Here is a 144,179-nt window from a genome sequence, read left to right on the forward strand (position 1 = left end):
AGAAAGCACCAGGAGAAACCCGAGGTCGACCCTTAGGTTTTTGGAGTCGAGGATACAAAGGATCTGAGGCCAACTATACTCCAACTGAAAAGGAGATACTAGCAGCATATGAAGGAGTTCGAGCTGCTTCAGAAGTGATGGGCACTGAAGCACAGCTCCTCCTGGCACCTCAACTGCCGGTGCTGAGCTGGATGTTCAAAGGGACGGTTTCCTCTCCACATCATGCAACCGAAGTTACATGGAGTAAATGGATTGCACTGATCACGCAACGAGCTCGAATTGGAAGTCCCAATCGCCCAGGGATCTTAGAAGTGATTACAGACTGACCAGAAAGCAAAGACTTTGGGATGTCTCCACATGAGAAGGTAGTAAAACGTGCTGAAGAAACACCACCGTATAATACTCTTTCAGGGACTGATAAGCAGTATGCACTGTTCACAGATGGATCCTGTCGTCTTGTAGGAAAACATCGAAGGTAGAAAACCGCTGTGTGGAGTCTCACACGACAAGTTACAGAAGCCACTGAAGGAGAAGGTGAATCTAGTCAATTTGCAGAAGTGAAAGCCATCCAGCTGGCTTTGGACATTGCCGAATGAGAGAAGTGGCCAATACTTTATACTGACTCATGGATGGTAGCAAATGCCTTGTGGGGGTGACTACAGCAATGGAAGAAAAGCAACTGGCAGTGCAGAGGTAAACCCATTTGGGCTGCCACACTGTGGCACGACACTGCTGCTCGGCTAGAGAGCCTGCCTGTGAAAGTTCGTCATGTAGATGCTCATGTACCTAAAAGTCGAGCCACCGAGGAACATCTAAAGAACCAACAAGCGGATCAAGCTGCTAAGATTTAAGTAGCTGAGGTGGACTTGGACTGGCAACATAAAGGTGAACTTTTCCTAGCTCGGTGGGCCCATGATGCTTCAGGGCATCAAGGTAGAGATGCAACATATAAATGGGCTCGCGATCGAGGGGTGGATTTAACTATGGACACTATTTCACAGGTTATTCATTAATGTGAAATTTGTGCCGAAATCAAACAAGCGAAACGATTAAAACCTGTATGGTATGGGGGGTGATGGTTAAAGTATAAGTATGGAGAAGCTTGGCAGATTGATTATATTACACTTCCACAAACACGTCACGGTAAGCGTTATGTACTTACAATGGTGGAAGCAACCACTGGATGGTTGGAAACATATGCCGTACCTCATGCTACAGCCCGAAATACTATCTTGGGCCTTGTAAAACAAGTCCTTTGGTGGCACGGTACGCCAGAAAGAATTGAATCAGACAATGGTACTCATTTCAAAAACAGTATTATAGACAATTGGGCCAAAGAACATGGTATTGAGTGGGTATATCATATTCCATATCATGCACCAGCCTCTGGGAAAATTGAAAAGTACAATGGTCTGTTAAAAACTACACTAAAGGCACTTGGTGGTGGAACCTTTAAAAACTGGGATTCACATTTAGCAAACGCCACTTGGTTGGTCAACACTAGGGGATCAACCAATCGAGCCGGGCCTGTCCAATCAGAAATTCTACGCAGTGCACAAGGAGATAAAGTCCCTGTAGCACACATGAAAAATATGTTAGGAAAGGCAGTCTGGGTTAGTCCTGCCTCAGGCAAAGGCAAACCCATTCGTGGGATTGTTTTTGCTCAGGGACCTGGCAGCACCTGGTGGGTGATGCTTAAGGATGGAGAAGTTCGGTGTGTACCTCAAGGGGATTTGATTTTAGGTGAAAATATGCAATGCTGAACTGCATGATGTGAATTGCCGCACTAACAGTGTTTAAGAAGTGTCTTTCAGATCAAGACAATGGTGATGAAACCAGAGCTAGCTTCTTTGAGTGGCGCCTGACAACTTATTTGAAGTTGATGTTTTTAACCCACAAACAGTGGTCATGAGATGCACTTGTACCATTTTTCCTGCCCTGGGAGACTGTCGTGACAAAATGAACTTAATTAACTTTTCAAAGGATGGTCCACTGGTTAAGATTAATTACTCCTGTGTATATATGTACATATGTGTATATATTTATATAGAGTAGTAGTGATTAATTAGATTGTATTGATAGATTGTATTGATAAGGTTTAAGTATTCAGTGAATGGCATATTATAAGGGGTGGAATGTCCTGGTTTTGTTAAAAAACAAGTTTCTCTTTTAGTGAATTTTGCCTGTCAGCTAAAGCCTTCATATTAGCTGCATTTTCCTGGAGAACCAGATACATGTTTTGGTAAATCCAGCAATGGAATGCAAACTTATTGATAAGCACGGATGGACATCTCGCGAGAGGGGCAACGAGAAACCGGTGACCAAGAGACTGACCAACTGTGTATAACATTTCCATTCACGTGAATAGTTCATATAAAAGTTGGAGATCACGAGGATCTCGTCCCTTTTCCTTTCCCTTTTTCCTCATGACTGACATTAGGAGAGGACTTTGCTGGTCGTCCCTGCGAACTGAGGCCTAGTGAGAGACTGAATCCAGCTCCGGTTGGCTACAGAGTCTAATCCAGGACTTTGGGTGCTGGCTCTGCAGTTGTTGAGACTTACAAGATTGGTTTTGTATATTTTGTATTATTTTCTCTATTCTTATTAGTAGCATTAGTAAAACATCTTTAATTTTTCCAACTCTCTTCTCTCTGTCCTTCTTTCCCTCCCGATCGCCTGTCCTGAGTGGGAAGCAGGGAGAGGGAGAGGCAAAAGGGGGAAGTGGGGGGGAGAGGAGGTTAACAATACATCTGCCAGGGTTTGATTGTCACCCCGCAATCTTAACCCTCGACATAGGTTTACAGATATGGTCTTGGCCCAAGAGGTTAGACAGGATGTTTTTTCTTAAAATGTTATCCCAAACACACCACACTCATGTAGTGACTGTTTTCAGTTACGTTCCCATGCATACCTTGTGGGTGGCGTTCTCATCCACTCATTCACATGTCCAGTTCTCAGTCTGTCAGTCCTGTCCCTCTCTGGGCTCGGTAAGGTTTCCCACATTTGGACAACACCCTCAGACATATGGTGTGAATTTTCGGGTTATCCTGTTCAAGGACAGGAGTTGGACTCTGATCCTTGTGGGTCCCTTCCAACTCATGACATTCTGTTATTCTAACCATTGTCCTTGTTGCCATTGGTATTGATCCCAGCAATCAGTGAGATGAGGAGGCCAAGGAGGATACATAGCAAGGTGAAGATACTGACATCAGAGATGACTGTCATTGCCACGTTGTTATTGGTAGGAATCTTCTCGATGGTATAGTTAGTGAAATTTGTAGTTCCTTTAAAAATAAAAGAGTCTCGGTGGGGAAGGCTGAATAGGTTACCCCTTTTTTGATGCAGGATAAATCCATTGTGCACTGATTCTGTGTTCTGCACCACTGTTATCATTAGCTTCCCAGGTAAGGAAGCCATGAGGTTTAGTCAGAGTCATAGGCATGGTTCCAATTTGTGGTAATTTAACCATAGCAGTTTGTTCTGGCTGTAATGTTGGATGTTTTATTTTCTTAGTAGGTGAAGTGCTAGGTTTATTTTCTGCTTGGCTTATAGGGTTGCCGGTAAGCCCATACCAACTATTCAGCTGGCAAAATATTTTGGACAGCCACTGCACCTGCATAATGGGAGTCGTTCTCCTCAACATGCCCTGTTTGCTCAGGTATCCAGGTGCTCAAGTGGCCCGGAGGGGATGTTGCTACCAGCACAGGATATTCACTAGTTGGCACAAACGCTTCCTGGATTTCTCACTAAGGAGAAACTTAATATTGCATGGGCAAAGCTGTTGCAGTCACTATTAGACACTTGAGCTTTTGGAAGTGCTTTGGTATTTGGATGTAATATTGAAGTATTTTATAATTTTAGCTAGGGGTAGTAAATGAGATTAGTAGGAATTTCTTTGCTACTCTTGCAAAGAATAACAACAGTAGCTCTTCTTCCAGAAGAGACTGTTTTCCTTTTCTCAGGATGCTAAAACATAGACATGCACTAGATCACTCCTATTGAGATTGAATTTGGACATAAAAATTGTATTTGTAAATCTTCAATCTTGTGCTCAAAATGGACAGATATGGTTGAAATGTTCAGAATGTGCAGCAGTTTATTGATGTCTTTTTGTCTGCATAAATTCAACCTTTCCACTGATTTTTTCCAGAGGTACAAATTCTATGGAATTGATAGTAGGTCAAGCCAAGTATCAGTTACGGTACGCTTGGTGGCACCTTTCTTTCCTATGCCTGTCCTGCTGTAGAAAAACATGACAGTGGACCATCAGTGTCAATCTTGGCTTTAAAACTCACCCAAGCCCTCTTTTTGAATTCAGATGTGCTTAGGTTACCAATTACAAAACTAATACCTCTTCTGAAAAGAGCTTAAAGGCAGCAAGAATCATAGAATGTCCTGAGTTGGAAGGGACCCAAAGGCATCACTGAATTAAACTCCTGTCCCTGCATATGACAACCCTACAGTTCACACCATGTGTCTGAGGGCATTGTCCAGTCTCTTCTTGAATACTGTCAGGCTTGGGACCGTGACTACCTCCCTGGGGAGCCTGTTCCAGTGTTCCCACTACCCTCTGGGTGAAAAACCTTTTCCTAACGTCCAAACTAAACCTCCCTTGGCACATCTTCCTGCCATTCCCTTGGGTTCTGTCATTGGTCACCAGAGAGAAGAGATCAGTGTCTGCCCCTCCTCCTCCCCTTGTGAGGAAGAAGCTGAAGACTGCAATAAGGTCTCCCCTCAGTCTCCTCTTCTCCAGGCTGGACAAACCAAGTGACTTTAGCTGCTCCTCTTACGGTTTCCCCTCCAAACCCTTCACCAGTTTCGTAGTCCTCTTCTGGACACTCTGCAGCAGCTTTATATCTTTTTTATCCTGTGGTGCCCAGAACTGCACACAGTGCTCCAGGTGAGGCTGCACCTGTGCAGAGTAGAGCAGGACAATCACCTCCCTCAAGTGGCTGTCAATGCTGTGCTTGATGCACCCCAGGACACGGTTGTCCCTCTTGGCTGCCAGGGCACACTGTTGGCTCATGTTCAACTTGTCGTCAACCAGAACCTCTGGATCCCTCTCTGCAGAGCTGCTTTCCAGCATCTCCTCCCCCAGACTGTATGTACAACCAGGGTTGCCATGTCCCAGGTGCAAAATCCGGCACTTGCCCTTGTTGAACTTCATGTGGTTGTTGATTTCCCAGTTCGCTAATTTGTCCAGATCCCTCTGCAGGGCCTCTCTGCCCTCGAGAGTGTCAACAGCTCTTCCCAATTTTGTGTCATTGGTGAACTTACTTTAGTATTCCCTCAAGTCCTGAGTCTAAGTCATTCATGAAGACATTGAAGAGTGTTTGGCCCTATGCTGCATCTCTGTGGAACCCCACTATTGACTGGTCGCCAGCTCGACATAACTCCATTTACTAGAACCCTTTGAGCCCGGCCCGTCAGCCAGTTGCTCACCCACTGTATTGTATGTTTATCCAGCTGTATGCTGGCCATCTTGTCCAGGAGGATACTGTGAGAGACAGTATTAAAGGCTTTACTGAAATCCAAAAAGATCACATCAACAGGTTTCCCTCAATCAAATAGGTGAGTAACCTTGTAGAATGAAATTTTGTTAAGCAAGACTTTCCCCTCATGAACCCATGCTGGTTAGGACCAACGACTGAGTTGTCATTCAGATATTTTTCAATAACTCCCGGAACAATCTTATCCATGATTTTACCAGGCACAGAAGTGAGGCTGGCAGGCCTGTAGTTGCCAGCATCATCCATGTTACCCTTCTTGTAGATTGGGACAACATTTGCCAACTTCCAGTCATCCGGGACCTCTCCAGATTCCCAGGACCGTTGAAAAATCAGGGAGAGAGGTCTCGCTATGACATCAGCCAGCTCTTTAAGCACCCTTGGATGAATCCCATCAGGCCCCATCGACTTGTAGGGATCTAGCTGGAGTAGCACATCCCATACATGTTCCGGATTGATTAGGAGTTTATTGTTCTCGCAACCGTGGTTTTCTAGCTCAGTGTTATGGAGGCCCCCAAGCCCATCTTCAGTGTTGAAGATCGAGGCAAAGAAAGCATTAAACATCTTGGCTTTGTCTATGTCCCTGTTTATAAGTTAACCATGCTCATCAAGTTATGGGCCAATGTTATTTCTAGTTTGCCTTTTGCCATTAATATATTTTTAAAAAGCCTTTTTTATTGTCCTTCACAGTAGTGGCCAGCTTCAATTCTATTTGAGTTTTGGCAGCGCAAATTTCCTCCCTGCAATGGTGAGCAGCATCTCTGTAGTCCTCACATGATGCCTGACCTTGCTTCCACTGATCACGTAATTTCTTTTTTCGCTGTATTTCAAGAAGATGATCCCTGCTTAACCAAGCTGGCTTTTTGCCTTGCCTGCTAGATTTTCAGCATTTTGGAATTGCCTGGTTCTGTGGTTTCGTAGGTGATACTTAAGAAATGACCTACACTGATGGACCCCAACACCTTGAAAAACTTCTTCCCAGGGAATCTTAGTAAGTAGTTTTCTGAGCAGCTTGAAGTCTGGTCTTCTCATAGCTAGTGTTAAGGTCTCGCTGGCAGTTTTCCTTCTGTTAGCAAAGATTTTGAACCTGACTGCTTCGTGGTCGCGGTGGCCAAGGGAATCACCAGTCACCACTTCTCCCACGAGACCCTCTCTGTTAGTGAGAAGTAAATCTAGGAAGGCTCCTTTCCTGGTCGGTTCCCTTAGTACCTGCACCAAGAAGTTATCATTCAGATGCTTTAGGAATCTTCTGGACCTGTTGGTGCCAACTGTGTGATATTCCCAGTTGACCTATGACAGGTATACGTCTCCCATAAGGACAAGGGCAGCTGACTCAAAGGCTTCACTTAGTTCTTTAAGGAATAACTTATCAGCATTGTCATCCTGGCAAGGTGGCCTGTAGTAGACACCCATGATGACTTTCACTTTATTTGCCTGACCTTTAATCTTAACTTTGCCATTGCCAACTTCCAGCTCCATGAGGAGCAATCTGGAATTGAATAATTGGCCAGTAGGCAGCTTACACAGTTGTGCAAGCTTTTCTCTACTGTGACAGTCCACAGGTTTGTGTTTCTGACGTATATAGGCATAGAATACTGACAGCAGAAATTATTAGGAAAGTCTGAAGTTGGTAAGTTTCTGCTTCCCATGAATGAAATTCCTCAGTTTTCTTTAAAAGTATTGACAGAAATCTTCATTTTTACATAGTAATTTTTAAAGACTTAAAAGTAACAGATGTTTTCTTTTATTTTCAGCTTCTTAATAATACTGGCCATGCTGAAGAAAAACTAGGTTTTACGTATGACAGCATCATAATATGGTAAGTAGTAAGAAGCACTAGAGCAATACTAGAGTACTTTAATCGTTCTAGGTGCAATTAATTTTATTTGTCCTTTTTAGATAGTATTCTGTAGTTCTGATGTGTTTGAAATTTCATAATGCAAATATGTGCACCTTACAGATATTTTAATGAGTAAAATCAAATACATTATATGTTTTCAGGCAAAGAGGGGAAAAACTCCTCCAAGTTCAAGTGTGGATTTCTTTATTATATTCCTCATAAATGTAAAAATACCTCTAAATATCTTAGTATTTGTAGAAAGCACTTCTGGTAAAAATGTACTCTTACAGAAATTAGAGCATACTCTTGATGTAGACCTAAGATTTCAAGTTAAACATTTTATGTTAGTTTGTTGTGAATATATGTCTTTGTAGCATCACTTTCTTTGCTACTAAAACACCCTGTTTAGGTACTTTCAAGGGTAATTTTTCTATTTTTTGTTGTCATTTTTGATACTCTTAATGTTATTACTCTCACAGATAAATCCTTGGTGTTTCTGCACAATGCATGCATTAATGTCAACAGTTTGTCATTTATTTTTGTTCTGTTGGGCCCATAGAATCATTTTGGATGGAAGAGACCCTCAGGATCATCGAGTCCAACCATAATCTAACCTAACTCTAGCACTAAACCATGTCCCTAAGAACCTTGTCTAAACGCCTTTTAAACATCTCCAGGGATGGTAACTCCACCACTTCCAATGCCTGACAACCCTTTCTGCAAAGAAATTTTTCCGAATATCTGATCTAAACCTCCCCTGGCACAACTTGAGCCCATTATTTCCTCTTGTCCTATCATTTTCTACTTGGGAGAAGAGACCAACAATCTCCATGCTGCGACTTCCTTTCAGTCAGTGGTAGACAGCAATAAGGTCTCCCCTCAGCCTCCTTTTCTCAAGGCTAAACAGCCTCAGTTCCCTCAGCTGCTCCTCATAAGACTTGTGCTCCAGGCCTCTCACCAGCTTCATTGCCCTCTGCACTCTCTCCAGTACTTCAATGTCCTTCTTATGATGAGGGGCCCAAATCTGAACACAGCATTCAAGGTGCGACCTCACCAATGCCGAGTACAGTGACACAATCACTTCCCTAGTCCTGCTAGTCACACTATTCCTGATACAAGCCAGGATGCTGTTGGCCTTTTTGGCCACCTGGGCACACTGCTGGCTCGTATTTGGATGGCTGTCAATCAATATGCCCAGATCCTTTTCTGCCAGGCAGCTTTCCAGCCACTCTTCCCTGAACCTGTAGCATTGCATGGGATTGTTGTGACCCAAGTGCAGGACCCAGCACCTGACCTTGTTGAACCTCATACAACTGACCTCAGCCCAACAATCCAGCTGGTCCAGATTCCTCTGTATGACCTTCCTACCCTCCAGCAGATCAACACTCCCACCCAACTTGGTGTCGTCTGCAAACTTACTGAGCGTACACTCAATCCCCTCATCCAGATCGTGGATTAAGATATTAAAGAGAACTGGCCCCAGTATTGATCCTTGGGGAACACCACTCGTGAATGGCCGCCAACTGGATTTGGCTCTCTTCACCACAGGTCTTTGGGCCTGGCCATCCAGCCAGTTCTTTATCCATTGCAGAGTAGACCCATCCAGGTCATGATCTGCAGCTTCTCCAGGAGAATGCTGTGGGATAGGGTGTCAAAGGCCTTACTGAAGTCTAAGTACACAACATCCACAGCCTTTCCCTCATCTACTAGGTGGATAACCTTGTCATAGAAGGAGATCAGGTTGGCCAAACAGGACCTGTCTTTCATAAACCCATGTTGACTGGGCCTAATCATATGGTTCTCTTGTATGTGCCACATGATGTTACTCAAGATCATCTGCTCCATGACCTTGCCCAGCACTGAGGTTAGACTGGCAGGTCTGTAGTTCCCCAGATTGTTCTTCTGGCCCTTCTTGTAGTTGGGCATCATGTTAGCCAACTTCCAGTCAACTGGGACCTCCCCATTTAGCCAAGATTGCTGGTAGATAATGGAAAGTGACTCAGTGATCAGCTCCGCCAGCTCCCTCAGCACCCTTGGGTGCATCTCATCTGACTCCATAGACTTTTGGGTGTCCAAGTGGCGTAGCAGGTCACTAACCATTTCCCTTGGGATTACTGGGGCTTCATACTGCTCCCTATCCTTGTCTTCTGGCTCAGGGAACTGGGTATCTGGAGCACAACTGTTCTGACTATTAAAGACTGAGGTGATTAAGGTATTTAGTACCTCAGCCTTTCCCTCATCCTCTGTCACTTTGTGTCCCTCTGCATCCATCAGGGGATAGAGATTTTCCTTAGCCCTCCTCTTCTTGATAATGTATTTATAGAAACACTTCTTCTTGTCTTTCACAGCGGTGGTCAGACTCAGCTCTAGTTGGGCTTTGACGCTTCTGATTTTCTCCCTGCATAACCTCACAGAATTCTTGTATTCCTCTTGAGTATCCTGCCCCTCCTTCCAAAGGTTATAAATTCTCTTTTTATTCCTAAGTTCCAGCCACAGCTCTCTATGCAGCCAGGCTGGCCTTCTTCCCCGCCAGCTCGCCTTCCAGCACACGGGGGCAGCCTGCTCCTGCACCTCTAAGATGACCTTCTTGAAGGGAGACCAGCCTTCCTGGACTCCTTTGCCCTTCAGGACTCTCTCCCTAGGGACTCTGCCAACCAGCCTTCTGAAGAGGTCATAGTCTGCCCTTCGCAAGTCCAAAGCGGCAGTTCTGCTGACCACCCTTCTAACTTCTTCAAGGATAGTAAACTCAGTTGTTGCGGTTGAGACGGACAAACGACATAGACCATGTTCTTCCAGGATGAAAGTAGTAGATGCCATACATTGCCACAAGTGCATTTTTATACAGTTTTACCAATTAATGTGTCTATTCACTATTGGTTACAAGTTACAGCAGTAACATCTCATTGGCTATTTTTGCTGTCGTCACTGTTACTCTTTTACTCCCTTCTCTCTCACGGGTACACCCTTAACATCTCTGGATACTCCTTTACTCCCATCTTTCTCACGGGTAGGCCTTAATATCTTCAAGGTTAATTTCTGTTCCCATGCCCTCCGTCGGGGAATCCACGGACCCACCGTAGTCCCCCACAATTCCCCCTTTTTGTTTTTGTGCTAAAAAAATTCCCTTCGTTGTCCGCTGCAGGGCCCCTTGCAGCAGAGAAATCATGCATAGCAACATTAGTAACACAATCACAGCAATCATCAAGACAACCACTCCCATTTTCACTGCTGATAACAACAACCCTGAAAGCCCCCAACCACTAAACAACTTATTTAATGAACCCCATCAAAATCTTCATAGCCATGTCCTTGAGCTAATAACAAAAAGTCTATTGTGGTTCTGTTCTGCAGTGTAGCATGTCTTACAGAATCTACATCTAACAAAAGTCCACTTAAAGCCTTAGAAGTTCTGTTAGTTTGCTTAGCTAGCCAGCATCCTAATTTTTCTAAAGTATTTAAAGTTTTAGCTGTGCCAACACCAGATACAAGAGATCCTAAAACCCTTAACTCTGGTGCCCAAAAATCTGCATTATCATCACATTTTGACTCATATACATGCAAAAAGTGTTTTTCCCTTCTTACTATTCTGTGATCTATTACCACAGATACATTTATTCCCCTCCACGCACTCCCCCCCAGCAATGTTACTGCTAGAGAACTGTAATACTGCATGAAGGAGGCTGAGGGTGAAATTTAAAGGCATTGCCAGTGGATCCATAGTTCTAATGAAGCTGGGAAATTAAACCAAAATTTTTCTTAATAGATTTATTCTGTGGTAACTAGCTGTAAGAGACTTCTTAGTAAATTCACCGTGCTAGTTTTTGAGGTCATGGGAATGAAAGAAATGTCATTTTTTGAGACTAATGGAATGCCAAATTTGGATCAAAGTTTTAACCGATGAATTCTTGTAGTTGTGAGAAAGCCCTATACCTCTCTTGGGTCAAGATTTGTTAAGTAAATTGTAAGCTCAAATAACATTTTCTGAGAATTCTGTTTAGTTGCATGTCCTACAAGAAACTGCTTGGATGGTGCAGATCTGCTTGCTGCAAGTGAGAAATCTCCAAGGAAATTTCAAATGCTGTATTTCCACTAGTATTAACACCCAATGTTTCGATAAAGCAAACGCTACACTGATAGAAATGAAACAGGACTTCGATCCGGTAAGGGAAAGCAATATCCAATAAATATGACAGCCAAAATGGAGTTGGAAACTTTGAGGAATAAATTTATGACAACCTTACAGGCTGACTGCATTCGATTGGACTTGCAGATTTGTCTATTTATAGCTACAACATAGAAACAACCTGTGGCTATTGTGGGACAGTATGATGAGATTGCTAACAGACTGATATACCAATTGTTACTCTGATCACGAAATGCAGGGAATTAATTTAAGTCTTAATAGGTCACGATCCTTTTGTCATATATGTACCATTTGTGAAATTTAATTCTGATTTTTTGTTTGCAATCTACATCTTTGTAAATTGCGCTAGCTGGTTTTCTTACCAGCACAGCTTTTGGTATGCCTAAACGTAAATTGCTGCAGAACCTGCAAGTCTTTAACATCAGGTCACAGACCATACTTGTAGTTGGTCTGATCCTACATACTTGCACAGTTTTTGTTGGTGGTTCAGGGAAGTCTCATAAAGCTGTAGTGGTCTGGCATGAAGATAACAACTGGCATTATTCTGTAAAAATTATTGAATGTTCAACCCAATTAGCAGAACTTGGCGCAGCTTTACATTGCTTAGAGCTTTTTAAGGAGGTACCTCTAAATTTGATTTGTGATTCTGAGTACGTAGTCAAGGTATCTGATTCTGAACTGGGTTTTTTTTGTTTTGTTTTTGTTTTTTTAAAAACAAAAAGGGGGAGAAGTAGGGAAAACACCACACAACCAATTGTCAAAAGCATTGTATGTGATGAATCACTTATATCTAAGTGGTGCAGCCTACATTTGCCCTGTGATGAAACACTTTGCAAGTATGACCCAAAACCATGCTAAATCAGAAAGAACCTACATTAGTTATGGTCAAATCACTAGTTAATGGTCAATGGAAAAAGCCACATCAGTTGATAACCTGGGGAAAAGGTTATGCTTGTGTCATTACAGGCTGAGGATTTAAGTGGCTTCAACAAAGATTCAATGGATGCAGACAGACAGGAGAGAGACAAGTTGTGAGGACTGTTTCAGATGTAAACCATGAATCCTAATTCAGTGTTATAGATGCTCACCGACCTGGTGGTCTAGAAGCCCATTAGCAAGCAGGTGATGTACCTTCTGTGGAGAATGGCAATGTGAGCAAACAGCAGGAGAGTCAGAAGGGTGATATTACACTTAGATAGTCAATGCAAAAATGAGGTAAAATTATGAGACATTCCTACCATAGTATCTCTAGTATCTAGTATTCTCCCTAGTCTAGCAGCTGGTAAAGCTTTAGGAGACATATCAAAGTTAAGTTATTGGTCTTTTAAACAGGCTAATCTGACTTCTGAGATACTAACTCAATTAATAGTAGATGTTGATGGTATTAGGCATGTTACACTTCAAAATGGTGTTGCTATAGATTTTTGTTGTTATCGTAAGGACATGGTTGTGATGAACTTAAGAGAAAGATGTTGTATTAACTTGTTTAATCATTCTGGATCTATTCATAGTACTTTAGACAAACTAACCCAGCACGTTAATAAGATTGTCATAGTAGAATTAGGGTTTGACAAATGGTGGGTAGTTGTTTGATCTTATTATGTTAGGCTTAGCTACGTTATATCTAACTGTAATCGTTGTTGTTAATCATATGTTGTATGCTGCAGTGTATTTCAAAGATGATTCCGCGTGTTGTAAACAAGACCTGGCTGGTTCAAAAACAAAAAGGGGGAATTGTGGGAGATTTGAGGGATTTTCTTGAGGCTGAGTTGTGGAGGGGTTGCTATTGGATAGAGATTTGTTACTGAACCAGCCAGGAGTTTCAAGGCTGGGAACAGGACCTGCCGTGGGAGAGAAGCAACTCCGAAATAACAAGGCCCCAACGTGGTGTAAATCAACAGACCTATTAGCAGTTAAACTCAGGGACGTGGACAGCCCGTGAATATGGACAATATCCAATCAGTTAATGCATGCTTGGAGCATGGACACATGATCAGGAAATAACTGCATATATAAGGAGGCTTGTCTCTGTAATAAATGACTTTGCTTGAATTCATATTGGATTGTGTGGAGTCCATGATTTTTTGCCCTCGCACCAGGTAATAATTTCCATAGTCTCTGCCTTGACCCCTCCCTGTTGCACCTGTGCAGTGCCATCTGGTGGTCTTGAGGAGGGGTTTTTGGGGGTCTTTGGATGAAGGCTCCTTCAGCTTCGTCACAGTGAACTTTTTACCTTTGGCTCATTATGTTGAATTGACTGGAACCCAAGCTGCCAAGTCGATTGAAACCAGACTGGCGCCCCCTTTTGCTGTTAATCTTCGTTATCTTGTCTCCTCAAGTTTACAGCTAGGTGCAGTAAAACTTCTTATCTTGGCTTTTGATGGGGTTCTGTTTTTCTTAACATAAGTTTACATAAAGCTCTAAACTAAGCACTTATTGTGTGGCTAAGCCTTAAAGTGTTAGTTCGTTAGTAGGCACCCATTATATGTTTAGTTAACCCTTAAAATGTTAGTTCCCTCTATTGGTGGTGGCCACTGTTCTGCTGGGCTTCTGTTTTTAGTTATAAATGGCCAATCTTCTTGACGTAAGGTCATTGTGCATTTGTTGACAAAGTCACTGTACCATACATTTTTTTACCAACTTTGTAATATCTCAGCTAAGGACCTCCCCTTCTCTATGCCGAGTATATTCCCCATTGCCTTTAACTACGTGCTATGTATGCTTTATGCCTTTAATTTGTGTGCTTTTCGCTGCCACGCACATGTGAACAAACTGCAGCAACACTTTTACTAAATCTGCTACGGGAATTTTAACACTCACCCTTCAGTGCCTCCCACTCCCCAAAAGTTCCAGGTGAACTCTCCCATTGCCGGTAGTTGGATGTTTGAAGACAAGAGGCTCTGAAGGTGGTGGCCTAGGGTCCCATCTGGGTTGCCAAACTGTTAAGAAAGTTTCTTTTCCCCAGGTTTCCCGTAGCAGAGACTCAGGCATGGATTCCAGAAATTCTTCTAAAATAAATAATTTATTTCAAAGGTACAGTGTAGAGCAGCTTGAGCTGGGTGCCTACTGAAGAGGGACCTGCAGCAAAAATAATCTTGGACAATTATACCCCTGCAATCCAAGTCCCCACCCGTCACTCCAGGCCAATTGTTAAATTAGAGTCTGAGGTCTCCCCATTCTTCATTGGATCTCTAGTACTTAACTGGATAACAGTCTTCCATTCACCTCTGCTCTTTGAATTTATCTTTTCAGATTTTGATTTGTGAAACTGCTTTTCATCACCCTGTAACCTCTTTATATCCCTTAATATAAACTTCATCAACACTTTATGCCTTTTTATACACTATTGTAATAACTCCTTTAACTCTTTCAAAAGATTAGCAGAATACAGTTTGTGTAAACTCTTCTGGGTGCTTCACATGTCTAACTTTTTGTATAGACCTGTTTATTGCCTTTTTTCCATCTTGGTCACTACCGTTTATAATATGGTGCTAGTAAATACATGCAGATCACTCATGTTAATGTTCTTTCCAAACACTTATATGTGAAGCTTGGTGGGCCAGTGACAATACTTACTGATGAATTTCCTTCAGTTCTTCCATCATTTGCACTTCTTAGTCTTAGTATAATAAAAAAGACTTTAAGATAGCAATCTTCATGCAGACCTCTAAAGCAATGAGTTAGTACGAAAAAGGTGCTTGTTTCTCTTATTTGCTTCATTCCTTCTCCCTTTCCTATTAGGTTATGCAGTAGGTCTGATTCATTTTTCAAGTTTTCTGCTTGTGATACAACTGATAAGTCAGAACATGCAGACATAGACACATGTGTGTAGTTTTCCTACATATTTTTTTTCTACCTGCTGTAGCATATCTTAATTGGCTTTATAAGGTCAGGTTTCTCTTTTTTGCTCGTGTTACACTCTCTCAGGTTTTTGTAGTTCATTCATTGACTGGTGGGTTTTTTTTGTTTAGGTTTTGTTTTTAACTGAGAGGTTTTTGTTCAGCCTTGTACAGTTTTATATGTTATTGCTTTCGTTTGACCTTTATGGATTTTTATGGCCTTTATTTTAGGGCTATTTCTTTCTGGCTAGCTACATATTTTCATTGCATTCTCACTATTTAAAGATAGTGACACATCCCTGTGTGAGCCAACACAGGCAGGTTGCAAGAAGAGCCAGAGGTCATGAATGCAATTGCAAAGAGCAAATTTATTTTAGTACCTCTCTACCAGGGGTTGTCTAAAACACCACCTAAGCTCCCGGGCAGAGGTAACACAAGCGGGGACGTAGGCACTGCAGAATTCAGCCCTGGTAGAAGATCACTGCGATGGCTGTGTTTGCCTGTATTTCAAGGCTTCAAGCAGGCACAGCCTTGCACTTTTTCTCACAAAGCAGGAATCTCAGGCATAATGATAAGGTGCCTTAGAGTTTCTCACAGGCCTGTGTTGTCTAACACAGAGGTTCTACTTGTCAAGCACACGAGGCCAGTAAAACAATTAGTGTGATGTATGTGCTTTTTCTACACCCCAGCTGCAGTCACTTGAGCATATTTACAATGATCCTCCTCACCATTCTTCTGCTATATTCCCATACAATCCCTTTTTTGATCCCTTCTGCTTTTGGATGTTGGATCTCATGATAATGTCCTTTGTTGTGTTTCACTGTTGCCAATTCTAAGTTAACTTCTGTCTGCAAATTAAGAATATCCTCCTCTTGTGAGTTGTAGAACAAGCTTTCAAAGCATTAATTGCTTTTAAGGAAACTATTTGTCTAAAGATTTCTTTGTTTTGCCATTCAAGAGATGTTTTCTTCTCAAATATAAAAGTAATATACTTGATGGGGGGGGGGGGGAAGGAATCCAGATTCAGTATTTGGCTGTCCTAATAAGAAATATCATGGATAGCAATGACACTGTTTTCATGAGTAATGGATAACTTCTGTCGTAAAAGGAAATTCCACTGAAGTGTCTTAAACTGGCATATCCAAACCAATTGCAAATTGTGAGGTAAAAGTCCAAATAGAAAAATATCACGAAGAACAATTGAGTCTCATGTGCTCATTACTCAGATTTCCATCTCTGCAAATCTGCAACACTAGAAACAAAGCATGATTCGTGATCTAAAGAATACCTATTATCTACTCAACACAGTTGAAAAATTACTTGTCTTTTCTTCTGTCTGCTTTTCTTGAATAACTTGAAAATAAACCTCTCCTAGTTCAGCTTTTTTAGAAGAGGATTTTTTCTTAATCTCACAATATTGAGAATCTGTTTCCTATTTGCTTCTAGCTCAGCTTAAAGTACATAGAGACAGACAATTAGTGGCACTCTTTTTATGTGAAAGTAATAATCAGATCATCTTTATTTGCATATAGTATTGCAGCCTTTTTACTTTGTCTAGACATTGCCTGGAAGTAGGTTCCTGTTATAGTGACTTTTACAAAGACTGGCTGGTCTGCAGAAAGATTGAGAAGATTTTGTCCTTGGTATAGCTGATTACCATGCATGACCATCCTAGAATAAGAAAAGGTTGAAATTCAGTCTCACTGGCTGAAATATTTACGTTCTTAGATGTCCACTAAAGTAATCCTACTAAAATATGTGACTGAGAGTTGGGGTTCTTTTGGGGTGGTATGTGTGGTGGGGGTTGTTGTTTTTTTTTTTTTTTTTCCTATTTAGTCAAGCAAAAGGGGCAAATCTTTTGAAGGCCTTCAAAAGGGCAATATGTCAAACTCCGTCTCTGGAGGTCTTAAAAATCTACTTTCTTTTTACCTAGCTAATAAATTTAGGAAAATACATTATTATGACATTTATGTTTAGGAAAGCTCTCCGTGGTGCAAGCAAAGTGTTTTCAAAATCTGTCTAAAGAGAAATATGTTTTGATTATATGTTGAAATTAAATCTGTAGAAATCTGTGCTGTATGGGGCTGCTTAAGTTATGACTCTCTCACATTTCACGTAAAAGTATTGGTGCTTTAACATCTTTAGTGAGTGGTGCATATAATTACTTAAGGTGCAAATTTATCTCTGTTGGGTGTCAAGAGAGTCAACATGGCTTCACCAAAGGGAAGTCGTGCTTGACCAACCTCATTGACTTTTAGGAGGACATAACAAGATGGATGGATGATGGCAGAGTAGTGGACGTGGTCTACCTTGACTTGAGTAAGGCATTTGACAGTCTCCCACAGCATCCTCACAGCTAAACTGAGGGAGTGCAGTCTGGATGACTGGGTAGTGAGGTGGACTGCGAACTGGCTGAAGGGAAGAAGCCAGAGAGTCGTGGTCAATGGGGCAGAGTCTAGTTGAAGGCGTATATCTAGTGGAGTGCCTCAAGGGTCAGTACTGGGACCTGTATTATTCGATATATTCATTAATGATCTGGATGAGGGAATAGAGTGTACTATCAGCAAGTTTGCTGATGACACCAAGCTGGGAGGAGTGGCTGATATGCCAGAAGGCTGTGCCGCCATCCAGCGAGACCTGGACAGGCTGGAGAACTGGGCAGGGAAAAATGTAATGAAATATAACAAGGGAAAGTGTAGAGTCTTACATCTGGGTAGGAAAAACCCCAGGTTCCAGTATAAGTTGGGGAATGACCTGGGGGTCCTGGTGGACAGCAGGATGACCATGAACCAGCACTGTGCCCTTGTGGCCAAGAAGGCCAATGGCATCCAGGGGTGTATTAGAAGGGGGGTGGTTAGTAGGTTGAGAGAGGTTCTCCTTCCCCTCTCCTCTGCCCTGGTGAGACCACATCTGGAATATTGTGTCCAGTTCTGGGCCCCTCAGTTCCAGAAGGACAGGGAACTGCTGGAGAGAGTCCAGTGCAGAGCCACAAAGATGATTAAGGGAGTGGAGCATCTCCTTTATGAGGAAAGGCTGAGGGAGCTGGGTCTCTTTAGCTTGGAGGAGACTGAGGGGTGACCTCATTAATATTTATCAATACCTAAAGGGTGAGTGTCACGAGGATGGAGCCAGGCTCTTCTCGGTGACAACCAATGATAGGACAAGGGGCAATGGGTACAAACTGGAACACAAGAGGTTCCACTTAAATTTGAGAAGACAATTCTTCTCAGTGAGGGTGACAGAACACTGGAACAGGCTGCCCAGGGGGGTTGTGGAGTCTCCTACTCTGGAGGCATTCAAGATCTGCCTGGACACCTTCCTGTGTAACCTCATCTAGGTGTTCCTGCTCCGGCGAGGGGATTGAACTAGATGATCTTTCGAGGTCCCTTCCAATCCCTAACATTCTGTGATTCTGTGATTCTGTGAAGACATTGTTTTGAGGACTCATACTTATGGACTGGTAGTCTAGCATAGGAGGAAATACTCTCCAACTGTGTATTTTCTTGAAAATTGCAACTAATCCAGAATATTTTTTCAGGACTAATAGTGTTCTCAGCTGTTTTGTCAAATAACAAGTCATATACAAGTCTTGGTCATATATAATTTCAGAGATGTACAAACCGTTCTTTAAAAATAAAAAATAAAAATTGGTTTGTGGCTTTTTCAGATTAATATATTGTCTACATCTGCTAACAGGATGAAGGTTTGCCTTCTAGGTTATATAGGTGAGTATCTCTTAGACAGAAAATTAATGAAGAATATTTCTCATTAAAAATCAACCCTTTTTTTTTAAATGAGTAGGTAGTGGCTGCATGTCAGATAGTAAAGTCTGCCTGTGGCTAAATAATTGTTTGTTCCCCTTGTTTTCTTCATTGTAGTCTGCGGTTAACTTTACTAAATTAAGCAAAAGAGGTGCGAGCAGCAGGACTGCGAGCCCTCCACTATCTCATTCGAGACTCGAGTAATCTCCAGAAGGTGCTAAAGTTGAAAGTGGATTACTTGATAGCCAGGTAATTTTCCCTTTCTTCCTTGTTGTAAAATGTGCAATTGTAAATCACTTGTTTTTTTCACGATTGAGATGGGTGTTTTCATATCCTCTTACGTTCTTGATATGTAGCTTTATAAAAGTAGTTTTTCTTCAATATGAATAATGTCTCTCTTTAAAAATAAATGGATAATACATCACACCAGCTAATACAGATAAAATGATGTTCTAATATGTGATATACTATGAGTAATTAAAAAATTAGATAAACTATAGATGTTTTTAAATCGCAAATGCCACTAATCAGAAATGAATCTGTGGTGTTATTAGAAGGTTGAAACCTCGGTAATTTTCATATCTTAAGTTTCTTTTATGGGAGTTGTTCTGACTCTTTGTATTATCAGAGTGCTTTGGAGCTGCTAGTAAAAAGACAGGGGAAAAAAGTAGTTCATGCCCAAGAACTTGTTACCTAAGTATAACCCATGGCACAACAGAAGACTACCAAAGGCAAACTAATAATGAAATAATAAGATCAGTAACATGAGTAGATCTAAATATTATAATTTCTAGTGCTTCCTTTGTTAAAATTTGTTGGATTTAATATACTGATATATATGTGTGTGTTTCTGTTTATAAATATACACAAGTAGTACATTTTAGTGTGCTGTTTAATTTTATTGGAGCAAAAGGACTTTTCTGATCTGAGAACATGCACAAAACTTGTTGATGTTCAACATTACAAATATTTTGTTTAGTTTCTTTTGAAATGACAAATGCAACTAGCTCAGAAAACATTTCTTGAAGCTGTTATGCCTTGTCACTGCATATTTGAAAACATTCTAATGATTTAATTATAATGAAGATAACTGGAAAAAAAATGAAGCTAATTGACCAATCATAATGAATATGCTTGCTGAAAGGCAGAATTTTCAACAATGTCATAATCTGTTTACTCAATTGCATAAATATTAATGTGAAATGTTAACAACACTAACTTTCACCTTAACTGTTATAAATGAAATGTGGTTTTTAACTTATTTTAGGTGTATTGACATACAGCAATGAAGTAGAAAGAACACAAGCACTTCGATTAGTCAGAAAGGTAAACTTTAACTATATATGGTCTTATCAGCTATGTCAGTCAGCTGTACTGACTCCATATTGTCTCCATCAGCAGGTTTTTTTTTTCCACACAGTCTCTAATACCTTTCTTTATCATGTGAGAAGAGATTATAGCTGATAACTCAAAAGAGAGAAGGAGGGGTAGTGCTGAGACTTGTTTTGATTTTAATCTCTTACCACTGAGAATCTTGAGTGGGCTAGAAAAATCCTGCTATTAGGTTGGTGCAAAAGTAATCACGGTTCTGGACCGTGAATTTTAAATCATTATAACTAGACTCAAACACATCTTTATTAATCAAAATAGGAACCATTACAATCAACACAGTTTTGCCAATGAGAAATAAGTTTGTTTCTTCCTGTAGCATAATAATCCATGCTTTGGGATTCAATGAACTCTTGGAAAGCATTTTTTGCATCCTGCTGGTTGTGGAAGTGTTTTCCCTGCAAAAAGTTGTCAAGATGCTTGAAGAAGTGATAGTCAGTTGGCAAGAGGTCAGGTGAATATGGTGGATGAGGCAAAACTCTGTAGCCCAATTTGTTCAACTTTGGAAGTGTTAGTTGTGTGATGTGGTCAGGCGTTGTCATGGAGAAGAATTGGACCCTTTCTGTTGACCAATGTCAACTGCAGGCATTGCAGTTTTCAGTGCATCTCATCGATTTGCTGAGCATCCTTCTCAGATGGAATGGTTTCTTTGGGATTCAGAAATCTGCAGAGCAGGGGTGTCCAACTCATTTTCACTGGGGGCTGTATAAGCCTCACGGTTGCCTTCAAAGGGCTGAATGTAATTTTAGGATTGTATGAATGTAACTACTCCTACATTTATACAGTCCTAAAATTAAATTCGACACTTTGAAGGCAACCGCGAGGTTCATGTGGCCCCTAGTGAAAATGAGTTGGACACCCCTGCTATAGTGGATCAGACTGGCAGCAGACTACCAGACAGTGACCATGACATTTTTGGGTGCAAGTTTGGCTTTGGGAAGTGCTTTGGAGGTTCATCTCAGTCCAGCCACTGAGCTGGTCATCACAGGTTGTCATATACAATCCACTTTTCATCACGTTACAATCCGCTCGAGAAATGGTTTGTTGTTTTTGTTGCGTAGAATAAGAGAAGACGACACTTCAAAATGACGATTTTTTTTTATTTTCAGTCAGCTCATGAGGCACACACTTATTGAGCTTTTTTACCTTTCCAATTTGCTTCAAATGCCAAATGACCGTAGAATGGTCGATGTTTTGTTTTTCAGCAACTTCTCTGTAACTGTAAGAGGATCAGTTTTGGTGATTGCTCTCAATTGGTCGTTGTCAGCTTGCAATGGCTGGCCACTATGCTCCTCATCTTCAAGGCTCTTGTCTCCTTTGCGAAACTTCTTTAACCACCACTGCACTGTATGTTCATTAGCAGTTCCTGGGCCAAATGCGTTGTTGATGTTGCGAGTTCTCTCCGCTGATTTACAACCTATTTTGTACTCGCATAATAAATTTGCTTGAATTTGCTTTTTGTCTAACATCATTTCCATAGTCTAAAATATACAATAAACAGTAAGTAAACAGGCTGCCCAGGGAGGTTGTGGAGTCTCCTTCTCTGGAGACATTCAAAACCCGCCTGGACACCTTCCTGTGTAGCCTCATCTGGGTGTTCCTGCTCGGGCGGGGGATTGGAGTGGATGATCTTTTGAGGTCCCTTCCAATCCCTGACATTCTGTGATTTTGTGATTCTGTAATAAGTCAGTAGCAAAAAAACATAAAGTGAGAAACGTGCATTAAAATTATTTGTAACAAATCCACATTTATTTAAGAATGTATTCCAATATCAAATTGCAAATTTCAACAGTGCAAAAAACTGCAGCTCTTTTTGCACCAACCTAATAATTTTCCTTTGATAGAGATCAAAGTGGGCAAGATTTGAGAAAAAAATTACCAACTGATTAATTTAAAGATATATGAACCATATTATTATGTTTCATCTGGTGATATAACTCTATTGTATAGTCTGTAAATCAAGGATGGGAGATTTTCTGCCGTTTGAGAAATGAGGCAAATGGCTATCACTGGAGTGATCAGTTGAAGGAATGCTTCTAGCTTTATTGCTTTATTCATAGAGGTTGATGCTGTCTGTAGTTCTTTTCTCAGATACTCAATAAGACATAGTTAGTTAGTGGTGGTTATTGTCCTGTGTACCCATGGATGTGAGATCTTTGAAGTTGTAGTTGCATTTTCAAGTTCATCATAGAGAAATTGGCATAAACAGTTACTAAAGCTATTTTTTTCAGGCAGTATAGTACTCTGCCTTTGTACTCAACTTCGCTATTCTTGCTTATATTCTTCTTCTGAGCAACTACCGAAGACTCAAGTAAGGTTTGAAGTTGTTGGAGGATTTGTTCCACAGGAACTGTATGTATTTAATCTGTTTTGTGTGTATAACCAATTATACATATATAGGTGGAAAATATGGAAGCTTGATGTGCAATTTCTTTTCTGAAAATGAGCTCACTTGGTTTCTTACAGAAGAGAGAATATGCTTGATTAACAATTATGCCAAAAAGAGTTTTAAAGCTTAAATACTCACAACAAATACAACCATAAAGGAATGGATCCTTGAGGAAGTCACAATTTATAAGATTTCTTTGCTAATCTAGTTTAGAAAAGAGCTTCAGTGTAGGGCCAGAATAACTTAAATGTGTTTCCATTCCATCTTCTAATTTATAATGAATTGATTTTATTTGGGTCAGAAATTTGTCCTCGTATTCCTGGGCTTTCTTGAGCATTTCCTAGTTGAGCAAAGACTTCTGTCTTGCTTGAAAGAAACAAGAGGAAGCAAGAGAAATTTATTAGTTTGACTTAAAAAATTATCCTGAAAGATAATTGTTTAAAAAATCATATGGCTGATCACAAGTGCTTTTTTTTTTTCTCCATCACTGTAAAAGGATGCTGTATGTGGGATGTACATGCTGTACAGGGATGCATTTCTTTCAGCTCATCTTTGATACCAAAAATGCCCATGTAAGAACAGCAGAGATATAAAACTTGAAAGAATTATCTCACTTTCTTCTCTTTGTTTTCACAGAGTAGAAGAAAATGTAAAATATTAATCCTGTTTTATGAATTGATAAGAGGTACTTAATGATAAAGTTGTTTAAAAAACAGTGCAGGTTAAAGTAGTGTAGAAAGACAAAAGAAAACCAAGTTTGAACTTTTTAAATTTGGTTTCCGAGTGCTCATACTGTCTTTTGACTGTAATCTGTTGGGCAGCATTTAGTACTATCACCTCTACTTTTCTTAGTAAGAGCTTGGTAATTTAGCATTGTTGTCTTTAGCACTGCTTCAGAAAGTATTTCTCCATCTAATATAATTAATTTTGCCGATTTTTCAGTAATTTAATAGGTAGAAAGTTTTATCTTCAAAGCAGAAGTCAGTAAGGTATAATATGAAACATCATTTTTCTTACCCCTTTTTTTTTTAAAGGAATATTTAAAGACAGAATCACAGAATGTTAGGGATTGGAAGGGACCTCAAAAGATCATCTAGACCAATCCCCTCGCCGGAGCAGGAACACCTACATGAGGTTACACAGGAATGTGTCCAGGCGGGTCTTGAACGTCTCCAGAGAAGGAGACTCCACAACCCCCCTGGGCAGCCTGTTCCAGTGCTCTGTTACCCTCACTGAGAAGAAGTTTCTTCTCAAGTTTAAGTGGAACCTCTTGTGTTCCAGTTTGAACCCACTGCCCCTTGTCCTATCATTGGTTGTCACTGAGAAGAGCCTGGCTCCATCCTTGTGACACTCACCCTTTAGGTATTGATAAATATTAATGAGGTCACCCCTCAGTCTCCTCCAGGCTAAAGAGACCCAGCTCCCTCAGCCTTTCCTCATAAAGGAGATGCTCCACTCCCTTAATCATCTTTGTGGCTCTGCGCTGGACTCTCTCCAGCAGTTCCCTGTCCTTCTGGAACTGAGGGGCCCAGAACTGGACACAATATTCCAGATGTGGTCTCACCAGGGCAGAGTAGAGAGGGAGGAGAACCTCTTTCAACCTACTAACCACCCCCCTTCTAATGCACCCCTGGATGCCATTGGCCTTCCTGGCCACAAGGGCACAGTGCTGGTTCATGGTCATCCTGCTGTCCACCAGGACGCCCAGGTCCCTTTCCCCTACACTACTGTCCAACAGGTCATTCCCCAACTTACACTAGAACCTGGGGTTGTTCTTGCCCAGATGCAAGACTCTACACTTGCTTTTGTTATAGTTCATTAAATTTCTTCCCGCCCAACTCTCCAGCCTGTCCAGATCTCGCTGGATGGTGGCACAGTCTTCTGGTGTGTCAGCCACTCCTCCCACTTGCTGATAGTACACTCTATTCCGTCATCCAAGTCATTGATTAGTACTGGTCCCAGTACTGACCCTTGAGGCCCTCCACTAGATAGAGGCCTCCAACTGGACTGCATCCCATTGACCACAACCCTCTGGCTTCTTTCCTTCAGCCAGTTCACAGTCCACCTCACTACCTGATCGTCCAGACCACACTTCCTCAGTTTAGCAGCACGGATGCTGTGGGACACTGTGTCAAATGCTTTACTGAAATCAAGGGAGACCACATCCACCATTCTGCCATCATCTATCCACCTGGTTATGTCCCCATAAAAGGCTATGAGGTTGATTAAGCATGGCTTCCCCTTGGTGAAGCCATGTTGACTGCCCCTAATGACCCTCTTATCCTTGATATGCCTTGAGATGGCACCAAGGATAAGTTGTTCCATCACCTTCCCAGGGATGGAGGTGAGGCTGACTGGTCTATAGTTACCCAGGTCCTTCTTCTTGCCCTTTTTTCAGACTAGAGTGAAATTTGCTTTCCTCCAGTCCTCAGACACCTCTCCCGTTCCTCACGACTTAGCAAAGATGATGGAGACTGGTCTAGCAATGATCTCAGCTAGCTCCCTCAGCAACCGCGGGTGCATCCCATCCGGACCCATGGATTTATGGATGTTCAGATTGCTTAATTGCTCCCTAACCCAGTCCTCATCAACTAAGGGAAACTCCTCCATTGTCCTGACTTCCTCTGGGGCCTCAGCAGTACAGGGCTCCTCAGGATAGCCTCTGGCAGTGTAGACAAAGAAGGCATTCAGTAACTCTGCCTTCTCTGTATCTTCTGTCACCTGGGCACCCACCTCATTCATCAGTGGGCCTACATTGCCTCTGGTGTTAGCTTTATCTGCCATGAATTTGAAGAAGCTCTTTCTGTTGTCCTTGACCCCTCTTGCCAGGTTTAATTCTAAGGAGGCCTTAGCTTTCCTAGTTGCCTCTCTACACCCTCTGACAGCAGCCTTATATTCTCCCCAAGTGGCCAGTCCCTCCTTCCATGATCTGTAGACTCTCCTCTTCCACTTGAGCTTGCCCAGCAGTTCCTTGTTTAACCACACAGGTCTTCTGGCTCCCTTCCTTGAATTCCTACGTGTTGGGATGCTCTGATCTTGAGCTTGGTAGAAGCAGTCCCTGAATGCTAATCAACTATCTTGGGCCCCTTTACCTTCAGGTACCCTGTCGCATGGGATTTCCCCTAGCAATTGCTTGAAAAGGCCAAAGTTTGCCCTGCTGAAGTCCAGGGTTGTGATTCTGCTTGCTATTCTGTTCCTGCCACACGAGATCCTGAACTCCACCATCTCATGGTTGCTGCAACCAAGGCAGCCCTCAACCTTTAGCGCTTAATCCAGACCCTCCTTGTTAGTGAGATCCAGCAGTGCACCTCTCCTAGTTGTCGCATCCACCATTTGCATGAGGAAGTTATCGTCAGTGCACTGGAGGAACATCCTGGACTGTGGTTGGCTGGCTGAGTAGTCCTTCCAGCGAATATCAGGGTAGGTAAAATGCCCCACAATAATCAGGACCTGTATTTGCAAGACTTCTCTCAGCTGTCTGTAGAAGGCCTCATCAACTTCCTCACCCTGATCTGGTGGCCTGTAATAGACACCCACAACAGTATCACCCCTGCCAACCTGCCTCTTAATTGTCACCCATAGACTCTCATCTCGCTCCTTATCCACCTCTGGATGGTATTCAATACATTGTAGTTGCTCTCTCACGTAAAGAGCAACTCCACCACCTCACCTGGCTGGCCTGTCTTTCCTGAGAAGGACATAGCCATCCATGACCACATTCCAGTCATGTGAGCTGTCCCACCATGTCTCTGTAATTGCCACCAGATCCTAATCTCCTGACTGAACACAGGTTTCTAACTCCTCCTGTTTATTCCCCATGCTGCGTGCATTGGTGTACAGGCATTTCAGGGAGCGAACTGATCTCATCAATTTCACTCAAGGAGGGTGGGAGGCCTCCCGGTCTTCATCATTTCTAGAGTGCTGCCCCACTGATGCAAGCCCAGCTACAACCCCATTCCCTCTTCGAATCTAGTTTAAAGCTCTCCAAATGAGCCCTGCTAATTCCTGTCCCAGTATCCTTTTGCCCCTGTGAGATAAACCTTTCCCATGTATTACTGTCCAGACTGGTGTCTTATAAAACCAGCCATTATCAAAGAACCCAAAGCCCTGCCTGTAGCACCAGTTTCATAGCCAAGCATTTATGGACTGGATCCTCCTCTTCTGTCCCATGTCATCACCCGAAAATGGAAGGAGGGAAGAGAAAATATCTTGCACCCCAGACTCTTTCACCAACCATCCCAAGGCCCTGAAGTCCTTCTTCATTCCCCTCAGACTACGGTATGCAGCTTCTTCCCCACCTGTCTTGAAGATCGGTAGTGGGTCTTTGTTACTTATTTCATCATAGCTGCTTGTAAGTAGCCTCGCATCACCCATCCTTGATCTTTAGAATTGCATTTCAACATGTAGAGCAGAATGCAAGCAAATGGATTGTATTTATTATTTGCATTTATTCTGCTAACATACTTGCAATTGTATATTAAAAGAAATTAATTCTTCCTTCTCGTGTCTTCAAACCAAAGAAAACATCAAAGCAAAAGAGCCTTAAGAGACTGCTTGTGTCCTCACACTTAAGTACATGTTGATGTCAGTAGAAAAAAAGTTTATAGTTTTGTAGAGTGGATTGGTACACCTTTTCTATTGCTAATTCTTGTTACTTCATGCCATTGTAAAAGTGAAAGACTGTGTGGGTGGGGAAGAGTTTGAGTTTTATTTAGAGTCTTATCTTAAAGCTTCCTGGTTTGTGGGTGATGTGTATGACAAAAAATTTCTCAAAAAGACATCTTAAAAATAAACTTGCTAAAGTGTTCAAATATATTTGTCATCTCATTTTAATACTCTCTGCAAAGAAGGAAGGAAAAAAAGTAATCCTCTTTGAATAAATATCTGTAAGACATCTAAAATGAATATAGGACAAAACAATTTTGGAAAAATAATGGAGATAAGCCTGCTTTTGTTGGAAACAAAAGGGATATTAAATTAAACCTTGGTTAGTTATTCTTCAATTAAAAAATAGAAACAATTTGCAATAAATTTAAGACAGAAAAGAAGAACCGATTTTAACAGCCAATGCTCCTTTACAGTACTGAAGAGTTCCTGTGCCATCAAAATCCTCAGCTGATAGTTTAGGACAAGCAGAACTTATACCAGATTAAGGAGCAAGACCCTGTGCACACACTAAAGGCAAAAAAAACCCTACTCCATCCTCCAAATGAAACTTTGACTACAAAGTCTGAGTAGCTCTCTATTCACATTTTTTCATAATTTACTAAAATTAAATATACATATCCTGTATACTATGGAACATGAACATCTCTAACGTTAAACAGATGTATTTCTAAGGGGAAACAGGTTTTTTGTCTGACTGCTTAAAAAGGGAAGAATGTGATTTGTTTTAGCTCATTCAATCATGTCTCATTTTTTCTACTAATAATGAAATTGGGATATTAAAAATGCTCAATATCCCCTAAACATCTAAAAACTTTTAAAGTTTAACATGTTTAAAGTGTGTGTGTCTTTTGTGACATATAGCTATATCACTTATGATGAAGTTGTATTACACTGTAGTTTTAGGAAGATCAGGTACTATACAAGAGGATACATGGGTGTTGCTTACAGTTACCTTCCGAATACTATAGCAGCTTCTTTTGTTGACTGTCCTTTTTCTAGTCTGCAGCAGCCTAAGGACCTCTCTACAAAACAAGAGAGTTTAGTCTTGGCTAATTAAAAAGTTGAATAGGTATTGAAGATAGATATCTGGTGCAGTATGAATTAATCTTCTAGAATAGTTTGCAATCTGTTCTGTGTTATTGGATTGTGTTCTCTGTCAGTAAAGAAATTATTGGAAAAAAATCTGAAGAAGGTAGCAGTAGTTCTTTCTGCAACAGTCAGTGGTTTTTTACTCTTTCTTATTATAATAAAATAATATAAAAATAGAGAACTGAAGCAGGAAGAGAATGGGAAATTGATGAATGAAGAATTTCAAGAACAAAAGGAAGTGTTTTGAGGATTTGCAGGATGCAACCAAATAATATATGGAGTGGTCTGGTAGTATCTAGGATACAAAGTACTAGTGAATCTGCGAGTATATTTAGAGAAATAGTATGAATAAACCAGGGGGCTTTTTCTTTCACTTCTGGCAGATGATCACTGTGAATGCTTCATTGTTCCCAAGTTCTATTACTAATTCTTTGATAGCAGTTGGAAATGATGGTCTTCAAGAAAGAGACAGAATGGTTCGTCCATGTATAGCCATTATCTGTGAACTAGGTAAGATAACAACTAAAATCTAATTAAGAAAAATTTTGATGTGGTTGTTATTAGTCTTCTAAGATATTCTCTTTTGTGGGTTCATACTAAATGCATTGTATTCAAATAATTAAGGGTATTTGTTTAATAACTAATGAATCAGATGTTAAATGTTCTTAATGTCCATTTAATTAGTCATTAGCTTGATAGAAAACAAAATCACTTTAACATAAACTCAATCTATTAAGTGAAGTTCAGGTACTATACTTTCCTTTAAGACTTGCCAATTTTTGCATTACCTTAAAAAACATCTCCCTGCTGCAGTTGATGTTTCTAACAGTAATGGATTGGAAGTAGGGAAAGTTCCATATATGAGGTGCTGACAAATGTACAAGTGTTCAGAGAACTACAAAACATTTTCCTTAAATTTTTTTGCAGTGAGTACTTAGGTTAACTGGCTTCTGGAAGTCAGTATTTGTGTCCATGTAAAAGCTATCTTGATAGTGATTTATACTAACTATGTACTTGTGTGGGGGTGCTGATTTTTAAAGTTTTTTTTTCAGTTTTGCATCAATGAGAAATAACTTCACCAATGTTTTCAAGATACAAACTTCTCTTTTAAAGAACTAAACAATCTATTACGCATTTATATTCTAGTATAAATATTTCATCCATGTCAGTCCAGTGAAGCACAAAACCTTTTCACAGGGAAATCCAGACACTATTGTATGGAAGCTTGGTTGGAAATAAGCTGGGCAATCGCTGCACAGTGGTGACTGACTGACTGACCAATATTTTTTTTGATGAAAATTGAATTTAAAAAATCTCAATTTATTGCTAATGTCAATCATAAAAAGCTTTATTGTGTGCCTCAGCAGTGTTCAGGAAGAAAAAGATATATCTACTAAGCAGATGACAAGTTTGTCATATTTAAAGTTGTTTTCTTTCCTATCACTGGCCAAAGTGACATGTTTTTCTTTATTTAGCACTTCAGAATCCGGAGGTGGTGGCTCTTCGGGGTGGTTTAAGTACCATCTTGAAAAATGTGATTGATTGTCAACTAAGCCGAATAAACGAGGCTTTGATAACTACAGTTTTGCACCTCATTAATCATCCAAAGACCCGACAGTATGTGCGAGCAGATGTATAGAGGTGGGTTCAGTTTTACTTGTTTAGTGACAGAAGTTAAACATTAGATTACTAATGAAAATGTTTAATTTTGACTCCAGATTTCACCCTCTGTGTTAGTGCAAAATGTTTAAATGCAATATTTTAGGCTAAGAGCTTAATGATTTATAAAGCAGGAATAACATGACAGATTGGAGTGGGACTGTTATGTTATATTGTTATATCACATGAAAGTAATGCATGTCTTTCTTTTGTTTAGCAAATTTTAGCTCCTTACACAGATTTTTACTACAGGCATAATCCAGACACAGCAGAAGGACAACTCAAGTAAGTGTTAGTGCTGCTACTTATGCTATCAGTTGTGTTCATGGTAATGGAATTAAACTATTTTTCTTTCCAAAGTGACAAAATAAAAACCATTAGCTAAAATTAAAAGACTTGAAATTGAATACGATAGCAGATTAGAATGCAACTTCCTAAAATATCATTAAGCATTTCAGATTTAAAAGGGAAAAATAGTTTTACCCTTCTTCCCTTACCTCCATTATATTTCTTTTACTTAAAAAATCTTCAATCATAATTTTTTTACTTCAGGTATGGGTTTCATTTTATCTACCTTTAAACATCCACAATGAGGAGTCTGCATTTGAGCTAGTTTTATGTTTGGTGGCTGTATGGTCAGTCACAGAAATGGAAACGAGAGGTTCCAACTTGATATCAGGTGAAAAAAAATTAAATTCTGTGAGGTCAGTCAAGTGTTGGAACAGACTGTCCAGAGAGGTCCTGCAACCTTCATCCTTTAGAGTTTCTAAGACCCAACTGGATAAAGCCATGCGTATAACCTGGTCTGGTCTCAGAGCTGACAACTTCTTTCTACAGGAGTTTGGACTAGAGATCTCCTGAGATGCTTCCAACTTGAATTATTCAGGTTGTTGTGTGTTTGGTTTTTGTTGTTGTTGTTGTTGTTATTATTATTATTATTATTATTATTATTATTATTATTATTAAATGGCAATAGACACTTAAGTCTGTGTAACTCAGTGAGTGTCCAAGTGACTCTTGCTGTAGTCTTACTGTTGGTGGAGACTTCAGAGTGAATCATCTGACCCATTATAGGAATTTACTTTTGATGTGATCCTCCTACTGTGGAACCTCCACTGAAAAAGGAAAAGTAACAATACTTAAAAAATTCTAATCTTTGTGTGTGTGTGCACATATACGCACATAGATATATCTATATAACAGATTTTTCTCACTCTGGATTTTGTCCTCCATCTAAAATTTCAGTTAACTACTTTTTACTTGATATGTTAGTAACACTGTGTGTTTCACAGTAATTAACTGTGTATTGTGACATTTGTTATTTTAATAACAGAGAGGACAGAGAAGCACGGTTCCTAGCTAGTAAAATGGGAATAGTGGCAGCATTTTGATCATGGGCAGGTAAGATTTTTCTATTTGTTTGAAGTTGGATGATTGAAAGGGGACTTTTACTTTGTAGTGTAAAAGAGTGGTTTATTTAAGCACATAATCTGTCTCTCTTGATTTGTCTAATTTCTATCAATACCTTCTGTCGTGGTTTAACCCCAGCTGGCAACCAAGTGCCATGCAGCTGATTGCTCACACCCCTTCCCCTGCCCTGGTGGGATGGGGAAGAGAAATGAAAAAAAAACTCATGGGTTGACATGAAGACAATTAATTTGGACAGTAAAGGAAAATAATAATAATGATGATAAAAGAATATATAAAATTAGTGATGCACAATGTAGTTGCTCACCACCCATGCCTGACATTCAGCTCATCCCTGAGTAGTGATTATCCCACCACCAACCAACTCCCCCAGTTTATATACTGAGCATGATGTTATATAGTGTAGAATATCCCTTTGGCCAGTTTGGGTCAGCTGTCCTGGCTATGCCTGCTCCTAGCTTCTTGTGCACCTCCTCATTAGCAGAGCATGGGAAGCTGAAAAGTCCTTGACTGCTTAGCAACAACTAAAACCATCAGTGTACTATCAACATTATTTGCATATCAAATGCAAAACACAGCACTGTACCAGCTACTAGGAAGAAAACCCCGTTCCAGCTGAAACCAGGACACCTTCCTACAATGTTACAAAGATATGTTTTGATATTCTTAACTTGGAGGACTCATGCGTAGTTTTGTTTGACTAACTCTACTGATAAGACACAGTTTTGGGGTGCTTTTTTAACTATAGAATGCCATATAAGTTGTACCTTCATGGTACTTCTTGACTTTTGATGGGAGAGAGAATGTTGAAAATAGCATCATATCATAAGAATTTCCCTTTAAGATTGTTTTTCCATTGTAAATAAGAAATCTATTTGTAAAGAGATATCAACAGAATAGTTTCATTAGCACTTGCTTTTACCAAGTGCTATAATTGAAGATAAATTACAGTATGGACATAGTTTGGGATTTTTCATGTAGAAGACATTTCTAAATTGAAAAAGTATGTTTTCACATTTTTCTGAATCCTTTCTCTGCAATATTACAATATATAAAATGAAAATATTGCCTCAGGGACTGCTTGTTCTTTTAGTCAAGACAATGTCTTGCAAATAAACTAGATCAGTTGATATGACCATTTACCAAAATTTTGATTAGGATTTTTACAGACTGCACTTAGGAAAGATTCAGACTGCATAGAAAGGCTTTTGCTTTGTAAGACTATTTGCTTTCTTTTTCAATGTTCTGAGAATTATCAGTAAGATTAATTTAACATCCAGGTATTCTTCAAAAGTTTCTCATATGTGATCTCACTTGTTTGGGGAGGTGTTGAGGAATGGCTTAAAAATAAGGGACATGGGTCTGCAGAGCAGTTGTACGAGCAGAGCCTGTTCTAGAAGACTTTAGCATAAGTAGTAAGGTTAGGCCATGGTGGGAACTGCTGACTTTCAGTAAAATCAGCAAGGTCACTGCGACCTTGGCAGAGTTTCACAAACAGCTTTCAACAACACAAGAATGTAGAATAAGCATAGCTAGCAGCTGCAAGTAGGAGGACCATGCAAATGTGACTATTAGAGCTTAAGCCAATTAGTAGGTGACAGGTATGCATAATTATCGTGAACTGTATAAGTATATGCTGTTCGGGCTAATAAATCGAACTATGCTTTATTGCTCATATTGAGTTGACCTGCATGTTCCTCCGCTGCTCAAAAGTGGTGCCCGAATGGGGAGCTGAAGTTTCCATTCGGAGCGGCGGATGCAGAAAAGCACCGGTTAGCAGCGAACTGGGGGGCAAAGATCGACTGAACGCTGTTTGACGCGGCGTGTCGTTCCGAAAGCCCGGACCGTCCGAGAGGGGTCTTCTGTCTGCAGGGGCTACTGGAAAGGCTGCCACAAGGTTAACGAGGATAATAAGGATAACAAGGATAACAAGGTTAACAAGGATAATAAGGATAACAAGGTTAACAAGGATAATAAGGATAACAAGGTTAACGAGGATAACGAGGATAACAAGGATAATAAGGACAATAAGGTCAATGAGGACAATAAGGATAATGAGGATAACGAGGATAACAAGGCTAACAAGGATAACAAGGGTAATAAGGAAAATGGGAAAGGTTGAAGCGCCAGCCAGCGACATGGATTTTGAGGTAGCCCTAAATTTATTACAGTGCTTTTTAGAAAAGCGGGGTGTAGATTGTATCAAACAATTAGCGGGGTTGGTTTTGTCAGGAAAAGTGAAAGGGTGTTTTGAAAATCCTGATTCCCTTTTTGAGGTCAGCGAGTGGCAAAAATTCGGTGATGTTTTATGGGATATGGTAACAGACGATGATAAAACCGTGAAAAAACTTATGAAACTGTGGCGCGAAGTAGTTAATACTATTAAAAGATATCGGTTAGAGAAGAATTTGGCAGCAGTAGCCACTGAACGCTTAGGGGTTGATGTGCCTGCTACTGGGTGTCCCATCCCAGTGAGTCATGGCCTAAAGGGGTCGAATACAGAACCTCCCCCATCAGTGCCCCTGCGATCTAGTGACTGCCCTGCAGAACCCTCTGCCCCCCATCTCCTGAAGCAGAGGAGGAGGGAATTGAGAGTTCCTCAAATAAAGTGAAAGAAAACATTAATAAAGATGTAGCTTCAGTTCACACGGGCCATCCTATAATGACTCCTGTGAATTGGAGAAATATTATGAGGCAAGCAGCGGAAGAAAGACAATTTGACGTTGCTAGCAGCGTTTCTGAAAGTCTTGCATTCCCGGTAAGGTATGAGGTAGGGAATGACAGAGAGATGTATGGCATGCATAACACATTAGACTAGAAGTTGTTATCACAATTAAGGAGTACTGTGAATGAGTCCGGATTACATGGTGAGCCTACAAAGCAATTGCTGAATTATATATGGGGAGGAACTCTTTTGTGTCAGGAAGATATTAAAGGCATTGTTAGAATGATTATGACTCAGTCGCAGTTTTTATTGTGGCAGGCAAGTTGGCAGCGCTATTGTGAAGTATCTTGTCAACAGCCTTGACAGTAAGGTGATCCCCTTTCGGGGGTTACAGTTGAGCAATTAATGGGGATGGGCAGATATGCTACCGTAGATGCACAAATTCATTTGGGACCAGATATTTGTTTGGAGGCAATGCGAACAGCATGACTAGCAATCGCAGCAGTCAAAACAAGCCCTCCCTCACCATCATATATGGCAATAAAGCAAGGTAGAGATGAGACCTTTGCGCAGTTCATAGACAGAGTAACTGCAGCCATAGATCAGTCTGATGTACAAGACTGGATGAAGCCAGCCTTGTTGAGGCAGTGTGTTTTAGAAAATACTAATCCTTCCACAAAATCCATTATATTAACGCTGCCAGGTGACGCTACCATAGAACAGCATGAGCAGAGTGCCAGTAGGACCGCAGGCTATGTTAGTAGAAGCAGTGCGAGAGTTAGGAAAAGATCTTATACGAGTACAACAGCAAGCCTTCGCAGCCTTGGCACCCTTGTGTCAGCCCAGTAGGCAGCCCCGACCCCCGATGCAGAGAGGAATTAGGTGCTACCGCTGCGGACACGAGGGACACTACAGAAGACACTGCCGCGCCCGAGTTTGGTGTGAAAATTGCAATGTGAGCAATCATAGTACTGCAGCCTACCAGCGAATGGGAAACGGATATCCGAGCGCGCAGGGTCGCCGTGCGACGACAACAGTTGTGGCTCCGGTTCAACTAAGTGGAATGCCAGCGCCAGCGCAACAACAGCACCATCTAGCGTCGAGCCCCAGCTCCAACCCGTTCCTGCCCACTCCTTGCATCCAGCCACAAGAGGGAGTCTCAGCCTCGACTTGGCAACAGCAGTAGACTGCCCATTGATAGATCAACGACCACAAAAAATCAACACGACCACGTTCGGACCTATAATGATCAATGGTAAACCGCAAGGTGCATTGCTACTTGGACGTTCGTCAAGTGGCAATTCGTCAAGTTCGTCAACTGTTTTGCCTGGAGTTATTGATGCGGACTTTAAAGGGACAATATCTATAGTAGTAAAGACATCGTTTCCCCCTATTCATATTCCATCCGGAAGCAAAATTGCACAGTTGGTCCTGATTCCATGACTGACAGAAAGCATGGAAGCGTTTTCTCCAAAGGAAAGGGGAACAGCTGGATTTGGATCAACAGGAGGCCTAGTCATGTTAACAATGACTATGAGTCGTCGACCAGTAACCTCGATTACACTGTGCAATGGAGGAGAGCAGATCATCTTGGAGGCACTCCTGGATACAGGAGCTGACCTTACCATCGTAGCAAAAGAACGATGGCCTCGTCATTGGCCATAGTCGCCCATGGCCAGAGGAGTAGAAGGAGTAGGAGGCTCCTCCTTCATTTTGCGCAGCAGGGATCGTATTTCTGTTGTCATAGACGGAAGGACAGTATCAACTCATATTACTGTTATGACCTTGCCTCATGGAGTTAATGGACTAATTGGTCGTGATGTCCTGGACCAATTAGGAGTTATTCTCACCACTAAAAGGCCTTTTTAGTAACGGTCACTGCAACATGGACTTTCCCGATCCCACTGCACTGGTTAGCTGATTCCCCGGTCTGGATTGAGTAGTGACCATTAAAAAAGGAAAGTCTTGAAGCAGCCCATCAACTAGTAGAAGAACAACTATTACAAGGCCATCTTAGGTTGTCTACAAGCCCATGGAATACTCCCATATTTGTAATTAAGAAGAAATCAGGAAAATCTCAACTTCTACATGATCTGCGAGCCGTGAATGCGCAGATGCAAGCAATGGAAGCTCTGCAACCAGGTTTGCCCAATCCTGCGATGATACCTGAACACTGGCACTTATTAATAGTGGATTTAAAGGACTGTTTCTTTACTATACGCCTACGTCCAGATGATACTCAGCAATTTGCATTCACTCTGCCGTCAATTAACAAGGAGTCACCTGCTCAACGATTTGAATGGACGGTGCTCCCACAAGGAATGAAAAATAGTCCTACGTTATGTCAACTTTTTGTACATAATGCATTGCGTCCAGTCCGGGCTGCATGGCCCAAAACAGTGATGTACCATTATATGGACGATATACTAGTAGCTCAAGAAGGCCCCTTTACTGAACATGAACGGTACTTTTTATCGCAGGCTTTAGAACAGGAGGGACTGGTAATTGCTCCGGAAAAGATTCAAACAACAGCCCCATGGAAGTATCTAGGCTGGCAAATATCAGAATCACAAATTCAGCCTCAGAAACTGGAAATAAAGACTGACATCCGTACGCTACATGATGCCCAAAAACTGATGGGCGACCTGCAATGGCTAAGGCCAGTAGTAGGAATTTCTACTGACGACCTTGATGTTTTACGACCTCTGTTGCAGGGGGTTGATCCAGCTAAACCTGTATATCTGTCCTCGCAACAAAGAGAGACCCTTCAGCGCATTACAGAACAAATCACTCAACGTTGGGTTAATCGACGCGACCCAGATATTCCTGTGGATCTGACCATTCTCAATGGGCCCTCTCAACTCATAGGTGCACTGACACAGTGCAAAAAGAAAAAGGGGGAAAAGGTTCGAGTTTTAGAATGGTTGTATACAAAGCTGCAACCACAGAAAATGCTACAACAAAAGATTGAAAATTTAGCTGAACTGGTCAGGAAAGGCAGAACACGCATTTTACAAATTACAGGATCTGAACCGGGAATTCTTAGGTTGCCCATAAAAAGAGAAATGTTAGAATGGTGTATTCGACAATCAGAGGAACTTCAGATCAGCTTGCTATCAACAGCAAATGACATTGTAGTAGATTCTGTTAAGTCATCAACACTTCAGTGGATTAGCCAAAATAGTTGGATCATACCATCCAAAAGAAGTGAAACGCCCCTACCTAATGCGATCACGGCATTCACGGATGCGGGAAGAAAGTCGCGATGTGCAGCTGTCACCTGGCTAAGCGGGGGGGTGTGGCACCACCACATCCTTTCAGCTGTGCCGGGAGACTGGTTGCAAATGTTGGAACTAGCTGCGGTGGTATGGGCTGTCCTTCGGTGGCATGATCAGGACCTCAACGTTGTAACTGATTCACTTTACGTCGCTGGAATTCTCCAAAGAATAGAAGATGCCAGACTCAAGGAAGTTAGGAATCCTCGCCTTTACGAACTCTTTCCTCAACTACAATCTGCACTCCGACAGAGACGGCATCTATATGCAGTCATCCACATAAGGAGCCATATGTGATCGGAGAGCTTAGGTGAAGGAAATCACAGAGGTGATCAACTAGTAGCGTTCACGGTGCCGCTAAATGACTTTGTTAAAGCGCGAGAAGCACATAGTATTTTTCATCAGAATGCTAAGGGACTAGGGAAGCAGTTCAATATTTCAACAGAAGAAGCCAGAGGAATAGTAAGAGCTTGTCCCGAGTGCAGTCATCATGGACCGGGCCTAGGCGTAGGAGTTAACCCCAGAGGTTTAGGTCCATGTGAAATCTGGTAAATGGACGTTACTCACGTACCAGAGTTTGGTAGACTTAAATATTTACATGTCACAGTAGATACATACAGTCATTTTGTATGGGTAACGCCCCAAGTAGGAAAGAAAGCTGGGCATGTGATCCGCCATTTAACAAATTGCTTTGCAGTAATGGGAGTCCCTCAAAAGCTAAAAACAGACAATGGGCCAGCTTATATTAGTGAAAAAATGAGAAAATTTTGCCAAATGTGGGGGGTCACACAGTCTCCAACAGGACAAGCTATTGTAGAAAGGACTAACCAAACTTTAAAAGGATACTTGAAAAAATTCCAAGATCTTAGAGATGTCCAAGAAAGAGTGTCAAAAACCTTATTTGTGATAAACTATCTGTGTATATTTGGAGAATCTGAGATACTGCCAGTGAAACGCCGTTCTGGAGTTCCTGATGTTGCGAAAAAACAGGTCATGAAAGTGTATTACGGAGACTTATCCACAGGAAAACGGGAAGGGCCTGTAGAAGTACAATTCATTGGTGCTGCTGCAGCTCGAGTCCATCAAAATCTAGAAACACTTTCTTGTTGGGATATAAAACAGACCAATCTCACCAGCAGGATGTTATCAGATTTAGCAGACAGCACGACCACAGTGCAGCATGCTGTGCTGCAAAATCGAATGGCCATTGATTTTTTGCTCTTAGTCCACGGGCATGGGTGTGAGGAGTTTGATGGTCTCTGTTGTATGGACCTAGAAGATAAATCGAAAGCTTTATCACTCACATTGAGTCGACCTGCGTGTTCCTCCGCTGCTCAAAGGGAGGAAGCTTGAAAACTCTGTGACAACTTTGAAACTTCTGAGAAGCAGTTTCTGATAGGCATGTTGCTACATCTTCCTTTACTCAGACACTTAGAACTAATATCATAAGCCTGAAAAGTTAAGTGACTGAAGAAACAATTCTCTTGAATATGTTACTTGCTGTGGTACTTTCACTGTTATATTAGGTTGGTACAAAAGGAATTGTGTTTTTTGCATTGTTAAATTTGCCTTTTGATATTGGAATGCATTCTCAAATAAATGTGGTTCTGTTATACATCATTTTAATGCACTTTTCTCACTTTATGTTTTCTGCTACTGACTTATTACTTGCTGTTTATTTTATATTTATTTTAGACTATGGAAATGATGTTAGGCAAAAAGCAAATTCAAGTGATTTTCTTATTCAAGTTCAAAATGGGTCATAAAGCAGTGGAGACAACTCGCAACATCAGCAACACATTTGGCCCAGGAACTGCTAACGAATGTACAGTTCAGTGGTGGTTCAAGAAGTTTCACAAAGGAGACAAGAGCCTTGAAGATGAGGAGCATAGGGGCCGGCCATCGCAAGTTGACAACGACCAATTGAGAGCAATCACCAAAGCTGATCCTCTTACAACTACAGGAGAAGTTGCTGAAAAACTCAGCATCGACCGTTCTATGGTCATTTGGCATTTGAAGCAAATTGGAAAAGTGAAAAAGCTCTATAAGTGTGTGCCTTATGAGCTGTCTGAAAATCAAAAAAATTGTCATTTTGAAGTGTCGTCTTCTCTTATTCTATGTAACAACAACCATTTCTCGATCGGATTGTGACACGCGATGAAAAGTAGATTGTATATGACAACCGGTGATGTCCAACTCAGTGGTTGGACTGAGATGAACCTCCAAAGCACTTCCCAAAGCCAAACTTGTACCCAAAAAAGGTCATGGTCCCTGTCTGGTGGTCTGCTGCTGGACTGATCCACTGCAGGTTTTGGAATCCCAGTGAAACCATTCCATGTGAGAAAGATGCTCAGCAAATCCGTAAGATGCACCGAAAACTGCAATGCCTACAGCTGACATTGGTCAGCAGAAAGGGCCCAATCCTTCTCCATGACAACACCCGACCACACATTGTTGGAGCGATAAAGGACTCAGCATTCCGATTCTTTTTCCTTTTTTTTTTCAATGCAAAGCAGAGTTTAACAATTTAAATTCTTTTCTGGTCTCAAAATTACTAGATAACAATATAAGCAATTACTCTAATGCGCAAGGATGCATCCTAAGGGGGAGCAAGGTGGAATTTTAGCAGTGAAATTTTAGTAGTGGAACCGGTTCCCATTTTGTAATTATCTCCCCCCAAAAAATTCTTGTGGTACCAAATATAAATATGCAAATTAAAATACTGAGCTCAGATATGAAAACCAAATACCAAGTTCAAATATGCAGATAGATCACAGTTACAGTAATTTAAGACAATCTCTCAATTTTTGCATTGGACCTTTGGGCCGCTTACTGCTCAGCCAGGCAGAGGTACCGCTGGATCTCCCTGACAAAACAGGTCAGTGCCCAATCGGCACCTGCCCCCCCGCCGCCGCAGCAAGGCTTTTATCAGTGTCTCATCTGGTGTGCTACAACTGTTATCCCAAAACCAGGATTCTTTGCTTGATGTGCATACAAAAGAGCCAAATCCAGCACATCCAGATGAGACAGCCTATCACAGAGTTGCACAAGTCTGGATACCAGAAAAAAGCTAGCGTGCTAGAAAGAAAAATAACAACTACTACACACAAAAATCTTATCATCACATTGACGCAGTAAAGAACTAAATTGCTCGTGATCTTCTGTATTATCACAAAATGCACATTTTGAGTCAACGGATTCTCATGATTTAACAGATTGTGAACTTATCGTACCATATAACAAACATTTACCAAAATTACTACATGCTTAAACAGATACCCACAAAGAAAACAGGTTAATAAGGAAAGTATCTTGCAGACTTTAGCAAGTTTTCTGACCTGTGTGTTATCAGTTAAGTCTCTCTCAGCTTGTTGAAATTCAAATTGCCCCGCCTATAAAACTGTCTGAAAAGATTTAATGATTTCTTGTCCGAGTGCTCTCCTATGTTTTAAAACACTTCCCAATGCCGATTTTTTAGGAACACAACTGAAAACAATCATTCCTGACCCCATCTTGCAAGTAAAAACTTTGAGAAGAGGGAGGGAGTGGGGGAAGCAGAGGGCTGCTGGCAGCGTGAGTGGGAAAAGCAGGCAGAAGGTTTTATGGCACACTTAAAAACAACTAGTAAAACAATTAACTCACATTCCTGACAAGCTACTTGATTTTCAGAGAGACAGTACACAGGAGCACATAATAGGTACTGGAAAAGTTGCAAATAACACGTTGATAGCAAACATTAGCATTCTCTACTGCTAATTTCAACACCAGTGCTTCCTTAACTTCTAAGTTTTCAACCTGCTTATTGATGGTCTCTTGAAGGTGGTCAATAAATTGCATGTAATTCTCATTGGGACCCTGATTAATAGTTGCAAATGGTTTGGCTGCTTTGTTGCTTTCAGGCACCTCTCTCATAGCTTGATATGACTGACTGTTGGATTCACTCGCTAGTAGCAGATCTGATCTTTCACACAGTTCTTTTGCCCAGTTCTTATCCGGTGACTCCTTCTGCTCTCTCATGGAAGTTGGAGGGTTAAAAGGCGGTAAAAGTAGATACAAAGTGGTAAAAGGACTTGTCTATGACTTTAGCTTTCTCAGCTTTCACAGGTTCTTTGGGCAAGTTGTCTGATTCCAATCCTTTGGACTTGGTGTTCTCATCAGGGTTGGGTAATAGTGTAGGAGGACACCCGCTCAGCATTTTTCCTCCCCCCGCCCCAGACTGCTGAGCTATCGGGGGTGCCGAAAGCACAGCAGGGGATGGAGTAGAGAAGGTATCAAAGACACGAACCGGATAAACTTCACAGCGACTTTCAGGATTCTTATCAGGCTGCAACGCTACAAAAATTCCGGTAACCGCAGCCCGTTCAGCCTTAAATTCTTTTAAGGTGGAAATTATAAGCTTCCATGTAGTTGCTAATGATTTAACTTCTTTATCTCCATTGCTAACCTTATCCCATAATTTCTGCCCTATATCGTCCCAAAGTTCAATTTTAAAAACTTTCTCAGCTTCTGTCAAGTAGCCGTTAGTTCTACACCAAACCAACAGTCTAGGTATGTTACTTTCTTCGCATTTAAGTCCTATCATAGAGAGAATATGCAGGAGGAGTTTAACTATGACTTCTTCCTCAGAGGATATATTTTGCCTCATAACTTCACTCTTCCCTCCTCCTGCTCCCAGCCGCTCACCTTTTCCAGGGACTTCTTCAACAAATTTATCTGCGGAACGTCCGTATGCCTCCGCCCGGTTCTCGGTCCAGCCGATCCACCTCCGACTGGGCCTCTCCAGGTTTTTCCCTGATTTTAGTGAGACACCGTTCGGAGTATCACGTCAGGGTCACCATTTGTTGGAGCGATAAAGGACTCAGCACTCCGATTCAATGTGAATCACGCAAAGCCATTTATTACAGAAACAAGCCTCCTTATATACGCAACTATTCTCTAATCATACGTCCACGCTCCAAGCATGGATTTGCTAAATGAGTATCACAGGCAGTCCACACGCTGGAGCCCCACCGATGATAGGTCCGACGACTCACGATATGCTGAGGCCCTGTTAATGAAGAAACGCCCCTCTTTCTCACAGCAGATTCTGTTCTCAGCTTCTCCAAGTGGCCTTGAGATTCCTTTGGGCCTGACTAATTCAACAACATATCTCCTTCTAACGAAACCCCTCCACAACACATCATACAACTAACGTTTTCAAACTTGAACAAATTGAGCTACAAAGTTTTGCTTCATCCGCCATATTCACCTGACCTCTCGCCAACTGACTATCACTTCTTCAAGCATTTCGACAACTTTTTGCAGGGCAAATGCTTCTACAACCAGCAGGATGCAGAAAATGCTTTCCAAGAGTTAGTCGAATCCCGAAGCACTGATTTTTATGCTACAGGAATAAACAAACTTATTTCTTTTTGGCAAAACTGTGTTGATTGTAATGGTTCATATTTTGAATAATAAAAAAGTGTTTAGTCCTAGTTATAATGATTTAAAATTCACAGCCCAAAACTGTAGTTACTTTTGCACCAACCTTATATGTTCTTCCTTTTTGTTTTTTATGTTACTTGTCATGTTGGAGACTAACATCTTAACAGTTTTTAGTACTTAAACTGTTAGTCTTCCCAAAGGACATGTAGCAAAAGCAGGCTTGATGGTGTTTATGCTTGTTTGTTTTTTATTTTTTCTTTTGTTTTTGTTTTGCTTTGTTTGTCTTGTGCCGTCTACTTTGTTTTACTGTTCCACTCTCCTTATTCTCCATACTCGGTTATTCTTTAGAGCTAATTACTATGTTCTTTACCCTCATGTGTGATCACGTCCTTGGAGTTGAAGTTGGGGCATGCAGCAATGACTGCATGCACCCAACTGTATTCCTGCATTGCAGTTGGGATGTCTCCATGTATTGGGTTTGCGTGGCAAGGGTTTGGTAGTGGGGGGGACTACAAGTGTGGCTTCTGTGAGAAGCTTCTAGAAGCTTTCCCTGTGTCTGGTAGAGCCAAGGCCAGCCAGCTCCAAGATGGATCTGCTGCTGACCAAAGCTGAGGCAATCTGCAATGGCGGTAGTGCCTCTGTGAAAACATATTAAGGAAAGGGGAAAAAAAAATCTGTGGCAAAAACAGCAGCCAGAAGAGAGGAGTGAGAATATGTGAGATAAACTACTCTGCAGGCACACAGGGCAGTGAAGAAGGAAGGAGGGGCAGGAAGTGCTCCAGGCACTGGAGCAGAGATTACCCTGCAGCCCGTGGTGCAGGCTGTCCACCTGCAGCCCATGTAGCTCCACAGTGGAGCAGATATCCACCTGCAGCTCATGGAGGACCACACACCAGAGCAGGTGGATGTGCCCGAAGGAGGCTGTGACTCCATTGGAAGCCTGCACTGGAGCAGGCTCTTGGCAGGACCTGTGGACTCATGGAGAGAGGACCCCACACTGGAGCAGGTTTGCTGGTAGCCCATGGCAAGGACTCACATTGGAGAAGTTTGTGGAGGACTGTCTCACATGGAAGGGACCCCATACTGGAGCAGGGGAAGAGCATGAGGAGTCCTCACCTGAGGAGGAAGGAGTGGCAGAGACAACATGTGATGAACTGACCACAGCCTCCATTCCCTGTTCACAGTATCACAGTATGTTTGGGATTGGAAGGGACCTCAGAAGATCATCTAGTCCAATCTGTACTGCACAGAGGGAGGAGGTAGAGAAAATCAGGAGTGAAGTTAAGCCCAGGAAGAAGGGAGGGATGGGGGGAAGGTGCTTTAAGATTTGGTTTTATTTCTTATTACTCTACTCTGATTTGATTTGTAATAAATTAATTTTCCTCAAGTCTGTTTTGCCTGTGTTGATAATTCAAGCCACAAACCTTTCATTATATTTTCTCTCCACCTGTCCAGCTCAGGAGGGGAGTGATAGAGCAGTTTGGTGGGTACCTGGTGTCCAGTCAGGTTCAACCCACCAGAGGCCATTGTATGCTCTTAGGGGAAAAACAAAACAAAACAACCCCAAACAACAAAAACAACAATAACAACAAAAAACAAACAAAAACCAAACCAAACAAAAAACATAACAAAACACAAAACGAAAAAAAGCATGGAAGTTTTGAACTTGAGAACTTTCTTCAAGTTCATATAACACACATCATTAAAGTTAAATTTGTATTAGTGAAAATAAATAGATGTGTAGGTTTCATCTTTTAGTAACTTTTAATGAATGAAGATTCGGGTTTATTTATAATATGTAAGACAAAAAGCTGTACAAACCTGGCTTTTTGTGTATTTAAAGTTGCATTTTGGAGAAACTTGTTTGTTTCCTGGATATTATGTTACTGAAAGTTTTAATTTATTCTGTGATGTATCAAGAGAAATGTTCAAGGAAACAAACAAGGTTTTTACAGACACCTTTTGCATAAAGAGACTATGTAATTTGAGGCTGAAAATCAGTGTAATCATTAGCTTCAGGAGGTATTCTGTAACATTTATAAACAATTTGAGGTTTTGCTCTATTAATATTGAAATATTAAACTAATTGAGTAAAAATATACTGTAAAAGGACCAAATTATAAGAGATTTTATGCAAGTAAAATCAACTGTGTTGAAAAGAAGGAAGAAATTTTTTACACTGAGGATGGTGAGAGCCTGGCCCAGGTTGGCCAGAGAGGTGGTGGATGCCCCATCCCTGGAGACATCCCAGGCCAGGCTGGATGGGGCTCTGAGCAACCTGAACTGGTGAAGATGTCCCTGCTCATGGCAGGGGTGGCACTGGGGGAGCTTTGAAGGTCCCTTCCAACCCAAACTATTCTATGATTCTGTGAAAATTCTAGAGATGAGCACTTGTCATTTAGAAAAAGATAATTAAATACGGCACATAAGAGAATGTTATTCCAAGTATATTTAAACTTTCTGTTTAGAATTCACCTAAGATTAAAGGTAACTAAATAATTTCTTTAAGATACAGCTTTTGATGGAGAAACTGCTCACATTTCTGTCAAGATGATGCAAATCTTTAGGTTTAAGATTTATTCTTTATTGACAATTTTGTCTTTTCTGCAATTTTTTTCCCATGTAAATGTTGGTTTTACAGATAATTTGAGAATACTGTTCACAGTAGAAAGGGTAAAAGCTATAGTTTTTCATGAAGAAACAAAGTTTTGTGATTAGAAAGCTTTGTTAAACTGATTAGAAAGGAGATGACGTTATAAAGGTGAAGAATGTTTATGATTAGTAATTTTTATCATCTGTGTACTCAAACTGGAAATCAAATTTACCAATGTGGTTAATGCTTTTTTTTGTTTGTTTGGTGATGGAATATTATGTATGTAATGTTTTCTAGGTATTATCAGTCTGTGCAAACCTGGAAATTCTGGAATTCAGTCTCTTATTGGGGTACTCTGTATACCAAATGTGGAAATACGGGTAGGTAGTAAATATTTAGTACTGATGTAGGAATAATATTGGATGTTTTAATTAACATTTAAAGTTTGAACAATTTTATCAGTTTGATAGTTTAAACACAGACTCCAGTTATGAGACCACTAGCCTCGATTTTATTTGACTCTCAAGTCTAAGTCTGTAATTCAAATATAAAATTCCTGTGTGATTTTAAGCAAGTTGCTTGCTTTTTCTGTCTTAGCTTCTTACACATAAAATAAGAATGGAATCATGCCCTGTATGTCTGAGAGGAGGGAATGGAGGAGAGAAAAGTGCATAAATTAATTTTTACTCTGGCCACAAGTCAAAGCAAATTCACAGTAGCTGCAGTTATGAATTTAAAGCACTTTATCTGAGATAAATAAACATGTTTATTCTCAATTACCTGTTAAATGAAGAAGTTGATGCTGACAGCACCAACTGTTCTAAAAAACTGTAATCCAAGTAGCCTGAGCTTCTATAGAATCTCCCCTCTCCCCTCTCAATTCATCCAGATTTTGAGAATAAGCATGTTATCCTTAAAGAAACCCTGAAACAAAGACACCAAATTTAGCACTCTCTAGAAATCTCAATTTCAATATTAATAGTGATCAAAAAGACCATTTTTGTAAATTTATAAAATTTCTGCCTTTTTTTTTTGGTAGCAAGGTCTGCTTGAGGTTCTTTATGATATATTTCACCTTCCTCTCCCTGTTGTTGCAGAAGAATTTATTGAGGCACTTCTCAGTGTAGGTAAGTATTTTAGTATTGGTTTACATAAAAATTCTTTCTGTTAAGTTCTTCTACAAATTTGAACCCTTTACTGTTTCCTCTGTATTGTAAATTATGTCAGTCCTAACTGTTTCATCACTTAATTCATTGAGTATTCTGGAGTCCTGTTTAAAACTCTATCAAATGTTCAGTGTTTGCGTGAGCCAACACAGGCAGGACGCAGGAACAACCACAAAACCATGGATGAAATGCAAAGAGTAAATTTATTTCTTTTACCTCACCAACTGGGAGATCCCTGAATCAGCATGTGGGCAGAGACACACAAGTGGGGACACAGACACCATGGAGCTCAGTCCTTGCTAGAGAGTTTTTTGAACCTGCTGGTTTTGCCTGTATTTCAAGGATTCATACAGGCGTAGTTTACCACTGTGCTTTGATCTTTCCCACAGCACAGTAGGAATCTCAAGAATGTTTGATATAGTGTCTCTGAGTCTATCACAGGCCTACGTTATCTAAACACAGAGATTCTACTTGTCAAGCACACAAGACTGAACGATTAGTATGATATATGTGATTTTCTACACCCCAGCTGCAAGTCATTGAGTGTGTTTGCAATCCTCCTCACCAATCTTGGTTTATATTCCCATGGTGTTAATCAGACTACTAGAAGTCTAACTTTCTTCTGACATCCTTACTATATACCATTTGTATGTTTCATACAAGAGCAGTAGTGGAGCATTTACACAAAAGACTGTGTAAATATGTTACTACAAATTAGACTTTTTTTAAGTGTTAGAAGCATTAGTAATGTAAAAATGTTGGTAAATGTTACAGACGTTATGAAAAAGGGTCTTTACTATATATTGTGTATCTGCTAGCTATCTCTGTTGCACTTCAGCAGACTTTTCCTAGGGCAAGTGTATGTGATTTCATGTCTATATATTTAGCAGAGTTAGTCTTTTATCTTTAGAATTCCTCCTTTGTAAACCTAGGAGTATCTTCTGCTTTGTCTCACAGTGTTAAGTCTCAGCCTTTAATATTCCAGCAATTCTCTTCAAAATCTGGTTATAAATTTCTTTATCATGCAGTTGTATAATCAAGCTTAATCTTTGTTCTGTGTTTATAAGTAAATAAATTATTCTTTTTTACAAGCTTACTACTTTGTGACATATGGATGTATGGTTTAAAATTTTAGGTGGTTGTGATATTTTCTGTTAAACAAGTTTAATGTACTAATGAATTGGAATTTTCATTATTTTGTTTGATACTTAAATGAGATCTTTATCCTAGCTTTGAAGCTAGCCTTGCTTTGTGCAGGAGTGTGGATTAGATGACTCGTTAGAGATCCCTTCTGACAAAATTTTCTATAATTGTAAACCTGAAAAAAACAGTAAGAACTATTATTTATGTACTGACAACTATTAAAATAACACTATGAAATCCAGTGCTATAATTATCATTGTCCATATTTTCTTGTTGTAGATCCAAGCAAATTTCAGGGCTGCTGGAGACTTTCTGATGGCTTTGTAGCTGCTGAAGCTAAAACTATACTGCCACATCGAGCCAGGTCAAGGTGAGCATTTCACAAACTCAGTTTAAACTCTTCTTTTAGTTTTCTGTTGCTTTTGACAAAAACATTTGTTGTTTTCTTGTAGACACAATAAGAAATGTACTTCCTAAACCATTTCCATACTTTTTTCTCCTTAGGCCTGATCTCATGGATAATTATTTGGCTTTAGTGCTTTCAGCTTTTATTACCAATGGACTTCTAGAGGTAACTAATGTCTTGAAGTTTAAATAGATGCTTGCTATTTTTTTTCTATAAACAATAAAGAAGATATTATATGTTAAATGCAATAATTTCTTAACTTTATTGAAGGGTCTGGTTGAAGTGATCACAAGTAGTGATGACCATGTATCTGTTAGAGCAACTATCCTTTTAGGAGAACTTTTGCACATGGTAAGTAAGACTTTTTGCTGAGAATAAATAGTATTAGTAGCTCATTGTAAATAGATATTTCCAATTATAGGTTTGAATTAATGTTAAAAATTTAGAACATTCACTTTTCATCAAAATAACGGGTTATTTTATAGCATATAGGACTTTTTAAATTTAAATTTTAAAATCTTAAATTTATTCATACAATTATAGAATATCACAAGTTGGAAGGGACCCATAAGGATCATCGAGTCCATCTCCCTGCTCCTTGCAGGACTGCCTAAAACTAAATCACATGACTAAGAGTGTCATCCAAATGTTCCTTGAACTCTGACAGGCTTGGTGCCATGACCACTTTCCCGGGGAGCCTGTTCCAGTGACTGACCACCCTCTCAGTGAAGAACCTTTTCCTGATGTTCAGTCTGAAATTCCCCTGATGCAGCTTCATTCCATTTCCTCGTGTCCTATCACTGGTCACCAGAGAGAAGATCAGCACCTCCCCCTCCACTGCCCCCCTTGAGGAAGCTATAGACTGACGAGGTCACCCCTCAGCCTTCTCCAAACTGAACAAACCAAATGACCTCAACCACTCCTTGTAAGTCCTGTCCTCAAGGCCTTTCACCATCTTGGTCACCCTCTTCTGGACATCCTCTAATAGTCCTTCTTAAATTGAGACACCCAAAGCTGCACACAGTAGCAGGTGGAGCTGCATCAGTGCATTGTAGAGTGGGACAATCACCTCCCTCAACCAGCTAGCTATGCTGTGCTTGATGCACCCCAGGACACGGTTGGCCCTTTTGGCTGCCAGGGCACACTGTTGAGTCATATTCAACTTGCCATCAGCCCAAACCCCCAGATCTCTTTCCGTGGGGCTGCTCTCCAGCCTTGCATTCCCCAGTTTGTATGTATAACCAGGTTTACCCCATCCCAGGTGGAGAATCTGGCACTTGCTCTTGTTAAATTTCATATGATTGGTGATTGCCCAGCTCTCTGGTCTATCCAGATCTCTCTGTAAGTTCTCTCTGCCCTCAAGGGAGTCCACAGCTCCTCCTAATTTAGTATCATTGGCAAAGTGACTTAATGTACATTCGACTCCTGCATCCAGATCATTTATAAATGCATTAAAGAGCACTGGCCCTAAAACTGAGCCCTGGGGAACCCCACTGGTGGCTGGCCACAAGAGTGATGTAACCCCATTTACTTGTAATTCTTTGAGCCTGACCTGTCAGCCTATTGCTCACCCAATGTATTACAGACTTGTCTAGTGGTGTGCAGAAGGATACTGTGAGAGGAAGTATCAAAAGCTTTGCTAAAATTCAGAAACCTCACATCTACTGGCTTCCCTTGGTCAACTAGATGGGTGACCTTGTCATAAAAGGAAATTTAGTTAAATATGAACCCGTGCTGGCTATGACCGCATTATCTCTCACGTGTTTTTCAATAACTGCCAAAATACCCTTCTCCATAATTTTACCAGGCACTGAAGTGAAACTGACAGGCCTGCAATTACTGGGGGCTTCCTTCTTACCCTTCTGGAAAATTGTGACAGCATTTGCCAGCTTCCAGTTGACTGGGACCTCTCCAGATTCTCAAGACCCTTGTAAAACAATGAAGAGAGGTCCAGCAATGACATCGGCCAGCTCTTTCAGTACCCAGAAATGAATCCCATCGGGTCCCATAGACTTATGTGCATCCAGATGGAGCAGCAAGTCTTGAACAAATTCAGGGTTGGCTGGGAATTTATCATCCCCCTAGTTGTGGTCTTCCAGCATGGGTCTCTGGGGTTCCCAGGGCCCATCATCAGTGTTAAAGACAGGGGCAAAGAAGGCAATAAATGTCTCTGCTTTGTCTACATCCCTATTTGTGAGGTGACTGACCTAATCAAGTAATGGACCAATGCTATCTCTGATACTCGTTTTGCTATTAACATATTTTAAAAAGACCTTTTTTTTGTCCTTCACAGCGCTGGCCAGCTTGAACTCTAATCGAACTTTGGCTGCACAAATTTTCTCCCTACAGTGATGAACAGCATCTCTGTAGTCTTCCTGTGTCACCTGTCCTTGCTTCCAGTGATCGTACACCTTCCTTTTCTTCCTGAGTTGTAGAAGAAGGTCCCAGCTCAGCCAACCTGTTCTTTCTTCCCAGCATTTATGGACATCAATACCTTCAACAGGAGATTCCCAGGGGACCTTACTAACTAGCTCCTTCAGCAGCCTGAAGTCTGCTTTCCCCATATCCAGGGTTGAAGTTTTGCTGGCAGTTTTTCTCCTATCGCCAACGATTTGAAACTTGACTACTGTGACCATGACAGTCACCAATCACCACTTTGCCCACAAGCCCCTCTTTGTTTGCAGAGAGTGACTAGCAGGGCACCTTTCCTATTCGCCTCCATTAGTACTTGCAACAAGAAGTTATCTTCAGTGTGCTTCAGGAGTTTCCTGGACCTGTTTGTGTCTGCTGTATGATATTCCCAGTTGACATCCGGGAAGTTAAGATCCATCCATAAGGACAAGGGCAGCAGATCTAGAGATATCCCTTAATTCCTCGTAGAATAATTCATCAGTGTCATTGTTCTGGCTGGGTGGTCAGTAGTAGACTCCCACGACAACATCTGTTTTATTTGCTTTCCCCTTCATCCTTACACAGAGGGTTTCAACTGTGTTGTCACCAACTGCAAGCACCATACAGTCCAACCCCTCCCTTATATACAGCACCACTCCCCCACCTTGTCTGCTCTGACAGTCCCTCCTGAAGAGCCTATAACCATCCATCACTACTGTATTTGTCCTGCTCAAGTTGCTTTAGCCTACTCCAGACCAAAACCAACCAATCAACCAAAAGAAACCTACTTAAAGAGCAGAACTTAACCTAAATTATTTTGGTATAGAGATGATATTGTTTTCATATACACTCCAGTGCTACCTTTCAGCCTGCTGAGAAACTGTTAGTCCTATGTGAAGTTATATGATTTACCGTTCTTGCAAAACAGTTCTTTCTTTTCATGGCCTTTCTTGATGGCAAGCAGCATATGCAGCAGAGCACTTTTTGATCAGTTTTCTTGTGGTTTGTTTTTTGTTGTTTTTTTTTTTTTTAATCTTTTTTTTTTTTCCAAATGAACTGCTTTATAAGAGACAGTAAGATTATGAAATACAACTTTATCTTACAAAAATTTGAATATGAGTTATCAGATATAGTCTGCATCTTAAGACTGTAGACTCATTTCAGTGGTGCGGGATTAGCTTGTCCTTAATGCTTAAAAAAACAAGACCACAGTCTTCAGGTATAGGATTGCTTATCACTACAGTGATTTACAACAGCTCAGCAGCATGGGTCACAACCACAACAAATCTTTTCTTTAGTTTCTTTGGTGATTTTTTTTTCTTTAAAAAATTGGTGTATTTTTTTTTAGTGTTCAGTCAGTCATGTAGTTTAAATCTGTGGATTTAAACTTAGAGGAATCTTAGAGGAATCTGTGTTAACGTATGCCATTTTTCATGATTTCTGGAATACTTTTGAATGGGAGTGATTAGATGCACTGATGTTTGAGTATGCTGCAAAGCACAGGTATTTTTTGGTTTTCTAGAAATGATTCCCTAGTCTGAGATGACTGTTTATTAAAATATTGAACAAATATTTGTACTCTTATTTTAAGACTTTGGAGGAATTTATTTATCTTCATTGTTCTTTATTTTTCAAAGGTATTTGCACAACTACCCAAATTGTTTTCCAAAATACAAATGTTTCCCAAAATAAAAGCCGTTAAATGTCCAGTAACTTATGAAGTTATGTTTTTTATAAGTTTTTTTTTTGTGTGTGTGTGTGCAGAATAATTGGTAGTCAAAAGTACTGAATGAACATTATTAGCTTAAATTGTGTTTCTGATTTTAGGGTTTTTAGTACTTTTATACAGATGACATAAGGACATCTGATGCTTTGCATGTTTTTACTTTTTACAACTTTAAAAACCACCAATGCAAAAAATACAAATGAGAAGACTCAGAGAGAAGGCTCTTAGTCCTAAAATTCTCTTGAGTTATTTTCAATTGTATTTCAGATTGATTAATTAGATCAAATATTCAAAATGGTATGTGTAATTATTGCTCTGACATTATGCAAAAAGTAGTTTTGTTATCATGCATTTGTTAAAGTCTTGTGAAAAGTGGTAGATTCTTCAAATGTTGATCCTAAAGAGATAGCTGAAAATGTTGTAATAAGTTATTCTAACCTAGTCTTTTGTTGTTGTTTAGGCAAACACAATCCTTCCTCATTCTCATCGCCATCACCTGCACTGTTTACCAACACTAATGAATATGGCAGCATCTTTTGACATGAAAGAGAAGAGACTGTAAGAACTCTAAGTTACACTTAAAAGCAAAAATATGTATATCTCCTTTTTCCTCTGCAGTTGAGTGAAAATCTATATTACGAGTTTTCTAATGACTGAAACCACTGCTGTCTTTCTTTGAAAGAAAAGTGGAATATAGAAATTCTCTCTGACACTTACTAGGGAAAAAGTTTTCAGTGCATGATTCCAAAAGTGTGATTTATTTACAGTAACAATTTAGAAATTTGGAAAGAAAGTTTTGATAGTAGATATCAGAACACTTCTGCATAGATTGTAAGATTTTTTTCACACAGAATTTTTCTTAACTGAACTCTAAGGCACTGTTTGACCAAGCACCATCTGAGACATATTCTGTGGTTTTGGCCTCTCCATTGTTTCACACTTCTTTTCTGGCATTTTGTACAGTTAAGCTTTCCAAACTAAAAGAAACCTGTATCATGTGTGGGGGGTTTTTGTTTCGTAGGGTTTTTTTTTTTTGTTTGATTGTGGTTTTTTGTTTTGTTTTTGTTTTATGGGGTTTGTTTTGTTTTGTTTTTTCCTTTTGCTGTTTATCTATAGCTAATTAAATAATAATGGACCAAATCAGTGAATCATTATTAGTGTGAACAAGAGCAAAAAGTGTAATATTGGCATGGCACTGAGTTTTTTTAACCTTTTTTTCTTCAGAAGAAAATGGTGACTGTAACAATTGTAATTATGTTAAAACTTTCTGGTGCATTTGTTTGAAGTTTGCACTGATAGTTTTTTTAGTTAATTTCATATCCATTTAAATATAAGAAATTTTAAAAATGTGCAGCATTCTGGTGTGGCATGTTAAGCAGCATAAGGAACTGTTTGGCACTCATGGTAATCAAATGAGGTATATTTAGGCATCTGACTTGAAACAAATTTTTATGGAAGCTTTATATTCCTCTTTGAATGAGAAATACACAAATTTTGAAATTTTAAAAATCTGTGCACTTTTAAATTCTGTTTTCCTTAATTTTTAGAATTTCTCTACTAATCTACTAATCTTGCAATTTAACTTCAGAAGTGCTCTGTTATAAAATACTGTCTCTTGGGTACTTCACACAATTTAAACCTCTTACGGAAATAAGTCAAATAGTTTGATAGATTCCAGTGTCTTTAAAATATGTTTCTGTAACTCAGTGATCTTACTTGCATATCATTGTAGAAGACCATTTAAACTGAGCGTGTTGGGGTTTTTTTCTGGTAGTAATTTATAAGAAATGTTTTTGTTCATTACTCTTGCCATTCCTGATCTGTTTTTTTCAGGTGAGTATTCTGATAAATGTATAACTTTGCATTTTGTCTTTCGTTGTGTTGTCAGGGATAAATTAGAGAATCTTTTCAAACTGCTACTGTGAAATGATAAATGCTGCTTGTAGAGTGCTTCCTAGAAACTTAATGCTCTTCTGCTTTTTAGTTTTGAAGCTTTCTTATCTGTCACTAGAAGATATTGATATGTGAAAACACAGTTTTTTTTTTTAAAAGGCATATCTGAAACTCCTTTACCTTCACAGGGTATTCCACGTGGTCAAAGCTGTGGGAGGAGAGGAAGGATGAAGAAGGGATATGTTTGTGGTTTACTTGCATTTTTTTTTGCTTTTTGACATTTGTGGACATACCTGATAGAGTAGTAAGAAGTCCTGAATTTATTGGAAGAAACTGATTTTGTAGATGTAATATTTGTTATATTTGGGGATCTTGGTTTTGGTTGTTTCGTACTCTGAAAATACTCTGCATTGTTTCATACTGTGAAAAACTGTAAACCTTGTTACAGATTAAATTTATGTAATTTAGGCAGGCAACCAAATTCGCAGGTCTTTGTTTGAAGAGAATACAAAAAACCCACTCTCCTATGCTATGAGAGGTTTTGTGCATGGGGAAGAAAGGTAGACTTACTTCCTCATTTTTTTAGATTTCCTTATTTTATTTGCTCAGCAAATATTTTTTCTGCTACCATTATTTTGCAGTTAATTGTTTCTGCCCATGTCAAATATCATTTCTATTATTTCCTGTCTTGGAAAATTTCTTACCTACTGTTGCTGAGCTTTTTAGATATAAGGAGCAGGAAATATACTGATATTCCTCCCACACTCTGAGGATTGTAAGAGAATTTACAAGAAATACTTTGTTAGTCAAAGTTGAAGTTAGCCATCCCAATTTCGCTGTAAAACGCTGATCTACTGTGACATCTCGCAATACTTAATCAGCTTTAAAATTTGCAATATCTTTTGTGAACTCTAAAAGGTACCACTAATTGCAGAGTAGAAGAAAAGTTATCAGTAAGGCTCATTCTTCAGTACTAGAAATTCTGAAAGATAACTTTCTGCATAATTTCAGTACAAGACTGAGGGATATGGAAGAATGAATACATAAAAAGAAAATTATTTTCTTTTTATTAGCTTTGGAATTGTTGGTGAATTCTTTCTTGAACTTTATTTAACTCAAGATATAGCCGTGGTGTTCTTTAGTTAAATAACAATTGTCAAATACTGATTAAAGTGTTTTGTTTTGTTTTTTTTTCTACTAGATGAGCAAGTGCTGCACTCAACTGCTTAAAACGTTTTCGTGAGATGAAGAAAAGAGGACCTAAACCTTACAGCCTCCATTTAGATCATATTATTCAGAAAGCAATCTCAGCCCACCAAAAAAGGGATCAGTACCTGCAGAAAGACATCTTTATTTTAAAGTTATTACCATCATTGGTTTTTCAAAACTAAATTTGATTTTGTATTTTGGAGACTTAGATCCTACCCCCTAAGCTTCACTCTCTCATTTAATTCAGAGCCATTTATGTGATTTCTTTGTAGATTTTTTTTTCATTTAATTTGTCTTCTAACTACATGTGGATACTATATTTATAGAAATTGAGGAGTGAAATTCCAATAATTTGTAATGCTTTTTAGTCCCAATTATGATCTTTTACTAATAGATTTTTAATGCAGTACTATAACCATGCAATTTACTTGCAAATGCAAAATACTGTGGAGCATAGTCCTTTTAACAATTATTATATGAACAGTAAGTATATAATGTGACAAGATATGATGCAAGGAAGCTTACTGTAGTTTTTTATGTCTGTATTCCAGGATACAGAAGAAGCACTTGTAGTGAATCTTCGAGACAGCCAAGTTCTCAATCATAAAGAGAACCTTGAGTGGAACTGGAATCTGATAGGGACCATACTGAAGGTGAGCATACAAAGAGCGTGATAATATTTTTATGAAAATAATTTTTTTTTTTTAAAAAAAGTCTCCATTTCACATGTGAACTTTGGCTTTCTAATATCAATTCCATGCTATATATCCCATAATCTGTTTTATCTCAGAAAATTAGAATCTCATGGGTCTAATCAGTGCTGATATAGTCTCTTTGTATGCATCCCTTAAACTATATACAAAAATACACTACTGTTAAATTCACAAGTTTCTTAATAAGCATATATTGAATTTTATATAACTTTATTTGTATAGAAATAGACTTTACAGAATGAGATATAGTGACTTTAAAGTTGCTAATACTTTAGACTTCAGTCTGAACTACATAGGGATACTACCTTGTTCAGTTTCATAGCAGATTTTTTTGTCTGTTTAATATATAACGTGCTGAAGGTTAAGGCTGAAGGTGGATTATAGATCAAGTTTCAGGTGCTTAGACTGAGCCACATATGAAAACTTCAGTAGTATGCAGTCTTATTATATGTTTTGAACAAATACAAATAGTCCCATAGAATCAAGTTCATTACAAAATGAATTTGTTTTCACAAAATACAGGAAATATCTCTGACAGGGAGGGCATTGCCTTAAATATAATGTACAGTTTTTAAGGGACCACCTTTTTTTTAAGCAGAGGATTTACTTTCTTTGAGTAAGAAAACTTTCTGACTGAATACTTGATATAGTCTTAGAGCCAAAATAGCTCCTGTCATTCTGTGCATCAAAGCCATCCTTCCATTGTTACCCCCAAGTAACATTTTCTAATGTATTCTTACTGTCATCTTTACTATGTTGTTATAAAGATGGCAAAAGTACAAAACTGGATTAATAGTGACAGATGTAATCAAGATTATATTAAGAAAAATAACCCAACACCCTCACCACCCCCCGCCAAAAAAAAAAAAGTCCCCCTAAATATTTCTGTGCATTTTTTCAGGGACTGATAAACTTGAGAGAGTAATAATCTGTCTGGTATAAAGACCTGAATAGATGGATGACAGTAGCTTTGCTCCACCGAATTCCACTGTTTACAGACTTTTTATTCTAACACAACTAGACTACTAGATATATATGATTATTAATTATATAGATGTTTTTACCTTTGATTCAGTATTAAAGATATTATCAAGAAACCATTCTTTGGAATCTCACTTTTAAATTAGTCTGTGTAGTACTTTGACAATGGAAGTTTTATGTAGTTGACAGCTAAGTTTTTTGTGGGTTTTTCTTGTTGTTTTGTGGGTTGTTTGTTTTTGGGTTTTTTTGTTGCTGTTTGTTTGGAGTTTTGGGGGGGTTGTTGTTGTTGGTTTGTGTTTTGGGGGGAGGGGGGGAGGTGTTTTGGTTTTTCTCCCCTGAAATTTAGGTCAAGTTGTCACTTTACCTGCTATCTCAGACCTCCCCTGCAGTTTATTTTCTAGTGTCCTGTCGAACAGTTCTGAATGTCTCAAAATCAGAGATTTCTGTCTTTCAGAATGAAAAGTTACTGCATTTTCTGGATAAATTCTAACCACTTCCGTTCCTGTTAATGTTCTTTTACACTGATGTGCAGTTTATCAGAGTGGTCCATCTTTAGTCCCTGAATCATTATGATCCAGATTCCAGTGTTTGGACCTCACCATGTCATGTAGCTACTCACCTCTCTCCCATCTCAGTTGCAACCTCATGGCTGTGGAGCATCAACTTTCCTACCACCTCACTACTTGCATTTCATATGGTCCCTTACTGCCTTTTTTTACTTGCTCAGCTGCCCTTGTGGCCAGGAAGGCTAATGGCATCCTTGGGTGTATTACAAGGGGGTGGTCAGTAGATCGAGAGAGGTCCTCCTTCCCCTCTACTCCGCCCTGGTGAGACCCCATCTGGAATATTGTGTCCAGTTCTGGGCCCCTCAGTTCAAGAAGGACAGGGAACTGCTGGAGAGGGTCCAGCGTAGGGCAACAAAGATGATTAAGGGAGTGGAGCATCTCCCTTATGAAGAAAGGCTGAGGGAGCTGGGGCTCTTTAGTTTGGAGAAGAGGAGACTGAGGGGTGACCTTATTAATGTTTATAAATATATAAAGGGTGAGTGCCACGAGGACGGAGTCAGGCTCTTCTCAGTGGCAAACAATGATAGGACAAGGGGCAATGGGATCAAGCTGGAACACAAGAGGTTCCACTTAAATTTGAGAAAGAACTTCTTCTCAGTGAGGGTAACAGAGCACTGGAACAGGCTACCCAGGGAGGTTGTGGAGTCTCCTTCCCTGGAGACATTCAAAGCCCGCCTGGACACATTCCTGTGCGACCTCACCTAGGCGTTCCTGCTCCAGCAGGGGGATTGGACTAGATGATCTTTTGAGGTCCCTTCCAATCCCAAACATACTGTGATACTGTGATACTAAAAGAGCAGCAAAAGTGGCAGTGGTCAGAATGGAGAAAATGAGTCTGTGTTAACAGTAGAGCTTCATACTTAATCTGACATTGTGGGTTCAATGTTACTAGTGTAGTCAGTTTCACTAATTGTTAACTAGTACACTATATGTCTTAATACTAGTGTATACCAATTGGAAATGTAGAACTGTATCACTTAGGTAGGAAAGAAAAATGTTTGATGCACTTTTTTCCATCCTTTCCAAGAAGATACTAGTAGCAACAAAAATAAATCTAAAGCCATAGAGACAACAGATGGCTGTAAAAACAGAGGAAAATATAATATGAAGAAAGGATGAGTGCAGAAGAGAGTATTATGGCTTTGTGTGATCCTTTTTAAAACATCTTAAAAGTATCAATGGAGGAGTTTAAATACAATTTTAATAAGCAGTATTTAAGTGAGCTATAACAGAGTTGATACTGTAAATCAGCTAATTGAAGAAACTTCTAAAACCAAATTAATTTACAATTTTAGAAGCAAGCACCCTTAATTGACGCATCGGCTCCCACAGGAATTGTTTTGCTCCTAGTGGGGGCCCTGAACAATTCCCAGACACAGGTTATATCCACACAGATCATACATATTCATTACACTTCTTAGAAATTCTTTGCACATGCATTACATTTCTTGGAACTACTTAGCATATGTAAATGTCCCTTACACATGCGCAGTTCAATATGTCAGTGGTCTTTCGGGGGTCCTGGGATGAAGTAAGAAGTCTTTCTCAAACTGTCTGCTGCTTGACCCCAGGTTCTGGGCAGGCACAGTCCCTTTGTTATTCGTCTCGAAACCACAGAGGTAGTAACTGGTCTCAAGCTGGTCTCAAGCTGGTGTTGCCACCTTATCTTCTGAGAGCAAGGGCATTGCCTCCTATCCTTCTCCTGCTTATCTTAACAAATACCATTCTTGTGACTTAATGCCTAACAAGTGCCTAAAACCTAACATCTGTGAACCTTATTCTTATTAACTTATTTTATTACTAATTGCTGATTTTAGGTATCAGAGTAATAATTATTTTTAAAACAAATTGTATTCATAGTGAAAACGACGACAACAAACCCAATTTCCCTGTTATGTGCATCAAAATTTGTTTGCTATTTGCAGAGAAGGAACTGAGCAAAATTGTTTATTTTTCATTAGCATGTCATAGTTTGCTGTTTTCATTGGAATTATGGACTTGTACACATAGAATGCTTTCAATATTTCCTGTCCTTCTCTAGAAAATATAACAGTTCTTGGAGGAAGAATGTGGACTTCTCAATAAAAATAGGGGATTTTTTATAGGTGACATGCGAGGCAAGAAAGCTTACACTTCTAATTATTAGGTGAATAGAACTGTAACAGAAATGAGTAAATTTTAGTGACTAATCAAGGACTGATATACAAGTTTCATATAATGCTATATTTGCTTGTTTTTTTTCTAGTGGCCAAATGTAAATCTAAGGAACTATAAAGAAGAACAATTGCACAGGTATGTAAAAATACATAGACTTCATTTGAAGAAAGAAATTTTTTAAAAATGTGGTTTAATGTTGCAATAAACTATTCCTTGATGTGTCACATTTCTAAAACTTAATCTATAGATGAGCAGTAAAAATGAAAATTTAGATAATTAGTTTACAATATTTGCTTTGAATAAACAGATCCTTAAGCTTTAGTGGTTTCTTTTCTATGCACAGATACTTCATATGTTTACTCCCTAAACAAGAATCATATCAGCTTTACAAATGCCCTATTTCATTTTAAACTTTAAAGTACTACCTCTTTCATATTTCATACATTAGTGTTTGATGTCAGCAAAGGATTGAGTTACTGTAAAACTTGTACAGTTGGTTGATCCTTTCTAAAGAATTGTAGGTTAGATGTTTAATAGCTTTAAAATGCTGTTGTTCTTGTTTATAACTAATTACAGTATCACAGAATGTTAGGGATTGGAAGGGACCTCGAAAGATCATCTAGTCCAATCCCCCCACCGGAGCAGGAACACCTAGATGTAGTTACACAGGAAGGTGTCCAGGTGGGTTTTGAATGTCTCCAGAGAAGGAGACTCCACAACCCCCCTGGGTAGCCTGTTCCAGGCTCTGTCACCCTCACTGTGAAGAAGTTTCTTCTCATATTTAAGTGGAACCTCCTGTGTTCAGTTTGAACCCATTGCCCCTTGTCCTATCATTGATTGTCACTGAGAAGAGCCTGGCTCCATCCTCGTGACACTCACCCTTTAGGTATTGATAAATATTAATGAGGTCACCCCTCAGTCTCCTCCAGGCTAAAGAGACCCAGCTCCCTCAGCATTTCCTCATAAAGGAGATGCTCCACTCCCTTAAGCTCTGCGCTGGACTTTCTCCAGCAGTTCCTTGTCCTTCTGGAACTGAGGGGCCCAGAACTAGATACAATATTCCAGGTGTGGTCTCACCAGGGCAGAGTAGAGGGGGAGGAGAACCTCTCTTGACCTACTAACCACCCCCCTTCTAATACACCCCTTCTAATTAACCCCCAAATCTCTCTAATTTCTCTGTCGTTCCATAAGTTGATTTTGTTTTTCTTTTACCATTAGTGTTTTTGTGATGATCTTATGGCTGTTAGTGAAATTCAAGATATTTTTTATATAGATCCCTTCATTTCATAGAGATACAACTAAAGCAGTGTGTATATACACAGTATTAGGGAGTTCCTTTTCCCTAGGTTTCCCACAGCAGAGACTCAGGTGTGTCTATTCCCTAACAACAGGTATGTGTATATCCATACATATATACGCACTTAAATATACACCTATTTATATACATTCACATATAAATGTGTCTGCTAATATATATTATATATTTATTGCTAACAACCCAGAATAAAATACACTTCATTTGACAAAATTTAAAGAAGCCCTCAGATTTCCTTTATAATTGGTCCTGCGTTTGGAGCTGGGATAGCAGTTTACTCTCACTTCTTTAACTAAAGGCAGTGCCTTACTTATGCTTTCTTAATACTTGACATATCTACCTTCAGACAGAACTTTGTGTTCTTTTAAAACAGAAATGTGTTTATTTTTTTTACTAAGAATTGACAGGAGGAAGCTCTTTCCTGAATATTTATTCCTGCAGTGCAAAATTCAAGCTATACTGCTCACCATGGTTTCAGAAAGTTTGAGTGAGAGTCTGCATTTGCAATCACAGAATCATAGAATTGTTTTCATTGGAAAAGACCTTTAAGATCATTGAGTCCAACTGTTAACCTAGCACTGTCAAGTCCATCTCTAAACCATGTCCCTAAAAACCTTTTAAACACTTCCCGGGATGGTGACTTCCCTGGGCAGCCTGTTGCAATGCTTGACAACCCTTTCTGTGCAGAAGTTTTTCCTAATATCCAACTTGATACCGTTTCCTCTCGTCCTGTCGCTCGCTACTTGGCAAAAGAGATGGACACCCTCTATGCTACAACTTCCTTTCAGGTAGTTGTAGACAGCAATGAGGTCTCCCCTCAGCCTCCTTTTCTCAAGGCTAAACAACCCCAGATCCCTCAGCCACTCCTCATAAGACTTGTTCTCTAAAAGGGTTTTGTTGCCCTTCTTTGAACTTGTTCCAGCACCTCAATGTATTTCTTGTAGTGAGGGGCCCAAAACTGAACACAGTGTTAGAGTTGTGGCCTCACCAGTGCCAAGTACAGGAGGACAATCACTTCTCTAGTCCTGCTGGTCACACTAGTTTGGCCTTTTGGCCACCTGGGTACACTGCTAGCTCATATTCAGCCAGCTTTTGATCAACACGCTCAGGTCTTTTTCCACCAGGCAGCTTTCCAGCCACTCTTCCCCAAGCCTGTAGCATTGCACGGAATTGTTGCGATCCCAGTGCAGGACCTGGCACTTAGCCCTGTTGAACTTCATACAGTTGCCCTCAGCCCATTGATCCAGCCTGTCCAAATCCTTCTGTATGGCCTTCCTACCCTCAAGCAGATCAACACGCTCACCTAACTTTGTGTCACCTGTGCTCAATCCCCTCATCCAGATCATTTATAAATATATTAAAGAGAACTGGTCCCAATACTGAGCCCTGGGGAACACCACTCGTAACTGGCCACCAACTGGATTTAACTCCATTCACCACAACTCTTTGGACCTGATCATCCAGCCAGTCTTTTACCCAGCAAAGAGTACACTCATACGATCCATGAGCAGTCATTTTCTCCAGGAGAATGCTGTGGGAAACAGCGTCAAAGGCTTCACTAAATTCTAGGTACACAATATCTGCAGCCTTTCCCTCATCCATTAAGCGGGTCGCCTTGTCATAGGAGATCAGATTGGTCAAGCAGTGCTTGCCTTTCATAAACCCATGCTGACTGGGCCTGATCTCTTGGTTGTCCTGTATGTGCCACATGATGGCACTCAAGATAATGATCTCTATAATCTTTCCTGGCACTGAGGTCAGACTGACAGACCTGTAGTTCCCCAGATCCTCCTTCTGGATGTAGGGGGTCCCTGCTCATTGCAGGGGGGTTGGACTAGATGACCTTTTAAGGTCCCTTCCAACCCAAGCTGTTCTATGATTTGCTAACCTCCACTCAGCTGGAACCTCCTCAGTTAACCTAGACTGCTGATAAATATTTGAGAGTGGCTTGGTGAGCAGCTCAGCCAACTCCCTCAGAACCCTTGGGTGGATGCCATCTGGCCCCATAGACTTGTGGGTGTCCAAGTGGTCTAGGAAGTAAATAGGAACACAAGAACAATTAAGCAAAATGCGTCCTTGTTACTAGATTAAAACTCTTAATACCTTTTTTGTTTTTATAATTGATTATAAGTGCTTGGTCTAATTTCTCATGGCTTTCAGGCATTTTTTTTACTAATTTATAAGGTGTCCCCTCTAGGGATACTGAAATGTGTGGTGGTCTGTTGAGATTATTTGGGTTAGTCAGATGTGAAATATTTTTTTCCTTCCTTTTTTAACAAATTCATTGAAATAATTATGGAATCAATTGTTGACTCTGCAAACTCATTGTATGTATGAAGTGCAATAGTTTTGGTGAGTGTCACTTTCAAATCATAAAGAAATTCAGCCTTCCTTAAGGAGCACTTCAGTTGTTCCTTCATTATAAAGTATCATGCTATAAAAATATTAACCAACTAAGTGTATTTTGTCAACCTTTGTTGTCTTTTAGGAATATAACTTAAAATATGTTGAATTGATTGAAGAACAACTTAATGAAGCACTTACAACTTATCGCAAATCTGCTGATGGTGATAACTATGTTCATCGAAGCAACCAAAGGTAAACACTCCAAAAGAATCCTCTTTGAAAAAAACTCAAGAGTAACTCATTGCATTACACTGCGGTATCATTTATTTTTAAAGAAAATTTCAGAATTGCTGAGAAAACATATGATTTCTTTTTCTACCAGATTACAGCGACCACATGTCTACCTGCCAGTTCACCTTTATGGCCAACTGGTGCACCATAAAACAGGCTACCATTTATTGGAGTCTCAGGTGAGGATAATAACTATTTATAACTTGAAAGTTTTTTAAATAATATTGTAACCCTTTTCAAATATGTTTTAAAAGATATGGCATTTAAACAGTCATTGCAAAATAAGTAGATTATGAAAGTCTTAAGTTACATGGGGCAAAAAAGTTGTGAAGACAGTCTTTGCCATCTAGTCTCATGTAAAATTCCTTCCTGACAACTGAAATATCAGGGAAATACTTTGCAACATTTTTCTTAAAATGGCTAGCCAAAACTTAGAATGGAAAGCAACTCACCAATAGAAATAATTTTTTAGTCTGTGTGTGAGTGAATTATATATTGACAAGTAAAACTGTGCCTATCCTTTTATGCATACAAAAACATGGAGATGAGGGAATAAATTCTTTCTAATATCCTGAAGAGCTAAGAAAACAAACCCTATGCTAATTCATAGTTGCATAAATAAATCGACTTTTAACATGAGTTTGCAAGATGATATAATGAATTGTATATAATAATCAAAAAGTTCAAGAGAAAGCTTATATATTGTAGCATGTTCATCTGATGAATGTTATCTTAATAAAATCTGAATTGTCCCAATGGAGCCAGTGATAACGTTAAGTTTTCTACTTGCTTTACCATTGCTGTTAATTTATGGTTATTATTGATTATTATGATAAAACTACCACTATTTTATTTTGGGGTACGTACTTTAAATTAGCACTTTACCTTTATTAAAACTGCAAGATAAACTGTTTTACTGAGGTCTCCTCCTTTTCATTTTCAGCTGAGTATGTTTTTTCTTCTGTTTTTCTCCTCCAGAATATTGTTACAGATCTAAGTTACACTGTTCATTCCCCAATGCTGGATAAGTGGGAAGGAATTAAGCAGCTGAAAGCAGCCCTTTGGGCCTTGGTTAGTAATACATTTACAAACTTTTTGCAGCTGTTTGAGTTCTGTTATGACTCGATTCTGAAACAACTGAGCAAAATGGCTTAAAAATCATTATTTAGGGTTTTTGTCATAAAATGTGTGTGACTTTCCAAGTTAGGGGAAAGTACTGGACTTTCAGATGAAAATTGTTCACTGCACTTGTTTTTTTCTGAGTCTTAATAGTCACTTTGTCTGTCTTTGTTTGTTTGTTTGGTTTGGTTTTTGTTTGGTTGTTGTTTGTTGTGGGAGTTTTGTTGTTTGTTTGGGGTTTTTTGTTTGTTGTGGGGGTTTTGTTTGTTTGGTTTTAATTTGGTGGGGGTGTTGTTGTTTTTTTTTTAGTTTTTGTTTGTTTTTTTAAACCAAATAAAAAGAACAGATTGACACATGTAGCAACAGTATTACTATGGAACCAGTGGTTACCACTTGCTGTGGTCTATTTTTAATATATTTACTGTGGTGTTCCAAAATTCAGTTTTTCTGGAAGAAAGTTGGCTGCCACTGTGTGTGAATATATACGGTCATGACATTCCTGGTACTTGGGATAACATGGGGAAAACCTAGTGTTTATGCCTATCCAAGCTACACTTCTCAAGTTGCTTTGTCACCTCAACTGTTTGTCTGCCTCTTTCTTGTCTTCCCCAAAGTTTATTTTGGAACATTTGTCCAAGGTGACTCTTACTGGAAGATATTGTAGGTATGTAATAAAATGCCTGTTTAAGAAGAATGTAAAATGAGCAATTCAAAATCATACTGCTGGCTGTAGTAGAACTGGTAAAATGAGGAATATGTAGTAGTTAACTGTGACCAGTTTTAGGTATTATACGGACTGTCCTGAGTCCTTTTTTGGATTTGCATGACTAGGAAATGCCAAAAAGGGTACTCAAATCTCTCATTGCTTTGAGAAGATATGGCTCGAAACCATACCACCAACGAACAATAATGTAAAAAACTTTACACCGATAGTGTTATCGATCACATCAAAATCAAAACATTTGACAAACTGTTTTATTCTAGGGCAATATTGGATCATCAAATTGGGGTCTTAACTTGCTTCAAGAGGAGAATGTAATTCCCAACATAATGACTCTTGCACAACATTGTGAGGTTCTCTCCGTTAGAGGGTATGTGTATCTGATTTATACATAAAATTTACAGACGTTAGTTCCAGTAAGGTTTCAAATAGCATTATCTAATTTATGAGAATATAGTTTTAACACTTACTTGGAAATCAGTTATTAAAGAACATTGATCAATCTCAGTCCTATACAATCTCAGAATTGCATAGGAAGTCTAAAAGAACATGCAGTAAGCAAATGAAACCTATGAAACAAAGATACATACTACTTTTTCCTTTTTTAAAACACAGTTAAAATATTTGCTACTTATATTTCTGTTAGAATCAATTTATTATTCTATCATTTTTATTCAGTATCTTTTTTGAATATTTAAAAGAAAGCATAGTCTTTTGCCTAATACTGCTACTGCATTAATGTTTTAATAGTTTTCAGGTATTTTACTGCATTTCTTCAGCTTCCATTGATTTACAAATAAAAATGAGGAACAAAAAGCTATTTGGCTATTTTGTGAAGTTTCTGCTGAATTCTTTTTTGAAACTGTTTCCTTTCAAGAGAGAAAAAGGTTTTGTTAAATTAGATGCTTTTTTTCTATATATATATTAAATATAGAACCTGTGTCTACGCGCTTGGTCTAATAGCCAAAACTAAACAAGGATGTGACATTTTGAAGCACCATAACTGGGATGCAGTGAGACACAGTCGTAGACAGCCTTAGCTATTGGTCCCTGATGACATGGAGCAGCTCTGCAATGAACTTTCTTCTGTACCCAGTATTCTTAGCTTGAACTCTGAGTCTACCAGTTCTAGGCATAACAGTGAAAGTGAATCTACACCTTCAAGTAAGTAACAACAACAAAACCCAAACAAACAAACATAAAAAAACCCTCAAACAAGCAACAACAATATAAAAAATCCACCACAAAGCAGCATTTTGGTGTTCTTACTGACTTTTTGGCAGGATGAGTTTCAGGCAAATAGCTTACAGGTGCTATTGCAAGAAATAGTGCAAGCCAGGGGACAGTTATATGTATTCAGAGAGACATAATCAAGTGAGACAGAAGAGAACAGTGTCCTAAATTTATATTTGTTGTAGAAATAAGAAATTTTAACATTAGAGTAAGCTACTAGTTTTTTATGTCAAGTTATGGCAGATTGCTATAGCACCCTGCAGAAATCTCCATGCTTTAGTTATAAAGATACATGTATTTGTTTGTCCTCAAAGAAATAAGGGAATATTTCGAATATGTATTCTGTGTATACACAGACAAACATATATACGCTATTGCTGTATATTTTGTGTATCTAATACATTTTAATTTTACTATTGATATTTGGAATTTAAATCCAGAAATATACACTGAAATAAGATAGCGTGGCTTTTCTTTTGAAACAATGAGATCTTTAGCTCAGGTAGTCCTGAAGATACTTAATTTATAGTACTAAGTTCTGCAGAAAAAATGTTGAATTAAAATTGTGGTAAAACACAGTCTCCCAGTTTAGGTTTATAGAATTGCTTACTTTTTGCAACATAGTTTATAGACTTTGAAGAAACATCCATTTTCAGTGACAAAGTCTCATATAATTTCAGGTATGTTCATCATGGAGGATGACTGTTTTGGTAGTACATCCACTAGTACATTCTTCCTAGATATCACTGGAGATGCAGAACAAATATTTTATGATAGACCTGGACCTTCAAAAGATAAAGACCATAGTCCCTTTCCTTTCTTTTCTTCTAGCAGATTTGTGAAAAATCGCATTCTAAACTCTCTTACTCTAGCTAATAAAAAACATAGAAGTAGCAGTGATCCAAAAGGAGGAAAGCTGACATCTGACAGTAAATCAGGCCCGAGGCGAAATCATACTGTAACAGAACCTTTGAATAGCATAGATTTTCCTGTTGGGGAAGAATTCAACCCTGTTTTCAGAGTTCCTAAAATCCAGGCTTTACAATTAGAAACTTATTTTGTCAGAAGTAAGCACGTGGAAGATACTGATAGTACCCCAAGTATTGGAGAAAATGATCTGAAGCTGCCGAAAGGTCTTGGAAATGAAATTCACCATGAAAACACAAGCAGAGAGAGACTAATAGGAGATGGTACTACACAAACACATTTCAAGAGTCGTAGCTTAAGTTTTAATACAGATACCACAACAAGTGGCATAAGCTCAATGAGCTCTAGCCCTTCAAGGGAGACTGTAGGTATGGACACTACAAATGTAGATACTGACTGTGGAAGTTTGAGTACTGTGGTAAGCACAAAAACAGTCAAATCAAGTCACTGTTCAACACAACAGTCTAACTGCCTGCCTCTCTCAAAATCCAACTCTGTATCCCTAGTACTGCCAGGATCTTCTCATACACTTCCCCGAAGAGCCCAGTCTCTTAAGGCTCCTTTTCTTGCTACAATAAAAAGTCTTGCTGACTATAACTTTAGCTACACAAGTTCTCGAGATGCCTTTGGCTATGCTACACTAAAACGCTTACAACAGCAGAGAATGCATCCTTCACTGTCTCATTCAGAAGCCCTAGCATCTCCAGCAAAGGATGTGCTGTTTACTGACACTATTACCATGAAGTCTGGCAGCCTGGATTCTCGTCTGACCCCAAGCCAGTAAGAGATTTTTATATGCTTGTTTCTTACTTCAAAGCTGTAAGAGGAATTAAATAAGAAATGTATCTTTCTGTTGCATTAAGAGGGTTAATTTAGCAAAAGTTAAGCTCCCTTGCATTCCAGCTTGTCCTCAGTATTTTCTCTGGGGGCTGGGTGCGGCTGAGCTGAACTCCTGAGTGACGCCCAATTACATCAAATAACCTCAAGTTGGCACTATAAGTCTGATAGTGCTCAACAGCCGATCCAGTGTAATGTTGAATTCACACGATTTTGGATTCACTAATAGTGCAGGATCAGGTCGTGGCTTGCACAGATTCATGAATAGTATAATATGTAGTATAAGTCTGAACGCATACAATGAGAAATTCTCTTTTAGATACCATTGATAAAATACACCGTCTGCAAAAACACACTTTAGTTGCAAAAGTACGCTTTAGTTGCAAGAAATACATATTGGTACCAAATATATATAAATTCTAAAATTACTATATAGCACTATTAATGTGATTACAAATATAAGCTTGAAGTCTAAGTGTCCCAGAGAAATATTCGGTATAACTAAATGCGTAAATCTTACCCAAAAGCTCAGCCCATCAACTGGTCCCAGAAGTCTATTATGCTGTTCTCTTCTCAGTCAGTGATGGTGCCTTCCCTAACTTTCCTCTATTGTTAGGGTATTTTATACAATTTTGTACATTTAGGTGGAGCTTGAGTGACTCTAGTCATACATACCTTTGTCATTGATTGGTGTAAAAACTCTCAATTCGATTTTTAAGGTAAGAATTTCACAGCACTTGCTCAAGGAAGCAGAGGGGCATGATGGAGGCAAATTTCTTTTGAGGTGGAGGTGTGTTTTGGTATTATAATGAGATTATACTGAGCAAAGTTCATCCACAGGACAAATTTTGGCACATCTGCTGGTTCAGTAATTAGCATTTTGGATGGAATGGAGCATTTATCTTTTAAAATTGGCAGCAGCTATGCCATCTGGTTCCTGTACCTGCCTTATACACAGGGCCTCGCCACGGCATCTCCACACCACTTCACTCCCCCGTACTTCTTAGGGCCAGCACACTGAGCTTCCCTGTACATGACTATCCAAGAATGCAGGCCAGATGGAGGGAGGAACCATGCAGAGCAGATTTCTTCCCTGCTGCACAGCTGCCTTATATGCTGAAGACATGGATATAGCTTTATTCTCAATAAGTGTATCCTTGATAAGCAGTTTAAATAGTTTACCCCCTCAGTAATTATTCCACACTTTCTAATACTTTTTTTCCAACTTCATCTAAAAGTGACAGTTGTTGCAGGATGATTCTGTAACTTTGCTGAAAGCAATACCAATATTAGGATAATAAGCTATGAGAAGTCTGAACTTTGTAGGTGCTGTCAGAGAAACCCAGCTTTCATAGCTGTCCTCAGTCCCTTTAATGCTGTTAGAGACAAAGGAATATGTTTCCTTCTATCACATTTACTTCCTGTTATTTTTTATTAATATTTAAATGCAATTGGACTGCTAACATTACTAAAGTTACAGTCACACAGAATTGCTCGTGCAGTCAGAGCTGAATTTCAGAAGAGAATTTTCTCAATATCACTTGGTGAGGTTTTAGGACAGGGACTCCTGCCAATATGCTATACTACTGTTCACTGTGGCACTGAGGTCAATGGTGAGATACTGGTACCACTAATATGAATGTGAGTTTGACTTCTTAGCTACAACAGAGCAAAGATTTTACTCATAGGGTTTATTTTTAGATTGCAGTGTCACCTCTCTATTTTTGAGTCTTCTGAAGACTAATTGGATAGTTATATATCTAGCTCATGACACTGACACTGTTCCCGGCAGCTACAGTCAGTGCTTAACAACTTTGTCTCTCTCTTGGGAGAAGTTACCAGCACATTAGTCACTTCCTTACTGCACAGAAGAGCAAATGCCTAGTCCCTGAATTTCAATCCATATACCCAGTTGAGTGTCTATAGTGCCTGTTTATTACTACTAGTTTCCTTCCTGATTAAGAGCAACATTATTTTTTTTATATTTTTCACATGATTCTGGAAAGATGCCATAAAAGACAAATTTTGTTCCCTTTGTTCAGTTAAGTTAGAACTAGACTGAGTGTGCTGATTAAATTTAAAGATGATTCAGTAGTTAGGCTACACCATCCTGGAAATCAGAAGTGCTGTTCCTTGCTCTGTCACTGGCTACCTGTGGTAATGCAGGAACAAATCAGTGTCACTTCAGTGACAGTACAGATTCTGTTGTGGCTATAGTCATGCTGTACCATTTCTTGCAGTCATGCCCTTGATATACAAAGCAGTCTCTCTGCAGTGGACTTTCATCCTGAGACTCAGCATGCAGTGTAATACTAACAGTATTCCTGATGCTTAGCTGTTCATGATCTCTTGTATCAGTGGTTAGGGGCAAGGATTTGAGCTGACCTATTTAACATTGAACTGAAATTACTGGAGTGCTTGTATCTCTGTGAAGGTTAAAAAATTGCAGATGTTCATATTACAAAAGATTGGCAGATTGTCTTGGATGCTGATATAATTGATTGGAAAGGCTATGATTTAACTACTATATGTATTTTTCTTACTGGTTACAGATGAGTGTCTCCACTGAATAATTGTGATCCATTTAATTTCAGAGTATGCTACTACTTCCAGTTAAAAATTGTCTTTAACTGCAGTTTAAGTAATAAATTGGAAAGATATTCTGTCCATTTTTGTCTTCTAAGGCCATTCTTCTCTTAGTCTTCAGAAAATTTTCTTTGATTCATGCTTTATTCACAAATTCAGGTGTTCATAGCAAGTAGTGGCTATAAGTTGACTTCAGTGATGTTTCTAGTTGTTCCATTCATTCAAAAGGTTGAAAAGCTTATTTCTTTCCACAATTATTTTGTGAGGCTAAATTTTCCATCTCTGTCTTTAAAGATCAACCAAAAATGTTAAGATGCATGTCTCAAATCCTGATCGTGACTCTCGCTCCATCATCTGCAGACATGATTTCATGAAAACATATCATTAGTGGTGAAAAACACTGATAAATCTGTTAACTTTTCCAAGAGAAGCAGGAGCAAATGTTTAGGATTAATACTTATGTCTTTATATTGAGAGTAATTATAGAATTCTTTATTATGAAATAACTAATGCAATTGGTAACTCTGGGTTTTGAAGTATGGCTTGAGTTTTATTGTGAGTCCACTGCTACTATAATTAGCTTCGGTAGGAATTAGTAGCAAGGAAACTGTCAATGTCCCATAATCCATGTTCTGCACCTTCCCATTGCATAATAATGTCTTGAACGACACATAGTCAAACCATAATAATTTATTTTTCTTTCCGTATACATCTATTAAGCTTTTATGGATGAGAAGACATTTTAATTGCCCATCTAAAAAAAATGATAGAAAATTATTTCTAAGGCAGAGAAAGTCCAATGTATAATAACTTGCAGTAATACAATAAAAATTTACTGTTCCTAAGGAGTGTCCACTGCATAGACCATCTACTTAGGTTGATGAGCAGAAATGATTCATAGGTTTTTATCTTCAAAGAGAAGTAAAATCAGAGATTGCCAAATGAGAGATTTCCATCATTAGGACTCTGATCAGCACTGAGGACTTGTTCTCCAGCCTTCTCTTTCCTGTCTCCTTTCCCAACCTATTTCTTTCTTTGTTCCTCAGGCTGCTTGTCACAGTCGGCTATGTTCGCTGTGCAGGTTCAAGTTTGTTGTTTGTCTGTTCATGTTGAGCAAATTCTTCTTCTGTGCTTTGGTGACCTAGTGGGTGGTTCCTTTAGAAAACAGGAAAAAAAAAGTTCCTTGCTCACATTTGTGGTACCTAGCAGGCTCAAGCTCTGTGTTAGCAGTTTAAAAGCCTAAAATCTTTACTGACTGTCTGGGCTATAAATCTTTGAAGCCTGGTAAGTTGGAGAAAATTTGTGTTTTTACAGGGTTGACAACCCCTTAACCAGAAGTTCCATCCTGCTATCTTTCAAGTCCCTGTCCCGGGACTTTCAAAAAAAAAAAAAAAAAAATCACACATTTTTACCCAAGGAACTGCAAAACCATGCAATACAACATGAGGCAGAACAAAAGCAGTGACCCTATAGTTGTAATTTGACAGAGTAACAAGCTCTGGGTTCTACTATAGGAAGATGAGGATAATCTTTGTGTCAGCAGTCCTTCTTACTTGTAATCTGCCAGAATGAGAGATTTGCCCAGATTATGATTTATTATTCCAATGTTACAGGTTCATGAAAGCTTTAAGTTATGCTTCATTAGATAAAGAAGATTTATTAAGTCCTGTTAACCAAAACACACTTCAGCATTCCTCCTCTGTTCGCTCCATGGTTTCTAATGCTACGTATGGTAGCTCTGATGATTACATTGGCCTTGCTCTCCCAGTGGATATCAATGAAATATTTCAGGTATGTATATGAAAACTTAATGGATTCATTTGCATTTTCATACTGGAAGGTAGTTAACTGTTGCATTATCATCAGAATAGATTAGATCTACAGAAATTAGGAAAACAGATGTGGTACTTTTAAGGAATGCATTTTGGAGAAAAAGAGTTACTTTTCTAACCCTGTTTACAGAAAAGTGCTAGTCTGTTTTGTATTATTAGGCAAACAATGACACAAACTAGGTTAGCAGTGTGTTAAATAGTGGTAGCATAAATGCATTGTCATATGATTTTTAGTGAACAGCTAGCTTTTATACTAAAATTAGCATAGTCTGTGGACATTTGTTACTATCTCTTAAGCCAACTAATTGATATGTTCATTGGTCAAACATAAATTATGGGCATAATCCCATAGTAACCTCACTGCTACCACGATTTCTGCTACTGTGATCTCGATTTGATATTACTTTATTTGTATATCTATTATCATAGCATTAAATTATATTGTCTTAACCTCACAGATATATTTAAATTAAAACGGGTATCTTAAGTATCTTATCGATTACCTTCCTCTCTCTATTTAGTTAAAACACATTCTCATCTAGCAAATTGATGCATCACAATGTTTAATATTCTGTTACCTAATTATCAAAAATAGGACATGATCTATGTGAAAGGTAAATCACTGGTTTCCTTATCTTTAGTTCACTTAGTCTTTGCTTTTCAAACCTAAATTCCTTGCTTACTAATCTCAAAAAATTACTAAAGCTAGAGCAAAGGCAAAATTTTCCATCATACCTGCTCCTATTTCCCCTTTATGAAATGACTATTTTATTTATCCTCCACAGTCTTTATGGCATGCTTATGTTGCCTCACTTTTCTCTCAACTCTACAAAGAGAGTTGAGACATGTCTCAATTCTGCAACATCTTACAGGCAACATTTTAGATGTCCTGGGTGGTTTTGTTCTACTTTCCCAAGGTCTCAAGTGACATAGAGTGATCATGGACAGATCATTGATAGCCATTTCTGGGTCACTGGTTTCCTTACAGCCTGTCAGCACTATGTTTTACCATTTACTGACTGTTCATAAGTTTACTTAATAAATGTTCATTCACAAAAGTATGTTTTTCTCATTGGCTTTTTTTTACTACTCAGGAGCCCATTCTTAATTTCTTCCTCCAATTAGATCTTTTTCCTGAAGGAAAAAATTGACAACACTTTATTCCCAAAAAAAAAAAAAATCTATTTTTCCTTTGTATATAATTATCACCTGTGCTAATTTTAGGTTTCACTTGAATATTCCAGGTAAAGGAAACTCCATATTTCCAGAAGCAAACCACACTTCCATTTGATGACCGTGGAGCTAGGGTCTTTGTACCTGATGCAGAAGGTATTGGTTTTGTTCCTCTTTTGTACCTTCCCATTGTTTGTACATTGGGTGGGGTGCTGAGTTTTATTTGATGATTTTTTTCTTTATAGAAAATGTTATTTTTAGCTGTTAATTTCTGAGATCTGTGTTCTGGATCACAGAATCACAGAATTGGCTAGGTTGGAAAAGACCTCAGAGATCATCAAGTCCAACCCTTGGTCCAACTTCAGCCCATTTACTAGATCATGGCACTAAGAGCCATGTCCAATCTCAGTTTAAAAACCTCCAGGGACGGTGAGTCCACCACCTCCCTGGGCAGGCCATTCCAATGCCTGATCACTCTCTCCGTAAAGAACTTCTTCCTAATATCCAGCCTAAACTTCCCCTGGCAGAGTTTAAGCCCATGCCCCCTTGTCCTATTGCTGACTGCCTGGGAGAAGAGACCAATCCCCACCTGGCTATAACTTCCCTTCAGGTAGTTATAGAGAGCGATGAGGTCACCTCTAAGCCTCCTCTTCTCCAGACTAAACAACCCCAGCTCCCTCAGCCTCTCCCCATAGGTCTTGTGCTCAAGTCCCTTCACCAGTCTTGTTGCTCTTCTCTGGACCCGCTCCAGCACCTCAATATCTTTCCTGGACTGAGGGGCCCAGAACTGAACACAATACTCCAGGTGTGGCCTCACCAATGCAGAGTACAGGGGAAGGATCACTTCCCTTGTCCTGCTGACCACACTATTTTTGATACAGGCCAGGACACCATTGGCCTTCTTGGCCACCTGGGCACACTGTTGGCTCATGTTGAGCTTCCTGTCAATCAGTACCCCCAGGTCCCTTTCTGCCTGGCTGCTCTCCAGCCACTCTGTGCCCAGCCTGTAGCGCTGCAGGGGGTTGTTGTGGCCAAAGTGCAGGACCCGGAACTTGGCCTTGTTGAACTTCATCCCATTGGAATCAGTCCATTTTTCCAGTCTATCCAGATCTCTTTGCAGAGCCCTCCTGCCTTCCAGCAGGTCGACGCTGCCCCCCAACTTGGCGTCATCAGCAAATTTGCTGGTGATGGTCTCAATCCCCTCATCTAAATCATCAATAAAGATGTTAAACAGGACTGGACCCAACACTGACCCCTGGGGGACACCACTAGTGACTGGCCGCCAGCTAGATGCAGCCCCATTCACCAGTACTCTCTGGGCCCAGCCCTCCAGCCAGTTCTTAACCCAGCAGAGAGTGCACTTGTCCAAGCCACGGGCTATCAGCTTTTGAAGGAGTATATTATGGGAGACAATGTCAAAGGCTTTGCTGAAGTCTAGATAGACCACGTCTACAGCTTTCCCCTCATCCACTAGCTGGGTCACCTGATCATAAAAGGAGATCAGGTTGGTCAGACAGGACCTGCCCCTCCTAAACCCATGCTGGCTGGGTCTGATCCCTGGTCCATCCTGGAGGTGCTGTGTGATTGCATTCAGCATGATCTGCTCCATCACCCTGCCAAGCACCGAGGTCAGGCTGACAGGCCTGTAAGTTGGCAGGGTCAGCTTTGCAGCCCTTTTTGTGGATTGGGGTAACATTTGCCAGTTTCCAATCATTTGGGACCTCCCCAGTGAGCCAAGACTGTTGGAAGATGATGGAGAGCGGCTTGGCGAGCTCTTTTGCTAGCTCCCTCATCACCCTAGGATGGATCCCGTCTGGTCCCATAGACTTATGAGGATCCAGATGGCTCAGTAAGCCACCAACTATTTCCTCTTGGAATACAAGGGGACTATTTGGCTTCCTATCCCTGTCAACCATCTCCAGAGGCCAGTTATCCTGAGGGCCATCTGTTTGACTGGTAAATACTGAGGCAAAGTAGGTATTAAGTACCTCAGCTTTCTCCTCATCTTTGTTAACTATATTTCCCTCAAAGTCCAGTAGAGAATGGAGGTTTTCCTTGCCCCTCCTTTTGTTATTAACATATTTAAAGAAGGACTTTTTATTATCCCTAACAGAATTGGCCAAATTAACTTCAAACTGCACTTTTGTTTCCCTGATTTTTTTCCTGCACGATCTAGCTATTTTCCTAAATTCTTCAGATGTAGCCAGCCCTTTTTTCTACAGTCTGTAAACTCTTTTTATTTCTGATTTCCTTCAAGATCTCCCTGTTTAGCCAAGCCGGTTGTCTTCCCTGCCGGCTAGCCTTTCGGCACACTGGTATAGCCTGATCCTGTGCCCTCAAAACCTCCCGCTTGAAGTATGTCCAACCCTCCTGGGCCCCCTTGTTTTTAAGCATTGTTTCCCAGGGTATGCTCTGAACTAGACTTCTGAATAGGCAAAAATCTGCCCTCCAGAAGTCCAGTGTAGAGGTTTTATTGATGGCTCTCCTTGCATCTCTAACTATTGAAAATTCTATTATTTCGTGGTCGCTATGCCCCAGGCGGTCTCCAACCACTACATCTCCCACCAGCCCTTCTTTGTTTGTAAACAGTAGGTCTAGCAAGGCCTTACCCCGGGTAGGCTCATTTACCAGCTGATGAAGGAAATTGTCCTCTATACACTCTAGGAAATTCCTAGACTGCCTCTTCTGTGCAGTATTGAGCTCCCAGCAGATATCTGGCAGGTTAAAGTCACCCACAAGAACAAGGGCTGTCGATTTTGAGACATCTGCCAGCTGCTTGTAGAATAATTCATCTCCTTCATCATCCTGGTCGGGTGGTCTATAACAGACACCCACGAGGACATCAGCCTTGTCGGACTTCCCCCTGATTCTGGTCCACAGGCACTCAACCTTGTCACTACTGACCTCAAGTTTAACAGAGTCAAGAGACTCTCTAACATATAAAGCCACCCCTCCACCTCTCCTGCCCTGCCTGTCTTTTCTGAAGAGCTTGTAGCTACCCATAGCAGCACTCCAGTCATACGAGTCATCCCACCACATTTCTGTGATGGCAACTATGTCATAGCTTTCCTGCTGCACGATGGCTTCCAGCTCCTCTTGTTTGTTGCCCATACTGCGTGCATTAGTGTACATGCACTTCAAGTGGGCTGCTGATTTCACTCTTAATTCAGGCTTTTTGTCCTTAGGCTGATCTTTGGAGAGCCCAGTTTCAATCCCTTCACCCTTCAAACCTAGTTTAAAGCCCTCTAGATCAGTGCTGCCAACTTATGGGCTATAGTCCTCTTGCTCTTCCCAGAGGGATGAAGCCCATCTGATTTCATGAGACTAGGTACCATGGAGTTTGCCCCATGGTCAAAAAACCCAAAATTTTTATGGTGGCACCAATCCTTTAGCCATCTGTTAATGAGATGGGCTTTTCTATTTCTCTCTTTATTTGCCTCTTCATCCATTCCAGATAGCACAGGAACTGAGGCAAATATCACCTGTGCTCCTGTCCCATGAACTGACTGACCCAGTGCTTTAAAGTCTTTTTTAATTGTCTTGGTACTTCTTCTGTTAATGTCCTCACTGCCAGCTTGGACTACTAACAGGGGATAATAATCTGTGGGCTGAATTAGCTCCAGCAGTCTTCTATTAATGTCCCTCACCCTGGCCCCAGGAAGGCAGCAGACCTCCCTGTGGGATGGGTCTGGGCGACATATAGGGCCCTCTGTTCCCCTCAGAAGGGAGTCGCCGACTACAACCACCGTTCTTTGTTTTTTCCTTATAGCTGCAGTCGTAATTCTTTTTGTAGATGAGGTCTGTCCAGGAGGCTCTCCAGGCAGATCTTCTTGGCTGTTCTCTGATGGACTTTCTGGGTCCAGGGCCTCATATCTATTTGTTAAGGGCACCAAGGGTGGTGATGGTGTTCGAGAGAGGGCTCTTTTGCCTCTCTGATCAGGGACCTGTTTCCATTCCCCCTCATCAACTAGTTCTGCTCCATCCGCCTTATGGCAGGAAGGATGGGGCTTCACCATCTCCGGTTGCACACCCTTAGGAGCCAAGAGGGTTTGACTCCACCAGTCAGTTTCCGCTTCACTTTCCCTAATGCTCCTTAGTCTCTCCACCTCTTCCTTGAGCTCTGCCACTAGGCACAATAAGTCATTGACCTGGTCACATCATACACAGGTGCCTCCCACACCATCCTCTGGTATCAATGCCAGGCACAGACACTCTGCACAGCCAGAAACCTGGGTGGCTGCATCCTTCTCGGAGGGTAGTGTCTGTGCAGACACCTCCTGTGTAGACACACTCTTTGTATTAGCAACAGCTTTCCTTTTTCTAGAAACCATTACTGCCTTTAGTTAAAAAAAAAAAAAGACCACCCAAACGAAACGAAACCCCCAACAAACTCACCTAAAAGAGCTGGTTGTGTCCAGCCTACCTGCACTGCCACACCCCAGTCTGTGTCACGAGCAACAGGTGAGAGGTCTAACAGCAAGGAGGAACAGAACCTCTGCACCCCACTGCACGAGCTACCACCGTCGTTGCTGCGGCAGAGCGTGGGTAGTACTCTCCTGCCTCACAGGCTGGCTCACCTCCCAGTACCTGGTCCCACAGGCTTTTTCAAGGCAAAGCAGAGGGGGCGTAACCACCGTCACCATGGTAACACCCACGCCATGTCAGCCGCCTCCGCAAGGGCTGCCGGGGACTTCCGGGTAACAAAATTGAAAACGCGACCTGAAACCCCTTTCTTTACCCTCACTCACCTCTGTAGCGTCGAGATTTTGCTCGCGCTCCCGTCGAGCTGGCTTCAGTCAGCTGATCCCAGGAACTGAGTGCTCGTCTCGAGTTACAGCCGCTTTTAAATCTCCCGCGTCACCGAGGTAACGCCCACGCCACGTCAGTCGCCTCCGCAAGGGCTGCCGGGGACTTCCGGGTAGCGAAATCGAAAACGCGACCTGAAACCCCTTTCTTTACCCTCACTCACCTCTGTAGCGTCGAGATTTTGCTCGCGCTCCCGTCGAGCTGGCTTCAGTCAGCTGATCCCAGGAACTGAGTGCTCGTCTCGAGTTACAGCCGCTTTTAAATCTCCCGCGTCACCGTGGTAACGCCCACGCCACGTCAGTCGCCTCCGCAAGGGCTGCCGAGGACTTCCGGGTAGCGAAATCAAAAACGCGACCTGAAACCCCTTTCTTTACCCTCACTCACCTCTGTAGCGTCGAGATTTTGCTCGCGCTCCCGTCGAGCTGGCTTCAGTCAGCTGATCCCAGGAACTGAGTGCTCGTCTGGAGTTACAGCCGCTTTTAAATCTCCCGTGTCACCGAGGTAACGCCCACGCCACGTCAGCCGCCTCCGCAAGGGCTGCCGGGGACTTCCGGGTAGCGAAATCGAAAACGCGACCTGAAACCCCTTTCTTTACCCTCACCCACCTCTGTAGCATCGAGATTTGGGATTCTGGGCTATTAATTCCCTGTTTTATGAAGTTCAAGATAATGCAGTGTTGCTTCAAAGCTTGATCCAGCTCTAATAAACTAAGAAAGTAAGTCTAGGTATTTTTGATGTTTCTGTGACAGTTGATCAGCGGAGGTGATAGAACATGGTACAAGAAAATTGCAAGTGCTCTGTAATGCCAGGCTTGTTCTGGAATGCACCTTCTTTTTACTCTAGAGGAGTTAGAAATCTGTAGGGCATCAATTTTTATCTTTTCAGTAGAACAATTGAAAAAGAAACATTGATACTGGCCCTAAAGTAGTATAGGATAAATGTTGCCTTTTTTCTTAGTTAACTGGAACTTAATTTAACTTTTACTTAAACGTCCAAATAGACACATCTTACTGATTTTTTTTTCTTTTGTGTTGTTAATGCAATATATAAAGATGACTTTCTTGAAGTGTGTTTCTGTAGTTTACTAAGTTTCAGTGTAAAGTAATGGCTGTTCAAAATTGTATTTGTTGGTATTTTCCACCCAGGGAAAAGCATGCCACTAAAGTGTCTTCGGCTTGTTTCTGCATTGTTGAGTCTAGTTCCATCCTATTACAGGTACTAAGTCACAGTTTTTTAAATTGTGTTTGTTTTCATTGGTGCATATGCCATTTATACATGTGGTATATTGTTGTACTAATCTTGTTTGATACTATGAAAATTCGTAACATATTAATGTTACATGGGTATAACCATTACTAATCTTGATAGAATGTCAGGATTTACCACATATCTTCTTACAGTATGTGTGTTCAGAGGTTGAGTTGTGTCCTTTGCAATGTTCTTGTTATATTTGATAAGCCAGGAATAAAATGTAATGTTTATTTCCCAAATGCTAACAAATCTTGGGAGATTAACCATTCAGAAAAGTTTCTAGATATTCACAAACAGACACCAGCCTTAAAAGGGGTAATTTAATTGAAATAATCACAGTATCACAGTATGTTTGGGATTGGAAGGGACCTCAAAAGATCATCTAGTCCAATCCCCCTGCTGGAGCAGGAACGCCTAGGTGAGGTCACACAGGAACATATCCAGGCAGGTTTTGAATGTCTCCAGGGAAGGAGACTCCACAACCTCCCTGGGCGGCCTGCTCCAGTGCTCTGTCACCCTCACTGAGAAGAAGTTCTTTCTCAAATTTAAGTGGAACCTCTTGTGTTCCAGCTTGATCCCCTTACCCCTTGTCCTATCATTGTTTGCCACCGAGAAGAGCCTGGCTCCATCCTCATGGCACTCACCCTTTATATATTTGTAAACATTAATAAGGTCACCCCTCAGTCTCCTCTTCTCCAAGCTAAAGAGACCCAGCTCCCTCAGCCTTTCTTCATAAGGGAGGTGCTCCACTCCCTTAATCATCTTTGTTGCCCTGTGTTGGACTCTCTCCAGCAGTTCCCTGTCCTTCTTGAACTGAGGGGCCCAGAACTGGACACAGTATTCTAGATGGGGTCTCACCAGGGCAGAGGAGAGGGGAAGGAGGACCTCTCGAACTACTAACCACCCCCCTTGTAATACACCCCAGGATGCCATTGGCCTTCCTGGCCACAAGGGCACAGTGCTGGCTCATGGTCATCCTGTTGTCCACCAGGACCCCCAGGTCCCTTTCCCCTACACTGCTCTCTAATATGTAATTTCCCAACCTACACTGGAACCTGGGGTTGTTCCTGCCCAGATGCAGGACTCTACACTTTCCCTTGTTAAATTTCATCAGGTTATTCCCCACCCAACTCTCCAGCCTGTCCAGGTCCCTCAACTTAGCTGTGAGGATGCTGTGGGAGACTGTGTCAAAGGCTTTAGTGAAGTCAAGGTAGACCACATCCACCGCTCTGCCATCGTCCATCCACCTTGTTACATTCTCATAAAAGGCTATGAGGTTGGTCAAGCATGACTTACCCTTGGTAAAGCCATGCTGACTGCCCCTAATAACCCTCTTATCCCTGATATGCCTTGAGATGGTACCAAGGACAAGCTGTTCCATTACTTTCCCAGGGACGGAGGTGAGGCTGACCAGTCTATAATTACCCCGGTCCTCCTTCTTGCCCTTTTTGAAGACTGGAGTGACCTTTGCTTTCCTCCAATCCTCGGGCACCTCTCCCGTTTCCCAAGACTTGGCAAAGATGATGGAGAGTGGTCTAGCAATGACTTCAGCCAGCTTCCTCAGCACCCGTGGATGCATCCCATCTGGGCCCATGGATTTATGGATGTCCAGACTATTTAATTGCTCCCTAACCCAGTCCTCATCGACTAAAGCAAACTCCTCCACTGACCTGGCTTCATCTGGGGTCTCAGGGGTACAGGGTTCCCCAGGACAGCCTCCAGCGGAGTAGACAAAGAAGGCATTCAGCAATTCTGCCTTCTCTGTGTCTTCTGCCACCAGGGCACCCACCGCATTTATCAGTGGGCCTACATTGCCCCTGGTATTATTTTTATCTGCTATGTATTTGAAAAAGTTCTTTTTGCTGTCCTTGACCCCTCTCGCCCGCTGTAAGTCTAAGGAGGCCTTGGCTATCCTTGCTGCCTTCCTACATCCTCTAACAGCAGCCTTATATTCCTCCCAAGTGGCCAGCCCCTGCTTCCATGACCTGTAAACTCTCCTCTTCTGCTTGAGCATACCCAACAGATCCCTATTCAACCACACAGGCCTCCTGGCTCCCTTCCTCGACTTCCTATGTGTGGGGATGCTCTGATCCTGAGCATGGAAGAAGCGATCTCTGAATGCAATCCAGCTCTCTGGGGCCCCTTTTCCTTCAAGCAGTCTTGCCCTTGGGATTTCCCCTAGCAATTTCTTGAAAAGGCCGAAGTTAGCCTTGCTGAAGTCCAGGGTTGTAATTCTACTTGCTATTCTGTTCCTGCCACACAAGATGCTGAACTCCACCATCTCATGGTCACTGAAACCCAGGCAGCCCTCAACCTTTACTGCTTTCGACCAGACCCTCCTTGTTAGTGAGGATGAGATCCAGCAGTGCATCTCTCCTAGTCAGCTCCTCCGCCATCTGCATGAGGAAGTTATCACCAATGCACTGGAGGAACCTCCTGGACTGTGGCTTGTTGGAACGATAAAGGACTCAGCACTCCGATTCAATGTGAATCACGCAAAGCCATTTATTACAGAAGCATGTCTCCTTACATACGCAACTATTCTCTAATCACGAATCCACGCTCCAAGCATGGATTTGCTAAATGAATATCATGGGCAGTCCACACGCTGGAGCCCCACCGATGATAGGTCTGAGGACTCACGCCATGCTGAGGCCCTGTTAATGAAGAAACGCCCCTTTTACTCACAGCAGATTCTGTTCTCAGTTTCTCGAATTGGCCTTGAGATTCCTTTGGGCCTGACTAATTCAACAACATATCTCCATCTAAAAATCCCCTCCACAATTCCCCCTTTTTGTTCTTGAATTAGTCAGGCCCCTTAAACAGCATACTGAATCGTCTTTGAAATACACTGCAAATGCAGAAGCCATAAGACCAAATTTCTCTTTGTCTGAGCCCACCCTGGCAGAAGCATCCATCATCTCAGCTAATGAGCTATGCTTTGGTAAAGCAAGCAAAATTTTCTTACAAACCGGGTTAGCATTCTCAACTGCGAGTGTCATAAACACAGGTTCTTTCACATTAGTATCAATCAGTGCCCTGTCCAAGGCTTCCTTTAGGCGGTCAAGAAAAGCCATATACGATTCATTGTCCTTTTGCTTTACCTGAGTGTATGGAGGGACTGCTTTACCTTCTTCCGGTAGAGTTCGGAAAATATCTCTTGCAAGAGAGGAACTCTGCCGCAAGATGGCAGTATTTAACCGTGCCTGCGCTTGAGGGTTAGCAAATTCCCCTGACCCTATCAGCTTATCTTTCGAAGCAAGGCGTAACGGGTCTCCCTCATCACGGTCTAAATTAAGAATAGATGCTTCCTCACAAGCATCAATCCATCTGCTTCTCCAGAGAACTTCTTGCATTGGTGTTAGTAGCAACATAGCTAGCTGACGACAATCGTAAGGAGTTAATATTTGCCCATCAAAGAGAGTATTAATAAAGCCTTGCGTATATTTTCCATGTAAGCCATACTGCTGCACCGCTTTTCTAGCCTCTTTTATCTTCTCCCAACGCAACCCAGCCCACCCAGGACTCTGATTACCCTGTTCGTCTCGCTGGTAAATGACTTGGTATGCACTTGTTATTTCACCTTCTATCATTGCATTTCTGATAATTCCTCGTCAATGTTTTTTAAGGTCATAATTATCCGTAGAACCAGAGCCCCCCACCGCACCCCCCTTCTTGTCACCATCAAAACAATTACCTTTCTGAGTGCTGGATTCTTTCACTAATAGCTGACCTATTTTTTCACACAGTTCTTTTGTCCAGTGACTCCTTCTGTTCTGTTGTAGGAGTTAGAGGGGTAGAAGGCAGTGAAGACGGACACGGATCAGTAAAAGAATTGATATTACACTTATTTACGACTTAAGCGTTCTCAGCTTTCACCAGTACTTTTGACAAATTATCTGACTCCAGTTCTTTGGACTTCTTGGTCTCTCTAGGGTCGTGTGATGGTACAGGAGCTCTCTAGTGATATCCTTGATCCGGGCTCCAGGTAGACTACAAACTTCCCTAAGATGAGGGTCAACTCTGCATATTGGGCCCTCTGCTCCTTTCAGAAGGGAATTTCCTATTACAATCACCCTTCTTTCTTTCTTATCAGAGGCAGTCTTAAGTTGTGAAGTCAACCGCCTCTTCCTATGTGATCTTGTAGGCAGGTTTGGCACCACCTCCCCACCTACCTCTTCTTCAAGATCCAGGGCCTCAAACCTATTACAGAGGGGCACCTGGGGAGGCAACGCAGGCAGGGAGGGGGGGCTGCCCGTGATGCCGAACTGGAATACGCTTCCAACCCTTGTCGTCTTTTAGGTCCCTTACCTCTGCCCGACAGCGACAAGGGTGGGGCTGTCTCAGGACTTCTGCCTCTGTCCGAGAGCGCAGGAGGTCCATCTCCTTTTCGGGGGTTCCTCCCTGGGGCCTTTCCGACTGGCATGTCAGGATGTTACTCCACCAGTCGATCTCCCTTTCGCACTCCCTGATAGACCTCAGCATCTCAACCTCCTCCTTAAGTTTCACAAATATGTCGAGCAGATCTTGCACCTGCTCACACCTCACACAAGTGGAGTGCTGGTCTCCCTCCTCCAGCACCAGCAGGCTCTGGCACTCCCTGCAGCCGGAAACCTGAAAAGCCACCGTTCTGTACAGAAACTCAGTCTGTGTTGCCACGGGATTTTTGAAAAAAGCTCTCCTTCTGAAGGCGATGATGGTCATCAGCAGTCTGATACGCTAGCAATAAGTTAGAGGTGCTGACAAGCAACAAGTGCTCTCTGCACCCTGCTGCACAAGCTACCACTCCCGCTGCTGCAGCACAGTGTGGGTGGAACTCACTCCCTACACAAGCTGGTTGCTCATCTCTGCACCTGGTGGGCAGAGACTAGTCCCTGCCCTCCAAATGGCTTTTTCAAGGCAAGGGGAGGGGGTGCGGTCGCCGTCACCGTGGGAACGCCCCCAGCCACATCAGCCACTCTCTCGCAAAGGCTGCTGGGGCTTCAGGGATCGGAACATGCCGGGAATCACGCTGACCCTGTATGTTTCCCTCTGAGCTTCCTAATCTCGGCTGCACTGCGTGGTCGGCTGAACCTCACAGGTTCTGGCTCTCGCTGGGTTGGCTCCGATCAGCTGAGTGAACGCTAGTATCGAGATTCAGAGCTTTTAAACCTCCCGCTGTCACCGTGGGAATGCCCACCGCCATGTCAGCCGCTCTCTCACAATGGCTGCTGGGAATTCAGGGATCGGTAATGAAGGGAATCACGTTTTCCTGCACGTTTCCCTCTGAGCTTCCTAATCTCGGCTGCACCTCGTGGTCGGCTGAAACTCGCCGGCTCTGGCTCTCGCTGGGCTGGCTCCGGTGATCTGATGGAATGCAAGTATCGAGTTTCAGCCGCTTTTAAACCTCCCGCCGTCACCGTGGGAATGCCCACCGCCACGTTAGCCGCTCATTTGCAATGGCTGTCGGGGCTTCAGGAATCAGGAGACGCCGTGAACCACGCTGTCCCTGTACGTTTCCCTCTGAGATTCCTAATCTCGGCTGCACCTTGTGGTAGGATGAACCTTGCAGGCTCTGGCTCTCGCTGGGTTGGCTCTGATCAGCTGACTGAACGCAAGTATCAAGTTTCAGCCGCTTTTAAACCTCCCGCCGTCACCGTGGGAATGCCCACCGCCACGTCAACAACTCTCTCGCAATGGCTGCTGGTGCTTCAGGGATCGGGACACGCTGGGAATCACGCTGTTCCTGTACGTTTCCCTATGAGCTTCCTAATCTCGGCTGAACCTCGTGGTCAGCTGAACCTCGACGGCTCTGGCTCTTGTTGGGCTGGCTCCCATCAGCTGACTGAACACTAGTATCGAGTTTCAGCCGCTGTTAAACCTCCCGCCGTCACTGTGGGAACGCCCCTCGCCACGTAAGCCGCTCTCTCGCAATGGCTGTCAGGCCTTCAGGGATCGGGAGACGCCGGGAATCACGCTGTCCATGTACGTTTCCCTCTGAGCTTCCTAATCTCGGCTGAACCTCGTGGTCGGCTGAACCTCGGTGGCTCTGGCTCTCGCTGAGCTGGCTCCAATGAACTGATGAAATGCTAGTATCGAGTTTCAGTCACTTTTAAACCTCCCGCCATCACCGTGGGAACGCCCACCGCCACGTCAACCGCTCTCTCGCAATGGCTGCTAGGGCTTCAGCGATCGGGAGACGCTGGGAATCACGCTGTTCCTGTATGTTTCCCTCTGAGCTTCCTAATCTCGGCTGAACCTCGTGGTCGGCTGAACCTTGCAGGGTCTGGCTCTTGCTGTGCTGGTTCCATCAGCTGACTGAACTCTAGTATCGAGTTTCAGCCGCTTTTAAACCTCCCGCTGTCACCATGGGAATGCCCACAGCCACGTTAGCAGCTCATTCGCAATGGCTGCTGGTGCTTCAGGGATTGGGACACGCCGGGAATCACGCTGTTCCTGTACGTTTCCCTCTGAGCTTCCTAATCTCAGCTGCACCGCGTGGTCGGCTGAACCTCGCCGGCTCTGGCTCTCGCTGTGCTGGCTCCCATCAGCTGACTGAACTCTAGTATCGAGTTTCAGCCGCTTTTAAACATCCCGCCATCACCATGAAAACTCCCCTTGCCACATCAGCCGTTCTCTCACAATGGCTGTTGGGGCTTCAGGGATCGGGACACGTCGGGAATCACGCTGTCCCTGTACATTTCCATCTGAGCTTCCTAACCTCGGCTGAACCTCGTGGTCGGCTGAACCTTGCAGGCTCTGGCTCTCGCTGGCTTGGCTCTGATCAGCTGACTGAACGCAAGTATCAAGTTTCAGCCGCTTTTAAACCTCCCGCCGTCACCGTGGGAATGCCCACCGCCACGTCAACAACTCTCTCGCAATGGCTGCTGGTGCTTCAGGGATCGGGACACGCTGGGAATCACGCTGTTCCTGTATGTTTCCCTATGAGCTTCCTAATCTCGGCTGAACCTCGTGGTCAGCTGAACCTCGACGGCTCTGGCTCTTGCTGGGCTGACTCCCATCAGCTGACTGAACGCTAGTATCGAGTTTCAGCCGCTTTTAAACATCCCGCTGTCACCCTGGGAACGTTCACTGTCACGTTAGCCGTTCTCTTGCAATGGCTACCGGGGCTTCAGGGATCGGGACACGCCAGGAATTACGCTGGCCCTGTACATTTACCTCTGAGCTTCCTAATATTGGCTGAACCTCACCAACTCTGGCTCTCGCTGGGCTGGCTCCCATCTGCTGACTGAACGCTAGTATCAAGTTTCAGCCGCTTTTAAACCTACCGCCATCACCGTGGGAACGCCCCCGGCCACATCAGCCGCTCTCTCGCAATTGCTGCCTACGCTTCAGGGATCGTTACATGCCGGGAATCACGGTGTGCCTGTATGTTTTCCTCTGAGATTCCTAATCTCGGCTGAACCTCGTGAACGGCTGAACCTCGCCGGCTCAGACTCTCACTGGGCTGGTTCCCATCAGCTGCCTGAATGCTAGTATCGGGTTTTAGCCACTTTTAAACCTCCTGCCATCACCGTGGGAACGCCCCACGCCACGTCAGCAGCTCTCTCGCAATGGCTGTCGAGGGTTCAGGGATCAGGACACGCTGGGAATCACGCTGTCCCTGTACGTTTCCCTCTGAGCTTCCTAATCTCGGCTGAAACTCATCGGCTCTGGCTCTCGCTGGACTGGCTCCCATCAGCTGACTGAACACTGGTAACAAGTTTCAACCGCTTTTAAACCTAGCACCGTCACCGTGGAAACGCCCCCCGCCATGTCAGCCGCTCTCTCACAATGGCTGCTGGGAATTCAGGGATCGGTACACGAAGGGAATCACGCTGTCCCTGTACGTTTCCCTCTGAGCTTCCTAATCTCAGCTGCACCTCGTGGTCGGCTGAAACTCGCCGGCTCTGGCTCTCGCTGGCTTGGCTCTGATCAGCTGACTGAATGCAAGTATCGAGTTTCAGTCACTTTTAAACCTCCCGCCATCACCGTGGGAACGCCCACCACCACGTCAACCGCTCTCTCGCAATGGCTGCTAGGGCTTCAGCAATCGGGAGACGCTGGGAATCACGCTGTTCCTGTATGTTTCCCTCTGAGCTTCCTAATCTCGGCTGAACCTCGTGGTCGGATGAACCTTGTCAGCTCTGGCTCTCGCTGGGCTGGCTCCGATGATCTGATGGAATGCTAGTATCGAGTTTCAGCCGCTTTTAAACCTCCCGCCTTCACCATGGGAATGCCCACAGCCACGTTAGCAGCTCATTTGCAATGGCTGCTGGTGCTTCAGGGATCGGGACACGCTGGGAATCACACTGTTCCTGTATGTTTCTCTCTGAGCTTCCTAATCTCGGCTGAACCTCGTGGTCGGCTGAACCTCGTCGGCTCTGGCTCTTGCTGGGCTGGCTCCGATCAGATGACTGAACGCAAGTATCAAGTTTCAACAGCTGTTAAACCACACGCCATCACTATGAAAACGCCCCTCGCCACGTCAGCCGCTCTCTCGCAATGGCTGTCGGGGCTTCAGGGACTGGGACATGCCGGGAATCACGCTGTCCCTGTATGTTTCCCTCTGAGCTTCCTAATCTCGGCTGAACTTCGTGGTCAGCTGAACCTCGTCGGCTCTGGCTCTTGCTGGGCTGGCTCCCATCAGCTGACTGGACTCTAGTATCGAGTTTCAACTGCTTTTAAACCTCCCGCCGTAACCATGGGAATGCCCACCGCCACGTCAGCCGCTCTCTCGCAATGGCTGTCAGGGCTTCACGGATCAGGACACGCCATGAACCACGCTGTCCCTGTACGTTTCCCTATGAGCTTCCGAATCTCGGCTGAACCTCGTGGTCAGCTGAACCTCGCCGGCTCTGGCTCTTGCTGTGCTGGTTCCATCAGCTGACTGAACTCTAGTATCGAGTTTCAACCGCTTTTAAACATCCTGCCGTCACCATGAAAACTCCCCTTGCCACATCAGCCGCTCTCTCACAATGGCTGTCAGGGCTTCAGGGAAAGGGACACGTCGGGAATCACGCTGTCCCTGTACGTTTCCCTCTGAGCTTCCTAATCTCGGCTGAACCTTGTGGTCGGCTGAATCTCGCCGGTTCTTGCTCTCGCTGGGCTGGCTCCAATGAGCTGATGGAACGTGAGTATCAAGTTTCAGCAGCTGCTAAACCTCCCACTGTCACCATGAAAACTCCCCTCGCCACATCATCTTCTCTCTCGCAATGGCTGTCCGGGCTTCAGGGATCAGGACATGCTGGGAAGCACGCTGTCCCTGTACGTTTCCCTCTGAGCTTCCTAATCTCGGCTGAACCTCGTGGTCGGCTGAACCTCACAGGCTCTGGCTCTCGCTGGGTTGGCTCCGATCAGCTGACTGAACTCTAGTATCGAGATTCAGCTGCTTTTAAACCTCCCGCCATCACCGTGGGAACGCCCACCGCCACGTCATCTGTTGTAGTAATAAATTCGACGAATCCAGACGCCGGCATAAGCTCTTTGATCGAACGGGCGGGCCGGGCGAGAGTAAGGAGTCTAATTCAATGTGAATTTACCATCCGTACTCTTTAATGAACTCTTAACAACACTGAATATCAATGTCCCCGAGACCACGTTTTTCCAAGCCTTATATACTCTATACCAAAAGGCCATGCGGCAAGCGCAGGTTACAATTGGTTACACTTACAGTCACTCATCCCCCCCCACTATGGTGATTAGCTGCAGGGCACTGTTCACAGATTGTTCATGTGCAGCGGCAATGCCCCTCCTGCAGCCTGGGTCGAGGGCAGAGCAGCTTCTGTTTACTTTCCTTTTGTCTCTGGTGTCTCAGGGAAATCCTTCAGTGTAGCACAGCCGCATCAAGCCCTGGCTTGTTCACAGCACACAGCCAGAGACTCTCCACAATTCCTCCTTTTTTTTTTCTTTTTGGACAAGCCAGGATTGATTAGCTGTGTGTTCTAATCCTTCTTTGATATGTGAGAAAAAAACAACTTATACATAACATATAAATAACAACAACAATCAACATAAACAGTGCACTTTGCAATAAACCTGAGGTATTCCATTGCCGTTTAAATATCGCAATGGATTAATTAAATAAATTCCAAGAACTTTGGTTTAAAGGTACTCAACTTATAACAAACGATGTGCTGGGTGCTGATAAACTTACTCAAGAGGTAGTGGTGTTTAAAGATCTACTTATATAACTATAGTACACATACATGTCACAGCTAAATCAATGCAAAGGTTACACCTCACTCTGTGACCTCCGAAGGTTCTGCTGCAGGGAGTTGATTTGGTTGAGTTTGTCTCAACTCCGGCTTTACTGCTCGGCTTGGAACCCATAATGGACCTTGATCTGTGGAGAGACACATATACCCTCTACCATTAAAAATAACAGGTACTGCTCCCTTCCATAATCCAGTGGTGGGATCACGATATCTCACCATGAATTCCGGTAAAGTGTTTTTCCTTCCTAGTCTGATCTGATAATGATGAACGATCACAGGAGGCATGTGCTGTACAGAACTTACTAAACTATCTGCAATTTGATTTCCTTCACCTAGACCAAGATTCCATTGATGACTGCGGATGTGAATCACACAGCAGAGTTCTTTTCTTTGATTTAAAATAGCTCTCAATTGTACAAACAATTTTCCTAATCGAGGATTATTCAATTGTCTTAACAGAGCATTTTCCATTCTGGGTATTACACCTGCTACATACAAAGAATCTGTGACAACATTTAAAGAAGATTTCAGCCAATTATTTAAGGCCCATATTACTGCCGTGAGCTCTAAAGTCTGCAATGAATCCTCTTTTGAACCTTCAATTAAATGCTGTTTCCGTTGACTATTCTCTTGCCAGACACATGCTGCCTGGTGTCTTCGTTTTCCTGCATCTGTATATACTGTAAGGCCTTCAACAGGTTTTGCTTTTACTTTGCTTCTCTCTAACCACTGATTTGTTCTAAGGAATTACCATAGTTTACCTTTTGGTTGTCGTGAATGTACCTTGCCTATAAATCCTAATAATGCATTCTGTATAGGCATCGAATGTCTCAGCCACCATTCTAAATCGGCTCCATTTATCGGAATACTGATGTCATCTGGTTCCTGACCGCTAATTTCTAATATTCGAGATCTTCCTTTTCGAATCAATTCTCCAATTGCTTCTGGTCTTGTTTGAATACTGAATTTTGGTTGGACACTAAGAAAAATCCACTCTAATAATCGTAAATCATTTTCTGTTTTCAATCTGACAGTGGCACAAAAGGAAGAATCTGTAGCAACATCTATGGAGAATTCCCCGTTTTTGTTTTGCCACTGGCAGATGATTGCACACGGATGTTCTAGATTGCTAATAAGGAGGGAAATTGGTCGATCAGAAAGTCTTCGGCTAGACCAATTTGTCTGTACTTTTTGTATAATATCAGAAAGACATTTGAGATGCACGGACTCTAAGCTTATTTTCTTAGCTGGATCACCTCCTTTTAGAAGTGAAGTAAGAGGTGCTATATCATTGTTAGTAATGCCTACGCAATTTCTAATCCATTGTATGTCCCCTAACAATTTTTGGACATCATTTAATGTCTGTAAATCAGTATGTAATTCAATTTTTTGTGGACGAATCTGTGCATCACAAATGGACCAACCAAGGTATTTCCAAGGTGCAGACTTTTGAACTTTCTCTGGAGCTATGACCAACCCCTTTTCTTTGAGTTTGATCGTAATTTGGACTATGGAACTTTCTGTGAACTCAGCTTGTTGACAGAACAGAATATCATCCATATAATGATAAATAATTGTTTGTTTCCATGATGCACGAATAGGTTGAAGTGCCCATGCAACATACATTTGGCACAGTGTAGGAGAATTTTTCATACCTTGCGGTAGCACTACCCACTCATACCTTTTAGCTGGTTCCGCTTTGTTTACTGAAGGCAGTGTAAATGCAAAACGCTGTGTATCTTGCTCATTTAAAGGAATGGTAAAGAAACAATCCTTTAAATCTATAATTAGAATATGCCAATTTTCTGGTAACATTACAGGTGATGGTAATCCAGGCTGTAAAGCACCCATGGCTTGCATTTGATCATTTACCTTTCGCAAGTCATGTAATAATCGCCACTTTCCACTCTTTTTTGGTATTACAAAAATTGGGGTATTCCATGGACTAGTAGAAGGCTTGATATGGCCTGCAACTAATTGCTCTTCTACTAATTCACGTGCCTTTTGCAGTCGCTCTTCTGTTAGTGGCCACTGGTCAACCCAAACTGGGCTATCTGTTAACCAGGTCAATGGAGGGTTGGGCAACTACTTTCCAGTGACCACTAAGGAAAAGGTGAGGTAGTTAAAACGGCACCAAGTTGCCCCAAGACGTCACGGCCAATAAGCGCCTCAAGGCTGCTTGGCAATTCCATTACATACACCCTAAGGGTAACACATTGACCTTCAGGGAAACTAATGGAAATGGGATCAACACTTATATTTGGAGTAGTTTGACCCCCTACTCCAGCTACAGTGGAAGAGATTGATTTTTGAAGTTTCCAATTTCGTGGCCATTTGAATTGACTAATGATGGAGACATCTGCTCCAGTATCAAGCATTGCATTTACCTCTACAACAACAGTAGAATCAGACTGAAATAGTTGCACACGTAACATGGGACGCTGAGTCATTGATGAGGTGAAGCAAACTGCAGGACCTGTCGATCCAAATCCTTTATCACGCCTTTCTGTTGAGGATGCTGGAGGGACTCCTGGAAGCATTGGTAGGCAATTTTCCAATGCTACTACCTGAGCTATTCTACTCCCAGAAGGAATAAAAATTGGCGGATGCAGAGTGTAGGCCAGAATTTGAACAGTTCCTGTGAAATCTGCATCAATTATACCTGGTATTACTATAAGACCTTTAATACTAGCAGAAGAACGGCCAACCAATAGGCCTCCAATGAGACTATCTTGTCTAAATAAAGGTCCTTTAGCATTAGTTGGTATTCTATGAATTGCAGTATTGATCAATGTAATATCTACTGCTGTCTCCACATCAACTCCGAGGCTTCCTGCGGTGCTTGGCTTGTTGAGGTGAAAGAAGCCTGGTTCACGGTTGGTCGCTGATTGTGATACAGGTTCGGAGATGTTCTTTGTGTCCTCGCGCGCACTCCGTTCGTGCTCACTTGACCGTTTCCCGATCTCCGGCAAATTTTTGTAGCATGAGTGTTAGACTGGCATCTGTCACACCAAACTGCTGCAGTACAGTTCGTTCGGACATGTTCTTTACTTCCACAGCGATGACAGGAATTGTATGATGATTTACAGAATTTATTTGTTGATCGCTGAACTGCTGCTACAACTGGTTGCATTGTAGATGAGACTTGCTGGCTAACTTGTCGGAAAGATCTCTGCATGACCCCTTCGAAAGCGGCAGCCATCACCTCTGCACTTCGGTGTTCTTCTGATCTGGCTACTCGTGTCAGCATTTGTTCTACTGATGATCCTGGTGGCAGAGTTGCTAATATTTGCTTAGTCTTTGAATTTGCATTATCAAAAGCTAACAGCCGAAACATTTGATTTTTCATTTCTCCTGATAAGTCCGGATTTTGCATTACTCCTTCATGTAGCCGGTCAATAAAATGTGAGAAATCTTCTGTGGTGCCTTGGCGTATTCCGCTGAATGAGGGAGCTAATGGTCCTGGTAAGGTTAAGAAGGCATCTAGGGCAAGTTGTGCAGATTTCTGGTGAATTTCAGCTGTAAATCGCAGTTGAACTTCTATGGTAGCATACTGTCCACGACCTGTATAGACATCAGGTACCACATTGGTTAATGGGTCATTTGGACTGGTGTGTTTTGCTGTTTCTTGCTGCGCTCATTGATACCAGGTTGATTCCCACAGAAGGAATTGCGCTGGAGTTAATAATAGGCGCATTAAATTTTGACAGTCCATGGGACACAATAAGTCAGCAGTAAAAATCCAATGCAGTATTTGTCTGGTCGCTTCTGAACGTATACCATAGTTGGTGATTGTTTGTTTTGCTTGCTGCAAAATTTTCCAATCGTGTGGTTCCCATACCACTGTCTGAGTGTTCATATTTTGAATTACCGGTAGGGCTAATTTTGCTGGAGACCAATCACCTTCTAGAATGGCATCTTTGATGACCCCTGACCATCTGCCACGTCGGGGCTGTGGCTGGTCAGTAGAATCTATAGGTACTTTTGATGGCATTGTTTGTGAAGGGCAAGCTGGTTTTTGAAACTCAATTTGTTCCTTATTTTTCTCTACATTTGACACTCTTAAGTTGTTCAAGCTTGTTGGTAATAACTTGCAGTAACTGCTCTACTGCTTGAGGTGAGCCCAATGATGTAGGAGGAGGCTCACAAAAAACTTCCGCGGGTGCTTGCGGAGGCAAAGTTTGAGGCGGCCCCGGCCCTGGCGGCGGCGGCGGCAGCCCAGCCTGTCCGGGCCCGGCCCCCACGCTTTTCTCGGAGGGAGGGGGGGCGTCCGGCTCGGGGCAGGGCAGAGGCGGAGCGGTAGGAGGAGGGCGGCACTCAGGGCCTCCCACATCCGGACAATCGACTAGTTGCACTTCCGCTTTCTTGGCACATTGCCCCAGAGACTCGGAGGGGGAAACTTCCGGTCCTTTGTTTATGAGCCGCGAAGTTTCTAATTCGCGTTGCAGATCGGATTGTGAAAGTATTGGCTGAGCCGGGACCCCGCGACCACCCCGAACGGCAGGCAGACCCCACAGAGTAGCCCACAGGCCCCTCTTTTCTTTTGGACAAGTTTTATCAGTCCAGGTTTGTTCTGGGACAAGCGCCTCCGCGGCTGTTAGGGCGGCACGTTGTTCCGATTTCATAACTTCTAATGATTCTAATACGATTTTCCACAATTCTCTCACAGCTTTAATTTCTTTCTCTTCTTCCCCTCTGATAGTTTTGTCCCACATAGTGTCCCCCACTGATCTCCATTCCGTTGGGGAAAACAAAAGTGGAACTTCTCCAAAGTGTCCCCACTTCTGAGCTAAAAAAATCAATGTGATTAGCTTTTCCTGTGACGATTCAATACCTCTCTTAGAGAGAATAGCCGTCAGCAGTGCCCCGGCTGTTTCAATATCCATTATCTTATCAGCGCGGTCTTAACGTAGGATGCGAGTGGCCAGCTCGACGATGCCCGTCTTTTGATATCGGACTAGGCACACAATCGCACACCCCGGCTTGGCTCCGTTATTATGAACGCTGCTTACCGCAGTAATGTCGATCAGGAGCGTTATGCTTTGCTAACGATCCATCCTTCTGCTACCATTTGTTGTAGTAATAAATTCGACGAATCCAGATGCTGGCATAAGCTCTTTGATCGAACGGGCGGGCCGGGCGAGAGTAAGGAGTCTAATTCAATGTGAATTTACCATCCGTACTCTTTAATGAACTCTTAACAACACTGAATATCAATGTCCCCGAGACCACGTTTTTCCAAGCCTTATATACTCTATACCAAAAGGCCATGCAGCAAGCGCAGGCTACAATTGGTTACACTTACAGTCACTCATCCCCCCCCCACTATGGTGATTAGCTGCAGGGCACTGTTCACAGACTGTTCATGTGCAGCGGCAACGCCCCTCCTGCAGCCTGGGTCGAGGGCAGAGCAGCTTCTGTTTACTTTCCTTTTGTCTCTGGTGTCTCAGGGAAATCCTTCTGTGTAGCACAGCCACATCAAGCCCTGGCTTGTTCACAGCACACAGCCAGAGACTCTCCACAGTCAGCCACTCTCTCGCAATGGCTGCTGATGCTTCAGGGATCGGGAGACGCCGGGAATCACGCTCTTCCTGTACGTTTCCCTCTGAGTTTCCTAATCTCAGCTGCACCGCGTGGTCGGCTGAACCTCGCCGGCTCTGGCTCTCGCTGTGCTGGCTCCCATCAGCTGACTGAACTCTAGTATCGAGTTTCAGCCGCTTTTAAACATCCCGCCGTCACCATGAAAACTCCCCTTGCCACATCAGCCGTTCTCTCGCAATGGCTGTTGGGGCTTCAGGGATCGGGACACATCAGGAATCACGCTGTCCCTGTACATTTCCATCTGAGCTTCCTAATCTCAGCTGAACCTCGTGGTCGGCTGAACCTTGCAGGGTCTGGCTCTCGCTGGGTAGGCTCTGATCAGCTGACTGAATGCAAGTATCGAGTTTCAGCAGCTGTTAAACCACACGCCATCACCGTAGGAACGCCCACCAGCCAAGTCAGCCACTCTCTCACAATGGCTGCTGGTGCTTCAGGGATTGGGACACGCCGGGAATCACGCTGTTCCTGTACGTTTCCCTCTGAGCTTCCTAATCTCAGCTGCACCGCGTGGTCGGCTGAACCTCGCCGGCTCTGGCTCTCGCTGTGCTGGCTCCCATCAGCTGACTGAACTCTAGTATCGAGTTTCAGCCGCTTTTAAACATCCCGCCATCACCATGAAAACTCCCCTTGCCACATCAGCCGTTCTCTCACAATGGCTGTTGGGGCTTCAGGGATCGGGACACGTCGGGAATCACGCTGTCCCTGTACATTTACCTCTGAGCTTCCTAATCTTGGCTGAACCTCACCAATTCTGGCTCTCGCTGGGCTGGCTCCCATCCGCTGACTGAACGCTAGTATCAAGTTTCAGCCGCTTTTAAACCTACCGCCATCACCGTGGGAACGCCCCCGGCCACATCAGCCACTCTCTCGCAATTGCTGCCTACGCTTCAGGGATCATTACATGCCGGGAATCACGGTGTGCCTGTATGTTTTCCTCTGAGTTTCCTAATCTCGGCTGAACCTCGTGATCGACTGAACCTCGCCAGCTCAGACTCTCACTGGGCTGGCTCCCATCAGCTGCCTGAATGCTAGTATCGGGTTTTAGCCACTTTTAAACCTCCTGCCATCACCGTGGGAACGCCCCACGCCACGTCAGCAGCTCTCTCGCAATGGCTGTCGAGGGTTCAGGGATCAGGACACGCTGGGAATCACGCTGTCCCTGTACGTTTCCTTCTGAGCTTCCTAATCTCGGCTGAAACTCATCGGCTCTGGCTCTCACTGGGCTGGCTCCCATCAGCTGACTGAACACTGGTAACAAGTTTCAACCGCTTTTAAACCTACCACCGTCACCGTGGGAACGCCCCCCGCCACGTCAGCCGCTCTCTCGCAATGGCTGCCGGGGCTTCAGGGGTCAGGACACGCCAGGATTTGTGCTGTTTCTGTATGTTTCTCTCTGAGCTTCCTCATCTCGACTGAACCCTGTGGTCTACTGAACCTCGCCTTCTCTGACTCTCGCTGGGCTGGCTTTGATCAGCTGACTGAACGCTAGTATCGAGTTTCAACCGCTTTTAAACCTCCCACCGTCACCGTGGGAACGTCCACTGCCACGTCTGCCGCTCTCTCGCAATGGCTGCCAGGACTTCAGGGATCGGGACATGCCGACCATCACGCTGTTCCTGTACGTTTCCTTCTGAGCTTCCTAATCTCGGCTGAACCTCGTGGTCGGCTGAACATCGCCGGCTCTCGCTCTCCCTTGGTTGGCTCCGATCAGCTGATGGAACGCTTGATTTGAGTTTCAGTCGCTTTTAAACCTCCCGCCGTCACTGTAGGAACACCCTCTGTCACATCAGCCGTTCTCTCGCAATGGCTTTTGGGGCTTCAGGGATCGGGACATGCTGGGAACCACGCTGTTCCTGTGCGTTTTCCTGTGCGCTTCCTAATCTCGGCTGAACCTCGTGGTCGGCTGAACCTCGCTGGCTCTGGCTCTCGCTGGGCTGGCTCCGATCAGCTGACTGTATTGAGTTTCAGCCACTTGTTGTATGGTTGTATGCTTTGTTTTTTTTGATGTCTGCTTATCTACAGGTCTTCCATTAGGTAGAAGTGATGTTGTCAAAATTCATTTTCAGATGCTTCGACAGCAGATCAGTCTAACAGAAATAATGAATACCAGCCGTTCAGATGTTTCTCAGTTTTTCGAAAATACAGAGGATACAGGGCTACAGGAGCATACAGATGAGAACTGCCTTTACTGTGTCTGCATACAAATACCGGATTATCAGCCTAACAACCAAGTCAATTCTTTGTATAGTCATACAGGTTACTGTTCCTTATGGGAAAGTATGATAAAACTGAATTAAAATATTTAATTTTGTTAATCTTTAAAATTGATGAAACTCTGAGGGGGTTTTTTTGTTTGTTTCTTTGGTCTGGGTTTTTTTGCGTGGTGGTGTTTTGGTTTGGTTTGGTTTGGTTTCCCCTCTTTACTGACTATTGACCTTGAAATTAGTTTTCCTTAATAAGCTCACTATGGAACCAATGGTATTTCTATGGTCATTTTCATCTTTTCTGTTTCTAGTGATATTAAATATTTCTAAAAACTTATTAAAATATAACATTCAAAACCTTATTTAGTACTTATAAATCAGTGTCCTGAAAACTGAGGTTTGTGATTGAACTAATGAAAAGTCTGTACCATAAAACAAAACTAAGGAAATCTGATTGCGGAGTCTGAAGTTGAGGTATAACTTCTGGGATTTAGTCATCTTTCTTCATATTTTGAGATTCAGATCAGATTCAGAATTATTTTCTTCCTAACCTCCTCTGCAGAGTTTGCAGTTATATTGTCTTTTTACACTGTCTGTAATAAAAAGATAATCCCGTAATGGAAATTCCAATTTCTGCTTAGTAGGAATCCTTACTATTGTACAACAGTGCTATGTATTCAGGTAGCAACACTGTTGGCAAGGGGGCTGATGCACAAAATGTGAGAAATGGCCAAGAAAGCTGAGTTTGAACTCAAGTTCAGTATCAAGAAGAGATGGCAAACAAAATCTCAGTTGTACTCTTCAATTAGCATGAGGGGATTACAGGCGAGGCAGAACCAGGCTCTTCCAGAAGTACAAAGCCTAAGGACAGGAGACCACGGACATGTGCTGTAGGAATGGAAATTCCAGTTAAACATAAATCTTTGCAGTGTAAATTGATCTCATTTTTAAGTGAGCCCTTCTTTGAGCAAGGGGTTGAATTAGGTGATCTCCCTAAGTCCCTTCAGACCTGTGTTTTTCTGTGGTTCTGTTAACTGCACAACAATTAAAAGCTTGGATTTTACACTGATCTCTTTACACCCAAAATGCCAAAGACTGTGGATAGTGAAACCTCACAGAAGAATCTTGCTTGTCATATCTTTCTGTTGATGAAGTCAGAGCTCTTTCTGCAAGACCTGTGGTAATCATATGAACACAAAGCTTGTGCATATGCAAGAGCATCTTAATTATGTTATTGATATATCCATGTTCTGTTTTACATAAGAACTCTACATGTGATTAGAGTTTTTTAGGCTTCTGTCAGTGCTTGAGTTGATTATTTTCACTTAAGTATTATAAGACTCAAAAAAGTTATTTTTAAACATTTTGAGTATGATTTGTCCAAAATCAAACATCTAGTTTACAGCTGCTTTATATACTCCTAGTTACCGTACATTGTGCATCAGTGTCTTGCATACTTAACATTGTTAAAAAATAAGAAAAACATTTGAAGTGAGGAAAAGTGTGAATAACAAAGATGAAACATCATGTTTCTCTCAGCTTTTTCAGACGTTCCATATACTGACTGGTGTCGCCAGACCATACACAATCACTTAGATGTGCATTCCTCCAAATTTTCTGGAATTTCAAGCTGTAGCGATGCAGTATCCCATGGTTCAGCTAGCAGCACCAAGAGTACAGACCTTGTACTAGGTAAGTTTGAAAGCCTTATGATTACTAGAGACTATAACTCTTAAAGTTTTTTTTAGGTATTGTGGAAAAATATTTTATTTATACTGCAACAAATAATGTTCTTTATTTAAAAAGAAGCAAGCAGACAACAGAAACAATGACACACAAACCCTCATTATCCAGGAAGGTAGTTGCATTATCAATGACTGTGGCAGATAGCATACTTTCAAACTGTTCTGCTTTATCTTTGTGGTATTTTTGTAGGTAATGTAAATGCAGCATTACAATAAAATTGGTTGCCTTTTTTTTCCAACACATTTTTGTTAGTTAAAAAAAAATACTGAATTTCTCTAAAGAGAAAGACATTTATTTTTTAGGCTTCTGTTTTGCATTTTGAATTATCATCATTTCTTATAAAGTAGCTGGTTGCTAACTTCACCAGTATCTGGTACAAACAGAGCAGGTAATCACCCCACTCAGTTTGCAACATAATTTAGTGATAGAGACAGCACTGTAACTGAATCTCAGAGATTTTTCTAAATGTCACACAGCATTTATGAAATGCTAGTCTACCTTTTTTAAATATTTCCATGTTAAAATTAATGAAAATAATATGATTGTTTTAATTTTAATGGGAATATTTCTATACATACATAAATATGTACCCGTGTGTGTATATAATGCTAAAACAGACTTACATGACATAGGATAGGCACAATCAAAGACTATTCTGCTTAAACTCCATACCATTTAATTTGTTTTTCTAGGAGTAAAATCAATCCCAGATGATACACCAGTGTGCAGAATACTTCTGCGGAAAGAAGTCTTACGTTTAGTAATCAATTTGAGTAGTTCAGTAGGAACTAAGGGCCATGAAACTGGACTCCTGATGTAAGTTAAATACATTTTAGGTGGTTTAGCAACACTTAGTTGCATGTATTTTCTAAGATCTCCGAGATCGTGTTTCACCTTTTTTCTGACTTCTCAAAAAATTGGCAAGCAGGTATTCTTGTGGGTTACTGGGGATGATTGAACATAATGTAAAAGCTTTTAAAATGTTTGTTCTGTCTTTAATTGTCTCTTCCCCATTGTTTTTAAAATCGGTAATTCAACTGCAGTGATGTTTCATTATATACCCAGTATGTCATGCATCTTTAAAAAAAGAAATGGTAAATTTTTTTTGTGCCAAATAATATGTATCAAATAACCAGAATAACAATCTGAAAACAACTTCTTAAGAAACATGAATCTGCTTTTGGCAAGAGTACAACTACTGGAATTGATTTATAGAAAAGCTCATGTTAAAATATAGGAATATAAATCCAGGGACCACACGTTATAATAAAAAAATGTAGGTTTCTGGGCTAGTGATGTTGGAAACTGACATATGACTGCTAAAAGAAAATGCAGAAACATTCATTTTAGTTTTAAATATGCTTACAGATAATTAAGTTAGCGTTTTGTATTTTTTATTACTGCTGTACATGTGGATGCCTATTCTTAGATGTACTGTTCTCTTTCTACATCTACAGGGTGTTTCAAAAAGATGGACTAAATTTTACAGCATTCTTGCAAATGACTGTGTGCTGGGAGAGGCATCTAGCAGTAATCATTTGAAACTCTATGCATCGCCCTTTCAAGTGGTAAGAGTTTCATTCATGGGAGGTTGGTGGTTGCAGAGATATAGTGATTTCAAATTGGGTCCATCTTTTTGAAACACCCTGTATTATTTTAAGACTAAGTGATCTCAGAGATTTTGTACAACTTTCAAATTATATATTCTATTTCATCTCCTTAATATGGATTTATTCCAGTTTGGTACAAAATAATGCTATCTGTTCTGATTTTCTTGCTTCATCAGATCCAGAATGTTTAATGCCTATTACTGAAGAGTTCTACTTTGTTGATTATGACAGTCAAAATTTAATTGAACAATTTTTAAAAATATGATGGAAATCTGTTCAAGACTTTTAAATTTTTGGTTTTCCTGTTGATCAGAATTAAGGAGAAATATCCCCAAGCATTTGATGACATATGCCTTTACTCTGAGATGTCCTACTTGTTAGCACATTGTACATTTCGACTTCCATCTCGAAGGTTCATTCAGGAGCTATTTCAAGATGTACAGTTCTTAAAAGTAAGTGGAGAGTTCAGATGAATTGAATGCACCAAAATGTGCCAGCTGGGGGTGGGTTTCATATTCTGAATGCTTTCAGATATGTCTTAAAGGAAATTATTTTATTATGTCTTTCTAGTAAAATCTCTAACTACATTAATATTTCATCTTTTTCTTTTAGATGCATGAAGAAGCTGAGGCTATTTTAGCAACACCAACAAAACAGCCAGTAATTGATACATCAGCTGAATTCTGACCTCTGTCTCGTGCAGTGCATTGCATATAGACTTTCTGAAATCCTCAGACAACCTCTGATTGACTGGATAAAATCTTTGGAGCATCATTTTCTAGACTGTTACAGAAGCTACTGGTACCTGAAGACTAAACTGAAAACTTTTTCTTCCTTAACCAATTACTGCCACAGTCTTTTGAGCCCTTTGGGGAGTTATTAAACGTTAACATAGTTTTAATAATAGTAATTACCAGTATATGCAAGAGCTGAGCACTAAACACCTCCACAAGTTTTCATTTCATTTTTTACCATAAATTTAAGAAAAAAAATGGGACAACACACAGAGGCATCTTTTATGATTGAATTCTGATTCTGTTCCAGAGAAACAGAATGATGCCTTGCTTTTTAGCCCCTGGATACCAGGAATCATAGAGGTGAGGGTGCATTCCATTGCTAGCAATAGGGAGCCATGATGTGATCATGGACACCAGGGGATTAATGTTAGCCCTTCTCTGTTGTCTTTTGTACTGTTTATAACACTACTTGGCACTTTGTAACTTCAAACAGAAAGAAATGCCTCTGTGAATCTGAGGTTTCCTTGAAGTTATTTTACTATTACTACAGTTGTAAGTATTTTCATTAGCAGTCTCTAATTTCATTGCACTTATGTACATGTATCTTATCCGAACCAGTTAAGGATTTTCACTACAGTTGGATTTAAAAATAACAAGCTGAAATAAATTCTTTTCCCTGAGTGATATGCATGTGTTTGCAGTTTCTATACTCATGCCCATATAGTATGAATGTTGGTCTACTCTTAACTAAAAACCTTTAAAAAGCATGATTTGTATCAGATAAAATAACATTTAAGTAAACTTGAAGACATTTAATTGTTGCTGCTTTTGTGAGAAGACATAAAATGAGCATTTTCCAAGTTCCATGGAAACAGTCTTTTATAAAAACAAAGGTTTGATTTGAATTTTCAATGGATTAGTGATCAAGCATCAGATAGTACTAATAATTGTAGTGAAAAGCCTTAAGTAGCAAATTTTGAAGCAACAGTAATTATAATTTTATATTGGTATTTGAGACTTGTTGCAAAATTTACATGATACAGTGACTGTTAATGACTAAAATAGTAATGTCTATCATGTTACTAGGGAGGTTTCTAAATTAATGAGTGCAAGCTTAAAAAAAAAAGGTAATAATCCCCGTCACTTTTATAATGGATCTAAAGATTCAGAAGCCTTTATATTAAAGTAATATATGCAAAAATATATATATACAGTAGCATGACCACCTTTGTTAGAATGCCTGTAATAGAAAGGATTACTGTTTGATTTTGATATACGTGAATAATTCAGCTGAACTGTACTGAGGTAGAATGTATTTTTATCCATTCACTTCTACAATTTTTTATAATTGTCTGATTAATACTTAAGATAAGTGAAATTTGTCCTGATGCTTATAACGCTGTTCTTATTAGTTATACTACTGGAGATTTCAATAAGTATTAGGTTGGTGCAAAAGGAATTGTGGTTTTTGCATTGCTGAAATTTGCCATTTGATATTGAAATAAATTCTTAAATAAATGTGGTTATGTTATACATCATTTTAATGTGCTTTTCTCACTTTATGTTTTCCTGCTACTGACTTATTACTTGCTGTTTATTTTACATTTATTTTAGACTATGGAAATGATGTTAGGCAAAAAGCAAATCCAAGTGATTTTCTTATTCAAGTTCAAAATGGGTCATAAAGCAGTGGAGGCAACTTGCAACATCAGCAACACATTTGGCTCAGGAACTGCTAACGAACTTACAGTGCAGTGGTGGTTAAAGAAGTTTCACAAAGGAGACAAGAGCCTTGAAGATGAGGAGCATAGGGGCCGGCCATCGCAAGTTGACAACAACCAATTGAGAGCAATCACCAAAGCCGATCCTCTTACAACTACAGGAGAAGTTGCTGAAAAACTCAACATCGACCATTCTATGGTCATTTGGCATTTGAAGCAAATTGGAAAGGTGAAAAAGCTCATGAGCTGACTGAAAATCAAAAAAATTGTCGTTTTGAAGTGTTGTCTTCTCTTATTCTACACAACAACAATGAACCATTTCTCAGTCAGATTGTGACATGGGACAAAAAGTGGATTTTATACAACTGGTGACAACCTCCAAAGCACTTCCCAAAGCCAAACTTGTACCCAAAAAAGGTCATGGTCGCTGTCTGGTGGTCTGCTGTCAGTCTGATCCACTACAGGTTTTGGAATCCCAGTGAAACCATTCCATCTGAGAAGGATGCTCAGCAACTCGATGGGATGCACTGAAAACTGCAATGCCTGCAGCTGGCATTGGTCAACAGAAAGGGTCCAATTCTTCTCCATGACAATGCCCGACCACACATTGTACAATCAACGCTTTCAAAGTTGAACAAATTGGGCTACAAAGTTTTGCCTCATCCACCATATTCACCTGATCTCTTGCCAACTTCTTCAAGCATCTTGACAACTTTTTGCAGGGAAAATGCTTCCCAACCAGCAGGATGCAGAAAATGCTTTCCAAGAGTTAGTCGAATCCTGAAACACAGATTTTTATGCTACAGGAATGAACAAACTTATTTCTCATTGGCAAAACTGTGTTGATTGTAATGGTTCCTATTTTGATTAATAAAGATGTGTTTGAGCCTAATTATAATGATTTAAAATTCACAGTCCAAAACCACAATTACTTTTGCACCAACCTAATAGTCCTGTGAACAGTATAACATGGTTCTTAGTCAAATGTAGAATTTATTTCCTCTTATTGGAAATTTCATCTTGCCACATAAGCACTGTTTTGCAGCTATCACTTCACTGAGTTCTTATGTGCACTGCATACCATCCAGTTCTGTTAAAGCTGATCTCTAAGTTGCTGCTCATAGTCAAATTTAGTTCCTGAGAAACTGATTCAACTCTTTAATGGTCAGTGACACAAATAATATATCTATGTGTCAAGGCATATTTGAAATGTTCTGGAAACATACTGCACCAGTAACTATTGGACTTCTCTTTTCATAAGAAATAGAAGCTTCCGTAAAACCAAAATGTCAATCACAATAGACCAAACAGTGGTATAAACTCCAAAGGAAATAATGTAGTTTCCCCAAAAATGGGGCCTCAAACACTACCTCAGGCTAGCGTATAAGAGATTTGTTTTAATAACTAGATGGGATTACATCAAACAACTCCATGTTATTTTTCTGCAGTTAAAGCAAAATAAACAAATTTTATCACCAGTATTTAAAACAGAAACACCTTTGTTCATATAAATTATTGCTGCAAATTCAGTTATAAAACAATTTTTTTCCTGAAAGTGTATGTCAGTTGATTTCAACAAGTGTGCATCAAGTATGTAAAGTATGTACTGTACATGACATAACATTTCTAGAATTAATTTACATATTTCCACATTAAACTCACATGACTTTCATTTTAATTGACCAATGAAGGGATTCTGTTGTTGAAGGAATTTGATATTGGCTTAGTTATAAACTGTGAATTTCTAATTCTATCAATCTCTTTTTTAAAATATCCCTTTCAAAAGTTTTTATTTTGGGGTTTTATCTGCTTCATGATAATCCATCAAAAGAAAACAGTAGTAAATAAAAATTGTGTTTATATTAATCCTAACAAAGAATCCTTCCATTTCCCCTAGAATGGGTAGCAAGGGAAACTGACAGACCACTCACTTTGTATTTTTTGCAGTTGTAACTATTTGTGATACTGTCAAACAAATGATAAAGCATATAGCTTTTATTTACACTATATACAAATACAATTTGGTTGCTGTGGCAAAGAAAACTCCTGAATGATTAAACATGATAACACAAAATACTCAGACTGCTCTGAGGTGAAAGCCTTTGTGGGAAGGAGAGGCTGGCTGTGAAACCAATTGCATTTAGTCAACTAAATTAGCTGGCTAATTTTTGTAGTCTGCTTTTACAGTCAGTGTAAAGGGATAAACCCTTTCTGAAGGGCAGAGAGCTAACTAAAGGGCTCCCAGTTACTTCCCCGAGGGGCTGTTTCTCTCCACTGAGTGGGGAGGAGGACAAAGCTGTGTGCTGCAAGTGTCCCTTTGAAGAGAGACACTTTTTCAGCTCTCTGAAATTCAAAGATACTGAATGCTTACAGCTGTCATGGACATTACTTGGGGCTGGAGATGGTCAGGCTTTGAGGTGCCTAGCACAGCTTACCTCAGTGTGCCAAGCCACTGTGCCTGATGGTGGTGTTTTTTCTGAAGACACAATGAAGTGCTCAAGTATTGGGTAGTTTCAGGCACAGTGGCTTAGCACACTGAGGTAAGCTGCCCTTATAAACATTTAAAAAGGTGGCAGTGAGAATACTGCTTGTCACTTTATCATTTTATTTCAAAACATATCTTGTGGTCTTGGACAAGAGAGTTGTAATTTGCAGTGAAAAGCTAAAAAAAACCCTATAGCACCTTTACTAGGTGCCTGAAGACAAATATAGCTATTTGAGAAACAGGTAATAATCAAAGCCTAGTGAAAGAGTTGTTGCTGCTTCTTAGTCTGTGTCCTGGTCTAGGTATTTGGATTTTTGGACTTCAGGAAGCTAGTGTTGCCTTGTGTGAGCTCAAGCTGATCAATCACAGTGGAAGAATTCTTGCCAGGCTTTGGAATATCTCTGAGGTTTCTGCTTACCTCCTAGCAGGGCTGCATGGAAGTCCTATTTTTCAGGGTTTTTCTGTCGAGCCAGTTGAAAGCAAGTCACATAATTTTTTTCATTTATACTTCTATTATCATGTGTTTATTAAAGGCATACTAGGTGAGAGTGAAATCTGAGAACTGTAAATGACCTTTGGGATGTGCTAGAAACCATGTTTGTATTTTGCTAGAAGCCCCCCATCTCCTTGTTTTTTGTTTAACTCCTGATTCTGGTTCTCTGGATAGTTTCATTTTCAACAGATTTGTATGTTCAGTACACTATGTGGATTTTCTTCGGATTGTGTAGCATAGATGAATAGCAATGCCACAGCATGCAGAAATTGCACATTTTGCTTGAATTGCTTTGTAAAATACACTATTTTATTGGAGAAATGTAATTTATGCCAAAAAACATAACATGCCATTTTGCCACTGAATAGGGTGTTTTAGCACAAGATGCAATGTCTTGGCGGGGGGGAAGACAGGTGTCTCATAGATTTAATTGAAAAATTGTTTCAATACTAGGCTGTCAGCATCCCTAAAACTGTATTACAAGAGATGATGTAAATTAATCATTCTGAGGAGGGAAGGGATCAAAGAGAATCTCAAGACTTCTTCTCCCTGTCCCGTGTGGTCTTTTTTGTTTTTTTTTTAAATTTAGTGACATGTTGCTACATATTTGAAGGTTCTAGTGGTTGTAGGTCACTGAATAGACATGGAAATCTGATTTCTATTGTATACCTGTAACATAGAAAGAAAAAGTATTTATATATTTCCATAAGAATATTGCATTGAACTGTGTTTAATTTAAACAGAGGCTTATGGTATTGCCTGCTTTGATTTTGTTGTTGTTGTTGTATTTGTGGGGGTTTTTTTGGTTTGGTTTGGTTTTGGTTTTTGGTGGTTTTTTTGTGCTTTTTTTGTTTGTTTTTTTGTTTTGTTTTTTTGTGGTTTTGTGGGTTTTTTGGTTTTTTTTTTCCTTTTTTTTTTTTTTCCTGTAGTGTGTACAGTTCATCTCTATGGGCATTAAAAGCCTCCTGAAGCATAATCCTATCAAAGGGGATGAATTGTTAAAATGTACTTAAACTTCTTAAAGTTATTCTGCTGTTGTATTTATATTTGTAAGTTACTAATTAACTAGAACAACCTGAAGGTTTCCAAATAAACTTTTTTTTTGGTCAAAAATATATTTTACATTAATGCTTTCTAAGATATGAAAATAGTTCCATAGTTTGTACACTATTTTTATTTTAAAATTTTAAAAATTTAGAGTACTGATACTGAGAATTAATAATTTTCTATGATGTGATGTTTGCACATTAAGTGTTAGCATTTTGACAACAGATGTGAAAGTTGAATTATAAACAAACAATGAGATAAATAGTTTTCGGATTTCTGTTTCCTTACTTCAAGATCATAAAATTTCATCAGTGCAAAATCTCCCCAGAAAAAGACCAAGGGAGCTGCCTCTGCCAGAGCTGAGGTGGGAACTCCCAGCAGGCCAAAATGCTAAAGTACTGCAACCAAGCCCCAGTAACAGCAGCTCAGATGTAGGAAACTCTGCCTTGTTACAGATGTCCTCTGACATGAGGTACTGCAGTATGTTGAAATTTAAAATGTTTCATAGGATAGTCTGACTTTTTTTGTCTGACTTCTGTATTGGAGTTCATTAGACATATAACTCTTGATTTAGGATACCTTTCAAACCTTTTTAAATAAACAAGCCTGTTTTGAAATTCTCAGCTAGGAAGTTTTATTTTGGTAGTGGCAAAAGACCTCACTTGGAATTTTCTCCAGCAGTAAAGCTTTAAAATATACAAATATGTATGATGTGATTGATTAAACACTGTGGAGAAGAAAATGTTTTTCTTACTTGTAAAGATAGTACGGTGTTCAGAACTCATAAAGAAAACTTTAAAATTCACTATAACTCAAAGGAGAATAACATAAAAAGGGGGGAAAAGTTTCTCTGGGATGTCTCCATCAAATAGCATGAGCCTGTTCTCTTACTTATTGTCTGTCAAACTGCACTTCAGCTAAATGTGACCATGTTTCCTTACTCCATTGTCTGAAGGCTGAAAGAGAAGATCATACCGCATTGTATTTTTTTTTTTTTACTTTTCAAGTAAATCTGTGTGGACACACTTGGGCACAGCATAATGTGCGTTGACTGGATACCTCTAACCACAATTAGCCATTTGTGTGTTTGTGTGTTCGTTTGTACCTCACCTTTGTCTGCCTGAAGACTTCTCCCTCTGCTAGCAGTCAATGCTTGTCTGAGGCAAAGTCTATGTAAAATTGTGTTGTGTTTGTTTTGTTGGGTTTTGTTTTTTTTTTTTTTTCCTGTGACAGCACAGCTCATCAACACTTCAGATTAGATATAAGGAAGAAATTCTTCACTATGAGGGTAGTGAGGCACTGGAACAGGTTGCCCAAGACAAGTTGTAGATGCCACATCCCTGGAAGATTTCAAGGCCAGGTTGAATGGGACTTTGAGCAACCCAGTCTAGTGGAAGATGTCCCTGCCCATTTTATGATTCTATGATTACAATAATATCTATAAGCAACAGTATAAAACCTAGATGTGGTTCAATATCAAAACTCGTTTGTCTGCAGCTGCTTGGTTTATAGGAAGTGTGTTAGCTAGTTAAACATAGGGAAGAAGAGTAACTACATTTTAAAAAATTAGCTGAAGATCAAATTGTAAAAAACACTTAATTTTTTTCCTTTTGAAAACTGATTATTCTGTGCTCTAAGTTGAAGTCTTATATTTGTGAAATGTTCCAGACTCAGTTATTTCATGTATAATTCTTCATCTTGTAGTGAACAGCATCATAATTAGACAAAAACAAAGGGTTCTTTGCACATATGGACATGAATCTGATGAGACTTTCAGATACAATTCCAACTGTTCTGTTTCATTACAAATATACAGTTTTTAATAATCAAAATGGAAGACCAAATTCACTGCTGCCTACTGTGTTTCTGCAAATAGTGCAAGACAAAAAGTATGGTATTGTCCTGGTTTTGTTAAAAAACAAGTTTCTCTTTTAGTGAATTTTTGCCTGTCAGCTAAAGCCTTCATATTAGCTGCATTTTCCTGGAGAACCCGACACATGTTTTGGTTAAACCTAGCAATGGAATGCAAACTTATTGATAAGCACGGATGGACATCTCGCGAGAGGGGCAACGAGAAACTGGTGATCGAGAGACTGACCAACGGTGTATAACATTCCATTCACATGAATACTTCATATAAAAGTGGGAGATCACGAGGATCTCGTCCCTTTTCCCTTTTCCCTTTTTTCCTCATGGCTGACATTAGGAGAGGACCTTGCTGGTCGTCCCTGTGAACTGAGGCCTAGCGACAGACTGAATCCAGCTCCGGTTGGCTACAGAGTCTAATCCAGGACTTTGGGTGCTGGCTCTGCAGTTGCTGAGACTTACAAGATTGGTTTTGTATATTTTGTATTATTTTCTCTATTCTTATTAGTAGCATTAGTAAAACATCTTTAACTTTTCCAGCTCTCTTCTCTCTGTCCTTCTTTCCCTCCTGATCGCCTGTCCTGAGTGGGAAGGGGGGAGAGGGAGGGGCAAAAGGGGGAAGTGGCGGGGAGAGGAGGTTAACAATACATCTGCCAGGGTTTGATTGTCACCCCGCTATCCTAACCCACGACAGGTATCAACAAGAATGTCTTTGCTGAGTTTTGAAATCACAGTTAACAATGCCTTTTATCACTAGCTGAAGGCAGTTTGTTTCGTTGTTCTATTTTTTTAATACATGCAAATGTAGTGTTGGAAGATCTAGCTGATATGCAACCTGAATATGATATTCTTCAAAAATGGGATTCATACACCTATGCATCTGACTACCATGTCTGCTTGCCTGGTTGATTTGGGCTTCCTACATAAAGAAGTTAATGTGGACAAGAGGGGAGACAGTGCCATGATAACATCTCCACAGACAGCTGTCCTGCTGGAAAAACAAGTGGAAAGGGATCATAGAATCATTTTGGTTGGAAAAGACCTTTAATTTCATCGAGTCCAACTGTTAACCTAACACTGTTAAGTCCACCTCTAAACCATGTCCCTAAGCAGCATGTCTACACGTTTTTTTAAATACATCCAAGGATGGTGACTCCACCACTTCCCTGGGAAGCCTGTTCCAATGCCTGACAACCCTTTTGTGAATATTTTTTTCCTAATATCCAATCTAAACCTCCCCTGGTACAACTTGAGGCTATTTCCTCTTGTCCTACCACTTGCTACTTGGGAGAAGAGACCAACACCCTCCATGCTACAACCTCCTTTCAGGTACTTGTAGAGAGCGATAAGGTCTCCCCTCAGTCTCCTTTATTCCAGGCTAAATGACCCCAGTTCCCTCAGCTGTTCCTCACAGGACTTGTGCTCCAGACCCTTCACCAGCTTTGTTGCTCTCCTCTGAAGTCGCTCCAGCGCCTCAGTGTCTTCCTTGTAGCAAGAGGCCCAAAACTGAGCACAGGATTCGAGGTGGAGCCTCACTAGTGTTGAGTACAGGGGGACGATCACTTCCCTAGTCCTGCTGGCCACACTATTTCTGATATCAGCTCCTCACATTTCTTTGTTAAGAGGATTTTGTCTAGGATTTTAAAGGGTCATTCTTCCAGGCAGGGAAGGCAGAAGTGTAAGGAGCTGCAGTTACCAAAAAATGGGAGTGGCAGCCTATTAACAGGGGCCTGCACTATAAAACATCTGTTTTCTGTGCTCTTTTACCCACCAAGTGTAGTTACATGACAGGTGAAGTAAAAGCAAGAAGATCATAGGATTTTGGTGCAAAAGGTAGCACTCATAGAGGAGGCAATGTTCCTTCTAATCATTCAGTAATGTGCCACATTGAATACAGGTGACTCTTCCATGTTGGTTCCTTACATCATTTGAAAGAGAGAGAGAAAATACAACCCAACCACCACCACTACCTCCTACGTATGATCCATACACTGTATAATACACACTGCTAGGGATGGTCAGAGCACTTAGTAAGCTCACACAGAATACTGCAAGTAAAATACACTACCTGCTTGTTTAACTTGCTCTTCTGCTTTCTGAATAAATGTTTAACCTCTGCAAAATATAGTAGTTCTTAGCATCAGGTTATGAGGAACTACTGTGATCTAACCCTCTACATAACAGAGGCCACAAAACATTGGCCTGTAAATCTTACATAATGCCCATAACTTGTGATGAAACCATAGCACACATCATTCCAGTGCACAAGTCAGTATTTTTAAACTAGTCCCGGAGCAACAACATTGCAGCATTAAAAGAAGTAGGGCAGTTGGGTTTGTGAAAGTGTTCATCAAAAAGAATTGTTGTAGTTTCAGAAATTCTTATTTATATTGTAAAACCCAAACACTGGATGGACTCAATGGAAGAGAGTACAGCAAAGCCTCCTCCCTAGGCAGTGCACAGCTGTTTGTGAAATATATCTATCATCTCAGACTTGCCTTTCTGCCAGCTGTTTCTCTGGGTGATGTGGCAGCATCTTCATTAAAAATATTGAAGTAGTAGTGTGACTGGTACAGCACTACTGACAGTTCTGGCATGCTTGTTTTTAGTGTCTCTGTTATTTTATAAGGGTCAGATTCAGCTGCAAGATGAGAAGAATAAGCAAAATTTTCAAACCAAATATGAGTCTGAGGTGTAGATGTGGGTGTAAAGTCTTTCTTTTCAATTTAATTAGGCTAAATAAAGAAATAGTTGTGACCATCAATCTGCTGTTGTCATTGAAAACAACTGGTTCCATAGGGCTTCAGCCTTATTGTCCACTCCTAACATGTCAGGAATGCAGTCACTTGTTTTCAGTACTTTCTCAAAACTGATATACAACCATAAAACAAACAAAAAAATATTAAATTAAAGAAGCCAAGAGTAAAGGAAAGGGAGCGATTACTTCAAGTACTTCTAAAATTGTCTTATAATTTGTTTTAGTTTGGATTTTTCATATAAATGAGCAAAATCTGAAGAACAAGATATGTACAGAATGATCAACGGAAGTTGTATTTTATGTGGAATTTATCAAAGTACTTGAAGATTTCTTTTTTAAGTAAGTTCAGTATGACATTTGAAGGAAGAACCATGTCCCTCTATTTTAAAGACTTCTTGCAAGGATTTTGATCTGTGCAATTTTTAGTCTCCACACTAGCAACTGGAAGGCAGTAGCATGGGCTGTTGGGTTGTACAGACTCTTCCCTCTGGTGCCTGGAGTTCAGTGAACACCAGCAGCAAAAATGGCAGCAGTCCCATGTGTGCCAGGGTGAAGACATGCTACTACTTTTGCAGCCCCCTTGCACACATCATAGAAACAGCAGCTGTAGGCCCTCTGAACCAGGAGAAGAAGCTGAAGGCCTTTTGCCAATCCTTTCCTCCCAGACAGACCTTGCAGTGCTTTTTCCAGTTTCCTAAAGTTCTAACTCTTTCTTAGCTTGGGACATCTGTGATTTCTTTATCTTACTTAAGGTATCCAGTGAAATTGCTGCACTACGTTCAATCCACCAAGTACCTAAAAATTTCACTTCTCTACTTGGTCCTTGACATTTTCCAGATGGAATCTCAAGATTTGCTTTGTGTAGAGCTTGCCAAACTGATGCTGCTGCTTCCCTCACCTTTTCATTGGTGCATTTTTATATCTTGAGGGAGTGGGATTCTCTGTAAGACTTCAGCAAGTGCGGCATGAGCAATTGTGGGTGAGTGTTTATATCCCTGTGGGAGTCTGTTAAAGGTACACTGTATACCTTCCCAAGTAAAAGATATCCTCTTCCTGCAAGGGAACCATGAAGAACATATCTTTTACATCAAGTGCTGCCATTCATGGGTGTGCAGCTACTTGCAAAGTAGCTGTTAAGTTTGCAATGTTTGGTACAGCAGCTGTTAGCGGGGCTGTATTAGCATTCACACACCGATTATCAATTGTTAGGCACCACCTCCTGTCTGGTTTCCGAATGCCACCGTTTACTGCATGGTGACAATAAACCGTGGCAGATGCTCTCTGTTAAGCCCCCACCCTCCCCACTAAGGAAAGGTAATAGGAGGAAAAGGGAAAGAGACTTGCAAGTTGGAAAGTTAAAAATGCTTTACTAATCCTACTAATAAATAGAGAAAATAATACAAAATATACAAAACCAATCTTGAATTTCCCAGGGTAGCGCAGCATTGCCTGTGGCAGAGCTGGCTCTGCTCCAGCGGCTGCAGGGCAGGCACCTGGAAGTCCTGGGCTGGACTCTGAAGTAAACCGGAACTGGATTCAGGGATGCAGGGTCTGGAACTAGGCCTCAGATCACAGGCATGACAGCCAGGGTCCTCTTCAGATGCTGGCCATGGTCAAAGAGAGCAAAACCCTCATGATCTCTCATTTTATAGGGTGTATGATGTGTACGAGATGGAATACTTAGTTGGTCAATTTTAGTCACCTGTTCTGTCTGCCCCTCCTTGAAAATATGCCCCTCTCACTTATGGGATGTGCAAAATTTATCAGTAACCTTGGCTACCATAGCAATAAGTCTAAACCTGGGGTTCTTCTGCATACCATTGCTACCATTATCAGCTCCAAAGCAAACAGTGTCTGAAAAAACATGCAGCCAAATTCAGAAAAGTACAGTTACTTAGAAGAACTTAGCTGAAAGAAAAATTCACTAAAAGAGAACTGGTCTTGTTTTAAACAAAACCAGGATATTCCACCCTTTATTCCACACCATTTACGTCACTCCCAAATCACTACTGCTTTCTGCCTGTCTTCAAATGTATATACACACACATATCACTAGTTCATGATTCATCTTTCTACACAAGACGTTTATTAAGTTCATGTAGTTCATGACTGCAGGTCTCTGTCTGTCACAGCAGTCTCTCTAGGCAGGAGAGGTAGTGTGTAATCTGGTGAAGTTCGTGCCCACAAATTGCAGGTCAGAGATGTCAGTCTTGGGGAAGTTACTGGATGCCACTCGATGAAGCTAGCTCAGGGTTCATCACCACCACTGCATCAACCTGAAAAACACTTATGCAACACTGTTAGTATCACACAGCAATTAACATGACACAGTTTGAAAATGAGTATTCTCACCCAGAATCAAATCTCCTTGAGGTATACATTAGACTTCACCATCCTTCAGCATCACCCACCAAGTACATCCAGGCCCTTGAGCAAAAACAATTCCATGAAAGGGTTTGCCTTTGCCCAAAGCAGGAATAACCCAGACAGCTTTTCCTAACATATTCCTTCCACGCACCACAGAGACTTTATCCCCTTCTGCTGTATGTAAAAGGTCTGACAGCAGGGCCAACTCAATTGATTGATACCCTGGTGTTAACTAATCAGGTGCCTTGTGCCAGATGTTTGTCCCAGTTTTTTAATGGTTCCACCTCCCATTGCCTTCAGGGTAGTTTTTAACAAACTGTTGTATCGTTCAGTCTTCCCAGAGGCTGGTACATGATCGGGGATATGATATATCCATTCAGTGCCATGTTCTTTGACCCAGTTGTTTATGAGCCTATTTTTAAAATGAGTCCTACTGTCTGACTCTATTCTTTCTAGAGTGCTGTGTGTCCCGTCCCAACAGATGGGATGAGGGATGAGTTAACTCTGAACACGACACGCACCCCGACTCAACAGATGAGACCAGGTGTGAGTTAACTCTGGGTTAATTCTGCGCAGTTATACAAAGTGAATGACAGACAATCACTCCAGGGGTCCAATTCAATTATGAGTTTACTAAAAGCATGTTTTGGAATACTAATTACAGCAAACAGTGGCTTGGCAAAAGTATAACAGCAGAAGTCCTTCTACAAGCGATGTATTGGCAACCATTAGTAACTATAATACAAAATTTAACAAGAATCCAACAACAGAGCTTAAGATGATGTTATTCTTATATGTTCAAAAGGAGAGAGAGTGGTAGAGAAGGAAGGAAAACTAAGGTATAAGAGAGAGGGAGTAAGATATCATCACTCACAGAAGGAGAGACAAAGAAATAGGGATATAGAAGAAAAAAGAGAGAAGGAAAGAGCAGAGAGAAAGGAAGAAAGAAAAGGGTGAGGGATCCAGTCCCTCTTACAGCTCCATAGCGAGGATGACAAGATTTGTATGATGATGTATGACCTCCAGTGTCCTGCGGCAAGGATGCTGGGGTTTGTAGTTCAGGAGTGCAGCGTCCTCCGGTGTCCGGTCCAGTTCCTGCGGCAAGGCTGACGGGTGAAGGGTCCTCAGGGTGGTGGGTTCCCTGCCTGTGCTATTTTAGGTGAGCTTTTTTATAGCCCTCCGAGTAGAGGAAAGTCTGGGGGGGAGGGGTGATTGCGAAAGATTGACAAGTCTCGACAAGTCCCAGACCATGTTGAAGGGTCTCAGATTTTTCCCTTGTGTGAAATGCTGGACATATCAGAAGGTGGAACTATGTGCCCTCCGGCACTTCCCCCATGGTATCGGCCAACCAGCCTGGTCTGTGGCTTGTTGATATGTAAATCGTAGTTCACCCTATACTGGATGTATCATCTCCTGCGGCTGGATGAACTGCTTTTGCCACAATGTTTCGGCCATTATCCTTACCAGTACACCACACTGTATCACCACAGGACTTGCTTTTCAAGGCCTAGAATAGTGTTCTAGGCAGTGGCATGAGGAACAATATATGTTTCCAGCCATGCAGTGGTTGCTTCCACCACTGTAACTGCACAGCGCTTGCCTTGGTGGGTTCAAGGGAATATAATACAATCAATCTGCCAGACCTCCCCATATTTATATTTCAACCACCGCTCCCCATACCACACAGGCTTTAACCTTTTGGCCTGCTTGATTGCACCACATGTTTCACATTCACGGATAACCTGTGCAGTCATGTCCATTATTAAGTCCACCCCTCAGTCATGAGCACATCTACATGTTGCATCCCTTCCTTGATGGCCTGAAGCATCATGGGCCCACCGAAATAGAAAAATTTCACCTTTATGTTGCCAGTCAATGGCAAATAGTAGGGCTATGCTTCCACCCCTGTGGTAGTCGATTCCAGGTGTACTGGATATCCCACCAGGTAAATGCAAACCATAATCTGCATTCTGCTGTCAAAGGAATAGAGAAAAATGCATTAGCAATATCAGTTGTGGCATACCACTTGGCTACCTTTGACTCCAGTTCATATTGCAGTTCTAATATGTCCAGCATGGCAGCACTTAATGGTGGCATAACTTCATTTAGGCCACGATAGTCTACAGTTAGTTTCCATTCTCCATTAGACTTTGGCACTGGCCATATAAGACAGTTGAAAGGTGAGCGAGTCTTACTGATCACTTCTTGATTCTCTACTTGTCGAATCAGTTTATGAGTGGTGTGGCAGATGCACATCCCTCCCCCCCCTTTTTCTTCAATGTGGAAGGTGCATGCACATCCCCCTCTTCCCCAACACATCCCCTCTCTGCTTCAGTAAGGCAGGTAACAGCTCCTTTTGTTTGCCATTAGCCAGGAGAGGGCAGAGGTGCTGAGAAGTCATGAAGTTTTGGGTCACCCATAGCCCGAGTAGGGGGGTGCAGAGAAACCAAGAAGCTTCTGGAATGCCCATAGTCAGATCCGACAAGACTATAAAAATGGGGTTCCCGCCGAGGATCCCTTTTGTGTGGTCCTCTCGGAGCCACGGGTCTGCTGCCATCGAGAGCCCTCCCCTTAGATGGGACGCCGTCTAAGGTAACCTCCTGGGACTGGGACTGCCTCACCTCCGCGTGTGGGTGAGTGATAACTTAATAGATATTTTCCTTGCTGCATAAGCGAGTGTATTTTCCTTGCTGGAATAAGCAAGTGATTTCCTCGCTAGATAAGCAAGTGTATTAAATAATTCCTCACCAGATATGCGAGTGTATTTTCCTCGAGTCAGGGACGTCTCTGGCGTTGTTTTTTGTGAGTATGCATGCTGTGGATCTTCATTATTCTTATTTGCTGTACCCCAATAATTTCCTCAACCGATATCCGAACCTGTATTTTATATTACTGGAGTGCTAACTAATTGTATAAACCCTGTTTCTAATTGGTTATTTTGCCGGATCTTTTCAGCTAGAATTAAAGCCTGTTTTGGACTTGGTTGTCCACCTAAAACTAATTTCGGGGTCCCTCCATGACAAATGGAGATCAGGGAATCTTGGTTGGTGCGATATTGTCATCTGTGCACCATCGTGATAGCAATTGGCACCTGTTGCTCTTTGACCTTAAGCAGTCCTACAACAGAAGGGTCATCTGAGAAACCAGGTAAGGTAGACAGCTGTTTAACGTCCTCAGTCTCTACAGCTGTTATGCCAAAGGCCCACTGATAGCCTTTTGGGTCCTTAAAATACCCTCTCCTTAGGAAATCTATACCAAGGATGTACAGAGCATCTGGACCATTCAAAATAGGCTGCCTTTCCTACTCATTTCCAGTTAGGCTCACTTCAGCCTCTAATACAGTCAGTTCCTTGGATCCCCCAGTCACTCCTTCAATAGTGACGGATTCTGACCCTTTATGATTCGACGGCATCATTATACACTGTGCACCAGTGTCTACCAGGGCTTTATACTCATGTGGTTCTGACGTACCAGGTCACCAAATCCACACAGTCCCATAAACATGGTTGTCATCCCTCTTCTCCACCTGGCTGGAGGCAGGGCCCCCCTAATTGTCTTTACTTGACTCTGGTAGGGAGACACAAGAATCCCAACTATCCTGGCTGGAAAGCCTCCCACTGGAAACTGGAGCAGCTTTTCTCTTGGGAGCTTTCTTTTTCAGCTCATGTACTCATTCCTGTAGGTCAGCAATAGGTTTTCCATGCCAATTACTCATATCTTCCCCCTGGTCACGCAGGAAAAAACATAATTAATCACATGATGTGTTCCATTTCTCTTGAGACGGTCCTACAGAAGGGTGTCTTCTCCTAATAGTTGTGACTCAGGCCCGTGCAGATGATGAGTAGTATCTATCCTTCCTCTTGGACAGTTTGTTGCACGGTTTCTCCACAGCCAAGACACAGGCTTGCAGGGAAGAAGAGAGAGTGTCTTTATACTGCCACAACATGTTCACTACTTCGCCCACAGTTGCTGGTTGGTCTCCCACTGAAATGACAAGTAATCCCAAAGTGTGGGTATAAGTCATAAAAACATGACAAATAAAGATTATCAATAGCTAACAGCAATTAGAAGGCCCATAAGTATTTTCACATAGTTCAACAAATCTCGGAACTCATCCAGCAAAGGACAGAACTACATATGCAGACGGGTCACGCCATTTACTTTAGCTAGCACTATAACTTGTGTTGGGAATATGAATTAGTGCCAGCAATGGCTGCCAATGTGGGCTACATGATCACTGTAGAGCTTGGGTGCAAACAAATTCAGAAAACAGACATTTCAACATGCTCACAAGATTTAGAATGTAATCATATTACTGGGGAAATATTTTTTAATCTCAAGTCAAAAAGATATTTACTATGCTGTATTAAATTCAGGTTTCATACCAGTTCTACTTTCCCATTGGGTTGGAACACTTCAATCTGACAAAAGAGTTCAATTCCTTTGTTTCGATGTTTCCAATATAATGTGATTTCTGTATCTGTGCATTCTTCCCATAGCTGGAAAGGTGCAGTGGGATAAATTGCTAAGGGAAAATCTGAGTTAGCTCTTGTAAAACATAAAATATATGCAAAAGTATTTTAGCTTAATAAATGTAAATCAGAAATACAGTCTAAGATTTTTCTTCCAGTCTAAGAGAAGCAGATATAAATTAGTGTTGTCCCAAAACCAGGGTTCTTTACCCAGTGTGCATACAAATGAGCCAAATTTAGCACACAGAGACAAGATATTGTTTATTACAGAGTTGCGCAAGTCTGGATGCTGGAATAAAGCCAGTGTACCAGAAAGAAAATTAACAGGCATTATATACAAAACCTTATCAGTACATTTACACCCTCAGGGCAATTCCTAAGAGTCAATTGGTTACACATTTGCATATTTCATTACATAATCCTTTTAGCGGATAGTAAGCAAAATTCAGCTAAAGCACACTTTATCAAACAGTCTCGAGATATTTGTTAAAGCAAGACTCAACTAATTGTGCAGGCTTCAAAACATCTAAAACTTCAAGGTCAGTAGTCTCTGTAGTTTCTGATTAGGTGTTTTCCAATTCACTCTTTGTTATATGAACAGACTGACCTAAAACTGAAAGGATTTACATATCTTCAGGTTAGCAATTGCAGACAGAATTCATTCTTTTAAGTGATGACAATGCTAGTAAAAAATAATTTCAGAATGTAAATGTAAGTAAATATACAAGACTAAAAAGACCCTTGTGCTGACTTGGAACTATTTTAGAACTTATAGAACATGAACAAAAGAAAGAGTCAGAGACATTGCAAATGCAGTAAAATTCTCTAATCCAGGGCCTGGCAGAGACTCTTGATGTAGCATAATGAGTAATGTTTGTCACATTTCTACACCTCAGAATCCAGCCTTTTCACCAAAAATTTTATTCAGAAGTCTTACATTGACTCCTACCAGTAGTTACCCTCTGGTAAACAGTGCCAATGCTATTTCTTGCAAAAGACTTCTGAGATCCTTTACTACTAATCAGAAGTATTCAGCAGCAGATCTCAAAATCTCCCATATTATCAGCTCAAGTGTAGGGAATAAGACATGTCAATGCAAGTGAGTGGTATGTTTACAGCTTTGGCCATTATCCTAGATCTTCATGGACCATGAATTGCATCCTGAGTACTTTCAGAGTCAAAGGAACTTGTATTTGATACAGAATGCACCAGCTACCGCATGCAGAACTGAAAATGATAGACTTCAGTTTTCCTTTATTTGCTGACATCCTTTAAGTAAAGAAAATTCTGCTGTAAATATTTCCAGGATAAGAGAAAACATAAAGGACTTCATCACAGTCACTACTTAAAAGGTTAACTAATCCTAAATATGATAATAAAAATTATTATTTCTGTAACTTGTAACCATCACTAGAACTGGAAAAAGAAAATGGTAATGAAACTTTAATGTACTTATGTTGCAGAATGGATTTTAACAATGTTTTGGTTTAAGAGCAATTTGAGATTTATTAAGGTAGATCAGAAGTTTAATATATGATTTTTAGTAACAATCAACAGGTGATTAATAAAGTGATTTAAAACAATTCATTGAAATTTGTTACAAACAAAACAGCAGCTTGATTACAGATTCAAGAATGACAAGGGTCACACTATACTTACAAAAAGATAAATCAGATTATATACACATAGACACACACAGAGATGTATGGGTAAAAACCACATATATACAGATATATAAAACACACACATACACTTGCATGCATTAATCCACATATAATTATTGATTATATAATTATATAATCAATATATGGGTGGAGGTATACCCATGGCCAAAATTTCCCTGAGTTAAGCAAATTACTCACTTTAATGCACTGACATTTCTCAATGGGTGATTCATTGAGCTTTGAGAAATCTATTTTCGTCCATGGCTTCACAGCACCAGTTTGTCATGAGGTGACTCTGGGGGCTTCCCACACAGCGGAAGATGTGAAGTGGTAGCCTGCTGCAACCCCAGAGAGCTCAACAGGTCTCACTTTAGGATCTCTATTTATAGGGTTATGAGATCATTGACTTTAGTCAGTACACTAATTTTCACTGTGACCATACTTAGGATAAGTTAATATTCTGGCAACATCCAGAAATCTCCAGATTGTATAGTTCTGGTATTGTTTCACTTGGGCTAAGTCCCAGATAGCAGGTCTACCAAACTGTCAAAAGTGACTGATGGTTCCTACCTTTCCCAGGCAGTAAGGGGGCTTTTACCATACAGCAAGAGCTCTAAGCGCATGGAGGGCATGCCTTTATGCCTTGACTCACCAGACTTCTGCCTCAGTTTCCCAACATCACTGGACTTGCATAATGGGAATTGTTCTCCCCAAATAATGCCTGACTTGCCCCGATATCTAGATGGTCTGAGGGGGGAGGGGGGAGATGCAACCACTACAATCGACCCCATAGAAACATATAATAGTTTGGGTTAAAAGGGACCTTCCAAGGTCATCTAGTCCAACCCCTCTGCAATGAACAGGGGGACATCTTCAATCAGATCAGGTTGCTTAGAGCCCCATCCAATCTGGCCTTGAATGTCTCCAGGGATGGGGCATCTACCACCTCTCTGGGAAACCTGTTCTAGTGTTTTACCACACTCACTGTAAAATTTTTTTCCTCATGTCTATCCTGAATCTCCCCTCTTTTAATTTAAAACCATTACCCATAGCCCTTCTAAAAAGTCTGTCCCCATCTTTCTTATAGACCTCTTTTAAGTATCAAAAGGCCACAATAAGGTCTCCACAGAGCCTTCTCTTCTCCAGGCTGAACAACCCCAACTCTCTCAGCCTGTCCTCATAAGAGAGGTGTTCCATCCCTCTGATCATCTTGGTGGCCCTCCTCTGGTCCTCCAACAGGTTCATATCTTTCCTATTCTGAGGGCTCCAGAGCTGTACACAGTACTCCAGGTGGGGTCTCAACAGAGCAGAGGGGTAGAAGCACCTCTCTTGACCTGCTGTCCATGCTCCTTTTGATGCAACTCCATGACTAAAGTCAATTGATCGTTCCACAGTGGTGGTGTGGTTGCCCCTTGCCTCTGTGCCTATAAATAGATAATGCTACATTCCAAGTTGTTATGATATGATGGAAATTTTATTTTAGGTTCACCTTTAGATTACTAAATTTTCATCAAATAGGTCATGTTGTATATGCGAGGAGGTTGTTCCAACAGGGTAATTTCTCTGGATATCCTCCAAACTCTAACATACAAAATAATAGTTAACAACAGACATAATATGATAGAAATTAACAAAATCATGATAGGATGTAGCATCAGGTTCAGAATTCCAGTTGCTGTTGGAGACAGGACTTCCCACCATCAATGTCTTTTGCCTTTCTTGACTCTTTCTTTCACACCATGTATTTCTTTGGCATTGTAATAGACTGTGATAAGAGTATTTTTGTCCTGTGCTTGTTGCAGGCGATTTATCAGATCAGGATGGTGGAGGAGTCGCTCGACTGTAGTCAGATGCAGTCCAGTGGGTGTTGGTTGCAGCTCACGATACAACGTAGTTAAAAGGAAAATCGTTGTGAGTGGTTATCAGTACAGAAAAGTTAAAATCACAACCAATAATAATAGAAAATTTACACACACATAAATTAAACTTGTCAAAAATGTAATTATGATTCGTGCTAAAAGAGCACAGCTATTCTACTCGCATGGAAAGTTACAAAAAAGACATTACGAAAGTTAAAAAAGACATTGCGATTGCTAAGAAGACCCCCTCTTAACCAAATAAGGCATGGAACTAAGACAAAGGAAATAACGGCTAAGCTTTGAGCAAACTGTGTGGCTAATTGTAAACCTGGCTTGCTTTAAACCAACTGTAAGACTACCTTGTGAAACTAGAAGGTAACAAGGTAAGAAGAAGACACGGAGGAAAAAAGAGGAACTTCCTCCAGAATGACCAACCGCAAGAAGACCTCCTGAAGACCGCAAAGGAAAGAATAAGTAATACCGAAGAAACGAAAATAGGCTGAAACTAACCGAAAACCGGAACTCAAGGACAATAAAAAAGGCCAGTTTGGAGATCTTAGTGTGCGTGTTGATGGAGCGCAGACTCCCCGCACACCCAGCGCTGTTTTGCTTATGCTTTATCGAACACATTATAGTAAATTGCATTAAGTGCTGCTATCCATGATTGATGTAGCTTGAGTTGTTTATTTCAGTTGGTGACCCTGACGTGATAACCTTGGATATCTCTGTGGCACTCTGAGCTCAAGGAGGTGCCCCACTCTAACCAGTGACCCTAGTGCTCGGAGTGTCTGGAGATCCAACGTTATTACATGATAAAGCATAAGCAAAAGAACTGAGCTCCTCCCCATACTGCAGTTCACCCTTAATCCAGAGTGTATGAAGGTCCCGACAGGAAAAGTGGACTGTAAGTACCTCCGGGTCAGGTGGTGTGTGTGACTGATGTTGGCTGAGATGCAACCTGGTTGCAAAGTGAGTGCGGAGTCCTTCTAAGTGCGGTTCCAACATCCCGTGAGGGGCTTGGCCACTGAAGGGATGAAGCAAGTGAACGATTTCTTTTGGTCGTGGATTCAAGTCACATGTTGTGAACCAGTCAGGATAGGCCAGGGAACAAGTAAGTCCTTAGGTCTAGCGGGACCCACGGAAGGGGCCCAAGAGGTCGAAGGGGTGTGACCTGCCGGAGATACCCCCTTGACAGTCCCTGGGGGGGGGTCATGTCAGAATTTTGGAATGAGGAATTTACCCAGGGAAAGGGTAAAGAGAAAATAGTCTATTACTGTATGTAAATGGTAAAGAACCTTTTGGTCAAGAAGAAAGTGATTATGTTTCATGCTGGAAAGGAAGTTTGAGAACTGTAGAAATATATGTATTTGAGAAAAAGGATAAATATACTCAGGAGTGGACCCCCAGTTTGTAGCAAAATCCTGGGGAGATATAAGAAAGAAATTAGAAAAACTTGAAGAGATGGGGGGAAACAAAGAGCAAAGGAAAAAATTCTTAGTAGCCGCAGTAAGGGAGAGGCAAAAGAAAGAGAAAATAACACTGGTTAGAGAAGAACAAAGCGAGCAAAGGGGGAGATCGGTCCCAGTAAACAGACCTCCCATGAATCGAACCCAGAGAGAGAATGTCCCTATTTGTTATTATTGTGGGAAAAAAGGACATATGCAGCGAAGTTGTAGAAATAGAGAGCAAGATGAGAAGATGTTTAGAGGAGCAGGGGCTCTATATATATTAGGGGCAAAGACAACAACAGAGCCCTTAATAAAACTCAAGATAGGCCCCCATAAAGAAGAAGTGATCTTTTTAGTGGATACGAGGGTAGGAAGGTCTACCATACAACGCCTTCCCAGAGGATGCATTTTAAAGAAGACTTCCCTCGTAGTGGAAGCAAAGGGAGAACCCTTCAAAGTTCTCATAATGGATAATGTGGAAATTGAATCTAAATAAGAATTTGCCTAAATGACTTATTATTAGTCTCAGAGGCTGAAAATAATCTATTGGGGAGAGATTTAATTGTGGCATTAGGCATAACTATAGAAATTGAACAGGGAATATTAAAAGTAAAACTATATGTGTTAACATTGCAGGACAAAGTTAAAAGTAACCATATCCCAATTTCCTGTGGTAGCAAATCTATATACATTGCTAAACCAGATGTCCCCAGAAAACATTTAGTATAGCGTAGTAAATCTAAAAGATGTATTTTGGGCCTGCCCCTTAGACGAGGGTAGCAGGAATTCTTTTGTTTTTGAATGGGATGAAAACAACCAGTAAGAGACAGACAGAAAACATAGAAAAGAGGTTTACTACAAAAGAAAAGGAAAGTTAGAGAAGATGGGTGCAGAATTCAAGAATGGGGGATAGTTTTTTTTACTGGATAGTAGAGAGAGAGTCCCCAAAAATTAGGTTAAGGGAATTCTAAATTTACTCATTGGGGAACCAGAGCTCTCCGTGATCAGTTTTTAAAGTGTTTTGGATGTTTTGGGATATTCGAAACAGCTAAACAAATTATGTATGGGTGCTTGACTTGTTAAAAAGTAAATAAAGGAAGTACGAGAAAATCACCCACAGGGGGAAGAAAAACAGAATAGATCTTTTGAAAGGATTCAAGTGGATTATACTGAACTGCCCAAAGTGGGAAGATATAAATACTTATTGGTTATAATAGACTAACTAACGCACTGGGTGGAAGCCTTTCCTGCCACGAGAGCAACTGCCTAATTTGTAGTTAAAAGGTTATTGGAACAGGTTATTCCAAGATTTGGGATGATTTTAGTTATTGACTCAGACCAAGGTACTCACTTCATTTCTAAAGTTTTAAAAATCCATAGTGTCTGCCTTAAGTATAATATGAGAATACCATACCTCATGCACCCTTAAAGTTTTAGAAGGGTTGAAAGAATGAAGCAAACTTTAAAACATCAGTTGTCTAAACTGAAACAAGAAGCAAGATTAGCTTTCCAGCATTATATCACCACTCTGAGTAACCCCACGATGGGAAGGACCTTTTCTTGTTTTGTAGACTACAGAAACAGTCGTCCGCACCTGTCTTGGTTTTGTTAAAAAACAAGTTTCTCTTTTAGTGAATTTCTGCCTGTCAGCTAAAGCCTTCATATTAGCTGCATTTTCCTGGAGAACCCAACACATGTTTTGGTTAAACCTAGCAATGGAATGCAAACTTATTGATAAGCACGGATGGACATCTCGCGAGAGGGGCAACGAGAAAACTGATGTCCGAGAGACTGACCAACAGTGTATAACATTCCATTCACGTGAATACTTCATATAAAAGTGGGAGATCACGAGGATCTCGCCCTTTGCCTTTTCCCTTTTTCCTCATGGCTGACATTAGGAGAGGACCTTGCTGGTCGTCCCTGCGAACTGAGGCCTAGTGAGAGACTGAATCCAGCTCCGGTTGGCTACAGAGTCTAATCCAGGACTTTGGGTGCTGGCTCTGCAGTTGCTGAGACTTACAAGATTGGTTTTGTATATTTTGTATTATTTTCTCTATTCTTATTAGTAGCATTAGTAAAACATCTTTAACTTTTCCAACTCTCTTCTCTCTGTCCTTCTTTCCCTCCCGATCGCCTGTCCTGAGTGGGAAGGGGGGAGAGGGAGGGGCAAAAGGGGGAAGTGGGGGGGAGAGGAGGTTAACAATACATCTGCCAGGGTTTGATTGTCACCCCGCAATCCTAACCCTCGACAGATAATTGGCGCCCAACGTGGGGCGAGAGAAAGGGGTAAATTTGGAGATTTTTGGCTTTTCTACTGCTCTGACGTACCTTTCAATTTTCTTGGCACGGTGCCAGCTCATAGAGTTGTGATACTCGCGTGTCTGTTTGCTTCGGATATTATTTAGTGGTATTAAGGCAAAGTGAATTACATTGATTTAAAGATGTTATGGCAAAAGTTGTATCAGTTATTTTCTACATTGTGCTCGCTGATCCCATATCTGTGTTGGTGTTTCTTTCTGAATCGAAGTATTCACTATATAACAACAAGAAACTGGACAGCGGTCATGATGATTCTGTGTGGTATGGCACTGGTTTATTTCATTATACTGCAGCCGCTAATGAATTTCTACTCGCTTCTGCTTTACCTTGAAAAACCTCCAGGAGAGATTAAAGAGCAGAATGGCTCTATATTTGCTAATTGGTCAAGCGAATCTTTAGAAAGGCTGACTAACAATACTTTTGTGATTTCGCTGGGACAGTTTGCAAATGTGTTAGAGAACTTTGAATACCCTTGGAGCTTTGATAGAACTGTGATGGTGTTATCTGGTTTGCTGAATGTGTGTCAGTTTGTGTTACTGTTAAGAGAAATGAGGTTCAATAGGAGGTTTGCGTCTCTTCTTAGTCCTGAGATTTGCGGTGCGCCTTCGGAAGCTTTAGCAAAAAGCACTCCTAGCCGCTCGAGAAAAGGCAAAACAGCCAAAGCTGCTGCTGCAGCCACTGCCCCCCCAACCGCGGCTTCACAGGCTGAAGCTACAGCTCCTCCGCAGAGCTCCTCTGCCAAGGTCGCTGCAGATAACGTTACTTCTCCAGCCTCAAAGGCTAACAAGGCAGCCCCCCCGTCTTCACACACTGGGCACTGTTGCTGCTGTAACCACAGCAATCACTGTGACAGTCATTCAGACTCTGAAAATGAATCAAATGATGGTGAACCCATATCAGCATCAGTTGCTGGTTGTAAGAAAGTCACTAGAAAGACTACCCGTGCAGCAGGTGATGGCACAGGGCCAACATCAACCCAAGAGGCATCATCATCAGGACAGGGTGGAGATGAAGTGACCACCACTCGGTCCTTTTCTCCAGGTGAGCTGAGAGATCTGCGAAAAGACTTTAGTCGTCGTGAAGGCGAGAATATTTTAACCTGGCTGCTGCGATGCTGGGACAATGGGGCAGAAACAATTGAATTAGAAGGTGGTGAAGCCAGGCAGCTGGGATCTCTGTCAAAAGATTCCACCATTGATAGGGCAATTTCAAGAGAGTCTAATGCCGCTACTCTCTGGACCCGACTCCTGGCAGCTATGAAAGTCAGATTTCCCTACAAGGAAGATTGTATATCCAAGTTAGGGAAATGGAATACTATGGAGAGAGGTATCCAGTTCCTGAGAGAATTAGCTGTGCGAGAGATCATCTATCTAGGACCAAACAGCCAAGAGGGGACAGACCCAGATAGAATCAATTGTACAAAATCTATGTGGCGCAGATTTGTACAAAGTGCACCACCTGCATATGCTAAGTCATTGGCAGGAATGGTCTGGTCGGCTAGAGGTATACAAGAAATTAATGAAGTGATTGAGCAGCTCCGGTACTTTGAGGACAGCCTTGCTGGTTCTCTACGGGCTTGTGTCTCCGCTGTGGAGAAACTGTGTGAAAAATCTGATGACCGGTTTGAAAAGCTGTTGCAAGAAATCAAAGAGCTCAGAGAAGACTCGTACCGTTCACGACCTGCACAAACCTATGTTTCAGCTGTTAGGAGAAGGCGTTTCCAATCTCGAGAGAGAAGGCAGAGACAGCCCACAAAAAGAGGTTCACTGTGGTTCTTCCTACATGAGCAGGGAGAAAACATGAATAAGTGGCATGGAAGGCCTACCTCAGAACTTCAAGAACGAGTACGTGAGATAAAAGGAAAAACTCCTAGGAAGGTGGCTGCTCCAGTTTACAAAAGGAGCAGAAGAGATTCTGATGCTCTTGAAGGAACCTCTAATTCACACCCAGAGACTGTGCAAAACAGGAATTAGAGGTGCCCTGCCTCCAACCAGGTGGAGGAAAGGGATAACAGAGTCTATTGGACTGTACAAATATTATGGCCTGGTACAACACAACCCCAGGAGTACAAAGCTTTAGTGGACACTGGTGCTCAGTGCACAATAATTCCTTCTAATTATAAAGGAACGCAATCCATCAATATTGTTGGAGTGACTGGGGGATCCCAGGAACTGACTGTTGTAGAGGCTGAAATGAGCCTAACTGGAAAAAACTGGCAAAAGCATCCCATTGTGACTGGTCCAGATGCTCCATGCATCCTTGGTATAGACTACCTCAGGAGAGGGTATTTTAAGGACCCAAAAGGGTATAGGTGGGCATTTGGTATAGCAGCTGTGGACACTGAGAAAATTGAACAGCTGTCTGATTTGCCTGGTCTTTCAGATGACCCTTCTGTTGTAGGACTGCTGAGGGTTGACGATCAGCAGGTGCCAATTGCTACCACGACGGTGCATCGCCGGCAATATCGCACCAATCGAGACTCTTTGATTCCTATCCAGAAGCTGATTCGTCAATTGGAAAGCCAGGGTGTGATCAGTAAGACTCGCTCACCTTTTAACAGCCCAATCTGGCCAGTGCGTAAGTCTGGTGATGAGTGGAGACTAACTGTAGACTATCGTGGCCTGAATGAAGTTACACCACCACTGAGTGCTGCTGTGCCTGACATGCTAGAAGTGCAATTTGAACTGGAGTCAAAGGCAGCCAAGTGGTATGCTACAATTGACATTGCTAATGCATTTTTCTCTATTCCTGTAGCAGCAGAGTGCAGGCCGCAGTTTGCTTTCACCTGGAGGGGCATCCAGTATACATGGAATCGCTTGCCCCAGGGGTGGAAACACAGTCCTACCATCTGCCATGGACTGATCCAGACCACGCTGGAGCAAGGTGAAGCTCCAGAACACTTGCAATATATTGATGACATCATCGTATGGGGCGACACAGCGAAAGAAGTCTCCGAGAAAGGTGAGAGAATAATTCATATTCTTTTGGATGCTGGTTTTGCCATAAAACGAAGTAAGGTCAAGGGACCTGCACGAGAGATCCAGTTTTTAGGAATAAAATGGCAAGATGGCCGTCGTCAGATCCCAATGGATGTGATCAACAAAATTGCAGCAATGTCTCCACCTACTAATAAGAAGGAGACACAGACTTTCTTGGGCGTTGTAGGTTTTTGGAGAATGCATATTCCTGACTACAGCCACATTGTGAGCCCTCTCTATCGAGTGACTCGTAAAAAGAACCAATTTGAGTGGGGCCCTGAACAACGACAAGCCTTTGAACAAATTAAGCGTGAGATAACTCATGCGGTGGCCCTTGGACCAGTCCAAACTGGACTAGATGTTAAAAATGTGCTCTACACCGCAGCCGGAGATAATGGACTTACCTGGAGCCTCTGGCAGAAAGCACCAGGAGAAACCCGAGGTCGACCCTTAGGTTTTTGGAGTCGAGGATACAAAGGATCTGAGGCCAACTATACTCCAACTGAAAAGGAGATACTAGCAGCATATGAAGGAGTTCGAGCTGCTTCAGAAGTGATCGGCACTGAAGCACAGCTCCTCCTGGCACCTCGACTGCCGGTGCTGAACTGGATGTTCAAAGGGACGGTTCCCTCTCCACATCATGCAACCGAAGTTACATGGAGTAAATGGATTGCACTGATCACGCAACGAGCTCGAATTGGAAGTCCCAACCGTCCAGGGATATTAGAAGTTATTACAGACTGGCCAGAAAGCAAAGACTTTGGGATGTCTCCAGATGAGGAGGAAGTAAAACGTGCTGAAGAAGCACCACCATATAATACGCTTTCAGAGACTGATAAGCAGTATGCACTGTTCACAGATGGATCCTGTCGTCTTGTAGGAAAACATCGAAGGTGGAAAGCTGCTGTGTGGAGTCCCACACGACAAGTTACAGAAGCCACTGAAGGACAAGGTGAATCCAGTCAGTTTGCAGAAGTGAAAGCCATCCAGCTGGCTTTGGACATTGCTGAACGAGAGAAGTGGCCAATACTTTATCTCTATACTGACTCATGGATGGTAGCAAATGCCTTGTGGGGGTGGCTACAGCAATGGAAGAAAAGCAACTGGCAGCGCAGAGGTAAACCCATTTGGGCTGCCACACTGTGGCAAGACATTGCTGCTCGGCTAGAGAGCCTGCCTGTGAAAGTTCGTCATGTAGATGCTCATGTGCCTAAAAGTCGAGCCACCGAGGAACATCTAAACAACCAACAAGCGGATCAAGCTGCTAAGATCAAAGTAGCTGAGGTGGACTTGGATTGGCAACATAAAGGTGAACTTTTCCTAGCTCGGTGGGCCCATGATGCTTCAGGGCATCAAGGTAGAGATGCAACATACAAATGGGCTCGTGATCGAGGGGTGGATTTAACTATGGACACTATTTCACAGGTTATTCATGAATGTGAAACTTGCGCCGAAATCAAACAAGCAAAACGGTTAAAACCTGTATGGTATGGGGGGCGATGGTTAAAGTATAAGTATGGAGAAGCTTGGCAGATTGATTATATTACACTTCCACAAACACGTCAAGGTAAACGTTATGTACTTACAATGGTGGAAGCAACCACTGGATGGTTGGAAACATATGCCGTACCTCATGCTACAGCCCGAAATACTATCTTGGGCCTTGAGAAGCAAGTCCTTTGGCAGCACGGTACGCCAGAAAGAATTGAATCAGACAATGGTACTCATTTCAAAAACAGTATTATAGACAATTGGGCCAAAGAACATGGTATTGAGTGGGTATATCATATTCCATATCATGCACCAGCCTCTGGGAAAATTGAAAGGTACAATGGTTTGTTAAAAACTACACTAAAGGCACTTGGTGGTGGAACCTTTAAAAACTGGGATTCACATTTAGCAAAAGCCACTTGGTTGGTCAACACTAGGGGATCAACCAATCGAGCCGGGCCTGCCCAATCAGAAATTCTACGGACTGTAGAAGGAGATAAAGTCCCTGTAGTACACATGAAAAATATCTTAGGAAAGGCAGTATGGGTTACTCCTGCCTCAGGCAAAGGCAAACCTATTCGTGGGATTGTTTTTGCCCAGGGACCTGGCAGCACCTGGTGGGTGATGCTTAAGGATGGAGAAGTTCGGTGTGTACCTCAAGGGGATTTGATTTCAGGTGAAAATATGCAATGCTGAACTGTATGATGTGAATTGCCGCACTAAGAATGTTTAATAAGTGTCTTTCAGATCAAGACAATGGTGATGAAACTAGAGCTAGCTTCTTCGAGTGGCGCCCGACACCTTCTTCGACGTTGGTGTTCTTAACCCACAAACAGTGGTCATGAGATGCACTTGTACCATTTTTCCTGCCCTGGGAGACTGTTGTGACAAGATGAACTTAATGAACTTTTCAAAGGATGGTCCACTGATTAATTACTCCTGTGTATATATGTACATATGTATATATATATATATATATAGTAGTAGTGATTAATTAGATTGTATTGATAGATTGTATTGATAAGGTTTAAGTATTCAGTGAATGTCATATTATAAGGGGTGGAATGTCTTGGTTTTGTTAAAAAACAAGTTTCTCTTTTAGTGAATTTCTGCCTGTCAGCTAAAGCCTTCATATTAGCTGCATTTTCCTGGAGAACCCAACACATGTTTTGGTTAAACCTAGCAATGGAATGCAAACTTATTGATAAGCACGGATGGACATCTCGCGAGAGGGGCAACGAGAAAACTGATGTCCGAGAGACTGACCAACAGTGTATAACATTCCATTCACGTGAATACTTCATATAAAAGTGGGAGATCACGAGGATCTCGCCCTTTGCCTTTTCCCTTTTTCCTCATGGCTGACATTAGGAGAGGACCTTGCTGGTCGTCCCTGCGAACTGAGGCCTAGTGAGAGACTGAATCCAGCTCCGGTTGGCTACAGAGTCTAATCCAGGACTTTGGGTGCTGGCTCTGCAGTTGCTGAGACTTACAAGATTGGTTTTGTATATTTTGTATTATTTTCTCTATTCTTATTAGTAGCATTAGTAAAACATCTTTAACTTTTCCAACTCTCTTCTCTCTGTCCTTCTTTCCCTCCCGATCACCTGTCCTGAGTGGGAAGGGGGGAGAGGGAGGGGCAAAAGGGGGAAGTGGGGGGGAGAGGAGGTTAACAATACATCTGCCAGGGTTTGATTGTCACCCCGCAATCCTAACCCTCGACAGCACCGAAGAACAAAGATGGACTCACATATCTCATGTTAAAGGACTCGTAAAGATCAAAGACCAGTGGAAGTAATCCAAGGACCAGGAGAACTGCGAATGAAGGAACCCAGTGATATAATTGTATTTTTGTCTAAAATGAGTGCTGATAGCAGGCATATTCACCAAACAGTTAGGTGTTTAGAACCTGTGGATGGGTTTCTATTAGATGGAGATTTGTTACTGAACTAGTCAGGCCCAAAGGAATTTCAAGACCACCTCAGGAAACTGAAAACAGGACCTGCCATGGGAGAGAGGCATTTCTACAATAACAAGGCCTCAACATGACATAAATCAACGGACCTATCAGCAGTGAGACTCCAGCGCGTGGACAGCTCGTGAACATAGATGATATCCAATTAGCGAACGCATGCTTGGAGCATGGACGTGTGATCAAATAGTTGCATATATAAGGAGGCTTATTTCTGTAATAAATGGCTCTAGCGTGATTCACATTGAATCGGAGTGCAAGATCCTTTATTCGCTCCAACAAATGCTGACCCCAATGTGATATTCTGAATGGCATTTCACTGCGACCAGGGAAAAGCCTGGAGCGGCCCAGCCAGCGGCGGATCAGCTGGACTGAGAACCGGGTAGAGGCGTACAGATGTTCCGCAGACAAATTTCTCGAAGAAATCACCGGAAAAGGTGAGCGGCTGGGGCAGGAGGATGGAAGAATGAAGCTCCTCCTGATATTCTCTCTGTGAGAGGACTTAAATATGAAGAAAGTAACATATGTAGACTGTTAGTTTGGTGTAGAACTAACAGCTACCCAGTAGAAACCGAGAAGACTTTTAAACTTGAACTTTGGGACAATATAGGGCAGAAATTATAGGACAAGGTCAGCAATGGAGATAAAGAAGCTAAATCATTAGTAAGTACATGGAAGCTTATAACTACTACCTTAAAAGATCTTAAGGCTGAACGGTCTGCTGCTGCTGGAATTTTTGTGGTGCTGCAGCCTGATAAGAATCCTGAAAGTCGCTGTGAAGTTTACCCGGTTCATGTCTTTGATACCCTCCCTACTCCATCCCCTGCTGTGCTTTCGGCACCCCTGATAGTTCAGCAGTCCGAGGCGGGGGGAGGAAAAATGCCGAGCGGGTGGCCTCCTACACTATTATCCAACCCTGATGAGAACAGCAAGTCCAAAGGATTGGAATCAGACGACTTGCCCAAAGAACCTGTGAAAGCTGAGAATGCTAAAGTTGTAAACAAGTGTACTATCAGTCCTTTTACCAATTTGTATCCGCCTTTATCGTCTTTTAACCCTCCAACTTCCACGAGAGAGCAGAAGTCACTGAATAAGAACTGGACAACAGAACTGTGTGGAAGATTAGATCAGCTAATAGCGAGTCAGTCAGCATCGTGATGAGAAAGGGGGTACGCCTGGGGACTCAGGTTATACAAATAATTATGATGCTAGAAAGTATTGGCGAGACTGTGCACTCTTCTGAACCCCCTTGTTACTAATGATTTTCCAGCACCGTTCAAGTCCATGTTATCTGATGACTCGAATGAGCATGGGGGTTTGCAGCACTTTTTTTTTTTTTTAAAGTTAAAAGGAAAAGGAGTATGTATGTGTATGTTTTGCCCCGAGATCAGATAAAAACCATGAAAGACTCAAGCAAAATTAGACCTATGCAATATAACAGGACAGAACGATGGGGATTCGTTGAAACGGGTGGGTATCACCCAACTCTTCGAAGAGACACTAACTGGCACACCACAATTACAGATGCGACTAGTTTCTGAAATCCTAAGGCAGTCAACAGTCAGCAATATCAAGCTATGATAAAGGTGCCTGAAACCAACAAAACAGCCAAATCATTTGCAACTATTAATCAGGGTCCCAATGAGAATTACATGCAATTTATTGACCATCTTCAAGAGGCCATCAATAAGCAGGTGGAAAACTTAGAAGCTAAGGAAGCACTGGTGTTGAAATTAGCAGTAGAGAATGCTAATGTTTGCTATCAACGTGTTATCTGCGAGTTTTACAGTACATATTACGTGCTTCTGTGTATTGCCTCTCTGAAAATCAAGCAGCTGGTCAGGAATGTGAGTTAATAATTTTACTGGTTGTTGTTAGAATTGTTTCTTTGTGGTATAAGTACATCGTAAAACCTTCTCCCCATTTTTCCCACTCACGCTGTAAGCAGCCCTGTGCTTTCCCCCCTCCCTCCCTCTTCTCATGGTTTTTACTTACGAGATGGAGTCAGAAACGACTGTTTTCAGTGGTTTTCATATGTGAACTCAGTATTTTAGTTTGCATATATATATGTATTTGGTACCAAAAGAATTTTGTTTGGGGAGATAATTACAAAATGGGAACTGGTTCCACTGCTAAAATACCACCTTGCTCCCCCTTAGGATGCATCCTTACAAATTAGAGTTATTGCTCATATTGTTATCTAATAATTCTGAGACCAGAAAAGAATTTAAGTTGTTAAGCTCTGATTCACATTGAATGTATGTATTTGTTGAAGGTATGGGAACTAAAACTGAATGCTATGATAGATGTGAATTTGGAAGAGGTTGTATTTAAAAGTTGCTGGAATATAAACTGATTTGGATCTAGGAAAATGGAATAATGGATTGATGTTTAATATGCTGATTTTTCACATCTGTAAATTGCAAAAGGTAAATGGAGCTAAAGAATGTAACTATTGCTGAGCTACTTGGAATTGCATATAAAGTGTATTATGGTTGGAATGAAATGGAAAAACAAAAACCAGAATATCCCAGGCCTATGTTTGAACATAAATTTCAGGCCTTTGTCAAGCTACAAGATAAACTCAACTCATTGTAACTGAGTTTACCAGAGCCTCCTACTTCGTACCAGTGATTACGCCATTTGCATGGCCTCGGCTATATCTAAACGGTAGCAAGAAGAGAAAGAATAAAAAAAAAGAAAAAACCTGGCTGTTCGCTTTCAAGGTGGTGAAAGGGGGGTTTTCTCTCCCCCAACTGCAGCAATGTTGTAATACTGAATGGAGCAGTCTGAGGGTGAAGTTTAAAGGCATCCCTAGCAGATCTGTAGTTCTAATGAAACTGGGAAATTAAACCAAAAATTTGTTAGTAGACTTATTCTGTGGTAACTAGTTTTAAAAGACTTCTTAGTAAATTCACTGTGATAGTTTTTGAGATCGTGGGAAAGAAAGAAAGAAAGACTGTTTTTTTGAAACCAAGGGAATGCCAAATCTGGAACAAAGTTTTAACAACTGAATTCTTGTATTTGCCAGAAAGCCCTATACCTCTTCTGGGTCAAGATTTGTTAAGTAAATGGTAAGCTCAAATAATGTTTTCTGAGAATTCTGTTTAGTTGCATGTCCTACAAGAAGCTGCTTGGATGATGCAGATCTGCTTGCTGCAAGTGAGAAATCTCCAAGGAATATTCGAATGCTGTATTTCCATTAGTATTGGCAGCCAATGTTTTGATAAAGCAAACACTACACTGATAGAACTGAAACAGGACTTCGATCTGGTAAGGGAAAACAATATCCAATAAATATGACAGCCAAAGCGGAGTTAGAAACTTTGAGGAATAAATTTATGACAACCTTACAGGCTGACTGCATTCGATTGGACTTGCAGATTTGTCTATTTATAGCTACAACATAGAAACAACCTGTGGCTATTGTGGGACAATATGATGAGATTGCTAACAGACTGATATACCGATTGTTACTCTGATCAAGAAAATGCAGGGAATGAATTTAAGTCTTAATAGGCCATGATCCTTTTGTCGTATATTTATCATTTGTGAAATTTAATTCTGATGTTTTTATTTGCAATCTATGTCCTTGTAAATTGCACTAGCTGGTTTTCTTAACGGCACAGCTTTTTGCATGCCTAAATGTAAATTGCTGCAGAACCTGCAAGTCTTTAACATCAGGTCACAGACCATACTTGTATCTGGTCTGATCCTACATGCTTGCACAGTTTTTGTTGATGGTTCTGGGAAGTCTCATAATGCTGTAGTGATCTGGCATGAAGACAACAATTGGCATCATTCTGAAAAAATTATTAAAGGTTTAACCCAATTAACAGAACTTGGCGCAGCTTTACATTACTTAGAGCTTTTTAAGGAGGAACCTCTAAATTTGATTTGTGATTTTGAGTATGTAGTCAAGGTTCAACACATGTGTCTGATTCTGAACTGGTTTTGGTTTGTTTGTTTGTTTGTTTAAAAAAAAAAAAAAAAAAAAAAAAAAAGGAGGGAAGTAAGGGAAACACCACAAAACCAATTGTCAAAAGCACGGTATGTGATGAAATACTTTGCAAGTATGACCCAAAACCATGCTAAATCAAAAAGAACCTACATTAGTTATGGTCAGATCATTAGTTAATGGTCAGTGGAAAAGGTCACATCAATTGATAACCTGGGGAAAAGGTTATGCTTGTGTCATTACAGGCCAAGGATCGAAGTGGATTCCCGCGAAATGCTTTAAGCCATGGCTGAATAAAGACAACAAAGATTTAACAAATGCAGACGGACAGTGGGGAGATAAGTTGTGAGGACTGTTTCAGATGTAAACCATGGATCCTAATTCAGTGTTATAGATGCTCACAGACCTTGTGGTCTAGAAGCCTATTAGCAAACAGGTGGTGTACCTTCTGTGGAGAATGGCAATTTGAACAAACAGCAGGAGAGCCAAAAGGGTGATATTACACTTAGATAGTCAATGCAAAAATGAGGTAAAATTATGAGACATTCCTACCATAGTATCTACTGCACTCCTTCTCCCTCGTCTAGCAGCTAGAAAAGCTTTAGGAGACATATCAAAGTTAAGCTATTGGTCTTTTAAACAGGCTAATGTAACTTCTGAGATACTAACTCAATTAATAGTAGATGTTGTTGGCATTAGGCATGCTACTCTACAAAATCGCAGAGTTATAGATCTTTTAACACTAGGTCATGGTTGTGAAGAATTTGAGAGAATGTGTTGTATTAACTTGTCTGATCCTTCTGAATCTATTCATAGTGCTTTAGACAAACTAAAACAGCACGCTACTAAGATTGTCATAGTAGAATTAAGGTTTGACAAATGGCTTAAAAATTTGGGAATAGGTGGGTAGTTGTTTGATCTTATTAAGTAAGGCTTAATTCCATTATATGTAGCTTTAATTATTGTTGTTAATCATGTGTTGTATATTGCAGTGTATTTCAAAGATGATTTAGCACGCTGTAAACAGGGCCTGGCTGTTTCAAGAACAAAAAGGGGGAATTGTGGATGGGTTTCTGTTAGATGGAGTTTTGTTACTAGCCAGGCCCAAAGGAATTTCAAGGCCACCTCGGAAAGCTGAAAACAGGACCTGCTGTGGGAGAGAGGCATTTCTACAATAACAAGGCCTCAACATGACATAAATCAATGGACCTATCAGCAGTGAGACTCCAGCGCATGGACAGCTCATGAACATAGATGATATCCAATTAGCGAATGCATGTTTGGAGCGTGGATCCATGATCAAGGAATAGTTACATATATAAGGAGGCTTGTTTCTGTAATAAATGGCTCTAGCGTGATTGACATTGAATCAGAGTGCAGGGTCCTTTATTCACTCCAACAAGAACCTAAATGTGTTTGTAACTCTTTTGCATGTATTCAGTGTCTATATTGTAATAACTGTAGTATAAGCACATACGTGAAGGATATTTGCCATCAGGATTATGTTTTAATTGCCTGAAAATAGAACATAAAGAGACAGAAGCCCAGAGTATTGATATCCATAGGGAAGATAGAATTAGATAGCCAAGAGTGGTGGGAATTGTTTTTAAATGGAACGAAAGGGGGTTTGGGAAGTGAACCCGTTATAGATGAATCGAGTGTAGAAAGAAAAATCATGTCCCATGCTGTTCCTGTCATTCTTGGGAAGTTAAAACCAAGAGTTGGGAAAAGATAAAAAGCCGCCATGTGAAAAGGCAGGATAAATGGGAAAGACGGGGCACTACCCTTGCTGCCAAGAAGACAAGTCACTCGGCCGCCGGTTGCAACCCGGTAGGCCAGAGAGGCAGAGGGTGTAAGAACCTGAACCTTTTCCCTCTGCTATGGCTGGTGTGCTGCTCCCATCTTGGCTCGGCCAATACCAATTAGAACAGGATCACAATATAGATTAAAGTTGATAATTGTAGTTGTTTGTTGCTTTTTTTTTTTTTTTTTGTAAAGACTGAATATAACATCTGTAAGGAGAAGTAGTAATTACCATTGCCGTGTGAATGGATTAAGCAAAGAACATATTGGGGGTAAGTAGTACAGAAGAGAATAATAGAGTTAGATTCTCAGGAATAGTAGCAATTGTGAGACCACGGGATTAGCAAAAAGTTGTGAAGTAAGGCAAAAAATAATACAGGTAGAGTGCAGAAAACAAAATCGAGTGTCTTGTGGGTGTGCACTGGTAAGAACCAGAACTTGAGAAACCTTTAAAGCCAGGCATTGGAAACACAACAGCTCCTATGGATCCCCTGAAGACTATCCTTGCTGCCAAGAAGATAGCTTGCCTCACTGCTGAAAGCAACCCAGTAGGCGAAGGAGGCAGAGGGATACTAATCATGTGGGGACTAATAACCCTACTCATGAGCCTGCCCTGGGTGGGATTGCGAATCCATGCTTCAAGTGCTTCTAAAATGTTGGATATAGCAGAAAAATGAAATTAGTTCTCCAGTATCACATCCACATAAATTTAAGATGCTATAGTCAAAAGAAACTGGGAAAATGTATGTTTCAAAGTTTGCAGGTATAGGTAGTACAGAATATAGGAAAAAGGAGGTTTCAGAGTAGGATCTAGAATGTGAGATATTCAGATAGAGAAGATGTAGAGCCTAAACAATTATTAAGATGAAATAAAACACACATATCAGGAGAAGCTAGACCAGAAAGATAAGTTTTAAGTTATGAAGTAATTGGGCAAATATGTATTTCACAAGTGGAAAAGTTTTATAAAAAAAATATAAAATATATATATATACACTCCTTGTAAAATGGTACTTACTACTAACCCTCCTAAATTGGAACCTAGGTCTAAGATGGGAGTTGGAGACATTGGAGATATCGTACCCTAATGTACATGTTAAATAGAATAATCTGATCACAGGTTGTAATAAAAATAATATATAACCAGACAGCTGAGGCTCTAAAACTAATAGCAAAATGATTGTCACAAACCTGAGCTGCAGTATATCAAAATCGAGTAGCCTTAGACTACCTCTTAGCAGAAGAAGGAGGTGTTTGTATAAAGTGTTGTTTAAAGATAGATGTTAATGGGTATGCAGTAATGAAAATTGTAAAAGAAATCAAATGGGTCATACATATATCAGTAAAAAAAAAAAAAGAATTCTTTATTAACAGATGATTAGTGTAACCGATTGTTTGGGGAAACCTAGTGGAAAAATTAAGATTTATGTTATTATGTGTACTTTTAAGATTGTTATTTTTACCATGTATGATTCTGTGCCTTCTTATTTGGTTAATGCACTCAGTAGTTCAAGGAATGCAAATTACTGCAATGCCTGTAGACTCTGAGATGGCAACCCAAGGTAAAATACATAAATTGCTCGTTCTGAAAAACAACATAGTCACGAGACAAGTGTTAGCAAAGTTTGAGGCCAAAGCACGAATCAATAAGATAAAAAGAAGAGGGAATTGTGAAAAATGTAGTTATGGTTCATGCTGAAGGAGTGCAGCTATTCTACTTGCATGGAAAGTTACAAAAAAGACATTACGAAAGTTACAAAAGACATTGCGATTGCTAATAAGACCCCCTCTTAACCAAATAAGGCATGGAACTAAGACAAAGAAAATAACGGCTAAGCTTTGAGCAAACTGTGTGGCTAATTGTAAACCCAGTTTGCTTTAAACCAGCTGTAAGACTAATTGTGAAACTAGAAGGTAACAAGGTAAGAAGACGACATGGAGGAAAAAAGAGGAACTTCCTCCAGAATGACCAACCGCAAGAAGACCTCCTGAAGACCGCAAAGGAAAGAACAAGTAATACCGAAGAAACAAAAATAGGCTGAAACTAACCAAAATCCGGAACTCAAGGACAATAAAAAAGGCCAGTTTGGAGACCTTAGTGTGCGTGTTGATGGAGCACAGACTCCCCGCACACTCAGCGCTGTTTTGCTTATGCTTTATCGAACACATTATAATAAATTGCATTAAGTGCTGCTATCCATGATTGGAGTAGCTTGAGTTGTTTATTTCAAACTGATTAGTTATATTGTAGGTAGTGTCATCAATTAGTAAGGATTCATACAGCGTTTGCATACACACACATCCATTTCCAGTATATATAACTACAGTTTTAGGGGTTTAACCTGGATGTATTTTTAAATGGCAGATGTTTTGTTCTGTAGCCAAACAGGTATCTTGAGCTTTGGGGGTATTCCTCTCACAAATGAAACCTTGTTGTTCCTACGCAATGCAGGCATTTTCATCAATTGTTTGCCATTTTCCTTCCCTTTGATGGACCCACACTCTATGTTCTAAGGGGTAGAGTACAGTTCCATTATGATTTAATCCCAGCATGGTGATTTGGTGTATGGTGCACACCAAAGCATTGCATATGGTGAAAAGGCAACAATTTAATCATCCTTTGAGTGTGAGTAAAGTTGATTAGTTGCCACCATGATTGAAATTCTTTCTCAAATTTTGATGCATTGTCCCAAATCACTCTGAGAATTTCAGTGAGCAGTGTTCTTCTTTCTCTTTCTCTAATGACAGTTGCTACTACAGAATGTAACCATAATTGTGCTTGGATGCAACTCAAGGAAAGAGAGGTCTTACTTTGTGTTGTTCCGACAATTAATTGGTAATAATTTTCTTCAGTTCACTCCCAATAAGTTAAGACGTCTGATAAAAGCCATTGACTTGCCCCTAAAGCTAATAAAGATTATTTTAGTGGGTGTTCTAATTTGCTTAGGTTGTTGGTAGTAGCAGTCAATTTCTTCATTAGGATTTCAGCCTCTATACTATTTAGTACTTCCAATCCTGTTCAGTGCGAGCTGCAGTCAAGAGCCCACTTGTCTCTTCTAAGCGGGGGCAGGAGGGGGAGGGGGTGCTGGCTGCCGCGGGGGGTTTCCACGTCATGGGACCGCCGCGTGCTCATCACTGTTTTGGTAGGTTCTTTCATTATTGTTGCCATTACTTGAGACAACTGGGTAAGGGATCAGGAGCAAAAGCAGTGTTCTCCTCTGTACCCCCACTTGCAGGGTATGATGAGGAAAGATACAGGAAGACCCAGCAGATCAATACCTGGCTGTAGGACTGGTGTCACTGGCAGAATTTTGGGATTTCTGATCATGGGTCGGTTTACATGACACCAGGCCTGCTAGCGACAAATGGGATGCACCTGTGTCACTGTTTAATGCAGGGTGACAATAAACCATAGCAGATACTCTCTGTTAACCCCCTGCCCCCCCCCCCCCCCAGCCCTCCCCACTAAGGAAAAGGCGATAGGAGGAAAAGAGAGAGAGGGACTTGCAAGTTGGAAAAAGTTAAAAAAACTTTACTAATGCTACTAATAAAACAGAGAAAATAGTCCAAAATATACAAAATCAATCTTGAATTTCCCAGCAGCTCAGCAGCAGAGCCGCTCTGGCAGCTGCAGGGCAGGCACCCGGAAGTCCTGGGCTGGACTCTGCAGCAAACCAGAACTGGATTCAGGGATGCAGGGTCTGGAACCAGGTCTTGGATCACAGGAACGACAGGCAGGGTCCTCATCAGATGCTGGCCATAGTCGAAGAAGAGCGAGACCCTCGTGATCTCCCACTTTTATAGGGTGTATGACATGGATGGGATGGAATATTGAGTTGGTCAGTTTTATTCACATGTTCTGTTTGCCCCTCCTTGCAAATATGCCCCTCTCACTTACAGGATGTACCTTTTTATCAGTATTTTGCATTCCATTGCTATGTTATCAGCTCCTGTCTGCAAAAACATGTAACCAAATTCAGAAAAGTGCAGTTACTTAGAAGAACTTAACTGAAAGGAAAATTCACTAATAGAGAAACTGGTCTTGTTTTTAATAAAACCAGGACAACCTGTCTTGAAGGGGGAAAAGGATCCTCGGACAGGAGTTAGCAGGGCTAATTGAAAGAGCTTTAAACTAGATTAGAAGGGGGAAGGGGAGAAAATCAGCCACAGCAGAGGCAAACCCACGGGCAGCACGCAAGCATTTGAGGAATGGGGTGCTAGTGAAGCCCTTCAGTCTACTGTCTCAGTGGAGGTAGGGGATGGAGCGCCATGCGGTAAAAGAGACACAAGGCTTATAGATGTGTTAGAAACTGTGGAAGCACCTGAGAATGGCCACAAAATAAATTAGGGCTTCTCACCAGAAAAAGGTGATGGGATCAATAGCCCAGCTGAAGTGCATCTATACGAATGCACACAGCATGGGCAACAAACAGGAGGAGCTGGAAGACACTGTGCAGCAGAAAAACTACAATGTAGTTGCCATCACAGAAACATGGTGGAATGACTCCCACAACTGGAGTGCTGCATTGGATGGCTATAAACTCTTCAGAAGGGATAGGCAAGGAAGGACAGGAGGTGGGGTAGTCTTGTATGTTAGGGAGTGTTTTGATTGTCTTGAGCTTGATGAGGGTGATGATAGGATTGAGTGTTTATGGGTAAGAATCAAGGGGAAGGCCAACGAGGTGGACAGCCTGGTGGGAGTCTGTTACAGACCACCCAACCAGGATGAAGAGACAGATGAAATATTCTGCAGGCAGCTGGGAGAAGTCTCATGATTGCTAGCCCTTGTTCTCATGGGGGACATCAACTAACCAGATGTTTGCTGGAAATACAACACAGCAGAGAGGAAACAGTCTAGGAGGCTCCTGGAGTGTATGGAAAACAACTTCCTGACACAGCTGGTCAGTGAGCCTACTAGGGAAG

General features: G+C 41.3%; 1 pseudogene; it reads left to right on the plus strand.

Moving 5' to 3' along the window:
* The first annotated feature begins 6,284 nt into the window (after window positions 1–6,284).
* On the plus strand, window positions 6,285–102,502 carry LOC136114541 (rapamycin-insensitive companion of mTOR-like; annotated as a pseudogene).
* The last annotated feature ends 41,677 nt before the right edge of the window (window positions 102,503–144,179 follow it).

This window comes from Patagioenas fasciata, chromosome W (genome assembly GCF_037038585.1).
Source record: "Patagioenas fasciata isolate bPatFas1 chromosome W, bPatFas1.hap1, whole genome shotgun sequence".
Lineage (NCBI taxonomy): Eukaryota > Metazoa > Chordata > Aves > Columbiformes > Columbidae > Patagioenas > Patagioenas fasciata.